The sequence below is a fragment of the Cryptomeria japonica genome, chromosome 6 (genome assembly GCF_030272615.1).
Source record: "Cryptomeria japonica chromosome 6, Sugi_1.0, whole genome shotgun sequence".
Lineage (NCBI taxonomy): Eukaryota > Viridiplantae > Streptophyta > Pinopsida > Cupressales > Cupressaceae > Cryptomeria > Cryptomeria japonica.
Genome location: NC_081410.1, coordinates 379213989 through 379358167, shown reverse-complemented (window position 1 = coordinate 379358167; position 144179 = coordinate 379213989).

Sequence of the window (144179 nt, the reverse complement as noted above, 5' to 3'; positions counted from 1 at the left end):
TCCGGAAGCCCTTGAATCTACCAAACAATTGTGTAAGTTCTTTCCACATATCCTCAAACTCAGTAAAAATGGTGGATTCTCTATCACATCATTGCTGACATTAGCGTTGACTTCATTAAGGTCTTCCATCTTAACCTTATTTCTCTGTGACTCTAATAGTTCCAACTTTTTAAGGAGATCCCTCTTTTGTACAAGGCAATATCTCAGTACTTCCATTAGGGACATAGTGGTGGAAGTTCTCTCCATCTTCTTAGTAACATCAAATGATCCTTTCAGAATATAATCTTTCCCTTGAGCTTGTCTAGGGCATGCTCCTTGAAAAGCCTAAGGAGGGTGAGGATTGTTGCTTGCATTTGCATCAGGAGGTACAAACCCACCCATCGGGGGAGGTGGCTCTGTTAATGGAGCTTTGCCTTGACTCCTAAGATTGTAGTTGTTTGTGGTCTGAAAGGCTTGAGCATCGTAGACACATGGTTCACCTTCAGCTTTAGCTTGAAATTCTTTGCATAGGAAGGTATCGACCAACATGGCAGTATTAACCTTATCGGGTTCATCATTGGAACAATATTTTGGCTAAGAGTGAGATTGATCAATTCTTATGATCTTCTTGAACTAAGCACAATTAACCTCAGAATGCGCAGCTGTGTCATGCAACCTACACCAATTTGTTAGTAAATTCATATCCACAAGGTTAACACTTTGTGTGTGGTTTGGGTTATCTTGTGCATCAGGGTGATCAATGATGATTTGAGACATTAGCATATTTTTATCCTCAAAACTCTTAGTTTTTGTCATATTTTGATTTACATAATAGTAATGATGTATTAGAAGTTTTCTAGATGTATTTCAGATATTAGCCTGAACCTATTAAAACATGTTTTGTCTTTGCCAGTTTATTCCTGCAACCATGTTATTCATTCCTGTTGCCATGCAGATTGTTTAGGCAATATCATGTGTGAAATTAATAGATGTTTTGATTAATTAAAATAGATGTGTATGTTCTTGTATGTTCTTTATTTTTGAGATTTCATGAATAAATTGATGCTAGTAGGAAGGTTCTCCTATCGCGCCAGTTGCAGTAGGAGACATTCAAGGAGGAGACTGAAAGATCAAATCAGCAGAAATGCTGATGAGCGTAAGGAATGACAGAGGAAAAGTAATTGCACAAATTTTACTAACGTCTTACTCAAAGTAGACATTAGTGTTGAAAATAGCGCCATGATGTGTTATGACTGGGGTTCAGTTTAGATCCACATTATCAGTGACTTAACTCCAGCTATTTCCTTTCTTGATTAGTTATCCACCTCTTCTAATTGGCATGATATGTGTAATAGGAAGTAATTGTTTTCTTTTAAATAAAGGTATTTATCTCTTTTCCAGAGGTTCTTCCCAATATAGACAATACTCTCTTGTCCTTCTGGACCAATATTATGTGGCTCATACTTTTCAGTATCTAAATCCATTGTTAATCTCTCCTTTACTCTAGGGTCAGAATAAAAAATCTCTCTAAGGTGACCATCCCTTTAGGAATAATGTTAGTTGGTAAATCCAAAATATCAACATTACTTTCAACATCAAGATCATCCGATTTGTCTTCCCCATCAATAATTTGCTGTTCAAAATCACCTGAATTGGCAAGAAAGGCTAGAATGTGGGAATCATCCCAAAAAACTTGAAAGTGTTTGATATTATCAGGTACAGTAGGTATGGAGATTAACTCTATGGAAAAATTCTTCAAAGGGGATTGGCTTATTGGTTCTAATGTACTGGTAGCTATGACCAATGCATCAGGTATTCCGTTTACTTTTCTGGGTACCAACTGAATGTCAAAAGCATCAAAATCCTCAATCAAATGCCACACTCTATTGCTATACGTTGCTAACCTTTTATCATGACATGCATATTGGCTTCATAGTTATTTGACCACAAGCTCAGAATCTCCTTGTACCTTTAAACACTTTGCTCCCTTCTTATGAGAAAAAAGTAATCCTCTAACTAAGGCCTCATACTCCGTCATGTTATTAGTAAAAGGGAATTGGAGTCAGTAAGAAGATAATAGGGTTTTCCCTTTTGGATTCGTTAACTCTACACCTTCTCCCTTGCCTTGCTTAGATATTGACCCATCAAACTTTAAAAACCATATTTCATCTTTTGGCCTCTTTACATTTTTCACCTTAGGGTCAATGATTAGATTAGCTTCCGAAGACGATTGTTGTTACTCAGACTCAAGGTCTTGTGACAATTGAGGTTGTTCAATTTCTAGTTGCATGAATGCTTCGGTAGTGTTAGGAACAACCTATTTTGATTGAGGTTGAAGTTGAGATTGTGTTTCTTCTTTCTCTTGCTCAAGAGGAATATCTTACTTCTCATGTTTGATAATCTCAACTACAAGAATCTCCTGTTTGTATTCTTGAGGTAGGGTAGTCTTACTTATAGGATCCATTATTTGGGGCTCTAATCCTTCACAACTTATACTTTGAACTTCTTCCATATTGAAGGTATGATCATCTTCTTCGTATGGAATCAGACTCATCAAATTCATAATCTCATTCTAACATGGGATACATGACATCTCTGAGTGCTCCTCATGATGTATCTGACACCATTTCAGAAGCAACAAATTTTGTACCTTCATAGTATCCCCCAACAAACACATTCCTTGTTGTACTACTGTAGGGAAACCTTTGAGCCACCCTCTATATGTGGTCATGTCTTCTCAAAATAACTGGAGAGGAGCCGGTGTAGAGAAAGTGAGGATTTCATTGATCCTGTAAAATCCTTGACTCACTTCAGCAAAGACCACCTCATTGGGAGCACCATAATATGTTACCAACTTCTTCAACTTAGGTTCACTGTCGATTCGGATCTGGTTACTTACCCCCTTCCATGGAAGCCATAGGTATGTAAAACAAGTTGAGAAATATCCTCCCAAAGTCTTTGACCAATCCCTACTAAGGAGCATCCCATATACTTCTAGAATATCCACTACTTGAATGTCAATATAATGGGATATTCGGGGATCGACACCAAATTGGATGTATACATCTTTCAATTCTCCGATTATGTTAACCTCAGTTTTGTCTAGTTGTACCACCTTACTATTTTCACATACCGGTTTATGTCCGAGCTTCTGACATATAGAGTAGGGCATTACATTTCCGGAAGCCCTTGAATCTACCAAACAGTTGTGTAAATTCTTTCCACATATCCTCAAACTCAGTAAAAATGGTGGATTCTCTATTGCATCATTGCTGACGTTAGCGTTGACTTAATTAAGGTCTTCTATCTTAACCTCATTGCTTTGTGACTCCAATAGTTCCAACTTTCTAAGGAGATCCCTCTTCTGTTCAGGGCAATATCTCAGTACTTCCATTAGGGACATAGTGGTGGCAGTCCTCTCCATCTCCTTAGTAACGTCAAATGATCCTTTCATAATATAATCTTTCCCTTGAGCTTGTCTAGGGCATGTTCCTTGAAAAGCCTGAGGAGGGTGAGGATTGTTGCTTGCATTTGCATCAGGAGTTACAAACCCACCCGTCGGGGGAGGTGGCTCCATTAATGGAGCTTTGCCTTGACTCCTAAGATTGTAGTTGTTTGTGGTTTGAAAGGCCTGAGCATCGTAGACACATGGTTCACCTTCAACTTCAGCTTGAAATTATTTGCACAGGAAGGTATCGACCAACATGGCAGTATTAACCTTATCGGGTTCATCATTGGAACAATATTTTGGCTAAGAGTGAGATTGATCAATTCTTATGATCTTCTTGAACTAAGCACAATTAACCTCAGAATGCATAGCTGTGTCATGCAACCTACACCAATTTGTTAGCAAATTCATATCCATAAGGTTAACACTTTGTGTGTGGTTTGGGTTATCTCGTGCATCAGGGTGATCATTGATGAGTTGAGACATTAGCATATTTTTATCCTTAGAACTCTTAGTTTTTGTCATATTTTGATTTACATAATAGTAATGATGTATCATAAGTTTACTATATGTATTTCAGATATTAGCCTAAACCTATTAAAACATATTTTGTCTTTGCCAGTTTATTCCTGCAACCATTTTATTCATTCCTGTTGCCATGCGGATTGTTTAGGCAATATCATGTGTGAAATTAATAGATGTTTTGATTAATTAAAATAGATGTGTATGTTCTTGTATGTTCTTTCTTTTTGAGATTTCAGGAATAAATTGATGCTGTTAGGAAGGGTCTCCTATCGTGCCAGTTGCAGTAGGAGACATTCAAGGAGGAGACTGAAAGATCAAATTAGCAAAAATGCTGATGAGCGTAAGGAATGACAGAGGAAAAGTAATTGCGCAAAGTTTACTAATGTCTTACTCAAAGTAGACATTAGTGTTGAAAATACCACCATGATGTGTTATGACTGTGGTTCAGTTTATATCCACATTATCAGCAACGTAACTCCGGCTGTTTCCTTTCTTGATTAGTTATCCACCTCTTCTAATTGGCATGATATGTGTAATAGGGAGTAATTGTTTTCTTTTAAATAAAGGTATTTATCTCTTTTCTGAGGTTAGATAGAAAAGAAAGAAAGTAGAGCAGAGGATTTTAGAAATAAAGTTATAAGTGTTTTGAGTTTCCTTTGATGTTAAATCATGTAATGACTTCCGAAGAACAATGAATAAAAATATGTTATTCTGAGCACTTAGAGTTATTTTTGGGAAGTCTAGAATCACTCATCCAAGGGGGCCCACTTGGTGAGTGTTCCTATTCCTTTGTTAAGATAATTTTTCTTCTTTAGATACAGTAGACGTTCTTGCATTGACTATTCCTGCAACCATTGGATATAGATCCATTGACTATTCCTGTAGCCAAACCAAAATAGAGTAATTTCTATTGAGCGACATTGAACTTAGCCGGTATTGCTTGAATGAATTTATGTTAATGCAGAAGTTTTCCTATAGCCTTTCAATAGTTTCAATTCTTGCTTATCTTTTCCACATAAATGTTAGTCGCTGGAGTAATGCAGAGTAGCTATTGTAGGAACTTAGTGCATATATAGTGTAGACCCATTTCAAGTATTACGTCCTTGTGTTGACAATCAAATGAACACTAGCTATGGAAATAGTGACTTTACCAAGTGAATGTCCAAACTTCAGGTTGAGACTTCAACTAGAGTTATTATTCTAATTGTTGGGTTGAACATTTTTGGCACTGTTGCCAGGGATGGTGTCAAACTAATAACCTGTTATGGTTATTGTCTTTTTCAGTTTTCAGTTAATTGTTTTTCTAGCATTCCTGATTGTTCAAATTTTTTTTATGAAACTGCATGCATAGGCGAAGAAGAGATGTTCTAGGTAGATTTCTACCCAGTCATCCTAACCATGCATAAATTAATTCCCCAGATATAAATCTTTTTGCTGAACTTTATCAAACCCTAGAGAATTTGAACCACCCTAAATCTGAATTTCTAGAAGGCAACCTTCAGTTTGTTTTTGGACTATGAGAAGAAGAATTTCATTTGGTAACTCCTGCCACTAGTCCAATGCAAGGAAATCCACCTCATGGTGGGAATAATCTACCTTTGGACCCAACATTTGAGTTCCCCATATCTGATTAGCATGATAATGCTAATCTCAAGAACATTCCAACTTCTTCCCTCCCTAAATTCTATGGATTAGTGACAGAGGATCCAAACACATTTCTGTTTGAGTTTGATGTTCTCTGTAGGAGTTTTGATTATACTAGAAATGCCTATAGACTCAAAATATTTCCTTCCACTTTGAAAGGATCATCTTTAAGATGGTTTATGAGTTTGGGTAGTAACACAATCAATACATGGGACGAGATGAAACAATTGCTTCTTGCAAAGTATAAAGAGTATTGTAGAGGCACTGATCGTCATGGGGATGATTATTTTATAATGACACATAAGGAAGATGAGAGTCTTGAAGATTACCCGGAAAGGTTTCTGTTTAGTGTCAAAAAGTCCAAGCATAGTACTCTAAATGAAGATTCCCTCAATTTGATATTTTTAAGAGGAATCAATGATGAATGCACTAATGATTTGGATCTTATGTGAGGAGGTGACATTACACAATCTACATGGAATAAAATAGGACAAATTTGTAAGAAGTATTCTAGATCAGCCTCTAAAAGAAATAGACGTTTCAAGCCAAGAGTTCCTTCATCAACATCTAGTATTGGAGTTTCTAGAATGGAACTTAGCCATTTTTTCAAGGACTTTAAGGAGGATATCATAAACAATATGGCTACTTAGTTGGATACACTCTTAGCTAAGAAGAAGAATGAATAAGTTGATGCATTTCTTGTAGAATTTTGCCCTCATTGTAGACAAAGAAAAAAGGACTGTAGATGTAAAATGGTTGCAAATCTCGAGGTTCCTAACTTCAAGCCAATACAAGGTGAGGATGAACAAGTTTTCTATGTTTCTCAAAGAAGGCCAAATTTTCAAAGACAAGGTATGCCTCCGGATCCACTTTCTTTTTCTGGTTATAGTGGAAATTCTTATGTACCAAATAATCAATGGCAATCACTATATGCTCAAAATTTTGGTAATTATCCAAACTTGTATGGTCCTCAAGGCCAAGGGAAATATTTTGCTAATCAAATGCCATAGTGGCAGCAACCATAGGGAAATTGGTATCCACCTCAAGCACAAGGGAACCAATTTCAAGGGAATTGGCAACCTACTCCTCAATGGAGGGGGAGTCAACTGTGGACTACCCAATCTTCTAGATATCAATAGCTTATTCAACATCCACAACTGCCTACAATAATGCCTCCCCCTGCAGCCACTGTTGTTCCACCTAAACCAACACAATTTCCCACTCAGCCAATGCCAAATCCTAATATTAAATCTCAGCAACAACAAGCTTATTTAGCTGACCCTAATCAATACCCCACCTATTCTCTATTTATAAGTGATATTCACCTTAGATCTGGGACAACTCTACCTAATCCATCTCTTCCAGTTATAACTGAGGTCCAAGAAGAACAAGAAATCTCTAATCCAACAACCACAATACCTCAGAAACAAAGATTACCCCCATTTCCCCAGAGATTGCAAGAAAAGGAAGTTCTTATAGAACATGAGAAAGGTTTTGATATCATAGATCAACTAAAACATGTATGTATTAAAATCCCATTGTTGCAAGCAATAAAATATGTTCCTATATACAGTAAGGCACTTAGGGAGGCATGTCTAAAAAAACCTGGAAGGAAGAAGAGGGATTCCCAAACAGTGCATGTGATGGGTCAACTAACATATATTATGCTAGGAAAGGTTTCAATTCCTAAATATTCTGATCCTGGTAGTCCTGTTGTGAATATAGTCATTAATGGTACTCAAATAAGGAATGTTTTAGTTGATTTAGGGGCAGCCATTAATGTGATGACAAGAGAAGTAATGCATCAACTTGAAATCAATAGTCTCAAACCTACACCTATAGTCCTATAGCTTGCTGACAACTCTAGAGTTTGACCTGATGGTATGATTGAAGATGTGGTTGTTACTTTGGATTCCTAGGAATACCCTGCAGAATTATGATTTTGTCTCCAATGGCGACATTGGGAGGATATCCGGTGACTTTAGGAAGGCCTTGTCTTGCCACGACTAATACATATATTGGATGTAGATTAGGGGATATGACTATTTCAGATGGGAACTCTACAAAAACATTAGCTTTGTATTCTCCTGCTCAACCCCCATTTGATCAACAACAAGCCATTTGACCTACTTTGGGAGAAGAATATGAGGGAGTTGACTCTATTAATCACCTTATGATGATTAATCGAGGGCCGTTCATGCAATTACATGATGAAGCCTCAATTCTTTATAAAATTATGACAAATGAGTTAAAACAAGAAAAATAATTGCAGGAGTTGGTACCAAATATTGCAGATTTAGACTTTCTTGCAGCCACTGATATATTGCATACTTTGTTGTCACAGGAAGTTTGTACTTCTCATTTTTCTGATATATCCCAGATTGATCTTACTATCAAAATAGAAGTTGATTTGAATAAATATTTGAATATCAATAGTGATCTTGCAGATATTCAAAAAGTAGCACTCATGGACTTGCTTAAATGTCATAAACATGCCTTTGCATGGGATTACAAGGACATGCGTGGAATAGATCCAATAGTTTGTAACCACTGTATCTATATAAAAAAATATTTTTTCCCACTCAGATAGCCACAATGAAGAATCAATCCTGCATTCAAAGAAATAGTTAAAGAGGAATTGAAGAAGTTGTTAAAGGCCGGGTTTATCTATCCTATGTCTGATAGCCAATGGGTATCACCTTTGGTAATAGTTCCTAAGAAAGGAGGAAAAGGGAGGGTATGTGTTGATTATAGAGCTTTGAACTTAGCAACAAGAAAATATCATTTTCCATTTCCATTTGTGGATCAGGTATTAGACTCTTTGGCTGAGAAGAGATACTTTTCATTTCTTGATGGATTCAGTGGTTACAACCAGATTCAGATAGCCCCAGAGGACCAAGAGAAGACTAGATTTACTTGTCCTTAGGGAATGTATGCATATTATGTTCTTCCTTTTGGATTATGTAATGCTCCAACCACTTTTCAAAGAGCAGTGATCAACATATTTTTAGATATTTCCCAAGACATCATGGAAATTTATATGGATGACTTTACAACTTATGGTTCTGAATTTGAAGAAGTATTAGGGAACCTGAAGAAAGTTTTGCAATAGTGTGAAGACTATATTTTGTCATTAAACAATGAGAACTACTTCATAACGATGCAGGAAAGAATAGTCCTTGGTCATCATATCTTTATAAAAGGAATACAGGTCGACCCAACAAAAATTGAAGTTATTCAGAATATCAATGCATCGGTAAAGCAAAAAGATGTTAGAAGTCTCCTTGGTCATGCTGGATATTATAGAAGATTTATCAAAGATTTAAGGAAAATTGCAAATCCCTTATATTCTCTACTTACCAAGGATATGGAATTTAAATGGACTTCTTCATGCAATGAAACTTTCTTGAAGCTTAAGCACGCTTTGACCCAAGCACCAGTTCTTAAAGGTCCGAATTGGTCTTTACCATTTCAAATTCATACAAATGCATCTAATTATACAATAGGAGTAGTCTTAGGGTAGAAGGTTGATAACTTGGAAAGTGAAATATATTATATTAGCAAGAACTTGCAGGGGCCTGAGTTAAATTACACAGTCACTGAAAAAAAAATGTTAGCAGTTATATATGCACTCAACAAATTCAGGCACTATATAACAAGATATCCCATATTTGTGTATACTGATCATACTACAATCAGATCTCATGAATAAGCCTTCAATTACTAGTAGATTAGCTCTCTAGTTATTATCGATGTAGGAATTTGATATCACATTTATTGATAAACCAAGAAAGTCCAATGTGGTTGTAGATTATCTTTCAAGACTTCGGTTATAGGAAGATCCTACAACCATAGATGATGCTTTTCTGGATGAACATCTATTCCTTATACAAGCCTACACTCTTTGGTATGCTGATATTGCCAATTATTTAGCTACTGCTAAAATGCCACTTCATTTCTCTCCTAAAGAAAGAAGGTTGTTAGTGGAGAAAAGCTTTAACTTCTCATGGATTGCTGATTGTTTGTTTTATACCGGACCTGACCAGGTCATGATAAGATGTGTAAGAGAGGATGAAACATATGATATCCTGCATGCATATCATGATGAGCTGTGTGGAGAACATTTTGCTGCTAAAAGAACAACTCTCAAAATACTGAATACAGGATATTATTGGCCCACATTATATAAGGATGTAGCACAATATACAAGAAAATATGATAGATGCCAGCGCATGGGGAGACCTACTAAATTTGATGAGATGCCATTGTATCCACAAATATTGGTTGCACCATTTGATAAATGGGGATTAGATTTTGTTGGCCCAATTGATCCCTCTTCTAATGGAAAACCGTACATTTTAGTATGTACTAATTATGTAACCAAATGGGCGGAATCTGGCGCCATGACACGCACAAGAGATAATAAGGTTGCTGAGTTCCTTTATGAGGAGATATTTAAAAGTTATGGAGTACCAAGGGAAATTGTATCAGACCAAGGACCACAATTTACTTCAACATTGATTGTAGCCTTGGTCAATGAATACAATATAAGGCACATAAAATCTACCCCATATCATACACAAGCTAATGGACAAGTAGACGTTACAAATAGGGAGCTTGAGGCTATTCTTACCAAGATAATAGCTATTCATAAAAAAGTGGTCTCATTGACTTTCAAAAGCAATTTGGGCATACAGAACAACTTGGAAGACACCAATTGTTTTTACACCTTTTGAGATGGTGTATGGAAAAGAAGCAATGATGCCTATTGAGTTTGAGCATAAAACTCTAAGGACAACTTTGCAATTAAATATGACACTTTCTGAAGCACAAAAGGAACATATTCAACAATTGAATGCTTTGGATGAATGGAGAAAAATGGCTGTCGAACAGACAGAATTAATACAAAATCAAAGAGCAAAATGGCATGATAAATACATCAAAGAGAAAAAGTTCAAAGTAGGTGAGTGGGCACTATTGTATGACTCGAGATATAAATATACTATGGGAAAGCTACAAACTAGATGGTTAGGTCCATATGAGATAGAGGAAGTTTTCAACAATGGAGCTATTCCTTTGACCACAATTGACCCGGTTCAGTTCAAGCTTTTGGTAAATGGTCACAGATTGAGTCTTTATCATAAGCCTTCTAGCAAATAGGAGCTTTTGCAGCAATTTGCTAAAAAGGATCAAGCACAAGTTCTTGCAGCAACTGATCAAGTTCCTTCTGCAATTGAGCAAAGTATTGGAGGTAAGGTTCCTGCAGCCACTAGAGTGAACATGCTTGCCACTTCATAATTATCCATGCGTCATTTCACAACAATATTTCCATGTCTTATGGAAATATTATTCTCCATAAATAAATTTTTTCCATCCATGTCATCCCATCTCATTTCCTTATCTGTCATTTCATTTCATTTCACCATTCTTTTTGCATGACTGCAAGTATGTACATATTTTATTTTTTTTAATTTTAATTAGGCATTTATGATTTCATTATGATTATTGCCTTTGCCAAATCCACGTACACTTCCCTAAATCCTTTCAGCCTATGTGGACACGTGCCAAAGTAAGTTGGGGGGGGTGTTTTATGGTTTGGCTTCCAAAATTAGTAATTACTCATCCTTTTTGGTACCTTGATTTGATTGCTTTCCATCATTTCTTTAATACGATATTCTTTGGCATAAGAAAGTAATGAACTCTGCCGCCAAATTTGGAAATAGGTAAGGAAGTTTCAATTTTCAGTCTGTAGAGTATTTTGGTTCTTCGTTTCTCAGCTACAGAGTTTGCTACATTAACATATTAAGAAATGGGTGGAGATCCAATCCGCCATGAAACAACAGTCCATGATGCATTGCTATAGGATGCTCTTTGTGAGCATTATTTCAAGCAGTATGGTTGGATTGTCTACTTTCTGAAAATAAGGGATTATAATGAAGAAATTACCTCTGAGTTTATGCATTCATTCAACAAAGGAGAGGCTAGTGTTAAAGGATTAAGGGTCATTGCTACAGTGTAGCGGATAGCTGAAGTTACAGGGTTGCCGTAGGAAGGAGAATTGTTTCTAGAATGAAAAGACGCTAGAAGCGCTAGAGCAGAATTTACACTCCCCACATATGGACCTCTAACAATGGACAAGCAAGGAACTAGGAGGGTTTCCCTTCCAGCAAAGTGGCCTCAGGTGGCTTTATATGTAATGAAGTACATTACTTGCGAAGGGAGGTATTCAAATTTACATTCACCCCATTTCAAATTTCTTAGTCATTTACGACATGGCTGGAGAGTGAATGTTCCTAATTTTTTATATCACCTCATTTCCACAAGTGCCAAAGAAACATAGAAGAATGGAAATCGTTCTATCATCCATTATGGTTTGATAAAATTGCTGGTAGAACATTCTCTTAGGGATGTTTCATAGATGAAATGGGGGGTATTTGATGACATATTGCAGTTTAGAGTTGAGGATGTTCCTGTTGTAGATGAGTTAGTAGTTGAAAAGGAGGAAATGGGAGAACCCTCTTCTCCCATAATTTCTGTAGAGAATGAATTGCTCATCGCTGAAGGAGCTGTGACTATTACCAAGGAAGAGATGGTTGAGACAAGCATGGAGCAACCCTCCACTTCTTTTCAAAGGGAATCAACATCTTCTAAAAGAAAAGGGAAGGAATTAGAAGGAATTAATGCAAAAGATGAACCTATGGTTCAGCCGTAGGAAACTCAAGTTTCCCCTGCAGCCAAGAGGTGTAGACCAAAGAGAAAAATTCATGTAGCAAAGCCGCAGGTAGAAACCATTCCTACAGCCACTCCAAAGGTTTATGCAAGAAGAACTAGGAGTACTACCCAAAAAGTTCATCCAGTAAGTGATGCAACAAAGATTATTTCAATAGAAGTATCAGAAGAAGGGAACCCAATAGAGGTTGAAATTCAGAAGGAGGAGGATGTTGACAAACTTTCAAGTCTGGCATATTTGGCAGGATAGCTTGAGGAACCCGTGGAAGAAATTCCACGTCCAAAGGTAACAACTATTAGACCTCCATCATCTCTCAATAGTTTATCTATTGCATTAACATTTTATAGGCAGTGGGAGATAGAAAGGGCTAGGTTACAGGGGATTATTGACAAACAACAGAGAGAAATTGGAAAAAGTGATAACAAAATTGAAGAATTAGAAGCCAAAGTTGATACAATCACTAATATGGTCTCGGAGTTAATGTAATGTAGGGAACCGCCAAGATTTTATGGTCTACATTTGAAAGAGCAGTATTTAAATTTTAAATTAAACCACATTGTCAATGACCTTAGCCCTTCTTTAGAAACCCCTAAGGAATTTTGTGATGCCTATCGGACTTCCCCAATAACTGTGAAAAATCTATTATGTGAGATTTATTTTCATAACTATGCTGTAACTTCTGTTAGTGAGAGGAATCCCTTGTTATACATTGGCGATATCCACATAAAAGCCTTAATGTCATGAATTTAGAATGAGATCAGCATGGGAGTACAGGCCAAAACACATAGAGATGTTGAATTTGATTGTACATTACCATTGAGGAAAGAAACAAAAGAGCCAAGAGTTCTCTATTATGAATGATAGAAGCTATTTGTAAGGCAAGATGTGAGGAATAAAGTGTTGCCAATGAGGGAAGAAATATTCCAAGCATATGAACATTTAGTTCAAAATGAAAGTGCAGCTATAATTGAAGGCCTAACTCAGTGCTGGAATAATTTGCCAGAAGAATTGAAACAAGGGGAACCTCATTCACTGCCAATTCTTCATGTAACTATGCAAAGAGCCCCTAAATATATCCAACTGGGTAGGATGAAAACCAATAACTGGTTACCTTTAATATTTTAGCCTCGTATACTTATGTAGCCATTGTTGGGATGTAAAGTTACAGATCACCCCTATGAGGCAGCTATAGAGGAGGCTAGATGGTCTAGATTAGAAAAAATGAAGGGGTGTTATTGGAATCTACCTTCAGGAGGAACAGGTCAAGGAACCATTGGTGACTTAAGAGTTAGTGCCAGAATCAAGAATTTTCCTCTTGCTGGAGGATTAGCAAGACCTTAAAGTTGGGGGGCATAATGAGTTGAGACATTAACATACTTTTTTCCTCATAACTCTTAAGTTTTTGTCATATTTTGATTTACATAATAGTAATGATGTATCAAAAGTTTACTATATGTATTTCAGATGTTAGCCTAAACCTATTAAAACATGTTTTGTCTTTACCAGTTTATTCCTGCATCCATGTTATTCATCCTGTTGCCATGTGGATTGTTTAGGCAAATATCATATGTGAAATTAATAGATGTTTTGATTAATTAAAATAGATGTGTATGTCCTTTATTTTTGAGATTGCAGGAATAAATTGATGCTGTTAGGAGGGTTCTCCTATCGTGCCAGTTGCAGTAGGAGATATTCAAGGAGGAGACTGAAAGATCGAATCAGCAGAAATGTCGATGAGCGTAAGGAACAACAGAGGAAAAGTAATTGCGCAAAGTTTACTAATGTCTTACTCAAAGTAGACATTAGTGTTGAAAATACCACCACGATGTGTTATGACTGTGGTTTGGTTTAGATCTACATTATTAGCAACTTAACTCCGGTTGTTTCCTTTCTTGATTAGTTATCCACCTCTTCTAATTGGCATGATCTGTGTAATAGGAAGTAATTGTTTTATTTTAAATAAAGTTCTTTATCTCTTTTCTAAGGTTAGATTGAAAAGAGAGAAAGCAGAGCAGAGGATTTTAGAAATAAAGTTTTAAGTGTTTTGAGTTTCCTTTGATGCTGAATCATGTAATGACTTCCGAAGAATAATGAATAAATATATGTTATTCTGAGCACTAATAGTTATTTTTGGGAAGGCTGGAATCACTCATCCAAGGGGGCCCACTTGGTGAGTGTTCCTGTGCCTTTGTTAAGATTAGTTTTCTTCTTTAGCTATAGTAAACGTTCTTGCATTGACTGTTCCTACAACCATTGGAAACATATCCATTAACTTTTCCTATAGCCAAACCAAAACAAAGTAATTTTTGTTGAGCGACATTGAACTTAGCCAGTATTGCTTGAATGAATTTATGTTAATGCAGAAGTTTTCCTGTAGCCTTTCAATAGTTTCAATTCTTGCTTGTCTTTTCCACATAAATGTTAGTTGCTGAAGTAATGTAGAGTAGCTATTGCAGGAACTTAGTGCATATATAGTGCAGACCCATTTCAAGTATTACGTCCCTGGGTTGACAATCAAATGAACACTAGCTATGGAAATAGTGACTTTACCAAGTGAATGTCCAAACTTTAGGTTGAGACTTCAACTAGAGTTATTATTCTTATTGTTGGGTTGAACAATCATGGTTTACCCCACCATTATTCGAACCTGTGTTCCACTGCCTATTATAAGGTTTGTTGTTATACCATTGATTTTGGTTTTGGTTATTGTAGTTCCACTGATTATTATATGGTTGGCATTGATTATACCCTCCTGGAGGATTCATTTTTAGTTGGCTCAAGTATGAAGTAACCCATGAGATCATTTTCTTTAAGGCTTATACTTCAATAGATATATGAGATCCTTGATTCTCATGCGCTGTAGTTGGAGGTTGGTTTGTTGTGTTAGTATTACCAAATTGTTGACTTCTCCCTTGCGTTGGACCAATATATTGCATTTCGGTGGGGGTGGTATTGGTATTATTTTGCCAAGTCAAAGCTTGAGCAGCAAACTATTGATTCACCTCAGGTTGGGGTGCATAGATTAGCACCGGGCTCATCATTGGGGCGCCTACAGGTAGAGGCAAGGGTACGCCTAGGAGTTGGCTATAGTTCCCTTGATTCACTCCTATAGATAGATTATATCCGATCCCTCCAGGGGTTTGATTCAACTCATGGTTCAACTAATTGCTCACATGAAGACTTTTGCCAAAGTGTCCCTTTGATCTTGGGGAACACTCTTCTTAATAAATATAGCAGTTCAAGGGTTGACAACTCTTAAATATGAGTCGATGGCTACATTAGGCACTACCTGGTAAGGAGCTTGTAGCCTCTTGAATTCCCTTAGGAATCTAGTATTAAAATTTGTGAGATTTTGCCAAGATCAAGAGCTTAATGAAATGTACAAAATAGAGACACAATATAGGACAAGAATAAACTGTATTCTCATCAATAGAAAATGATCAATAATAATGATTCAATAGTTACATACAATGTAGATGAGCCTGCTTATATAGGCAAGGCTAGGGATATGTGAGCACACAAACATGACATGTGGCTCAATAAGAAACAAGGGTAGGTAGGAAATAGGTGTGGTTAGGTAGGAGAAATAATATAATAGTCCACATGAGGTGGATCACCCACTGAATGTGGAGTGTAACAACAAGAGTGGAGTGTAACAATAAGATCAACATCGTAAAAGGTGGAATTTCTCCTACACACACTATCCCAATGTGGCACAAACACCCAAGTGTCTCATACCCAAACTACTATGAAAATGCATTATCCTAAGTAAACTTAAGTAAGTGTAATAATATCCAAGATCAATAATTATTTACACCAACAAAATTTGTTAATGGCTCATTTGGCAACTTCTTAAGAGAAGCAAACTGATGGTATAGTATTCTAGGGTCTACGTACACTCGAAATTGATCGATGCAAGCCTTCTCCAAGACGTCCCAACCTGTGATAGAATTTGCAGGTAAGGTTAAGTACCAATTGTATTCATTCTCCCCAAGTGAATATGGGAAGAGTCTACATGCTACATCTTGGTGTTCAATATGGTTACAAATGACCGTATCTTTGAATGCTTCAATATGTTCATCAGTCGTTCGTCCCCCCAAATAGTAAAATTTGTTGCAAAATTTATCCGGGTTTCTAGGTAGGTCAGGTATACCCCCTGGTATGGTTCCTAGTGGTGTGGTGTCTTGGTTAAAGTAGGCCATTGAAGGTGGTGATGGTGGACGTTGAGTCACAAAAGGTGCAGCGATAGGTTGAGGACTAGGAATCAGTTGATCTTCTACATTGAGTATGGATGACTGTACTGGTGAGGCTATTGAGGGTTGTTTCTTAGCTTTTTTCCTCTTTCTCCTAGTGGTAGGTCCTAACTCTACTAATTCGGAAGGTGAAGAACTACTCTTAAGGACTCGGTGAAATCTATCAGGAGAGAAAGATGATATACGATCCAACTTAGTACCTCAATCCTTTGGTTAAGGAGGTGGTTGTGGATTTTCTTGTGGATTCTCATAAGGATTAAGTTATCTTTGTGCCTCTGCTTCTATATGTATAGCCTTTTGTCTCTCGTTGTCCAAGACTTGCCATGCTCATAACCAATCATTATAATCTCTTGTACTATCCCAAGCAAGATTGTATAGTTGGGTAAAAATGTCGTCTTGCTTGTTGTTGAGGTTAGGTTGGGTAAAGAGCATCAATCCATCTCCTGGAAGTACCATATGTTGTTAACTAGTGAGGGGACTAGTCTAGGCCCTCCTTCTAGTACTAGTTTCTATTGATGATTGTTTTTGACACACCTGCCGATAGTCAGGTAGCCAATGTGAACACTCACCATGTCTCCTGAAAAGTAATGAATTTGGGAAAACTCACTACCCCAAGGGTCTCTATAGTCAGGTCATGACAGTGATGGGCAACCCAATGGTTGATGTGGTTGTACCTATTAAGGGGCTTGCTGGTTGAAACTAAATCCTGCTGGTTGTGAATGGTTGGACTTCCTTTTTCTTGTATTTTATGATTTAAAATTCTTTGGAAAGTAAACTACGAAGAGTAAAGGGGAACAAGAAAATAACAATAAAACCAATACAATAACAACTTAATGAACCACTCAATTAGTTGCCTGCAATCCAAAAAATATCAAATATTATCCAAGTTAGCATTCAACAACGGACCTCCAGAAAACATGCAAGATCATCAATTTCACAGACTTATGTAAATAAAATCATCAATAATATGGCCTATCACAATAATTCTCATACACCACTAAGTGCGCAATATGATTCATAAAGTGATAAACAAAAAAATCAAACCACATTGCTAACTCCAAATAATAGACATTACCAGATTACACAAAACAATTTAGTAGAATATAGACGAAGATCAGGCAATCGACAAGCTACTTCTCATATTAATCTTAATGAATGTGTAACAAAATAAAATAAAATAAATTAACTTCTTAACAATCTTCAAAATACTCTAAAAATCTCTGAGTGGGCCACAAATCATCAATTTGGGGACCCTTACAAATGAATCCAACTTCTCAATTTATAGAAGTTTTCTGCCCTATTATCTAAGAAATAAATCTAACCTAAATTAAGAACTGAAACTAGGAGTCTCAATTAACTTGCAAGTCTCTGCCTTGATACTCCAATTAACTACTATGAAATGGGGGCTACATGAGCACTACGAAGACCATGCTGGATGAGCTACATTTTTGTAGTCATGCAAAATTTTGCTCAAAATTGGAACTTGAGTTGGAGCGGCAACTTGAAAATACAAAATTGGGGTCATGCAAAAACCTTGCTATTTTTAGTAACTATACGTTCATCCTTCACTTTTTAAAGAAATATCTATAATTGTTCACTATGCATGCTACTGTTTGGACACGAGGATCAACTACGCATTTAATTCTAAATTTATACTTCTTCAAAACTTCATCTGCATGCTTCTTTCCTTTCTCTAGCTCCCTTATTGTCTCTACCACCTCTTGACATTGAGTGATCAAGTATGTGTACCTGTCCATGAAGGCGACATCAAACTAGGCCGAAGGTCCTCAGTGTTGAGCCTTGTATGCATCCCACTGATTCAAAACTTGCTTTTGCTCCATTATTTCGGTACTAGTTAATACTAGACCGAAGGCTCCAAGCATATGTTTTACAAATTTCTCATATGACAAAATTTCTTTGAGGAGAGGGACCCAAATCTCTGCCATATCCTTCATATACTACTGAAACATTTCAATCTTCAGCTCCAAAATGTACACATAGGACTGCAAGTTCTCACAACTATCCCCTCCTAAAAGGTCTTCCTCCATTATCATCTCTGCCCCTAACCACAATACTTTATTCAAAATTTGGAACTACTTATTAAAAATGCTTAGCTTCCATTCCCATTGCATAGCACAAGAAGGTAAAGCTCCGCCTTCCTGTACTGCCCTCTGGTATATCTTCATAGTATCCTACAAAAATAATCTAATCTTAGCTGCATTTACTTGGGTCCATGACTTGGCTGCAACGACCACTCATCTCACCTCCATTAGTGCCTTCACTTCTCCCTCTGGCAGTGAGGAGGTCAAAGGTAGGTCATTGGCCCTACAAGAGTCCAGAGGTTTGTTCATTTCAATCAGGAGCTACTTGTATTTCCCTAGTTGCGCTTTGAGCTCCATGTTTGAATTATACTCTTTTTCAACACACCCCCTGATAACACTTGTGGCTAGCTCCAAAGTATCTAGCTCTCCCCACTTGGTTTGTTTACCCAAATTCACTTGGGATATTTGATACTTGGGGGAAGCTTGTCTCTCAGCTTGGAGTGGAACTACCACATCTGCAATCACTTCATGGGAGCCCATTTTTGATAAATGATGAACGATTTTTAGCTTCTTAGCCTTTGGTGGCTCCTCGGTGATTACTTGTTGTAAAGTGACCTTGGGAAGCTCCACTTTTCTCTTTTTCTTCTTAAAAGTTAACTCAATCCATTGTGGTATATGTTCATCCTTGTCACCTTTATGTGACACTATGTCTGCAGTTATAACATGGACCTCTGCCTGCTCCTCTGCTTGATCTCTTTCCTCTACCTCTGTTTGCCCTGGATCTTGAGGTGAGGTAGCTTGGTGGGCTAGATTGTTTTGGAGAGCCTGTTGCTTATGTAACTCTCCCAATTTGCCACTGACCTCTTCATTAAATGTCATCTCTTCCTCACCTACCTCTATTTCACTTTGCTCGACTACTATATCCTTGAGGAGGTCCTCTTGATCTTGAGGGGTTAGAACCAGTCTTTCATTCAATAGGTCCTTTGCCTCATCCCCTTCTTTCTCACCTTCTAGAGGCCAAAGTTGTTGAAGATCCTCTTCTTCTTGATGTGAATTAGATTCCATGTTCCTAACTTTTATTCCTTTAGTAGTAGACCTGAAGCCTTGCACTCCAGGCTGCCTTGCGGGTATATTAACTGGTGGCGGTGTAGGGGAGTTGGTACCTAGATCCTGTGTGGCATATGTTGAAGGTGGTTGAGTAGGTATATCCTTAGTAAATTCTATTTCTTCCTGCTTTTGGGTACCCTCTCCTACAGTCAGCCCTATAGCTGTCCTTGGTGGGAGGACTTTAGTGAGTGGTACTACTCCTAATCCATCGGTCACTCCAAGGTCTGCAACCTTTTTCAACAACTCAAACTCCTTCATCTTTTCTTGGAGTTTCTTCATTAAGTCCTCAGTTCTTTCATGAGGTTTCTCCCCCTCATGAGGATCGGTGGACGTATTTTGTGTCAAGCTTGACCTCGTCTTCTAAGAATACTCCTTGTAACCCCTTGATTGGGGTACCCCTGAAGTGGAGTCCTTCTGTTTCTCTTTTGAGGCACTGGGCCTTACCCTCTGGTTTAACCATTGCTTGGTCCTATTGATGACCACTTGAGAAACCTTTTCAATATTCACATCCTCTTTTATGGACCACCTTATTGGGGAGAGGGGCTTCTTATAAATTTCTAATCCCTTATAAGCCGCATCGAGCAGGTCTCCATCATCCCTGAGGTCTTTAGGGAGATTGGTCTCAATTTCAAAATCTCTTATCTATGGCACAGATAACCTATTATAGTTCTTCTCTCTAACCTTAAAAATGTCATGGAGGTTGGCCCAAATATCCTCCAATCTCGGCCTGTGTCCCTTATATGCCTTAGGCATAGCTTGTTTGAGCTTCCCATAGGGATTATAAAATTCCCTAGCATAATCATACTCTTTCAAATTCAAATCTTGAAGCTCTGGCTCTACTTGCTTTGCAACTTGTATCTTTGAACATGAAAAGTATCCAATAGATATTAAAAAATCAATGCCTATTTTATGTTTTGAAGATAAGAGAGATTGGAGGCCCAATAGTTGCCTTACATATTCCAATAAGATTACTCTAACATTATAGTATCTGGGAAGCAACATTGGGCTCCCCGTGAATCCGCTGACCCTAATGTAAGTAGAGCATGGGTTCTGGATAAGCCAACATGCCCACTCTTGGATAATAGCCATGGCCTCTGGGCTAATCTGGTATCCTTCATCTCCTGTCAATTTAATTATTATTGGAAAAATGAACGCATCATTAATTCTTTTGAAATGAGCCTTTGCATTTTCTAGGGTAAGTTGGGAATAATATTCAGATACCTTATTTTGTCCTTCATCATCCCCTAACTGGTCCTCTACTTGTAGTCCCAAAATTTTTCTAGCTCTGGCAACCACCCAAATGACATAATATGTGAAAAAGAACTTTTGAGTCTGGTGGACTTCCTTCATTTCTTTGCAAATGTTGTCAGAAAGGATCTGCGACCAATCAATTTTTTTTTTTCCAATTAGGATAGTGGTCATAAACTAGATCATCCATGGATGGAAATGCCTACAATCAGGCTTGCCAAAGGCCCTACTCAACATAATAATCAAGTCTCTTTGGGGCTCCTTGAAATCCACCCTCAGGGTCTCTGTTGCCTTGAGACCTATTTTCCTCTCTTCTTCTAGCCAATTTTCATTCATATGCCTCTTATTTGCTGCAACTTTGTCATTCCATGGCTTCAAGGCCTCCTCTTCACTTGAGAGGAATATCTCTTCTCTGGTTGGGATACCAAACATGAATCCCAGCATGTCAGGAGACAAGTCTATAACTGTCCTCCCCTATGCATCAGTACAATTTCTAGTGTCCGGGTTGTAGAACTGAGCAATTGTCATTATAAATTTTGGTGCTTGCACTGATTGTGTAAAAATAGTTGTCTCCACTAAGCCTGATCTTTTGATTCTCCTGTGTAGGGCCTCTAGTTTGGGCTTATTTAATTAGGTTTTGGTATCTTCAATTTCAATATGGCCAATTTTTCATGTCGATAACCCATTTGATTTGATCACCCAACTTTGAAGTGTAGACTAGTCCTTGATAGTGGTACTTCATGGTAGCAGGAAGTCTATCAATATCTTTGCTTCTTTTTCTAGAAGATGAGTCCATCTAAGTACCTGAACCTGTGGGAAGAAAAGGAGGATCAGTTCTTCACAAAAAAAACATAAAAAGTTCCTTTACTTTTGGACTTCGGGCTTCTGGAATAGGGAGTTTTTTTCATTTTAAAATAAAGTCTGGAACTCTGGGGTTCCGGGGTTCTGTGGTACGTACTCATGGATGCAGTCTTGAAAGCTGGGGTTTCGAGTTGGGTAGATAGCACTTGATTCTAGAACTCTGGGGTTTTGAGGTTTCGAGGTAAGGAGTATAAGCTTATCTCAGAATCCTGTGGTGCCTAGTTGGATAACTAATAGGAGCTTAGGAAAATGATTCATAAAAGATAGACCTCAAAACTCCAGGGTTTTGGGATCAGTGGTAGGGTCTCCTAGCAAAGAAATAACCTGGAACTCTAGGATTCTGGGGTTCCAGGGTACATAACCAATTTTCAATAAGATCGTTGAATTCTGGGGTTCTGATCTTCTGGGGTGAGAAAACCACCCGTAACTCCACGGTTCCAGGGTAAGGAAACTAGGGCACGCAGGATACGCGAAAAACACAAAAAAGCCAAAAAAGAAGAGAAAAAAACAAAACAAAAAACAATAACAAAAAATGACAAGGAAAGAAAATCTAACCTATAAATGAACAAAAGGGAAAGAAAATCATCGACCTGGTGGATCAAAATGTTGGCATTATAACAGACAAAGGGAGATTGTTGGCATTTCAATAAGGATATTGAGAAGGTTGTTGATGACTATGGATATAACTGATCAAGGATGTTTATTGTCTTAATATTATTATTTTGTCATTGATGTCAAGAAATTGATTTTCTAATTCAGTATGATGTTGCCATATCTTAAGAAGTATGATTTGATGAGTATAAAGATGTCGGTAAAAGACACAGAAAGAATGTGATGAATAAGAGGAGGAATAAGTTATTCAATGGGCAACTATTATTGAGTTAGATAATGATGAGATCATGATGTTTAGATTGTTTTGATATCCTACATATGGTGATTGATTGTAAGGTTAATACTATACTATGTTACCAAGCAAAGAACCTAGTCGGTAAACCCTAAGGAACCTAGTCGATAAACCCTAAGGTTATTGCTATCGGTTAATGAAGGTAGAATGTCTACTGAGTTGCAATCGAGTAGTAACAGAATGCATTGAATGAATAAGAGCATTATTTACTGAGTTGCAACTGAGTAGTAACAGAATGCATTGAATGAATAAAAGCATTATTTAATGAAGGAAGCTAATGAGCTGGAATTGATTAAATGATTGGTATGCCATGCATGAAGTTTGTTAAAGAATATATGGTAAAGGAAAATTGGCAGGAAGATCTATAGCTCAGATTGAACCGCAATACCCTAGCACAAGTTCCAAGAAATATATGCAAGTTCCAAGGCGGGGTAAAATGTTTTCAGATCAAAGGATACATTGAACCTGGTCAAGTTTGAAGATCTGATGGCTATGATTGATCATGGGAAATGTGATCAAGGAGATTAAGGAGTTGGTGAATTGTTTATAAATAAGGAACTATTAATAAACAATGTATGTGGGCAAGTGTATGCACAGGGATGCTACATAGTGATTACTGAGCATTGAAGCTTGAAGACCTGTTTGAATAATAGAGTATAGAACCTAGTAGATGGACAAGATAAGTCCTAGATTGTATTGAGAAAATAAGAATCTTCTTTAGCATTTTTGATGTGAAGTTGCAGATAGATTTTTATTAGTGTTATTTTGTGAAGTGATAGAAAATCTCTTAACCGAGTGGACTTAATAGTCTTATTTGTAAAACCCTCTAGCAAGGTGACATTCTGATTGAGTGTTTTAAATCCTTTAACAAGGTCACTTCTAACAAGGTGAAGATCCTAATAGATCTGAGAGAAATCCCTTAGCTAGGTCACATCTAGTAATGTGTTTGTAATCTTTAATAGGATTTTCTTTTAACCAAGCATACTCTAGAAGAGTATATTTCTTAGTGGGTCCAAAATCCCATAGTGGTTTTTCCTTATTTGGGTTTCCACGTTAAATCTGGTGTTATGAGTGTTATGATGTTTATATGCTTTTGAGTTTGCATGTTTAGCAGTTTTGGTTATATTACTGAAGTATATGTTACCGAGGTTGAATCTGTTGTTTTTATGGAAAATTAAGGTTGTATGATTCACCCCCCCCTCTCATCTTATTAGCTTGGCATCTGTACTTAACATTAAGTATCAGAACTATCACAAAATGCCCAAGAACGTGAAAGGAAGGTCGACAGTTCGGAAGCTTGTGGTTAAGAGGCAAGGAAGAAGGAGCTCTAAATGCATAAATGAATTTTAAAAGTTCATCATTCCTATTTATACCCCCTCCGAAAACCTGTTCGTACGAGCGACTTAAACAGAACCTCGGGACTCTGGGGTTACGAGGTTCCAAGATCGACAAACAAAACATCCTACCCCAGGATTTTGGGGGTCCGGGTTGGTAGGAAAGCAAACCAGGATCCACTTTGGGACTCTAGAGCTCCAAGGTGGCTCAGACATACTTACCTTGGGACTCTGAGGGTTTGGAGTTCTAAGGTAAAGGAACTATAGCATACACAAGACATACACCTCAGGACTCCAAAACTCCAGAGTTTCGAGGTAAAGAACAAGCAAACAAAAGACACACCTCGGGACTCTGAAACTCTGATGTTCTAAGGCAAAGAACTCACACACAAAAAAACACAAAGAAGGAGACCAACCTCGGGACTCTGGGGGTCTGGAGTTTTGAGGTAAAGTAGTAAAACAAAAGAACAAAAAGAGACCTTGGGACTCTGGGACTCTAGAGTTCCGAGGTAGGAACAAAAAGGAAAAGAACAAAGCAAAAGTGAGAAACAACAGGGGACCCATATTGTAATGCAAGGAATGTAATGGGGAATGGATATGCAAGGCATAACAAGTAAGAGCATATGCCAATACTATCTGTAAAGTACAAGGAAACAAGATTTAAAGACTTTTACCATGTCAAGGAGGCAAGATATGCCAAGCCCCTAGTGGACTTAGGATCTTATGACTTCGAATGACAAAGTAAAAGGGAAGATCGAGAAGGAAATAACCATAACTACAAGTAGCAAAGTTCCCCTCACTATGAGTCATGAAAGCGAGGATACTAAAGATTACAAAGAAAAACAAAGTTCACTAAGTAATTCTTAAGTATCAAGAAGGAAAATATTTGCGGAGTGTATACCCCCATGTTAAAGTGATCAAGTGTGCCTTATCAAGAGTGATTGATTTATGGTAGGATACACCCAAGATAGAGATAAGAGAGGAAGCACATTATTGCAAGGATTTAGCCCCCAATCAAGGAATAAACCCAAGGATAATGAACACAAAACACGAGGTAGTTTCGATTTCCTCAGGGTCAGTATGTTGTATGATAACTCATGTATATCATGTATGTATATGTGCATATAATAATCATCATTCCCCAAATAAGCACACTAAACTTGGATTGACTCATAGAAGCAATTTTTTGTTGTAAGGAAGGCACAGTTTGAGCAAGATTGTTAATTATCATTTCGGTAGAAGAATTGATGTTTGACATAGTTGATTGAGAAGGTGGTGTGATGTTATTGAAAGAAGACATGGACTAAGAATGAGGGGGTGTGACATTATGATAAGTAGGCATAGGTGATGATTGGGTAGGAAAAGGGATACTTAAAGGAGGAACAAAGTTGTTGAAGGAATTGTCCCCTTGTGTCACATTGAGTGGTTGAGAAATAATAGGAATACTTATGGAAGACATAAGTAAAGATGGAGGATTAAATGAAGAAGAGGGACTTCCCCCATGACCAATGTTTGTAGGAATGACACTTTGGGTTGATGTAGCCATGATGTTGGAGGTAAAAGTAGGAATACTAGTCATAAGGGTAGTCAAAGGAATAGAAGGATTGAATTGTGTTGAAGGTTGTGAATAACCTAGGGTTTTGGCACAACTCTTGATAGGCATGACATTAGAATCAATAATATATGTAATGCAATGCAAAATATCAATTCCATTCTTATCACTTTGAATCATGCGCTTAAGGCCTTCAATTAATGGAAGAGCTTTACTATTAGGGTATTCTTGGGACATCCATTGTTGAAAGTTATCAAATTGATTGTCCAATGTGGAAAGTTGATCTATAGCAACCCTAGTTAAAGCTTCTTCTTCATCATGGGATTCATCAATGGGGTGAATAGGGACATGATTAGGATTCGAAGAATTAGCATGATCCTCATTAAAGAAGTCACCCAAATTAGGCTCCATCTCCTTGATAATTAAACCTTGGGAAGCCTTAATTCTAGTGCTTCATATAATGGGGATAGGATAGGTAGGACTAATAGTGGTAAAACTCATGCACTAGAGGGAAAATTTAAATTTTGAATTTTGGAACAAAGCTTACAAGTAAAATTTAAGAAAACGCTGATTAAATAATTTGAACTTTGTTGGAAGAAGAGGATGACAGAATGTCCAAAAATGAGAGGAAATTGGAATTTTAAAATTAGTGTCAAGGGAATACCACTTAATTTTAAAATCAGAATTTTGAAAATCAGGGCAAACTATAAGTAACCTCTTAATTTAAAAAAATTTCTTGAAATTTGAAATGTTAAATTTTGGAGGTATTTCTGATTCTAGAGGGATAAAAAATCGACAAAATTAGCCAATCTTCTGGATTTAGGCTATTAAATACAGTTATAACAGTCTCTCAAAATTTTGGGAAAAAAGCCGAGGACCGTGGCGGGAACGCACATGGTCCGACCAACTTTTTTTGAAATTTTTCAAGGATGAATATTACAATGATTTCAAAGCTAACCCCCCAAAATTGATGAATTTTACAGCCTCTAGATGGGTGAAATGAAGGCTCAAATGCAAAAATAGGACCCTATTAGGGTTTTGAAGAAAAAGAGGAATTGAATTGCAAATTTGAAAAAGGTCAAACCTAATGGATAAGGATACCTTGTAAAATGTTTAGAAATATGAATTTGAATGAAATTGATTTGAAATTTGCACAAAATCCAATAAAGTTTGAAAATTAGGGTTTTATGACCTAAATGCTTAATTTTGAAATTTGAATTTTGGGAAAAAAGGAGGGAAATTGACAATTTGAATTGTAGGAATGAAAAAAAGTCCGAGAACAATCAGAAATGTAAAAATGAAAGGGAAATCCAATTTTTGCTCCAATTTTTGCACAAGTTCAAGATGATTTTAAAAAATAGGGTTTTAACAAGTAACCTCTTAATTTTGTAAATTTGATTTGCAAATTGAACAAGACAATGAGGAAATTGAATTTGACAAACAAATTTTTTTTCAGATCTAAGATAACCACAAGCAATTTTTACAAATCACAAGTTCAATTTTAATTTTAAAAACAAGGGTTTTGAATGATTTAACTACTAAGTTTGCAAAAAAATTTAAACTTGCAAATGAAAAATATGCAATTTGTTCAAAGGAAAGCATGCAAGACGTCGGGTTCACCAAAATGTAATGTGGTCAATGTGTGAATGAGAGATCAAGAGGAAAACTACCCTTTCCCTCCAAGGAGAGATGAGAGTTTCACTACGGATTTCCCTTCAAACACTTTTCACCCAATTACATTGGAAGAGGAGAGGAGAATTCAATAGATTCAACTTTTAGAGAAGAAGATATAATTTTGAGTGAAATAGGAATGATAAGCTAATCCCCCTCTTCCTGAAATGGAAAGGAATTGATTGAATTATGTAGTGCAAAAGTGACAAAGAACTGATTATAACTTGAGATCGATGTTGGCATTCTACACTCTAATGAGAATAGTTGATGTTGTCATTGATGGCAACTAACTGGAAACCAACCGGCAACAAGTTTTTACACATGCACCAACATCATATATATCATACACCAGCAGGCACCAACACCGACATCCAGATTACACCAGAAATGAAGTATACTGACATTCAGGTTGACATGGGATAAAGTTTTGTTTATGCAAATTATTTTGTAAATGTAATTAACTATTTGTAAGCCGACTTGGTATATTGTATAGACTCATATATGTATGGGATCTCATAGGTCATTTTAAAGTAGGTAGTAATGAATAGGAAATTATTGTATGAGGTGATATAGTGGACAATGAAGGTTTTGGTTAAGGTATCCAACTGAGCTTAAACCAGTACTAAACCAAACATTTGAGATGCTATTTTGAGTAGTACATTGTATTGGATTTAATTATCCATATTGTAGTCAGTGAGACTCTTTTGAGAAGTGCGCTCTAGGCAGTTGGCCTTCCTGCATGTGCAGGCCCTTATTGTAAGTAGTATTTATTCATTGGCCAATGAGTAAATATTATGGATCACAAATCCCAGTGAGGTTTTTCCCACATCGGGTTTCCTTGTTAAAATATCTTGTGTTATGGTGTGTTTCTATGCTGTCTCTATTATTTGTATTTACTGCATTAATTCTTGTTTACTGGTACACTGCTTTGGGTTGCAAAGTTATAAATAAATTTAAATATATAATAAATAGGTTAGAAACTGATGCACCCCCCCCCTCTCAGTGTCTTTGGGACTGTCATTGAATATAACAATTGGTATCAGAGCCTGGTCCTCTATTTGCAAAAGCCTAACAACTTGAGGAAGATTCTAAAACCAGTACAGATGGAGAGCTTAAGAAAACAGTTGGAAGGAGCTCTTGAAGATTTTGATGCAAAAAAATTGAAGAATATCAAACTTGAAGATGATCTGAGGACTTCTAAGGAATTCATTAAAGGACTTTAGGAGAACCTGGTTATAGCACAAAATAAGAAAAAAAAAACTTCATGAACAAACGCAGAAACATGATGATGAAAAGGAAACTCTTAGTGATATTGCAGACAAGTTGAGGCAAGAGAACACTAACATGAGAAATGAAATGCAAGACTTAACCATGAGACTATGTAAGGATCTTGAAGAAAAAAAGAAGAATGAAGAAGACTTGACTAGGAGACTTAATGATGGAGGTAATGAAAATCTAAGACTCTGTCATGAAATTGATATTCTAAAGACAAATCTGATTCACATGCAACATGATAAAGATGAGCTCATGAGACAAGTTGGAATTCTTGAAAATGAGTTGATCATTGCAAATGAACACAAAGAAAAATTCAAGAAAAGTTCAGAAAGACTTGATTACATGCTGAAAAGACAAAACCCTAATGGAGATACTAATGGACTTGGATTTGAACATGGAGAAAGTTCTGGGACTGCAAACAATCAAGATCACAGTAAACTGGTAAGACAATCCAATGCTTATAAATTCAGTGGGAAATGTTTCAATTGCAATAAATTTGGTCATAGAGAAAATCAGTGCAGATTTAGAAATAATCAGAATACAAACTTACCCACCGGTCAATGTTCCAAATGCAATAAAGTTGATCACAATTCAGAAAATTGTAGAATGAATGTGAAATGCTATGTTTGTGGTAGATTTGGTCATTTATCTAATCAAAGCAGAACACAAACTAGTCAAAGATATGGAAAAGCTATTCAAAGGAATGATGTAACTTGTTATGCATGTAACAAGATTGGGCATATTGCAAAAAATTGTAGAAGCAAGACTATACCAGCGAACAATAAAGGATCTAGTGTGAAGGGGAAAGAAAAGGTAAATGAAATAAAGAAAGGATTTTTGAAATAATGGATTAAGAAGGGAGATAAAAAAGTTGATGAATCTATCTCTACACTAGTAGAATAGACTAACCCTCCACCGGTAGGAGATTCTTCATCTAACTAAGGAATACTCCTTAGGGGGTATTGCAGCAAATTGAAAATCATGCATTTTACCCTCGGTTGATGGGAAGAAGACACATTTCTTCTTTACTGACATATATGTTAAGTTTTCACTTAACCGGCAAGCATTTAATGTGGTTTTAAAGAACCTTTTTGGCTATAAAGCACCAGAAAACCCTCATTTTGACTCACCAATCATTCAAGCATTCAGAGAGCATGAAATTGAGCAAGGGCATTCTAAGGCGAAGCAGCGAAGTGATTTCCAGACATTAAGAGAATTTCAAGTTAAGAGGTATTTATCAAAATGGCAACTTCATCTTCTGTTCCTGAGTTTATTGCAAATCCTACCATTGTTGAAAACATCAAATGCCCTAGACCCATGTTTATGATTATTCATGAGATTGCAAAGCAGGATGATTCTATCGAAGCTTTTTCAAAATTTTTGAAGGGTGTCGCATTTGTTGAAGACCCTAGAATCAACATCCATTGCAACATAGAAAACCTAGGGATTGAGGATTTGAAGAAAATGTACAATAAGGTTATTACCAATGAACAAGGTGTGATTAAACCTAAACATAAGATTGTGGAAGACTTAGGTTTTGTAGAAATACTGAACATTCCTGAATTTCCAAAGGAAGTTGTATGACTTGTATTGAGCAGAGTCCATGGAGAGTTCATGTGGTTAGAATATGCTTGTAAGATAACCAAGGAAGCAATTAAGGTAGTTACTGGTTTACCCTCAATCGGTAGTAGACCTGATAAAACCAAGAAAATACCTAACAAGAGTGTGACAAGCTTAACCGGAGCCACATCTAATAGCAGGCCACTTAGAGTCAATGATGTTAAGGATATAAATGTGAGATATGTAAGTATGATACTTGGATATAAAGAAACACATGCTAATAGACTGAATTCAGTTTCTAGCCTTTGTATTCACAGTGCATATGAGATGGTGAACAATAATGCTAAGATTGATGTTTGTGAATGGCTTAAAGATGAACTAATTGATAATTTGAATAAGATTAAGGAAGATAAGAAAGGTACTTTCCATTTTGGGAACCTACTAGTATGCTTAATGCTATACTTCACAAAATAGATACCCGGCATAGGTCACAAAGATTTTGGTTATGACATCCTGGTAGGCAAACAAATGCAGGAAGCTTTCACCAGTATGGGCACTTACTATGATAAGAACATTGCAAATTACTTTAAATCATTTCAAACCAAAATGAAGGAAAGAGAGAGGTTACCATAAAGCATAGTTGATAAACATGACAAGCAAATCTTCTTTGTAATTAAACGAGATGAGACTTGGATGGAAGTAGTAAGCCTTAGAACTATTTGGGTTACTAAAATGGGTTATGAAATTGACTTACACATTCTTGAAACATATGCTAAAGCACTACTTAAAGCACCAAGGGAGCCAGCTGAAATAATATTTGGTAATGCTGAAACTATTGTAAGTAATGTATCTATGCAGAAAGAAAGGAAGAAAAGAGACAAGTTTATCAGAGATGCCTCTAAGAAGGCTAGTAAAATTAAGGAAAATGTCTTGAATATCAGTGGTATATCAGCTAGTGAGCTTAAAGGACTGCAACCGGAAGCACATGTTTCACCGGTTGTGACTTCTTTTGATACTGACAGTGGCAAGGCTGCTGAGTTTAAGAGAGTAGAAAGGAAAAGGAAAACCCCACTGGTACCTTCTCCTTCTCCTAAGAAAACCAGAACACAGAGAAAGAAACTATAGGTAGTTAGGGAACTATAGAAGAAGCTTACACCAAAGAAGAAACAAACATCGGTTACCCCTACACTAGATGATCTAATGAATGAAATAACACAAGAAGGTAATTTGGTAAATGTAAATAAATGGTATCATTCTTTTAAAGATTCTGACAAAGAAACTATTGAAGAAAGAATTATTCTACATTTGGATATTTACAAGAAAGTTTTGATTGAGGTTGTGGATGTTTTACCTAATGATCTCTATCTGAGACTTGAGGCTAAATGACTATTAGTAATGAAACTTGACAATAAATTGAAAGTTGAAGCACTTTTGGGTGTACATCTAGTAAACTCTAAGAAAGAGATAGATGAGCTTATATCTGAAGCTAATCGGTCAGTATTTTTCAATGGACACCGGCAAGTAAGCCTAATGGATGGGAGAGTTAAGGAGATTGCAGATGAGACTGCTGACAGTTGGGATATATTTTTTGTTGAGAAGGAAAATCAAGAGGAAAGAAATAGACCAAAAATGGACAAGACATTCAAGGTATATCAAAAAGATAAGGGAAAAGATAAAGTTGGTGGTGTTCCTACTATAAAGATTACAGGTAATCTTCCACTGCCACCTCAAGATACCCCTCTTATACACACTACTAATCCACTATATATGGCTACTGAAGGTATAACTCATGATAATACTAACCCAGAGTCTGAAATACTTTTCACAATGAATGTAGATACACCAGATATAAAGATTGTTGTAGATAAGGAACAGGGAGCTGATAGTGAAAATAAAAAAGATCTCTGAGAAACTAGCACACACTGTAGACTCTTAGAAGACTGAGATACCGGCTCAAGCAGAGCAACCAGAGACTAAAAAACCAACAGAGCATAAGGGAACCAACACAGAGCAACTAGAATCAGAGAAACCGATAGTTGAAGAAGTACTTGTACAGATTGAGAAACCATCAAAGGTAGAGGTACATACACAGACAGATCCACCAAAAGAAAATGTAATTAAAGAGCAACAAATTTTTGGCAATAAGGAACAAATAATAAAGGTAGCTGGAGAATCTAGCACATCAACAGGAGAATTCAGACCGACTAACATCACATATGTTCTTTTGGATTCTATCAAGAGGATAACAGATTGCAATGCCTTAGCATTTAAGGCTATTGATAACACATTACCTATCATGAAAATGATTGCACCTACTTGTAAGATAGATCACATTAATGATTCTTTAGGTAAATTGGACACATTGTCCAAATTTATTGCTGAAAATGTTCTAACTATGGAAAAGGTGAATGAGGATACCATTAAGGAGAGAGTTGACAAAGAGAAAAATACATTCTTTGAGAACACTATAAAGAATTGTACCGATCACTTGGACACACTTTTACCGGTACTTAATTCTACAATTTTGGAGTATAAGGAGCTATATAGAGAAGCATGTAAACCTCACTGTTTGATAGAGGATATAGATGAGGAAATCAAGAAGACACATAAAGAAATTGATGATATTGCAGATAATTTGATAGGCTCTTCAGGACTTATCTTAGTTTCTGAGCAAGAAATGGTAGTTTTCAAAGAGAAGTTAGAGAAACTTGAGAAAGAGAAGGCAATAATAAGGTTTGAAGCCCGAGAACTCAAAAGTAAACTTGGTCCAAAATTGGACAGTCTCATTACTCAATGGGTTGAATTATCTATGGCAACAATTTAAGGAGAGCAATTACTAGACCAACAAATGCACTATCTAACCGACATGATCCAATAGATTGAGACCATTCTCTCTGGCAACAACAAATTCATGCAGAGCCTAAATCTAGTTTTGGTAGACATCTTTCAGATGTAACCAACCGGTTACAGGCGATGATGTAGTATTTTTGTATTCTTTGATTCTTTTTGACATCCTTTGTCATTGATGTCAAAGGGGGAGTAGTAGTATAGAGAAAAATAAGTAGTATGGAGAAAATAAATGCATAGAGGAGATCACTTGCTCAAGGGAACACACTTCTTTTTAGATTTCATTTTTGGATAGCAGTTTTGGATTTTTCTCATGAGTGTTTCCATCAATGCCAAAGGGGAAGATTGTTGGAATTATACACTCTAATGAGAATAGTAGACGTTCTCATTGATGGCAACCAATTGGAAACCAACTAGCAACAAGTTTCTACACATGCACTGACATCACAGATATCATACACCGACAAGCACCGACACCGACAGGCACTTCCACCGACATCCATATTACATTGGAAATCAAGTATACCAACACTTAGGCTAACATGGGATAAAGTTTTGTTTATGTGAATTGTTTTGTAAATATAATTAACTATTTGTAAGGTGACTTGGTATATTGTATAGACTCATATATGTATGTATGAGATCTCATAGGTCATTTTGAAGCATGTAGTAATGAAAGAATGTAATGAATAGAAAATTATTGTATGAGGTGATATAGTGGACAACAAAGGTTTTGGTTATAGTATCCAACTCAGCTTAAAATGGTACTAAACCAGATATTTGAGATGCTATTTTGAGTAGTACATTGTATTGGATTTAATTATCCATATTGTAGTTAGTGAGACTCTTTTGAGTAGTGCACTCCAGGAAGTTGGCCTTCCTGCATGTGCAAGCCCTTATTGTAAGTAGTATTTATTCATTAGCTAGTGAGTAAATATTGTGGGTCATAGATCCCACCGAGGTTTTTCCCACACCAGGTTTACTCATTAAATATCTTGTGTTATGGTGTGTTTCTATGCTGTCTCTGTTATTTGTATTTACTGCATTAATTCTTGTTTACCGATTCACTGTTTTGGGTTGCAAAGTTATAAATAAGTTTAAATATATAATAAACTGGTTAGACACTGATTCACCCCCCCTCTCAGTGTCTTTGGGACTATCATTGAATCTAACAATTGAAATATGGGATGAAGTTGTGCACCTAGATCTGGTAGTAATATGTCGAGACCAAGTTGCCCTACAAATTTGAGGAAAAGTTGTTTGAACCATGGCGGGAATGTACACGGTCCTCCAAAAAATCTACAAATCAAAAAGGGTTTTTCTGCCTCTGCAAATGGAGCCTGAATCTGAAAGTACAGATGGGCACCTACAACCTACACAAAAAAAGATAGGAAAATGGGTTGGGATTGGGGGTTTGCCTTTAGGTCAAACCCCGGTTTTGGAATTAACCATGTAATGAAAGAAAATACTTGCAAGTAGATGTAAATGAAAGGCTGAATTGTAAATCACCTCAAGGGAGGTTGCGATAGTAATGTTGATATAAATGCTTGTGTGGAATTGAATGTTGGAATCAATCTCCTCTTCAATGGTTGAATGCTTGACTTGAATGCAACATCTAGCCTTGAAGGGAGACTTAAGAATGCTCAATGCTAGAAAAGAATGCTTGAATGCTTGAATTCTCTTGAAGGCTTGATCACAAATTTTCACCTTATTGAACTTATATAAATGAGAGGGAAAATCCCTCTTCAATACATGTCAATTAGGGTTAATGAAACTAATTTTTGTCACAGGTTGACATCGGGGAAGTTTTCCTGCTCACTGCACAACCTACAATTCATGCTTAGGAAAGTTCTTGCCCCAAAATAGGGTAGGGACAGGGGCACCACATCACTTTCCTACCCCTTTCTCCATGGAAGATTGTAGATAGGGTGGTGCAGAGGCCAAGGGAGAAGTAGATTTTGAGGGCTAAGCAGTCTTTGACTCCAATCAGGCTAGGGGATTGATCTTGCGTGCATGAGGACCATAATGCAGTTGAAAATTTCTAGGGTCATTATTTTATGACACTACAACAATATTATTAGAAGCCAAATAAGAAAGTGTGACTCTTAGTTCATTTCACATGTGAACCCTTGTCTCCAAACATAGACTCCAAATAAAAAATACCAATCAACCTAACCAAGAACAAGAAATGATTCAATTGAAAGATCAATTATGAGTTCAAATCAACTAGAAACATTTACACAAGCAATCCATAGAGTATCCTTATTCACATATCTTTTCTCTTGGTTACACCTAGCACTTCACATTCAAGTGTCTATGTATAAAGGAGGATTGGATTCTAAGACCACTCTATATAAGTTAAAAGAAAAATTCCCCCTTCTTGAACTCATTGAAGAGGAACATGCATGAGCCATAAAATGACATTTGAAATAAATAATTGCTTACTTGCTATCAAAGTAGCATAACTTGAGGCATTGTCTAACGCAAAGAATTCACCCTTATAACCTCCTACTGAATGTTGGTTAAGAATTGCCACCATATTAAATACTATTTCAAATTCACAAAAGAATCATCATTGTCATGCCTATGTTTAGAATTCACAAGAGAAAATCCTATTATTTCCATCTCATGTGATGACCTAACACCCTCATCCTATAGTGGACACTCCTTCCTCATGATGAGAGTAACCTGTCACTCATCACAATAACCCCAACAAATATCATTGCTACATTTAGGATGCTTCTCCTTTAGAAAGGTATCCCTATAAACACTTTCCCATTTCACTTATTTTTGCTATATGAACAAGAGTGATATAGGTATATGTGAAGTCACACATGCGCAACAACATTCCACCTTTGACTTCTACATAATAATAGTGAGTCATATTTAGAGTTTACACGCTCAGCCTAACAATAAATAACTTGAATCTTCTTCCTCTCATTCTCAAAACCATAATTTTGTTCTTTAGCATCTGCATCCTTCTACTTTTTGATCGTAGTTTCAAAATGCATTATTGTCATTTTCTTTTCTTCTAAGTGTCCTAGATAAAAAAATATTTTAGGTTGCATAAAAACCATATTCATAGGATAAACTATTTTCAAGGTTAGATGATTCTAAAGATTTCAACCCTTGACATTCTCACCATATCCAACAAATATAAATTTCTTAGCTTTGAAATCCAAGTCAAATTACTTTCTTTAGGAACACAAATAGAAACCTGTTAGAAATTAGGATCTTAGGATACTAATCATTATAAATGAGATATAAAATAAATGCATTTAGAATCATATAACCATAAATTAAAACATTACAAAATATATACATGGGGAAAACCCTTTCTGTTAAAAAATGGGCCATAAAGCATTATTTTATTAAAACACTTACAAAAGTAGTCTATCATTAAATAGACTTGAACTTCGGGACACTCCTCTAATAATTCCACATGGTCAATAATACCTCTTCTGCATAGTGATACAACTCACTACAAATCTCCAAATTCAAATACCTCTAATATGAGAGAGAACCTCCTTCAATATAGAAGGAAGGGTGGCTTCACTAGTCACACCTTTCCAATAACCCCTATTCACAAACAATTAACAATATACTAGTTTTTAGATTATAATTATTTAAAATGGAATATGTTTAATAAAGCATATAATATATAAGTCTTTATAACCTTATATTAGATCATTATAAAAATGTTATAAAGGTATGACCCCTAATAACATTATGTTCTAATAGGGGGCATGACATGTCAATTTCCATAAAAGAAAAAATGAAACTGTACCCCAATTTGATAGTGATAAAAAGGACACAAATATATGCCAACATGAAGATCATTCATTTCAGACTACATGAAATTCATCTTGTAATAATTTATAATCCCAATATTTTAAAAATGATGTCATGAGGTCTTATAAAAAAATATATTGGAGTTGCGATCTCTTCAAATCAGCCTCTCCCCAGGTTTTTTACATAGTTCTCATAGGACTTAATACAATGATTTAACAAGTGAAGGATTAACAAGGAGAACAATTTACAATATGCTTGTAGAAATCACGCACAAATGTGCCTGTAGGACTTACTAATGCCTACCTACAATATTTAAAACAATAAAGGGCTTACTTATGCCTACTTGTAGGTTTAAAAGACTTACTAATGCCTATATAGGTCTTGTTTTAGGCCTATTAGGACTTACTTATGCCCACCCATAGGATTTAAAACTAGGATTTAGCCATTAGGTGGTGTCATTGACATGTACACTCTCCCTCACTGACATCACCTAAGTCCAAGATTTATTTGAATTTGGAGTATATAATGCCTAAAGGTCTTATGCTTATTAGGTTTTACATCTAGGATTTAGCCACCAGGTGGTGTCATGTACACTCCCTCTGAATGGTATCACCTAAAAACCAATCATTGTACAAAGGTTTTAATAAGTGATGGATAAGATTCCAATTGATAACATGTTCCTATGTTCATCAATGCGATTTTATGATGGAATTGGAGAGAAATTTTATGATGAAATACTTTCACTTTAGTGGTGTGGCCATGATCTTCAACATGCTTTTCTATCTTAAGAAATTATATTATTTGGAAATAGTAAAATAACTTTAAGTGAGATGGTACTTTTACATGTATCCAACTATAACTCTTCTATAAGTCTTCAAGGCCATATGGATTCTTCAAGACCTAATTTCATATTTCACTCATTTGATTCAAGGACACATAGAAGATAGCCTTTTTATTAACGTATTACACCATCCATGTAATAACACCTACACCATTGTTTTTAAAGGAATAATCTCACCAAAATAGCACCAAATAGTTAGTAACATAGTAATCAATTAAATTTGAATCTTGGTGGAAAGAAAAAACATAAATTATGAATTTGTCATTTCCCAAAGATCATATTTTATTCCTCATAAAGGTAACAAGGAGATCAACACATATATTCATAAGCATAAGTATGAATAATTGTTAAAGAAGACATGCTACTATACATAGTAATAATTCATAAAAAAGTTTTAGCAATAGAGTAATGGTGGAAAATTAGGGCTAGGGTTAAATTAAAATAATAAAACCACAAAATGACCTAATTAACCAATTACATTAAGGAGGAGAGGAATCTAATAGATCTAGCCTTGAAAGGCCAAGATTCTGATCAGATTCCTAGTTCCTTGGATAGGGATTTTTCCTCCTTGAATTGACTTGAATTTAATTGTTGAAGATTAGGGGAAAATAGGTGATAATTGAAGTATTTTGATAGAAACAATAGCTATAGATGTCGCACGAAGCCACTGACCTGGATTTGGGAAAAATAAGTTATTTGGAATATGCTCTCAGAAGTTCAGTCTGATAAACATAATTAAGATATTGAATCTAATTAAGATCTTGAATGAAGTTCCTTAGGTTTAAAATGAGAGGGGTAGACCTCATTTTATACTTGTTGAAAATCCGATTGAATTTCCCCAACAGGTCAACACAGGGCTAGATTTCCCACTCATCAAAGGTGACCATTAGAGGGGGCCAATTTAAAAGGCCTAGGGAGTATATGCCTTGGTCTTGGTTTAGGACTAGGGTGTGGTATGTCTTGGTCCTGATTTAGGACCAGGGCATTGTATGTCTTGGTCTTGCAAATTAAGACTCCAAACTAGGGGATAAGCCAAAAAATTGATGAAAATGTGAAGTAGATGGGTGGTGTGAGTAGAATTAGTATTGCAATCAGGCCAGGGAGGGTGAAACACAAAAGTGAGACCTAAGTGAGGACAATGTTGTAGGTGAGTACAATTTAGGATGCTACATTTATCTCCCACTTTAGTGGGAGTATGAGACTAAGCATACTCATGGTAAAGTACAAAGGCCTGCATTGAAAAATTTCATCAAGATATCAACGAGACAAGACACACCAAGCCTCGAGGGACTTTAGGATCTTAATACTCCAATATCAAGATAAAAGAGCCATCATAAGAAAGAGGAAAGAGAGAGAGAGAACATGACTGCCATCCTAGTAGAATTTCCATACTATGAATCATGAAAAAGAAAAATACCAAATTACAAAGCAAAAGTATTAGTTGCAAAGTAACTTAAGTATAAAAACATGTCATGGTGTGTGCATAAAGTGTAATGTTGGGCAGAGTGTATGCCCCCACATTAAAGTGATTGCACATGCCTTATCAGGAGAAATTGCTTTAAGGTAGCATGCATCCAAAAGATGAGCACATTACCATAATGAGATGGCCACAAGAAAGGACAAAACAAAGGATAATGATCACACAACATAAAAGCACATAAAGGATCCACTAGCTTTGGGGTCAGTATGCTCTTATGGTAGATAATGTATATCATGAATATTTGTATTGAATTAACCTAATCCCCCAAAGGTAGTGGAGCTACAAAAACAATGGAAGAAGGGAACATGTCTGTTGAGTCAAAATGGAAGAGACCAAAAGAGATCTCAATACTTTTCATCGTTCCCAAGTAGACAACACAAGGGGGAACACATAGAAGAATTGAGATACAAATTAAAGAATACCACAATAGATTTGGTCTCTTTATTAATTTGTACCAACAGAGTAACAAGGATCATCTAAACAAAACCTAACAAAAACACATCATGGGGGAAACACATTATGAACAAACAAGAGAGGATCTATGACACAAATGATGCTAATCAAGGAAATCATCTACCTCCCAATCTTGCTGAATATTGTTTTGGGAAGGTGGACAAGATGCAAGAGGAGCCACTTCAAGTAGGATAGATGGAGCTACTACAAGTTCCAAACAAGGACCATGCTCTAATGATGAGTCACTTTGTTTGTCACTAGGAGCTAGGGTTACTGCTTCTGAAAAATGTATAGATAAATCATGATTAACATCAACAAGCTCATACATATCATCAGAATCATTAGAATCAATATTGTTAACATGAACAACATCATCATCCATTTCATCATCTAGATTAATTAAAATAGGACATCTAACATGAAAAGAGCATGAACCATCATTTTTCTTAAGCATTTTTAATCCTGGTAATTTAGGTTGTAATTCCTCCTTAGGGTTAGATGAAGGTTGGACAAATGAGATCAAGTCAATGTTTGGTGTATTTGAGGAGGAAATGGTTTGGGAAGCAAGTTCACGAGCCTTGGAATGATGTCTTCATTGGCGTTCTCTTGCAGAATGGTTCCTTTTCATTTTAGTTGAAGGTTTTGAAAGTTGAGGATCAATGGACATGAGCTTATTTTTTCCTTTAAAGGAGGAGTGGATGAAACCACATTAGGTTGGGACATAGAAGATGTCAAGTGCTTTCCTTTGTAAGATGCAGGAGGTGGAACAAGGGCATATATGGTAGGAAAAGAAGGTGTGGGAAGGATACCGAATCCATCATGAGGAGGAGGAATATGTCTAGGATCTCGATGCTTACTCAAAGACATGATCATCTCATTCTTCCAATTTTTATAAGATAGGAAAAGGACATCATTTCAAGGATTGAGAGGCTAAAATTGTTTAGGCCAAAAGTAATCAAGGGTGAAATTACCACGCTTCGTCGTGGGTTGGTAAAAGCTATTTTTAATTGTTATTATAGTGCCATTATGAGGGAATTTTAAACATTTATGAATAGTAGAAGGGATAGATTTCATGGAAGAGAGCAATGGATGTCCCAATTGCACACATAATTGATCCAATGTAGGAATGATAGCAAAAGTCACATCTAAACACTTAGTACCAAACTCAATGGGGAGAGAAATAGAGCCAATAGTTGGAAAAGAGAAAAAATCATACACCTTGAATATACCATTATATTTATCATATGTTACTTGATGCAACTATAAAATGTAAAGATATTTTTTAGTGATCACATTCACCATACACACTGGATCAATGAGAAATCCATGTGAGAGTTTGTCTTTGATCTTCACAGTGATATACAATGGGCCATCAGGTGAAACAATAGTTTCAATAAGATCAAAAGTAATGCATAGGTGTTTAAGAGGTGTAGGTTTATAAAAAATATTCACAACATTATTAGAAAATACCAATGTCATTGAGAGAAAAGGCAAGAGACTCAGACTCAACAACATTGGTAGAGTGGGAAGGCAAAGGATTGGTGAAGATTTGGAGATTTTGATTAGGAGGAGCTACGGATTTGTTTCCTTTGCCATTAACACCAGCTACATATATGGTATTATTATTGATGAAGTCTTGAATCTTACTCCTTATAGTATAGTTCACTTCTCAGTATCATGAACAAACTGACAATGATATTTGAAAAAGGCTTAGGGATCATGATAAGATGACAAAGGTTTGGAGGTATCAATTGGCCTGATCAGAGTAAGTTTCAATGTGTAGATCAGGAAATTGAAAATCATCAAAACAATAGCAATTAGGACAACCACAAAACCTAAAGCTGCTATGAAAGCAATCCCAATCCAATCAATGAAGACATAAATACAAGATATTCAAATCGAATGAAATCGAAACAAACCAACGCAGATATCTCCTTCATGTGGCTCCATTGTTCTTCTTTCACCTTCAAATTTGATGTGGATCTCACCTACAAGTGCAAAATGAAAGTGGAAAGCAAGTTGTTGATGAAATTCACAGTATAAGGTTACTCAAAAATGTGATTGATTTTGAAAATGTGATTGATCTTGAAAATGTGATTGATCTTGAAAATGTGATTGATCTCGAAAATGTGATTGATCCCTTTTCATTGAAGAAAATCATCCAATTTATAGACAAATTGGAGAGAGGACAAGATTAGCATGAAGAGATTTGAAAGGAAATTCAAATCAAGAATGGCAAAATTATGACAAATGTATGACAATTTGCTATGCAAGGTGTATAACAAATTATGACAAATTATGACAAGATTGAAATGCCATTCCCATGAAAAAAGGGAAGAGAGAAAATAGCCTCCATGATTGCAACAAATGGAAGCATAAACATAGGAGAAAATGAGGGAATGAAATTAGGGGAAATATTAGAAAAATTAAAGAAAATAGGAGAAATAGAAATTAAGTGAATTAATTAATAGGTTTTCATCCATTAATTAAATCATGAAAGAGACCTAGGACTAAATAAATAGATTTATTTAACCCACAAAGAAGAAGAAAAGGATTAAATGAACAAATCATAAAACCCTAGAAATAAGAGGACAAGGAATTAGGTCAAGACAACAAGAAATTAATGTAGGTTCGATCATGATTTTGATTGACAAAGGACCAATGTTGATAAATGATTGAGATTGGTTGACAAAAATCAATGACAAATTGACCAAGATTGATAAGGAGATCAAATTGATAGGTGCTAATTGACGAGGAACAATGACTAATCGATCCAAATTGACATGATTGAAAAGGACAAGGATCGATGATGAATCGATCGCAAAATGACAATATTGACAAGGACAAGGATCGATGATGAATCGATCGCAAAATGACGAGATTGACAAGGACAAGGATCAATGACGAATCGATCACAAAATGACGGGATTGATAAGAGGACAAAACCCTAATTCTATCATCGATTAGGATTGATGATGTCCAAAATGATGATAAATGAGCATGCACCATGATGTGATAGGATAATATCGACCAAAATCATGACTGAAGATTGCTATCGACAAGACCTAATTCAAAAGCTAGAAAAATGAGGAATGCAGAAGAAGGAATCAATGCTCGCAAATGATAAAGACCAAGTGCACAACATAGAAGAAATGTTAATGCGATGCAAGAACCCTAAAATAAGGCAATGTGCAAATGTTAAAGTATGACTCCACAAGCGTTGACCATTTTTAGACGTCTACATTTTGCCCCTCTTTGAGACAATGTGATTCTAAGCATTGTTTCAACGAACAATAATGAAAATGCCCCAGACAATAACAATAACATATGCATGCCCCCTTGAGGAATTGGCTGGAAAAATCCAAAAAAGAGGCCAAGTGATTGATAAGAATGACAGAAGATGATAGGTTCGAACGGATCAAAAATCAAAGGTCGGATGCACAAAGGAAAACTAGACTGAATGGATTGCCAAGACTGATAGAAGAAATGTTAGTAAGAAGAAATTAGACAGAGGATAGTTAGAGATGAAGGAAAACTTGCTTTCACAAATGCAAATAAGTAGGTGAGAACCTTTATTTATTGTAGCAAAGCGGATGTAGAGCATCATGGCATTGAAGGCCAAAGTTGGAATGCAACCCCTTTTGCAAAAGACAGACACATCACACACAAGGAATGAGTGAAGCATCCTAGGGTGCATACATCAAGGGTCGAGGTATGTGTGGTATTCACAAAGAGAATGTACTTATCACAGAAACCCAATGATATAGTTGCCCCAGTTTGTGACATACATTCCACAAACAACAAACACAAAAAAAAGAAAGGGACCATGAACCATCCTGGTCACTCTAAATCACTCAGTGACATCATCGAGCAACATAGGAACATGATCGAAGCCAAAGATAAATTAGTAAAAAGATAAGATGCACAAATTCAACCAAGTCAAACAAACAGTCTGATCGTCATTGTCAAAAGTAGAAAATAAGAATGATCATGCTCTCTGGTTTCAGGGAATGTGGTACCCCGTCGAAGACAGGACACAATCTAGTTTCGAGTATACCACACCTTGTATAAGACCCATGATAATGTTGACAAGGACCAATGGTAATGTTGATGCTATTTGGATTGATGTGACAACTTTGATCAGTGTGAATGCTTGCTTGGTTGAATAGTTCATCTATTAATGCGTGATTTCATTAAAGCACGATGTTTGATTGAGTGTCGTTGGATGTATGCTCAGCGATCTGTCTATGCACAAAGGGGACCATTTATTGACAAAATGCAAAATGCCAAAGAAATTGTTTTTGGATTTTGATGTTTTTCACTTTGTAGGAATTTCGAGTTTTTTACAATTTTTTTGTTCATTTTTCAGGACTTTATTTGACTTTTTAGGGATTTTTTTAGGACATTATTTGATTTTTAGGGATTTTTTCAGGACATTATTTGATTTTTAGGGATTGTTTCAGGACATTATATGATTTTTAGGGATTTTTTTAGGACATTATATGAATGTTTAGGGATTTTTTCAGGACATTTTATGAATATTTAGGGATTTTTTATGATTTTGCCCCTAGTGTCTAGCAAGGCAAGGAATATGACAGGTGAATAAATAGGCTTTCTGAAATGTTGGTGGATAGAGGGAAGGTAAATGCCTTTAAACATGGAGACAATATAGATGCAATTTTCAAGGGCTATTGCGTGATGGGACAAGAGATTAGATATGACAATGTAAAGCAGTGACATGGCATGAGGGACATGTCAAGAGGTTTTTGAAACCATGTTTAAATTTTGCATCCTTATGTCAGATCAAGATCAAGGAATGAAAAAGAGTTTATGGATAGTGATAAGATATGGATAGGATAAGCAAGACCAAGAATGGATAAGGGACATGGACTGAAGGTCGGGATTGGCTAAGGGATAGTGGCAGAAAGTTGTAAGAAGATAGGGAATATGGATGAAAGGTTGTAATAAGAAAATGGATAAAGACCAAAACTTATGATGGACTAAAGGCTACAAACAAGATGCATGATGCTCATGAAGATCCTCAGCCTTGTCAAGATCAAAGGTGGAAAGGGAAACTGGACATGAGGGACAATAGGATATGAAGGGTAATGACAGGGGTTCGATAGGATAATGAAACAAGGAAGGACAAAAGGATATGATAGGATAAAACCTGTCCCTAAGTATGATATGCAAGAAGTTCATAGATTACGCATGATGCCTGTTTGCTAGGTTTTCATCATGGTACTTTCCCAAGGTTCCTGTTTGCTAGGTTTTCACCAGTGGACGAATTATTTTTGCTTTACTTTTTTCTTGTGTCTTTTTTTTTTTTTTACTTTTTTGATTTTTTTGTATTTTGACATTTTAGTCAAAAATGGACACATGATAGGGGATGAAAGAAGGACTCAAGCATCTTATTTTTTTTTGGATAGTAGCCTTGAAAAAAATGGACCATGACCTTTAAAAGTATGCTCAAAGACATTGGTAGGATAAGGACATGGAAAAAGAGATGAAACTAAGGCAAGGATTTATGCAAAGGATTGGACCAGAGGGATGGAAGGATGGAAAATATGCATTGGATAATAGATAGGGTATTGGAAGAATTGGGCTTCACTGGATGGAAATGAAGGCAAGATCAACATTGGAACACACCTTGACGGGTGGTGGATTGATGGAGGAAAAATGGATCTCAGATTGTGAGATTGGGATGGAGGAATAGCTTGGGATTTTGGGACATAAGGGCCCAAAATGGATGAAGAAGGTGATGGAGGAACAAATTTGAGAGGGTTGGATGGAGGAATAGCAAATTTGGATGCCAAGTTGGATGTTTCTTTAGGCTTTTGTGCTTCAAGGAGCCACTTAGGGATCCACATGGTTTTTGAGTTTTCATGCTTTTGTGGTTCCTTGGAGTGCATTGCCAACACAAGGGATTTAGGAAGCCATATAGATTTTAACTTTTGTTTTTGAGAAATGGGCCTTTGTGACCTTTTGGATTTTTCCTTTTCTTTATAGATCAAATTTTTCTTTGTTTTGACATGTTGATTATATTGGACATGTTGATCCTTGAATACATGTGGATTTCTAGACTTATGACTTTTATACTTGTCATCCAAATTGCTTGGAGGGGGAAAGGAATGCATGGATGGATAGGAATGAAGTGGAGGTCTTTTGGATTGATGAAATTTACTCAAGGATGTGTTCCTTTGCTGACCTCTCATAGAGGATGAAGGGATATAAGGACCGAAGATGGATGGAAGGGATAAAGGGGAAGGGATATGTTTGGACTTTGAAGGGATGTTGGATTTAGTAGGGGTACCCATGTCTTGAGGAATTTCACTGAGGCCATGAACCTTAATATTTTCTTTAATATGGAGGGGTTCTTTCTCATGAAGGTCTACCCCTTTGCTTTTATGAATATTTTGACTTGTAGGATACTCTTTGCTTTGGGAAGAAGACGCGAGTCCATTATGAGGTGGATATGATATGAGAGAAATAATGAGATCTTGAAGTAGATTAGATTGCACCAAAGTGGAAGAACCCATTATGCATGTCGAGGGTTCATGAACATCTTGCATTGACACGTTATAATTATGAGGGGGATTAGGATCATGAGGGGGACTAGGATTATGTAATGGACATGGTTCAATGATAGGCTCTTCAAGAGATCAAATGGGAGAAATAATGGGATCATCAAAAGAAATGCGATTTTGGAGTGTATATGGAGCATTAAGACAAGGAGATGGAGGAACAAAAGGATCTTGTGGAGGATTTAAAAGAATAATTTGATCTTGACAAGGAGGAAGATCATTGGAGTCCTCTTTAAAGGTGCTTTGCTCTTGACTTTTAATGGGATCATTGGAAAGGATGGAAGGGATATCTTGATCTTTCTTAGGAAGTGGAATGCCAATGGGATTTGAAAGGACATTTTTTTCATGAAATGGAAGGGGATCATTTGAGATTGGATGGACCAGGATATCTTGATCTTTCTCAGGGAATGGAGTGTCAATAGGACTTTGGATAGGATGGACAAGAATATGGGAATCATTGGGAGTGTCTAGGAACATGGGGTCCTAGTCAACAATTGGATGGGATGATAAGGTTTTGGGATATTGATCTTGATCTTTTTTAAGACACGTTTCTTCATGCTCTAAATTATCCTCTTGACATGGGGTTGGACTTTGGATATGCATGGGGGATTTTGACAAGGGAACAATGTTTTGGCATGAAGGAAATGCACTTTGAACATTTGTGATGGATTCTGGAAAGGAATCAATGCTTGAACATGAGGAAGAGGGACTTCAAATGGGGTCCTCTAAAATAGGTAATGGCAATAAAGTGCATGGTGGCATTGGGTCTTGTGTTTCTGAAACATGACAAGGATGTGCATCATGAATTGGATTATCTTGGCAATCAATTATGGATAGCCCTTGGATAATTTCATCCTTGGGTGTATTGTTTGATGAGGACAATATGGAAGGTTCTTGTGAAACTTCTAAAGGTGTAGGGATAGATGCCACTGGAGAGTCAATTTGTTTGTGGGGGGATGAGGCATTGCTAGACATAAGTGTATTATCTTGATCTTCCTCAAAGAACTCACTTGGTAATTTCCTTAAGATCCTTGCAATAAGGCCACCTTTCTTTCGAGGTTTTGACATAGTTGTATCTGGAATTTGAACTTGTTTGGAAAGGAGTTGGTTCTAGTCTGATGTCATGTTTTGATTTCAAACTAGATGTTGATCAAATTGGTTTGACATGTTCAAAATTTGGCTTGGTGTGTGCTACAAGTTTTGTTTTTGAATTTGTGATTGTAGTTGTTGATATTGAGTTTGTTGTGGATAATTAACAGTTGGTTGGACATATTGTTGAAATTGGACCATTGGCTGTGTTGGTTGTATATGTTGGACCATTGGTTGTGTCTATTGGAAATTTTGGAACTGTTGAACAATTGGTTGTGATGGTTGAAAATCTGATTGATAGTAAACACCTTCTTGTTCTTGTTGTGAAGGCACATAATGTTGTCTCTTTTCTTGAAATTGTTTCATCATCTCTATTTGTGAGAGGAGAGTTGGTATGTTTGATTGTTCAATAAGAGATCTTACATCAATTGGCTCAATATTTGGATTTCAACCTGGAAATTTTTGAAACATTTTGGACATTAGTGATCTATTCTTCTCAATGTTTTTCACTTTTTGTACCAAAATCTCCTTTTCTTGAGCTAGTTTCTCCTCTAGTTTTTGTATTTGGACATTTACATCATCATGATAAGTTTGATCCAAGTTTTGAGACATTTAGAGATTGGATTGACATGATTGAAAAGGACAAGGATCGATGACGAATCGATCACAAAATGACAAGATTGACAAGGACAAGGATCGATGATGAATCGATCGTAAAATGATGAGATTGACAAGGACAAGGATTGATGACAAATCAATCACAAAATGATGGGATTGACAAGAGGACAAAACCCTAATTCTATCATCGATTAGGACTGACGATGTCCAAAATGATGATAAATGAGCATGCACCATGATGCGACAGGATAAGATTGACCAAAATCATGACTAAAGATTGCTATCGACAAGACCTAATTTAAAAGCGAGAAAAATGAGGAATGCAGAAGAAGGACTCAATGCTCACAAATGATAAAGACCAAGTGCGCAACATAGAAGAAATGTTAATGCGACACAAGAACCCTAAAATAAGGCAATGCACAAATGTTAAATTATGACTCCACAAGCGTTGACCATTTTTAGACGTCTACACAATGTATTAGTATTTATGAACTTCAACATTATACTATGCAAAGAATCTAAAAGAGGAGTAAATTATTTTCTAGAGTATTAGGATAAAGGAGCCACAATTGATGTCATGGCTGCCACTTGAGTATTAATGTTTTCATTTATATTGATGTATCTATTGTTAGGTTTAAACTTCATAAAATATTGTTGAGCACTCTCATTTTTATCAACCAGAGCCATTAAAGGAGATGATTCAAATTGACTCACTTGAAGCTGATAATTATGAAGCACTAAACACAATTGTATAAAGGAAGTAAACTTATAAAATAGAAGCTTATCTCTAATGTCTTTTAGTAAATTAGCAATAAAAAATCTTTGAACATCATGATCAGACATAGGATAATAAATTTAAGAATACAAATGTTATATCTACCAATAAAATTAGTCACTTTTTCTTTAACTCTTTGCTTACAATGAATCAAATCAGTCAAAGTAATTTTAGGATCAATCTTATTGTGAAATTGTTGAATAAAAGCATTAAACAATTGTGGAAATGATGTAATAGAATATGGAGACAAAGAACAATACCATTTCAAATCTTTATTTCTAAAGGTTTGAGTAAACAATTTAGCCATAAGTCTTTGGTCATGAAAAAATTACTACACAAAGTTTGAAATGTTTTCACATGAGTCAAGGGGTCACCTTTTCCATTGTACAACTCCAATTGAGGGACTTCCATATGTTTAGGAGGGACAACATAAAAAATGCCATCAGATAATGGGCTTGCTACATCAAATGTGGGCACATTAAAATTGGATTGGGTAATGGAAGCCAATTGTTGTTGTAAAGATGTAATAGTTTGGGCTAGATTGTTAATGGTTTCTTCGGTGGATGGATTTAAATTGGACATATTGGATTGTGATGGAGGAGTAACATTATTGTATGTAGGTGGAGGCTGAGAGTAGGAAGGTGGAATTGTTACAAGTGCGGTTGCCATTGCACCAAAAGATCGACTTCTTAATTCCCGATACAACCACTAGACTTATAGAATCCATAGGAGGTAGTTAAGTGATGTCACTAACTTGAGTGTCGTGCTACACAACACAAGGAGAATAAGGGCGTACACCTTACAACAACCACCCAGTGCAAGCAAGGGGTTTTAACCTATGGCCAAGATCTGATACCACTTGTTACAAGTGTGGTTGCTATTGCACTAAAAGATCGACCTGTTAATGTCCGATATGACCACTATAATTATAGAATCCATAGGAGGCTGTTAAGACATGTCACAAACCTAAATGCTGCATTGCACAATACAAGGAGACCAAGGGTGCACACCTTGCAATAGGAACACTAAGATATGTGGGTATGTGAGATGATTGGGATACAAATGGAAGACTCACAAAAGGAGGGATATAAGATTATTTATTAACGGGATTTCCCCCATGAATAACATGTGTATGGTTAACATTTTGTGTGGAAGTAGTCATGATCGATGATGTAAATGTACGCACACTAGGCAAGGATGTAGGCATAGGAATGGAATGATTGAGCTAACTAGTGGGTTGAGAGTAACCAAGGAATTCGACACAACTTTTGATTGGCATGATATTAGTGTCAACAATATGAGAAAAGCCACACAACAAATCAACACCAATTTTATCACTTTGCACCATTCTTTTTAACCCTTCAATAATTGGGATTGCCTCACTTTTCGGGCATTTTGACTCATCCATTGTTGAAGATTTTCAAATTTATTGTCAATCTTCTCTAATTGGTCAATGGTAACCATAGTTAGTGATTCATCCTCATCACGAGAATTATGAAGAGAATGGGGATAAATGACATAATTTGTTGGGTTGAAGGAAGCACCAACATTCTCATGAAATAAGTTATCCAAATTAGGCTCCATATCCTGAGTAAATTAACTTGGGGAACCCTTAATTCTAAAACTTCTCACAAGAATATTGTAGGTAGGACTAATGGTAAAAAAATGCATGCATAAAGGAGGGAAATTTGAATGCACAAGTTGAAAATTGTAAGTAAGCAATGCATTTTTTTTGTAAAAGTGATTGATTAACCAATTAATTAAGCAATTTGAATTGTGAATTTGAAAGATAAATGCCTCTAAATCATAACATAACATGTCATAAAAATTAAATCCAAAAATAGACTTGAAAAATTATGCAACCCACAAGCTTAAATTTAGAAATATATATTAGGGTTTTTGTGAATTTAACCTCTAAATTTATGAAATTCAATTGAAAATAAAACTTATGAATGCAAATTTTAATTTGAAAATGCATAAAAAATTAGATCTATGATTAAAAATAAAAACTTAGGGTGCAAGAAGTCGGGTTCACCAAAATGTAATGGTGGAAAATTAGGGTTAGGGTTAAATTAAGATAATACAACCACTAAATGAACTAATTAACCAATTTCATTGAGAGGAATCTAATAAATCTAGCCTTGAAAGACCAATATTTTGATTAGATTCCTGGTTCTTTGGATAGGGCTTTCTCTTTCTTGAATTGAACTGAATTGTTGAAGATTAGGGCAAAACATGTGATAATTGAAGTATTCTAACTGAAACAATAAACTACAGATGTCGCATGAAGCCACTGACATGGATCTGGGCAAAATAAGTTATTTGGAATCTTCTCTTAGAAGTTTGGGTTGATTTTTCAGGACCAAGTAGTATCATTTCACCATGGTCCTTTGAATTTTTGTCATTGAAAGTTGAACCTATTCATCTTTGTGAATTTTGTTGATCCTCCTGATTACAGCTCTGTACCTGTTCTTGCACATAGTGAAAAGGCAAAATATGTTGGGAATAGGGGTTTTCCTGAGGTCAAACCTTGATTTATGAATTAACAATGAAATTGAATTGAAAATGTGAATGAAAGACTACAACAAAATTCTTTCCTTTTGAGGGAATGGATGTAAATGTTTAAAACACTAATGATATACCTCAATGAAGTTTTGTTTGTCTCCACAAATGAATTAGGGTTTCATGTAGGTTGTCTTCATAAAACATAGAACATGAATGCCATCTCCAATGCTTGAATCTTGAATTCACTTCCGCTCCAATGCTTGATGAAAGACTGATTGGTTGCTCACTTGAATTTTCTTAAGTGTAATTGAGATTTTGAATGAAGTTCCGTAGGTTTAAAATGAGAGGAGTAGACCTCCTTTTATACTTGCTTGTCAAAAATCTTATTAAATTTTTTCAATAGGTCGACATAGGGCTAGATTTCCTACTCTTCAAAGGTGATTGTTAGAGGGGGCCAATTTAAGAGGCCTAGGGAGTATATGCCTTTGTCCTGATTTGAGACTAGGGCATGGTATGTCTGGGTGTTGCAAATCAGGACTCCAAATTGGGGGTTAAGCTAAGAATTTGATGAAAATGCGAAGTAGATGGGTGGTGTGAGAAGAATCAGTATTGCAATCATGCCTTGGAGGATGAAACACCAAAGTGAGGACAAAATTGTAGGCGAGTGCAATTTAGGACGCTACAAATGGGTGAGAAATTCTTTCCATGTTTTCTCCCCCGACAGTTATAAGGGTGATAGGCACCATTATAATCGTTAATATAGGGTGTTTTATTTATAATAGTATGATTAAAAAATGGATCTAATAAAAATAGAACACCTCTATTTGATCTCCAAAAAAAATGCTAATGAGTAATTTATGAATTTTGAAAATACATGCATATTTATTAGCATGTACATTTCATAAATAAATATTTTATCTACTATTTATGGATAGATAGATGACTTCCTATTTATCACTATGATCATTTGACATTAAAGAATTTTCTTATCATGTATACTATAACTAAGAATATTCTCAATGCAATATAAGGCATATCCTTAATCAAATACCTATAAAAAATTATTTGGAGATAAATCTTGATGTTCCTTCCCTTTGTTTTTATTATTAAAAGCAACGAAGCAAGGGTTCTAACCTGTATACAAACATCCCATAGTCAACATAAATCATGATGTTCCTTCTCTTTGTTGTAATTAGTGCACTTATGAGTCTTTTGTAATGCAACTTATAACACTATTATACCAATCAATTTGGAAGAACAACTTAAAAGTAAGAATTGAGACTAGATGCATCAAATGTATTAAAACATTTTATGGAAGGATCAACATAATTTGTTATGAAGTGGTTGCTTATTTTTTCACATCTCATCAATATCATAAAAATTAAAGAAGGGATATTACTATTGTAGACATCTAAAAATGGTCAACGCTTGTGGTGTCATACTTTAACATTAGCGCATTGCCTTATTTTAGGTATTTTTGCGTCGCATTAACATTTCTTCTATGTCACGCACTTGGTCTTTATCATTTGCGAGCATCGAGTCCTTCTTCTGCATTCCTCATTTTTTCTTGCTTTCGAATTAGGTCTTGTCGATAGCAATCTTTAATCATGATTTTGGTTGATCTTGTCAATCTCTTATCAACTTGTCAATCTCGTCATTTTACGATCGATTCTTGTCCTCTTCAATCATGTCAATTGGCACCTATCAATTTGGTCTCTTTATCAATGTTGGTCAATTTTTCAACCAATCTCAATTGTTTATCAATCAAATCATTTATCAAGTCAGAATCACATTCAAATCGAATCTACATCAATTATCTTTTGTCAAGACCTAATCTTCTAAGGTTTTATGATTTATTCATTTAATCTTGTTTGTCATTTTCCCTCTAGGTTAAATAGTTTATTTATCCTAAGTCTTCTCGTCATAATTAAATATTTATTTAATTGGCTAATTAATTCTCCCTCTTTTTGTGAATTAATTAATGAATGAAAAATTATTAATTAATTCACCTAATTTTCTAATTTCATCAATTTCTAATTTTCTAATTTCATCAATTTCTAATTTTCCTAATTCCTAATTTCCACCTATTTTCTAATTTGTCAAATTCAATTTCCACCTAATTAATTTCTCTCTAGTCTCTCCCTATTTTTGTGCTTCGGTGGAAGCATGAATTTCTCATGCGTCATACTATTGGCATAGCAAGATGTCATAGGCTTTTAGTCCTCTAACCTTTGCATTGGTAATATGTCATAATTCATGACATAGAAGGTGTCATAACCTTCTTCTTTCCACTCAATCATGCCATTTTTGAAATCAATTGCCTCTAATATCAATTTCATGCTAATCTTGTCTTTTCTCTGATTTATCTATAAATTGGATGAATTTCTTTAATCAAAAGGTCGAATCAATCACGCTTCTAGTACCCTTATGCTATCGTCTTGTCTTGTCAATCTTGCTTTCATATTATACTTATGCACTTGTAGGTGAGATCCACAAAACAAAGTAATTTGAAGGAGAAAGAAGGACAATGGAGATTTCTGGAGGAGATATTCACATTTGTGATGGTTTGCATTTAAATTGAATGTCTTGTTTTTCATGCATCTCTATTGAATGTAATTAGGATTTGTCACTGCATTTTAGTTTTCATGATTGAGCTAGGCTAATTTGCTATTTGCTTTGATGATTTCCAGATTCCTATCTACAACTATATCCACCCATACTAAATGACTATCAAAAAATATTATAAATTATCCTTATAATTTATCAACACTTATAATGGATGATCTACAACATCTTTTATAACATGTGAAAGAAACCCCTCTTAAGAATATTCTTCATATATACATGTATCTTCAATAATGTGTTTGATAAAAAATGATCTTAAATTAATGATAGACAATGTTATTTTCTTACATTGGCTAATTTTAATGATAAGATTATTTACATGTATGTGAAGTGTGCAAGTTTGGTGGAGACTTCTAAAGTATTTGACAATATGAAGGAATGAGACATCTCATAGAGTGCATGGGGTTACTCATGAGACAATCAGGTTACTTCATAAATAATAGGTCACCATTTGCATCCTCATTGTGAGGAACATCTCTAAGAAACTATTCACTAAGGTAAAATTATAGGGACTCTAATGGAAATATTATTAGTTATGGGGTGTTTCACTTATATATCTCAGATCTCACCAACAAGCTATTTATGGAAAGATTAGAGATAAATAAAAAATGAGACACTACCATATGCACATGGATACTAAATGACAATTAACATAATTCATAAATAATCTTAATAAAAAAGTTTATTTTATTCATGTGAATAGAATTATCTAGGCTCTCACTTTAGATTTAGGTGATATAGGCCTTGCTAGATGCTTGTGACAAGGAAAAAAATTTCCACAATCATCTAGCAAGGCAATTTGGATGGAGGAGCATTGGACAAATTTTTTTTTATTATTTTCTTAGTTTGGTCTAATTTTGTCTTGTTCAATTGTGGTGGTTATGGATAGTTGGGTGGAACCGATTCTTGATGAGATTAAAAAGAGAAATAATTTGAGGGGAGAAAGAAAGAAAACCCAAGAAGTGGGAGGAGAGAAGAGGGGGTGATAAATCCCAAAAGGGATTGGGTAGAATGGAAAAATAAGCATTGATTCATGAAGGAATCAGATAGGTTGGAATTGACATTAGTTTATTTGAGTAATCGAGAAAGAGGAACAAGAGTGAAAGGGGATATGAGATAAGGGAGATAGATCATGGCTTGTAGAAGGGGGTTTGATTTGGAAGAGTGACGATGTGGTTTGGAGAGAGTTAGAATCTTTCATCATAGTTATAGACATCTCAATAATAGTTCTATTCTTCCTTTCTACCACACCATTCTATTGAGGAGTTCTTGGAGTAAAAAAGATATCTCGCGATACCATATTTCTCGCAAAAAATTATCAAATTAATTTGAAGTAAATTCTCCACCTGTATCAGACCTTAAACACTTGATTCTAGAATCAAAATTATTTTCTACCATCTTGAAAAATTTAAATCTTTAAAAAGCTTCAAATTATTCACTAAAAAATGTAACCCATGTCTTTCTAGAATAATCATCAATGAGTAACATGAAATAAATTTCAACATTAAGTCCACTTTTTATTGTAGGGTCACATAGATTTGTATGAATTATCTCAAATAAATATGATATAGAATACTTCTTATTCTTGAAACTTCTCTTTGTTTTCTCCCAACTGACATTCCCTGCACATAGTGTCAATAGGCTTGATAATCTTTGGTAAATCTATTACTTCTTTAAATTTATTGGTCTTTTTCATGTTATCAAAGTTAACATGTCCCATCCTCTTATTATATAACCAACATTCATTTCTCAGACTGATATTACATCTGTTTCCACTTCTATCCTTTATATAATAAACATTTCCACTTGTCCCAATTCCTTCTGCTACCAACTTTCTGATTTTACCTTTTCTAATCATACATTCAGTATTAATGAACATAACTTCATAATCTATATTGCACATCTGACTAACTCTCAACAAAGTATGTATCAAACCTTGTACATAATAAACACCATTAGTTTTATTCTTACCATCAATCGAGATACTTTCCATTCCACAAATCGGTGCAACTTCCTCTCCTCCAAATTTCACTAATCCACCATCATACTTGTTTAGAGTGATAAACTTGTCCTTATCTTTGGTCATATGATTTGAGCATCTAGAATCAGTGATCCATGATCTTGGTTCAGCTCTAGAATGGAGTGCATTCTTCTCTTCTAGTTTTTTGGACCTATCCTAATTTTTCTCTTCTATAGCTAGAAATAACGATTCTTCATTCGAGTCTTCAACATCTTCTTCTTCAGATGAATGTGCCTCCATAGAAAAAGAACCATTTTTCCCTTTTTCTCAATCATCTATTATTTTCTTAAGATCATGTCTTCTATATTTAATTTTCTTTTCATCATCATTAGATTTTTTGTAGTCTTCTTTATATATACATTTAGAAGCTTAATGGCCAATTCTTCCACAATTAAAGCATTTCAAGGGAAACTTACCTTTGTACTTTCTAGTTTCTCTCTTTAGTCTTCTTACAAAGTTGGCTTCAATATCATCCAGTTTCTCACGTATTTCCAGTTCATCTCCTGATATCCTTGAAATGTAGCTTCTCTTTGATAAGATTTTATATATTCCATCTCTCCAATTTCATAGGTAGAAAATGTTCCAATAAGATGATAAATTATGTAGTTATTTAGGTCATGACACTATTTAATAGAACACTACTTCAGTTTGTAGGGTTTGGTAAATGTAAATGAGATCTTTCTGATGACATCAATTTCTTCTAGCATTCCACCAAAATCTCAGATAGCCTCCACTCTATCATTTACTCTATGTATGTATCTCTCAACACTTTCATCATCAACTATTCTGAAATATTCAAATTTTTGCTTCAGGTTCAAAACTCTTGCTTGCCAGGTCTTTAGATCACCTTCATATAAATAACACAACTTGTTCCAAATTCCCTTAGATTATTTCATTTATTTAACCTTGCCAAATACTTGATCACTAAGATAGCTAATAAGTATTCTTCTAGATTTCACATTTGTCTCTTGAGCCTTAATTTCATTCGAAGTTGATGGTCCATTTAGAAGGCATTGATAACTTGTCTAAATAATCCCCTAGATTCCATTATGCAATGCTTCCATGTAAGAATTCATTCTTTCTTTCCAATAATTGAAGTTTGTTCCATCAAACATTGGTGCTTTAACATTAAGTTTTTGTGTCATCTCTAGATCTACCTCAAGTAGTTAAGATTTCCAAAGTGGAACCTTGCTTTGATACCAATTGCTGAACACTCGACAAGACTAAGAGGGGGGTTGAGTTAGCTCAAAAATTCAAAATAAATTATTAATAAATAATATTAATTTACTTAACATTAACACATTAATTATCAACACATAAGCATCAACCATCAACACATGAACACCATATTTACGTGGAAAACCCAAACAAGGAAAAACCATGACAAAAATCTAACTCATAATATGAATAAAAATGTTTACAATGTTTTAGGCTTAATCCCAAGGAGCACCAACATCTGAAGGACTTGTAGAACTAAGGCGCATAACCTTAGGCAATATACAAAGAGGACCTACACAACTGAAGAACACTTCTTTAGAACAAGATATAAACTGCCGCCAAAGGACTCAATGCCAATCAACAATGAATGAAATATCCTTGAACAACTAGCTCAAGAGACCAAGATCATGGAAAACATATATGATAATCTTCACTACCCCAACACACTATTTTACAAAATATATCATCTTCAAAGCTCTTCTGAAACTGACTTTCACATCATCAAAAACTCAAATCAACTTTTCATAGAATTCACTTCTCAATCCACACACAATTCATCCATCTGTACATCTTAAATATTAGATACAACATTGAAATCCTAATTAAGGGTCGACCAAGATAGAATAAGCAATATTACACAAAATAAGCAACCCAAACCAAAAATACTTAAATCAATCCACTCCATGAGAAAAAGGGAACCAAAAAATAGTACAATACATCCTTCCACAATTGAATCAACAATCTACACACACTAACATATACTCCAAAGACGTTGCAAAATGTAAGGTGTAGACATAATCAACTAGTCATCCACACAATCTCTTGTGATGCAAAATAATCCATGTGGATCTCCACATGCCATGGTGAGACCCAAATTAACATCTCAACACATCTCCAACACATATCTAGACCAAAATAATATGACACACTAAACTGCAATACAATTAGCAAAATATCCGGAGGGCACCAAAAGCATTTCAGACCACCCTAAATATAGTATGACATAACCAACACCAGTAACATTAATTGAAACATAAAATATAATTTCATAACAACCAAAAACATATCTGAAACAACATTCATCTAGATAACCAGGTTTGAAATCGATGACAACCATACAAGCTCATGCTATCAACAAAATCTAAGAACCTCCAATCATCTGCAACAGTGCTCTTGCACATGAGGCCATTAATCAAAACCTACCAACCTCTATTCTTTTCTTATGCTTTTTCCAACATTGCTCTGGAACAACTATCATGCTTCTCCAATGTCGTTGTTTATCTACACTCCCCGCTTACTATTCTTTTACAAAATCTTCTTGTACCCTTATCAATGCAAACGATTATATGGTAATTAAATATTTTCAAGTCTTTAAAATTACGCACCTTGTCCATTTTTCTTTCAACTGTCTAAAAAAAATCTTTACTACTTTATATGAATTTTCACTTATAGTTTCATTTCCATATTTTACATCTTCATTAGTTCTTTGTTCTAACCATACTTCTCCACTAGCCATCTTCCACAATAGCAAAGTGTTTGCATCTTGACCATTCAAAACATAATCCACAATCTCTTTACTAAAATTTTCCCTTATTAACTCATATTTAGTTTCATATTTTCCAACCTCCAATGTGTCAAATGATTGTAGAACAATATCCTTATGAAAGATCGACAAATTTAAATCTTCCTATTTCTCTACAAGAACTTCCTTGTCATCATCTACAATCTTTGTCTCTATGCCATTCGCTATCCCATTTGTCTATATATCATCACCAACAAGTTTCTCCATCCACTCTTGTTATATTGCATAAAATCATTTCCACAAATCTTCCTTTCTATTTTTGTTTATTTCCCCTCTTTCTAATTCCAACTCTGTAATGTGTTTGTCATTCCTTTGTTTTCCATCATCCTTTTAAATCACTACTACTACTACTACATCTTCTTCTCCATAATCTATTGTACCTTTTGTTTTCTCTTTATTTTGGATGCCTTTGATAATCTATGCTTTTGTTGAACACCTGACAGGACTGAGAGAGGGGGGGGTGTGTGTTGGCAATTGACACTCATCCAGTTTAGTTGTGTTGTCATTGATGGGAACACATATCATTTTGTGTTGGACACTTAACCGATACTCACCTGTATTCACGATTCTACAACTGACATTCAGGGAAAGAAAAAAACTAGGAACCAGTACATGAGACTGGCATAGGAGATTGATTTGGCAGGTCTATATGGTAGCAATCAACAACATCGGTCATGAAGTTTAATGTATTAATTTTTGTCTAGGCCGACATGTAAATAAATTATAATATCATTGTAATCTGACATAAGGCATTTATGGTTATGTTTGGGAAGGGTATTTAAGTCAATCCGGTTAGGATATTTTATATAGGATGATGATGATGAGATTGGGAGATATATATATGATGCGAGATATTGTGTGAAAAATATTGATCGGCTGTATGTGAATATCATATTTTGTAGTTAGTCTTGGGTATTGGTCTTAAGGTTTGGGATGTAGAGAAATTTATCGATAAAGGAGGAAATAGTGGAAACTGGTACAGTCAGTGCTTGAATCGAAACTCATCCACTATCTAGCATAGCAGATGCATTCTCTGAGTTCAAAATTTTGTTTGTAAACCAATATTTGGTGCGTGTAGTTAGTGAGGCTCCTTTTGTGATAAGTTGTGTGCTCTAGGCTATTGGCCTTCCTGCATGTGCATGCCCCTATTGTAATATTTATTCATTTGGCCAGTGGATAGATATTGTGGGTCACCAGTCCCACCGTGGTTTTTCCTCTTTGAGGTTTTCCACATATAAATCTCTATGTTACGGTGTATATTCTTGTGGTGGCGTTATTTGTAGTTGTTGTTATATTCTTTTATGGTTACCGATTACTGAAACACTTTGTTAATAAGGTTAAAATCTGATTCAGCCCTCCCTCTCAGTGTTCTTGGATTCCAACAATTGGTATCAAAGCCTGGTGCCTTGGAGTAAGTCTAACAATTTATGGAAATCCAAAATCCATGGAGATGAGTCTTGAGAAACAAATTGAAGTATCTCTTGAAGACTTTGATGCTGAAAGGATGAAAAATTTGAAATTACAAGATGAGTTGAACTCTGCAAAGGAATTCATTCTTATCCTATAGGAGATATTGTCATCTACTCAAGCTAGAAGAAAGGAACTTTTACAAAATCAGGATTATGAAGAGAAGAATTCCCTTAAAGAACAATATCAAAAGCTAAGTTGGGAGAATACTGTCATGAAGAATGAAATGTAAGCCCTAACTATGAGGATGTCCAAGGATATTGAAGAATGGAAAAAAAATGAAGAAAATCTTGGTAGAGCTCTGAAAGATAGATTTGAGGAATGCATTAGGCTGGCACATGAGAATGACATGTTGAATACTGAATTGGTGCAATCCCAGAATAATGAGCTGGAGTTGGAAAGATTGATAACAATCCTAAGAGGAGATTTGGATATTGCAAATGAATATAGAGACAAGTTCAAGGATAGTTCTGCAAAGATTGATGAACTACTAAAGGATCAAAGGCGCAAGGGAGAGTCTAGAGGTCTTGAATTTGAGCATGGAGAAAGCTTCGGTACTACAAATGAAGTTGAAACAACTGGTCAGAAGGATAATCCACCTATCAACTAGAAATCACTGATAAGGCAACCCAATGAACATAAATTCAATGGTAGATGTTTTGTTTGCGATAAAATTGGTCATATGGAAAGACATTGTAGAAATAGAGAAAATCAAGATAATAATGCAGTTCCCAGTCAGTGTTCAAATTGTAAGAAGTATGGTCATAGGACAAAATATTGTAGAGAAAATATGAGATGTCATGCATGTGGAAAGTTTGGACATATGGATAATCAATGCAGGTCAAGGAATGATCAAGGATACAATAAGGCAATTCAGAAAAATAATGTCACTTGCTATGCATGCAATAAAATAGGACTTATTACTAAATTTTGCAGAAGCAATAACAATCCGGTAGGAAATGATGAAAAAGGAAAATAGAAAGTTGATGATATCCAGAAGGAGCATAAGAGGAAATGATTTAGGAAATCTGAAGATCAACTGACAGAAACAATCAACCTGATTACTCAACCAGTAGAGAAGAACTTTCCTACATTGACAAAAAACTCATTCGGTAACTAAGGTATTAGCCTTAGGGGGAGGCAAATTAATGATAGATCTTGCATTACCCCTAGTAGTGGTTTGAAAACTTGTTTAAGATCTTGGAGAAGTCAATCTGAAGGTTTTGTGGCACTAAGGTCATGGATTTTGAATCTGGTATGTCAGACTAACACACATTTATAGCAATGAGAAATTAGAGTTTTCACAGAAGAAAAGAGAAATGTTGGTTCATTTTGGGTCACACAACATTTTGAGCAAAGAAGGGTGAGTTTAAGGCTATTCAAGATGATCAAAAGAATTTTCAAGCGAATTCTAGTGCATTTGGTGTGGATTTTCAAGAACTTTCATCGACAAAGGTTGTGAGGTATTTTATCAGTTTCCAGACTATCTTTTGTTTATAATGGCTTCTAGATCTACTCCCGCTCCGGTAGGTGTGGCTACCCCTGTTGTTATTGACATCAAGGATCATCCATGCTCATTTTTCATGCAATGCCCTCAGATTGTGAAGGTTGATGATTCAGTCGATGCATTTTCTAGGGTTCTAGACTAAGTTATGTATGTTGAAGATGTTTGTGCATATATCCACTGCACTTTGGAGGATTTAGGTTTAGCTGAGATCAAAACAATGTACATGAATAATCTGCTAGATAGAAGGGGATTGATGCAACCAAAATTTTAAATTCTGATGGGTCAAGGTTTCACAGACATTTTGGAGATGCCAGAATTTGAAGATGAAATGATCTGGTATGTACTGAGCCGTGTCCATGGGGAATTCATATGGTTTGACCAACCCTACAAAATCACCAAGGAGGTTATTCATGTAGTCACCGATTTGCCCCAAACTGGTCAGACTCCCAAAAGGAAGAAAATACCTAACAATGAGGTTGAGAAGTTAATTGATGCAACTTTTGACAATTGGTCAATGAGGATAAGCACTATCAGAGACACATATGTTCAATTTGCAAGCATGATCATCGATTACAAGGTAACCCACTCAAACTAATTGAACTCTATTTCCAGTTCATACATTTACTGTACTCATTAGATGGTCAAAATAAATGAGAGGTATGATCTCTATCAATGGATGTGTGAAGAGCTTATTTTAAACCTAGGGAAGATTAAGGGTAAAAAGAAAGGTGTTTTATGGTATGGCAAACTTATTGTTTACTTGATGCTTTTCTTTTTGAATGAGTTACCAAGATCCAGAAAAATTAATGGGCATTTGATATGCCGGTAGGAAAGAAAATAAAGAATTCTATAAGAGGTTTAGGACAGGACAAGGAGAGAGACTTCAATCTATGGGGTTATTTCAAATCATTTCAGAAGGCTATGAAGAAAAGAGAGAGAGTGTTGAAACATATTGTTGATACGTACTCTACTAAAATATTCTTTATGGTTAAGAAGGATGAAACATTAATGGAAGCATTGCAACACAAAAGATCTAGATCACTGAGATGGGTTATGAGGTTGATGCTGAGATGTTGGACCTATATGCCAAGACTCTGATTGATTCCCTAGTTGATGAAATCGACAAAACATTTGAGACAAAAAAGAAAAAGGAATCCAAAGTTCAGATAGGTTTTAGTCAGAAGAAAAGGGAAGGAAAAATCAAGAAGGTTGGGGAAGTTGTGGAGAAGATGTCCTTTGAAATCAAGTAGATCATTGGATTGGCAGAAGGGTCATCTCCGATAGCAGTTCAAACTCCACCGGTAGAAACAACCGGCAAGGGTATACTGAAGACGAAGAAATTGGAAACTTATATTGCCCCTATTGAATCTGGTTCTGATACTAATATTGTGCCCCCAAAGATTCCCCAGACATACATCAGGGTACAAAGGAAGAAGCCTATGGAAGGAAAGGTACATAAAGTGAAGGTCACTCCTCTGACATTCCCTAAGAAAATTTTGAAGGAGAGGAAACCAACAAAGAAGAGGAAACCAGTTAAAGAATCTACTTTTACTCCTGACAAGAAGAAGAAATCAAAATTAGATATAGGTCTCGAATCTAGTAAGAGTATTGAGGTCACTCCTCCTCTCTTAGTTGCTGAATTAATAGATCAAATAACTAAAGATGGAATTTTGAGTAATATCCAACATTATTATGAACATATGGATGATAAGGACAAAATAGAGATTGAGGAAGCAATTTTGTTGTATTTAGATATATATAAGAAGGTATTACTTGAGATTGAAAATAAAATACTAGGAGATTTGTACAATAAGCTAGATGCTCGGAGATTATTTGTAGTTGAAGAGGATAAAAATATAAAGTTGCAGGAGTTATTAACTATTTGTGGTGCAATAACTGATGAGGAGTTGCACCAGTGTCTTGAATATGCTGATAGAACAATTTTTCAGAGTAGACACTGAAATGTGAGTCTCATGGTAGGTAAAGTAAATGAAATAGTTAAGGAGACCCACAAGGCATGTGTAAAAGTCTTTGTAGACAAACCAGATTTCTTTACTACACTGGTTTTCACCTAAGTTTGGTATTGGAGACATATCTATTGATGGTAAGGGAAAATGTATATTGGGTATGGATTCACCAGTTTTGGGACATAAACTAACATAGGATATTCCTCTAGTAGTATCACCTATACATAATGTAGAGAAATCAGTAGATAACTTTGAAGATGTGTATGATAAGAAGGATACACCAAAACAGAACATTCCTGATGTAGAGGTTATTGATGCGGATACGGATAATAAGCAGGTTGAGGATGTTAAACCTCCAACAAAAAATGTATATACTGAAGAGGCTAAGGTTGAGATGGTTACTGCACTAAGTGGCGAAGCCACCGGTGCTAGTCAGCAAGTTGGAGATTCTAGTAATTCATTGTTGGAAGTTGGCTCATCCGGTCAAGTTGATTTTGGGTAGAAGAAAATTGAGCAATTTTGAATTAATGTTTGTTGCAGCTCAGAAGTTGAGGAAGGAAGGATAAGAAGACAAGCAGATCATTGAGCAGGCCATTCCGATTTTGTAGTAGCTACTTCTAGGATAATCTAGTTTGGTAGCTAGCCCCTCTAGTAAGCTTAAGAGTTTGACTGAACATATTACAAAAGAGTTTCAAACTCTTCAATAGATATCAAACCGGCAATTGATAGAGAGATACAATGCAATTAGGAAGGTCACCTATGACAATATGCTCATATTAGATAAGTTCAAGATGACAGAGAAATTTACAAAGATTGATGAGGCTCTTAATCAGGGTAGTTGTATATATAAGTCTTGTACTAACACCGACAAACTTACAACTAACTTGGAGGTGAAAACAAAAGTAGCAAAGGCCTGGTTGGAACATTTGACTAACATTTTTGATGGTACTCAGTCATTAACCAATGCCATTGATGGTTAAATTTTGGTTATAGAATCTGAGATATCAGCTTTGGAGAAAGATATGGATAGATTAATCCGTTGAGCTAGAGAATTGAGAGGATTGGTAAGTCCCCGATTGAGCACTTTATTACTCCACAAGAGGAAATTCTAGAATTGATGAATAAACCCACATCAGTGGATCTAATAGAAGAAGAACTACATGCATACATTCTTAATGGGTTTGTATCTATTTTGGGAACTTTGAAAACTAGTTGGGATACTTAGGATTTTTGAAGGGTGTTTACCTAGATATATTCAAGTACATCTAGATCTGGTAAACATATTTTGATTTAATTATTTCATTCTTTTGCCCCAGCTTTGTCATTTATTCCAAAGGGGGAGTGGTTGTTGTGAAAAATGTCATGGGACATAAGAAGTAATGTATAGCTTAGGGGGAGAAGGGTTAGTTTTGGTCATCACTTTTTGGGAGGAACTGAGACAACACTTCAATGATTCATTTTTCACATGAGTGTTGCCATCAATGCCAAAGGGGGAGATTGTTGGCAATTGATGCTCATCCGGTTTAGTTGTGTTGTCATTGATGGCAACACATATCATTTTGGGTTGGACACTTAACTCATACTCACCGGTATTCATGATTCGGCAACCTATATTTAGGGAAACCGACAAACTAGGAACCGGTACATGAGGCTGACATAGGAGATTGATTTGAAAGGTCTACATGGTAGCAATTAGCAACATCGATCATGAAGTTTAATGTATTTATTTTTGTCTAGGATGACATGTAAATAAATTATAATATCATTGTAAGATGAGATAAGGCATTTATGTTTATGTTTGGGAAGGGTATTTAAGTCAATCTAGTTAGGATAATTTATATAGGATTATGATGATGAGATTGAGACATATACATATGATGTGAGATATTGTGCAAACAATATTGATTGACTTTATCTGAATATAATATTCTATAGTTGTTCTTGGGTATTGGTTTTAAGGTTTGGGATGCAGAGCAAGTTACTGGTAAAGGAGGACACAATGGAAACTAGTACAGTCAGTGCTTGAACCAGAACTCATCCAGCATAAAAGATGCATTCTCTGAGTTTAGAATTTTGTTTGTAAACTAGTATTTGGTGCTTGTAGTCAGTGAGGCTCATTTTGTGATGAGAAGTGTGCTCTAGGCTATTGGCCTTCCTACATGTTCAGGCCCCTATTGTAATATTTATTCATTTGGCCAGTGGATAGATATTGTGGGTCACCAATCCCACTGTGGTTTTTCCTCTTTGAGGTTTTCCATGTATAAATCTTTGTGCTATGGTGTATATTCTTATGGTGGCATTATTTGTAGTTTTTGTTATATTCTTTTATGGTTACTAGTTATGGAAACACTTTTTTAATAAGGTTAAAATTTATCTTACCGACAAAACAATGATTCACCCCCCCTCTCAGTGTTCTTGGATTCCAATAGGGTGAATCAGTCCAAAACTCCAAAATAGATTATTAATAAACAATATTAATTTATGTAGAACACCAAATTTACGTAGAAAATATAAACAGGGAGAAACCACAATGAGAATCTATCTCACAATACAAATAAAAATGTTTACAATATTTTAGGCTTACTACCAAGGAGCACCAACACTTTAAGGAATTGTAGGAATAAGGTGAACAACCTTAGGAAAGATACAAAGAGGACTTGGTCAACTGAAGATCGCCTCTTTAGGACAAGATACAAATGGCTGTCGAAGGACTCATTGTCAGTAAACAATGAATGAAATAGTTACATTGAAATTGAGAAGGATTCTCCTAAACATGAAATTTTCCTTGAACAACTAGATAAAGCAACCAACATCATGGAAAACATATTTGATAATCTTCACTATCACAACACACTGTCTTGCAAAATATATCACCTTTAAAGATCTTCTCAAACTACCTTTCGCATAACACAAAACTCAAATATACTTGTAAATCATTCACATACACTTCTCACACAATTTATTTTTCATCACTCTACAAATCCTCCATCCGCACATCTTAATAATGAGATACAACATTGTGTTGGTATTATGGATGTGTTGCATTGGTTTTTTCATTGATGTCAACACTTATCTTCTGGAGATCTTTGGTTATGTTGAACTGACACATTATGTTCAATGGCAAGTTCAGTGACTTATGCACAGTCACTGGTATATTGTTCATCGATAGGTTATATTGTTCACCGGCACTAAAGATGACTTGTTATCATCTAGAGATCACTTGGTTATGTCGAAGACATGTTTTGGACACTTGGTTTTGTTATTTTGGTTATTGGTCTAATCGGGTTGACATATTTGCTGTTACTGGAAAATTGGTCTAGGTTATGGACCGACATGCATCATCTATTCCAGATCAACACGACATGTTATGGAGATTATTTAATTAATTGGATATTGTTGTAAATGTATTGAGTCGACATGATGCATCACATCTTAACTTATTTGTAATTGGTTTAATTGTAATATTCTTGGTAAGATGACCTACACATTTGGTCTTAGGTTTTGGCATATATGTAACATCTCATTTGTGAGATGATGTAATAGGTAGAAGGAAGATGACGGTATATGGTATATGGTTTGGTAACATGGTATGTGTGAATATTGAAGATCATATGAGCAGACCATAGAAAAGGTTTAAGGAAGGTTTGAAAGTGATTATCAGAGCTTAACTGGTACTGAATCCAACATTGGAGATGCTACTTTGAGAAGTACATTATCATTGGATTTAACCATCCAATTGTAGTCAGTGTGACTCCTATTTTGTGATTGAGTAGTGAGCTCTAGGCGGTTGGCCTTTCTACATGTGTAGACCCCATTTGTATACACATACTATCTATAGTAGTATCATCTGATTGTGGGTAAGGTTTCCCACCATTTTTTTTCCCCTTACTGGGTTTCCACGTACAAATCTCTGTGTTATGTGTTGTGGATGTTGTTTCTCTTTCTGTTCTATGCATTGAGTTTCACTAGTATTAATATTAAGTACTAATCTGTCAACCGACATTAAGTTTAGTTTACCAGTATCAAGTATCAAGTTTGATTAAGTTATATTTGGGTTGAAATTAATTGACAACTGACTCACCCCCTCTCTCAGATGCCTCTGGGTCCTAACACATTGAAATCCTAATTAAGGTTTGACCAAAATATAATAAGAAATATTACTCAAAATAAGCCACCCAGATCTAAAATACTAAAATTGGTCCACTCCAGGAGAAAGAGGGAACCAAAAAATAATACAATACATCCTTCCATGATTGATCTAACAATCCACACATTCTAACATATTCTCCAAAGTTGTTACCAAACATAACATGTAGAAATAAGAACCAGTCAGCCACATAAACTCTTCCGATGCAAAATACTCAATTAAAATCTCCACACACCATGGAGAGACCCAACATAACATCTCAAAACATCTTCCAACATATACCCAGACATAAATAATATGATCCACTAAATTGCAATACAAGTGATAACATATTCGGAGGGCACCAAAATCTTTCGGGACCATCCTGAATACAAGATGACACAACCAACACTAAAAACATTAACTACAATACAAGATATAATTACACAAGAAATGAGAGAATATCCAGACCAACATCCATATGGACAACTAGGTTTGACATCAATGACAACCACACAAGCTCATGTTTCCAACAATCTCCCCCTTTGGCATTGATGACAACACCAATACAATTCTTGACAACATCAACACATCACTTGATCATAATAATCTCACAACACTCTACACAATCTCACAACACTCTCTACACAATCTCATAACAATTCTCTCTACATTATCATGACAACTCTCTCCCCGTTTCAAAATAATTGAGGATGCTGCAACCCATACCGACCAACTCACACTACTACTCCCCTTGAGAGCAGCAACAAAATCAATCCAAGAGACAAGGTTAAACGCTAAGTATCCCCTTGGAAATATGCACCACTGAAAATACATCTAGTTAGAAAAAGGAGGGACAATAACCCCTAACTTCTACTTGAGATACTCAAAAGTATCCTTCACCAATGCCTTAGTAAAAATATCTGCTACCTGCTCTGTTGTAGAAATGTATTCTAGTTTGACTTTTTTCTCTACAACCTTCTCTCTTAAGAAATGATAATAGATTGAGATATGATTACTTATTGAATGAATAACCAGAATCCGAGAAATATTTATAGAACTGGTATTGTAATGCATGCCAAAATACCTTAGAGAATTATAACCAACTAACACGCAAATAGAGATAACTTGTTTTTAAAAAAATCACAAATGCAACATATAAAACTCAAAGAAGAATAATTATCATTTAACATGATCTCCAAGTATTACATAAATCATCTAATCATACACATATAATCATAAGTACGCAAGCAAAATAATCATCACAACATGGAACATCTTTCCTTAGGGTATCTCAAAGCCATTAGTTAACATAACTCTAAGTACATGAACTTAACTAACATCATAGAATACCAATACATCAAATTATCTCATTGGTTCTACTTTCTTTTCCCATCATTCACTTTCTCCTAGAACTTAAGAGATCATCATTTAATTAAACTATCAAATGCACATAATAACACAATTCCAAATTACCATTAATCCTTTAGATTCTTTTAAAAACACCAATAGCAAATATTCCTAGCCCCATTCTTTTCACCATTTAACATGTCATCATTATAACGTTAATAAATAATTTTCTTAAACTTATCTTTCCCTTTTTTACTAATAAGAATAATATTTCATATCTAACATAGTACAATTGCATAAACCATATCCAAGAGATGAGAACAATGAGAGAATAACCTCCTTACTATCAATTTCCATAATTAATATTACTTAAAAAAAAAATCTCAATACATGACCAAATCTACAAGGTTATCCAATCATCCTCTTACAAGGTTACATTATAAATTACATTGATATATATAGTCCTCAATTGATAATATGTCTATCTCAAGGTATAATAATGTCTACCATTAGTACAAGGATTTATCATAGATCAATCTACTCCAAGGAATCAAGAATAAGTTGAAGAGATAAGAATCCATATCTACGCACATGAGTATCCAATGAAGAGAAGAACATCTGAATGGAAGAAGGGATCAAACCACCTGACCATGTGACACCATAAGGAACCATCCCCCCATGCTATGGACAATGACACAAGATCCCACACACACTCTAGATCTAGGCTGACACCTAGCAACCAAAGGACTTAACCAACAACCACAACTTGGTAACCACCATATGACATAATACTCCTAATAACATCACAAGGCTTAACCAAAAGAATAAGACATCCAGAGGCTTACCAATAAATCAAGGCACAAGGAACTAGGATCTAGATGTAGGGAATTTGTGTCATCACATGCTATCACCGTGGAACATGAAGGGGAACTTGGGAAATGGTTAGCCAAAGCTCCCTATCCTGACAACTATGATACTCATGTAGAACCGTCTCAACCTTTGAAGATATCAAGGGAGTTTGGTTTACCTGGGTTACCAAGGCCTCCCAAAACCTATCCTAGATCTGTATTGACATTCCTAGGCCAAGAGTTGGGGTGCCACAAATTCATTTCTTATATTATTAAGGTTAATTACCCATCCCACCTACAACAAATTCATTAGGTTATCACTTGATTACAGTAAACTCCCAATGAGCTATCCTAGCAGTGTAGACCCTGGGTAACTTGGCTATCTAATCCTCATGAACCCAATTAATCACTTGGAATCCCACTCCCCCTAATAATTCTCCTAGACCTTAGGATAACAACATATGCATAACATGACCAAGGGCTCTCAATAAAACATAACCTGGTTGTCCAAGGTCCTCGTGGTGTAGGAGCACCCTTATGCTCAAAATGCTCAAATTTGGGGGTTTGTCTTGTTTTGTGTTGTTTTATGTAAATAAGGTCATTTTGGACCATTAGAGATCATATACTATCATTTTGTGAAGTTTTAGGCAAATAGGTAAAAGATGTAAAAGTTGTTCAAATATTGTCAAAGTTGTAATGACTACTTTTCAAAGTTGTAACACAACTTTTTAATATGTTGTTAAAGGGTATTTATAGGTTGGTTTGGGGTGAGAAAATATTTTTTATGGCATAAATAAATCTTGTAACCATTACCTTAGGGGTTTATGAACTTTGGAATGAAGATGAGAGTCAATTTGGAGCAATTTTCCTTGTGTTTTCCAACAATATTGCTACTATTTCATTTGGTACAGATTGTACAGTGAATTTAATGACCTGAGACCTATTGGAATTAAAATCCATTTGAATCTACTTTCCATTTTCCTTGGACTCATTAAAGAAAGATATTGCATTTTTTGTATAGACAGGTTAAAATATTATATTTTTGTGTGTTAACAGTCTACAAAATTCAAAATTCTCTGCAAGGCGGGAATTCTGGTTCCAATGATGGGAGCGACTAGATTGTAAGTAGCAATGGGGGAATTCAAAATTCAAATTCTCAAGCTAGGAAGCAGTGGTAATGGGTGAAGGATCAGTAAGCGACAATGGGGGAATTCAAAATTCAAATTCTCTGCAAGGCGGGAATTCTGGTTCCAATGATGGGAGCGGACAGATTGTAGCTAGTCCCATAGGAGAGAAGGATAAGCCTCCAGAATTTCTGGAAGCTACTGCTATTTAGCAGACTAGTGGTACTTTGCCAGAGAAGACAAAGGGTTCCTTTGGGCCCTTGGGGGAAGGGACCAGTGGGGGGCCCATCCCACGTGACAGCTCCGGGGAGAGTGGAAAAGAATTAAAAAAATGGTCTTCCCTCTTTGGAACTAGACCAACTAGTAAATCCTCATTTCCTCCTGTCAAGAATATATTTGATCCTTCTGGAGGTAAGTTCACTATCTCTATTCTTGATCTAGTTCTGGATCATAATATAAATAGTATGTCGAACTCTTTGGTAGGCAAAATTATGGGACCGTATCCTAACATTGAAGTTGTTAGGGCCTATGTCAAATGAAAATGGGCCCTTAAGGGTAATGTTGAAATTTTGGCCTTACCCAAAGGAACTTATGATTCTTTATGGAAGTCCCTAGATGGTAAAGCTGCTAGACTTACCTCTGGAACATTGGGCAGAAAGTATCTTCTCTAGAATTGCAAACTCTTTTGGTGAACTGATTTATATAGACCCAGTAACAGCTTAAAAAAGGAGACTCACTCATGCTAGGTTTTGTGTAGGGATAGCCCATGATGCAGATATGCCGGATCAGATAGATTTAGTATCAAAGCTGGGAACATGGAAGAAACATATTGAATATGAATCTATTCTCTTTGCCTACTTCCATTGTGAAAAAGCAGGGCACTGGGCAAAGTCCTATCCCACCAAACCTAAGGCAGAATCCAGGTAGCCTTAGCCCCATTCTAAGAACCAAAGGGTGGCAGAAAAAATGGTATGGCAAGTTAAAAACTCAGAAAGTAAAGAAGAAAACTCAAATCATTTTAATCCCTTGGGGGAGAAGAAGGAAGTTCCCTTAGCCTCTATCTCTAGTCCTACAACCCAGGAAGCTCTGAGAAATGATTCAACCATAGTCAACCTTCTGATTACTTCTCAAACAGGGGAGTAGAAAGATTAGACTGATTACCCAAATAATATAGTTGAAGTGGTGGTTGATACTTGTGAAGGAAATGAACTGCAAGAGAAAATGGATCAACCAGAGGAAGGAGAAATCCCTATTTCCCAAGAAGAAAAGACTGATTCCTCTATGCTCATGCCTAGTCTTGAAATACAAGAAGCCCAAAAATGTTCAATTTTGGGCCTGAACCTCTCAGACTCAGTCTAGAGTTCAAAATCAGCTAATAGTGATTTAAATGATTCAAATGCTTCCAAAACCCCTAATTGGGGAAATGAAGAAGAAATTTCCAAAATCCTAAGCAACCCGGTAGCGGCTCTTAAGATAGACGTTGAGTGGAAAATACCAAAGCAAAGGAATAAGAAAGGAACTACTCTCTCAACTTCTCTTCTAAGGAAATCTAGCAGAATAGCTCAAGTGGATGTTGGGTATACCTCCTCCTCCCCAGGTCGTCCCTCTAATCAAACAATTAGAAACAAGGAGGCCAGCAAGAACATTGCAGATGGAACCAAAAAGACTCTTAAGGAGTTAGGAATTGGTAAGTAACTATGAAGATTATTTCTTGGAATATTAGGGGACTTAGTAACCCCCATAAGCATGAAATTATCAGGAACATGATAAGGGATAGTAAGCCTGATATCTTTCTAATTCAAGAAACCAAAATGAGTAAAGAAAAAGTTGAATCATTGAAATTTTTCAAAAATGGAAATGTTAGTGGCGACAGTTCTGAAGGTGCTTGAGGAGGCATAGCTACCATTTGGAATCTTAATTCTGTCAAACGACATGTTATCATCTAGGACAATAATTTCTCTTGTATCAAATTTGAGCACCTAAAAGATGGTACTTCATGGGTCCTCACTAACATTTATGCTCCCAACACTTTGAAGGCTAGAAATTCCTTCTATAAAAAACTTATTCAAGCTAGGGACAGCTTCAAGAATCTTAGCTGGCTGGTTATGGGAGACTTCAATACTCCTTTGAGAGAGGAGGAAAAATATGTAGGAAGCCCCCCTCAGCTGGAAAGCAGGTTGGCCCTTATGGATTTCATTAACTCTCAAGCTCTCAATGACTTGGAAATATAGGGTTGTAATTATACTTGGACTAACAGGAGAAGTGGTAATGATCTTATCCAAGTTCGTCTTAATAGGACTCTCATTTTTGATGACTGGTATAGTCATTATTTCTATTCTTTGTCAGCCCACATTCGGGTTGGTTTGGATCATTTTCCCATAACTTTCATTGTTGACTCCATCAACAGAAGGAGAAACTTCCCCTTTAGATTTGAAAAAATGTTGACCCTCCACCCAGACATCAAAAGTAATACCCTGAAATGGTGGAGCATTCAAGTTGAGGGAACTGCTATGTATAGAGTTGTTAAGAAGCTTAAGAGTGTAAAGGACAACATAAAAATCTAGAATAAATGCAGCTTTGGGAACATTTTTGAGGCCAAAAGAAAAGTCCAGGAAGACCTCAAAGAAATACAAACTCAAATGTAGAAAGATGGTTTCAGAACTGTGTCCATTGCAGATGAAAATGAGACTCTCAAAAAATATCATGATATCATTGCCAAAGAGGAATCCTTCTAGAAGCAGAGATCAAGATGCATCTGGCTTAAGGAAGGAGATAGGAACACAAGATTCTTCCACATGTCGACTATCAAGCATAAAGTAGTTAATGGGGTTACCAAACTCGTGGTGGATAACGGGGAGATTATCAAGGAGGAGGAAATTAGGAATGAAGCTAAAAGGTTTTTTTTGGAACTGCTAAAGAGGGATCATAGGTTGGATGCTAAAGCTCAATCTTCTTTTCTTCTTAATATCCCTTGTCTCATTGATGATCATAAGAACACCTCCCTTTCTTCCATTCCTTCTAATTAGGAATTAAAAAATGTTGTCTTCTCCTTCGATGGTAACAAAGCACCGGGCCTGGATGGTTTTCCAATGTTCTTTTTTCAAGATTTCTGGGACATTGTTGGGAAAGATGTTACGAATGTGTTCAAGGAATTTTTTGGGGCTAGGAAAATTTTGAAAGAAATCAATGGCACTTTTCTGGCTCTCATTCCCAAATCTCAAGGCACTGACTCTATGGACAAATTTAGACCTATCAGTCTTTGCAATTTCTTTTATAAGATTATGTCTAAGGTTCTAACTTCCAGATTGCTATTTGTCCTTCCTACTCTTATTAATCACCAGCAAAATGGTTTTGTCCCTGGTCGTCAAATTTTTGACTCTATTATTACTGTCCATGAGAACATCCACTCTCTTGTTAAAGCTAAGAAGTAGGGTCTCATCCTAAAGATTGATCTCTCCAAAGCCTATGATAGGGTTGACTGGTCTTTTCTCTTGAAGGTTCTCATGTCTTTTGGTTTCTCTCCTAGAGTTTTGGATCTCATCACCCAACTTGTCACCTCTGCTTCTTTTTTTGTCCTTATCAATGGTTCCCCTTCTCCTTTTTCCAAGCTTCTAGAGGTCTTAGGCAAGGGGATCCTATTTCCCCCATCCTCTTCATTATTATGGCAGAATGTTTTGGAAGGAGTATGGAAAATTTGGTTTTGCAAGGCTCCTTTAAGGGTCTCCACCCTTCCTCTATGGATCTTGTTTGTTCACATCAGCAATTTGTCGATGATACTATTATCATGGGGGAATCTAGTATTTCTAAATCTAAAATTTTGAAGAGTACTCTTTGTAAGTTTGCCTCTGCTTCGGGTCAGCTAATCAACTGGACCAAAAGTGAAGTTTTTTTCATCAACACCCCAAATAGAAGACAATAGAGAATCAGTAGAATCCTGGAGTGTAGGATTGCTGATCTTCCTGCTAACTACTTTGGTATCCCAATAGGCACTGCTCCTCCTAACTCCTTCTGGAGTTCTCTAGTGGACAAATTCCAGAAAAAGTTAGCTGGCTAGAAAGGAGCCCTCCTAAGTCAAGCTGGAAAGCTCGAACTTCTTAAAGAATCTCTTCTAAGTATTTCGATATATGCTCTTATCCTTTTCAGAATTCCAGTTAAGTATGTTGATGCTATCGAGAAAATACAAAGAATATTCCTTTGATCTGGGGTTGAGGAGAAGAAAAGAATGTCCTTGGTGGCCTGGGACTAGGTCTGTAAACTGAAGAGCCATGGAGGTCTAGGCCTGAGGAGGATCTGAACCCTAAATGAAGCTCTTTTGTCCAAACAAGTCTGGAGAATGTTTCATCTAGATACCGAATGGTGTAAAATTTGGCGAAGTAAGTATTCTCTTTAGTCCTCCTCCCTTTCTTCTTTTATCAATTTAGATCTTAGTATTAATGGTTCCCACATATGGAATTATGCCTCTAAATGTAAAGAAATTATAGCCAAAGGAGTGATCTAGAAAGTTGGTAATGGTAGGAAAGTTAAATTCTGGGAGGATCCATGGCTTTTTGATAAACCTTTGATAGAAATCAATTAATGGACCCCCCATGCTCCCTCTTGTATAAGATCTTTTGGCTCCTTAGTTGCTGAGTACTGGACTGGTAACAAATGGAAGAATATTGAAAGCATCCACCCAAGCCTTTCTAAGCTCAAGATCCATTTGTCTGTGGTATGGTTGAACAAAGAGGTTGACTCCCTAATCTGGAAACATGATCCCAAAGGTACCCTAACTTTTTCCTCTATGTATTGTGTTCTATCCCCCAATCCTTTAGGTAATCCCTTCTGGTCTAAAGTCTAGATTAGAGGCCTTACCCCCAAGATCAATTTCTTCTTTTGGACCATCCTCCATAATAAAATCTTGACCCTTGACAACCTGAAAAAGTAGAGGCTTTGCTTTCCCTAATAGATGTGCTCTATGCCTTTAGGAAGAAGAGTCTGTAGACCACCTAGCCATCCACTACCCCTTCTCAGCCTCAGTCTAGGAAAGATTTCTCAATAGTTTTAGCATTGCCTGGTTGTTTCCCAATACCATCAAAGATCTATTTTCCTCCTAGAACATAAAATGGACTAATTCTTTTTTGAGATCTTTGTGGTAGCTCTCACTTCCTCACATCCTATGGGGACTATGGAAAGAAAGAAATAATCAAATCTTTAGGGATGTTTCCCTCAATTAGGATATTGTGTTCTAGAAAATCCAATGGGTGATTCAGGAAAATATAGGGATCATTGAGGGTCCTTGTTTTTCGAACAACTCTCTGGAAGCAAATATATTGAGGGGTGTGGAATATGAAGAGTACCGACAGTCCAAACCTCAACCATAATAAAAGGCTTGAAGCTAAATGGCAAACCCCCCCTCATGGTTGGTTCAAAGTTAATTTTGACAGTGCTGCCAAAGGTAACTTGAGTCCTTCAGGCCATGGAGCTGTTCTAAGAGATGACAAAGGAATGTGCAAGGAAATGGTTGTTGTCCCTATTGTAATCCAAACTAATCATAAAGCTGAAGCTATGGCAACTCTCTAAGGTATCCTCCTAGCTAAAAAATGGAATTGTCCCTACCTATGGATTGAAGGGGACTCAAACAATATTATAAATTGTCTTAAGGGGGTCTCAAAACCATCATGGTCAATTAAAAACATAATCATCTCTACTAGAGACCTTATTAGCACCTTTAAAAAAAGCTACATTTCCCACATTTACCGGGAGGCCAATGGCTCTGTTGACTGGGCTGCCAATGTGGCGGTTAACAAGGAAGCAATTGCCACATGGACGAGAGAACAAGGACTCCCTGAAGATGTTAGGCAAATCATTTGCTATGATCATTATAGAAGTACTCCTAAAATACTTGATGGATAGGATAATTATGAAAAGAACTGACTTGAGTACTTTGAGTCATTATGATAATGAGAGATTCATTCATTATATTACCAATGCCATAAGTTCTCACACTTTCTGGGTTACTTTGATAGTTCTGAAAAGCTCACTGGCTAATTTGCTCTGCAAGTTTCAAAATTTGGTGTTGAACAATGACAATATGGGTGGTAACAGGAGGCGATATGAACCAAGTAGCTGTAAAGAATGGAAATAGAAGGAGGAGGTTTGGGGCATTCTGATGAAGGGTGGCTTCTCTAAATTCATGGAGAGACTCTACAGTCGAGATGGCATGGTCACCAGCTTTTTCTGTAAAAATTGGAAAAAGGGCATGCTAAAAATGGGAGACCAAACTGTAGAAATTGATGAAGATTTAATTGCTCAAGCTACGGGCCTCACAAGAGAAGGGTGGAACTTTTATAGAGATAGGAAAGTTAGTAGGAAAGCTATTGAAAGATACTCAGATACCGAGAAGGAGAAAAAATGACTAGTAAAGTTGACCAAAACCTACTACCCACCCAGGGCTTTTGCCAAACCCTGGCGGGAAGTCTTCTTTGTTTTAATGCGATACATCACTCTAGATGGTAGGTTCACAAAAGTTTATTGTTATCACTTTGTTCTGCTGAATCACTTTAGGCACAATGATAAGGTTAAATTCCCTTATTTTCTGCTCTATTCGATGAATGCGTCCCTCAAGGCCTACAAAGAGAACCCACGGGGTGATACAACCATGCATCAAGGCCTTATGGTCCTAATCTATGACCATCTTAAGGCCAACCAAATTGCTTGGATGCAGCCCTCTGTGGATTTTGAGGATGAGGGGTTTGACCCTACCTTCTCAGAGGAAGAGGAGTCTGAAAGTGACCCTTCAACTGACACTGAGGACAACATGGATGTCTCAGATTATGAAAGTGGGAAGAAGAGGAAATACATCAAAACCAAACCCTCATCCTCTAAGGGAAAAAAGCCTAAAGGTAGATCCCTGATTAGTATTTCTTTGGAAAAGGAGACTTTGGATGACTCTGATCAGGAGAACCCTCAAGAGCTACTGAAGAAGAAGACAAAATCTCAGACCCAGACCAAGAAAATGCACAAGAAGAAAGAGGAGACTGTTAAGGAACCGAAAGCCCACAAGCAGGTAAGGGCCCTGGAAGCTGATCAGAATCTAGAAAAGGAGACCATGGAAGAGGCTCTTAGGGCTATTGACACAACTACCATCCAACACACCCCTAAAGAGGAAAATGCAACCCCTAGAAAAGTTGATACCCCCTCTAACCCTCCCCCCGGGGGTTTGCAAGGTTTCATGGAAACTATGAAGTGGCTTATCAATGGTTACAAGAAAGCTGTGGACAAAAATAAAAAACTCTGTAACAAAATCTTGATCCTGGAAACCATCAATATTGGGGAAGGGAAGACCATGGCCAACTACATAGAGGACCTAAAAAGTACCATTGCCAAGGCCAAAGACATAAGAGATGCTTTCAACCCTAGGTTTGAAAAAATTGAGAAGGACTTGCTAGAAAGGAAAAATATTGCTGACACTAATGACCACACTCTCTCGGAAACTATAAGCAAAATTGGTAAAATTGAGGAGTGTCTGAAGAACATTGCTGAACAGAGCCTTAGCATCCTGAAGATTTCAGCCAACAACACCAACACTTTGATCAACAAACTAGATGATGAAAAGGAAATCCTGGATGTTGACCCAGAAATGGAAGGAATAGGGGAAGCTCAAGGCCCTAGAACCCGCACCAGAGGTAAAAAGAAGGACAAAAAACCTAACAAGGATCTGGAAGACCTTAAAGCTATCGGGGCCACTTACGACAAGCTGGTGATAAAGGCGGAGGACTTGTTGAAGAAAATTACTATGTAGTGCCTTCTTAGTTTCTTTGCTATTGTTTTTTTTGCTGTCTTTTCGGTTCACTAGATTTTTGCTAGTCTTTTTGTATGCGGTTCTTAAGCACTGATCTTTCTGGTGTCTTATCTTAATATCCTTTGTTAAAGGTTTTAGGTCCTGAAAAATTGCTTTTTTAATTAATCAGAACAGTCTACAAAAATGATATATATTTTTATAGACTGATATTGGTGTGAAACCAATGGGAAATGATGAATAGTTAAGTCTACTTTCATATTCTTTTGGTTTTATCAAATTTCATTAAGTTTTGCATGAGTTATGCCATTTTTGGTGAGAACAAGTCTAGGATGAAGCTTTCCAACAAGACAAAAAAATCCATAACTTCCTTTTCCACTGTTGGATCTTGATTAAAATTGTAGGAAAAATCTATATATATGCTATATTAAATCTCACTGAAGCGATTGGATTAGTTATTTCTTTTGTGAAAGTTATTAATACTGTTATTTAGATTACAGTATGGCAGTTTGAAAATTTATAATGTTTTGTTTTTGTTCTGATCATTAGAAGCATTGAATTACATGAAATCCACCCAAAGGTTGATGTGAGGATTTTTTAAAGTCATTTTTTGAGTGTTTGAAATAAACTTGTGCTTGTATGACCTTGGCCCATTGAAATTTGTCTTCGTAGAATGAACAAAATAAGAAGTGTCATGCCAATGAATAGTTGCATTGTAGAATGTCACCAAAAAGGAGTTGTCTATGATCATTTATGCCTCACAAAAAATGTTTCAAAATCATTTTATAGTTACAAAGCCAATATGTTCAAGGATTCCAAGTTAGGCCAATGGTAGTGGTCTAGGGAAGAGCACCTAGTTTTCACCTATGTTGGAGTTGGTGAGAACCTCTGAAAGTTTTGTGTATTTGACAGATTAGAATTTCTTCCTCTGCATCAACTCATCCAATTAAAAATCAACAAATATATGCATAACAAATTCCATAGTGCACAACCCAAAGGCAACATCAAATCATATAGTAATCCAATATTCACAATATCAAGAATGTATCCACCATGAGTGCTGATAAATAATGACAAGGTATAATTCCTCCTACTCAAATCAAAATAACATATATACTATTATGATCAAATAATTTAGTCCTGGAACATCTTAGGAACTCAGCAAACCAAAAGAAACAACCTCTGGACTAATGAAATGCAATACAAAAAGACAAAATTTGACACATAAAGTCAATATAACAATCTGGCTCATACACAGACTAAATTAGTCCATTTAAAGAAATCAACAACACATATGTAAGATTCTACAACGTATAATCCCAAGGTAGAATGCATTTACATAAAGATGCAACATATTTGCTTGGTTAAACAGTGTATCGATGTCCCAATTTAGCGTATTTGAGGGATAGCGTAGCACATTTGCCCAGACATGTAGCACATTTAACAATTGGTCTAGCACATTTACTTAAAATGCTAGTGTATATAAAATAGAGCACAAAAGTCTTAGAAAATGGAATAGAATAATTGGCCAAGTCCACAAAAATGATATAAAATCCAATTACGACAACAAGTACAAAGTCACAAGGAAATAATCGACCTAGACAAGTCACAATATAAAATATAGGCTCAATAGATGAATCGAGAATAATCATCGAATAATAAGAGACTCCCATCTCTACTTAAAACAATACAAATTCATTCAACACTTAAGTTTCCAATACTCATCCTTGACAATACAAGAGGAAGAAAAGTACAAATTACAATAACAAATGGCTCCACACAACAAAAGAAATCAAAGTCTATAGATCACCATAAATACATCTAAATCAAACTCTTGACAAATATCTCTGGGAAGAATCAAACTCCTAAAAATTTAAAAATACAAAAAACATGATCACAACCAAAGCTTATATGCCATTTATACATGTATTTTCAACACTCAATAATTGCAAATCGTTCGCAGACATAGAGAAGACAATCCTTTCGAGATAAAATGCAAAGAAGGCTCAAGATCCTCCAACCTGATAATTAAAAGTTGTGGACAAGAATTCAGGGAAGCGCAATCTACAATCCAACAAAATCCAAATTCAAAACAAGCTCCAAGCCAAATCCAAAAATTGAAACCATCATCAGAAAGTGCGAAATATTTTTCTAGCCAAAGAACCCTCGATAAATCTTAAGAAGCTCTATTAATACAAATTAATCAAAAACTATAAAATCTCTCAGCCAATCAAAATAATCAGAAATAATATATTTCATACCAACCATTGCAAATATCGAGGCAAAATATAATAAGAATAATATTATTTAACCTCCCAAATCTCACAGCCAATCATAAAATAGGGTAGGTAAGATAAATAATTAAATAATAAGTAAATGAATAAACCAAATGGGGAAATGGAAAATAAATAATAATAACCGACAAATAAAGTATAAAGGCTTACTAAATTAAACCCAATAAATCAAAAGCCAACTAAATAATAAATCACAAGACAATATAATTAAATGATAATTCTAAGTAATTAAATCCATAATAAATAAATAGAAGGGCTTACCAATAAAATAATTAAATCAAATTATATAAATGCTCAAATGAGTATTTAATCGTAAAATAATAATAATATAAAACCATCAATCAAATATAAATCCTCAATAAAATAATCAAACATCAATATTTAAATATAAATACCATCCGTTAAAGTAATTCAACATTATTAAACTATATAAAACAATTAATTAATTGATAACTTAATTAACCAATAATCTCAACTCCTCAAGACAACCCAACATAGGGTAATATAAGATACCACGTGACACCGCAAGACAACTCTAACCATGAAACTAAGATTGATAGGATATTAGCTATACTAGAGTGTAGAATGGGATTTCATGTCACCTTTGATCAACTTGCCATTGGGATAAAGACACATTGAGACCTATGAAGCCAAGTGGAGTCAATGTCTGGTACTTGCAAACCTATCACCACCAAGGTACACCCAACAACATATAACATGAAGTAATTAGACAAGTGAAAGGGAATCACAACTTCATGTCATGCTCATAAATGAGTGGTATGACATTGTCCCTAACACAACCACATGAGTAGACAATCATGACAATCAAGCACTATCATTATCATCATATCCAATATAATCATGAACTGAGGTTAGGACATAGCAAGATACCATCATATCACCATAAGCAAATATAAACCTCGCATGAATAATGAGTGCATATAAATCTGCAAATATGAGTCCATCATCATAATAGTCCCAAACACATAATCATCCATTTAAAACCATAATGTCAACTATCAATATACTATGTCTAGCATTAATTATGTATCCAAATCATAGGTAGGTCTATAAAAACTATCAAAAGTATCATAAATGAGTCTAAGCAAGTCTATCGATGCACAAAAGGAAAGATGAATCAGGGAGGGGCATTACAGGTATTATCACACATAATAGGAACTACTTTGATATCCTTAAGAGTCCACTTCATCCACAAAACTTAAGTACAACTAGATGTTGGACCAATATATTCAACTTCTGTAGTGGATACTGCCATTGATTCTTGTTTATTAATTATCCATGAAACCAATCTTTCTCCCAAAAAGAATGCACCACCACTAGTACTCTTTACGTCATCAGTACTTCTACCCCAATTAGCATCTGTATATTCTTTCAACATGGAATCTCCATGCTTCTTGTACCATAAACCGAAGTCTTCATTTCCTTTCAAATATCTAAGAAATCCTCTTGTCTATTTGATCATGAGTTTGCTTCAGACTAGCTTGAAATCATGCAACCAAACATACAACTTGCATACTATCTAGTCTAGAATTAGTAAGATATAACAATAATCCAATCATAGATATATACTTCTTTTGATCAACATCTAGAGATGTATCATCTTTACCTAATTTCCATCCAATAGCTAAAGGGGCAGTAACGAGTTCTCAAATCTCCATATTAAACTTATTTAACATCTCTTTGACATACTTAGCTTGAGAAATAAAGATTCCATCATTCAACTGAGTAACTTGAAGACCAAGAAAAAATGACATCTCTCCAAACATAGACATCTCAAATTCTTTTTTCATCTCTTCTACAAATTCTTTACACAAACCATCACTTCCTCCAAAGATAATATCATCAACATAAGCAACAATAATAAAAAACTTAATGCCTTCAACCTTAAAATAAAGATTGCTATCTAAGTTTCCTTTCCTAATGTTTTTCTATAATAAATATCTATCCAATCTCACATAGCACGCTCTAGGTTCTTTTTTGAGTCTATACAATGCCTTCTTGAATCTGCGAACCATGTTTGGATCTTTTAACAATCTAAATCCATCTAGTTGTTCAATATAAACTTTTTCTTCTAGTTTTCCATTTAGAAATGTTGACTTAATATCCATTTGATATACTCTGAAGTTATTGTAGGCAAAAAAAGCAAGAAACATTATAATGGCTTCCATCCTAGCAACTTGAGAAAAATTCTCTTCAAAATCAATACCTTCTACCTGAGAATAGACTTTACACACCAATCTTGCCTTTCTCCTTGTGACTTGTCCTTGTTCATTTAGTTTGTTGTAAAGCACCCACTTAGTTCCTATCACATTTTTTCCCACCAGTATAGGTATTAGCTCCCAATTCTGATTCTTCTGTATTTGATTCAATTCTTCTTCCATTTATTTTAACCAAATTTATTCTTGCATCACTTCTTCAAATGATTTAAGTTAAATGAGTGAATGAAAACAATAGTTAGTTTACTCATTTACCTTTGTAACACTTCTTCTTGTTTGAAATTATTTGTTCTTGCCTCCAATTATCTAATCTTTTGAATGATTCCTCTGCACATATTTCGGGGTCGCCAAAATACCCTAGAGAAACTAACCACCAAATATGCAAATAGAGATAATTTTTTTTTTAAACATCTACTAATACAACATGTACCACTATCTACTCATATGCATTTAACATCCATTAACATGATATACACATATACCCATCAAGAATGTAAACATAAAAGTATAATCATATGAACTCATTACGCAAGAAGAAATAAACACAACTCTACAATTAATCTTTTTTTAATTCCCGACAAAATACCCTAGAGAAATAAACCAAAATCTACTTATAAAAAGGAGACAATTTGTTTTTCTTTTATGTTAACTATCATTACTCATAAATTCTAGTTACTAATAATGTAACATTGCAACTAAACCACATCAATACTTCTTAAAAACTTACTTGAATGCATAAATCAACATGAACATAACCATAGAACCATATTACGTGAGCAAAATAACCATTTAATCCATTAACATTACTCCATCATTTAATCATACAATGCATGCCATTCCCTAGGGCATCTCAATGTCACTACTTGACACAACTCAATCACATCACATATCCATCTAGAAAATCATAAATTATCAAACAACCTATACAATTACTTCTATTACAATTATAATGAATCATTAACACAGGCATAAATTTGATCACATAACATACACTTTAAAATTCTTTTAGAAACTACCAAGTCAAATACTCCTAATATCCATTCTTTGATTCATCATAAAGGCATCAAGATTATAGAACCATTCTCTTCAATAATTCTAGAATACCCTTTAAGCTTCACTCCAAATCTTTAATATAAGAAATTCAATCTCCTAAGCAACAGATTCCATCATACCTAGACGATTTTAATTACTTAAGAAAAGTCTACAACAACAAATACTGATATTTTAACTTAATTTACCATTAGCTCATACATACAATATCAACACAATGCAGATGTACAAAATACTATTTCTTTCTTTTACCTAAATCTATAATCTAAAATTACATAATGAGTGTCCAATACTTTAATGAATGTACAATGATGAATTCTTCTAACTACTATATCTTATCCTCTTTCAATTACATCAACCATTACATGAAGGTACATAACACAAGGGTACATATTTCCTTTTACAAATACAATCATCATGATAAAATGTCTTCTATTCCAAATACATAGAATTAGCTCCAAAGAATATCCACATGATGAAGAATCCAAGAATCCAATCCACACATGCTAGCATCCAAGAAGAGGAATATCCCAATAGAAGAATGCATCAAACCACATGAACATGTGGAAATAAATAGGAACCACCCCCTATGCTAAGCTATGACATAAGGTTTCTGAAAGGAAATTTGCGGCCAACTTTATGACAATTTCCATATAACCCAATTTAGATCTTAATCAAATCAACACATAGAATCTGTTGGTTCCCAAAAGCATAGATTGGAAATAAAAAAGAACTTGCCAAATTCCTCACTGATCCAATCAATTCTAGCCAATGAACATGGTCAAAGAACAAATTCCTCTGTACTTCAAGCTCCACTAGACCTAGGTGGGTATAACTTAAACTCCAAAGCACAAAGAGGCTTCTTTATAGTGAATTTAAACTTAATGCAAGCTATTTATAGGCTTGGCAAACTAACCCATAATTGTGCTATATTGTGTGCTTTTAATTGCTTAAATATGAAAAATAGTGTATTTGATTATAACTGAATATTTGTAAGAGAATGCCATTGGAACTTTAAGTAATTATGAAAGAACAATACTGATAAGAATAAGAAGTATGTTTCCTTGATGAGGACCTTATGCACACCAAAATTACTTACAAATACTAACAACAAACCAGTGCCTTAGCTGACAATTAATGTGTTACTTAGTGGACAAATATTTTAATCAACTTTGGAGACAGTTTGAAAAATTCACAATATGTAAGACTATCACTACAATGGTTTCATTATGGGTTGCAAGAAAAATAAAAACAATTATGTTTCCTAGACAATAGCATGTGATGGCACACTACAACAAATCTAAATTAGATTTATCCAAAGGACTTGATTCATCAACACAATGTACAAAGAATGATCTGAAGATAAAACAACAGATCTTATATATTAGTTTTGGAATAAAAATATGTACAAATCTGCAAACTCACAAGTACTTCATGATGTTCTTTCTTGCACAAAAAATAACTTTTCATTCCTATAGATTTGCCTTAACACAATACTAGTAGTCCCAACAGACAATCCCCTGACACTACTCATATTCAATTTTTAATTCAGTTGTAAATTTCTCATGAGCATCAATCAATTTCTGGACCTTGCTGACCACTTTATCACTCTGTGTTTTATCTTGCAATAACACATTTAATCTATCATAAATTCTCTAGTGTGATACAATATTATCCATATTTTTTTGATAAATAGTCCAGAATTCCTATAATACTTTTTGCAAATTCTCATATCTTTTAGTGATCAACACACATGCTACATCCGCTTTGATAGTTCACACCCATTTCTTTAACTTATTGTACTTCTATAATAATTCATCATACCTCTTTTTTTTATCTTTGAACCATCTGTAATCTGTGGCACTGGATGACCACCTCTATTCAATAATTCTTCATACAAAGCTTTGTATTTTTCCTTCTTTGCTATTTCCTTCTTAATATGAGCTTTGTTCAACTTTGAAAGATCTATCCCCATCTTTGCTGTGACCATGAGATCTATTTCTCCAGCTTTAATTTCATCATATGGACAAAGGCCTTGTCAACATCTATAATCTTTGGCCTCTTATTCAGGGGATAGAGGGCCCATAAAACATAGCCTCATCATCTGGATCATATCTTGATCCAATAAAAATATCATTAACACCTTGAATGTCTAACTTAAAATCTTTCTTATCTTAATGCAACAAGCTATCAAAAATAAAAGATGCACTAAGGTCCCAGCCTAGATCCCGCCTCTATGAGAAGTTGTCTTCCCCTTTGAGGGGTCATGTTCTCTAACTCAGAATTAATCTCCACCTTCAGCTTCCTGAGCATTTCTTCCTCATTCTCTTGTGTCACATTTGGCATTGCCTCTCTCAATTTCTTTACTTTAAATGATACAAAAAGGACTTAAACTTCTTTGACTTAACAAATTCATGATCTGATACAAAAGATGTATGCTCTTCTAGCCTAGCATCCGAATCTACATTCAATGCTGCTACAATTTTGTCTTGAGCATCTAGTTCATCTTATTTTTCTGGTACTTGAAGCTTAGAAACTATTTCAGTCTCTCTAGAATCACTTTCCACATCTTGTTGTTCTTCTCTTTCCAAGTCCCCAAGTCTTTGCTTCCTTTCTTCCAATCTTCTTTCCAAGTCAAGAAAAATATTTGCAAGTTCTTCTAACTCTTTTTTCTTGCACAGGTCCTCATAGTCATCATACTCATGGAGATAATCTCCCAAGTTTTGTCTTTTTCTTCTCATGTGGATGTAACCTTCTGGGTCATAGTTCATCCTTGGCGTGTGCATATACAGATTGAATTCATCCACTAGATTCTTATTTATGGCTTCATAAGCTCTGGTAGAGATGATTCTGAAATCTCCAAAATTAAGAGTCCTAGGTAAGAAGGCTTTCTTGTTGGCACCCCCAAAGTGTTGTGCATTAGATACACTCAATTGTCTCACAATCTCCAAGTAAGAAATTCAGTTTGGCACAGGCTTTGGTAGCATAAAAGGAGCACCTTCAAATCCAAAAACCCTAACAAATGTGAAATCTCTGCAAATATACCAATCTTCCCAATTATGGTTGACTTTGGTATCCTTGTATTCACGTGGCCTAAGAAATATTTTATTCACTTTTGAGAATGACCCTTCACATGACACATTATAAACCCTGAATAGTGGTTTAACAAAAAAATCCTCAAATCTCACATAGTGAGATTTATCATACCTCAAATCCCACATCGACACCCACAATTGTACAGGCTGATCCTATCCATCCTTTCCCTGAGGATTTACCTTTAATCCATCTAGCCATAGTCCTTTTAATCTTGCATAGAACAACACAATATGCATCAATAGCGAATAATGATTGAAGGACTTGTCTGGGTTTTTCTGAAGATTCAAAAAACCCTCATGCAGTTTGTCAACCAGATAGGTTGCATAATCAAATTGTCTTGGTTCATGCCTTTGAATTTCTACTACAAGAACCAATGGCCCCATCCGTGTTACATTTGGAGCTTTCATTCCTCCTACTTGTCCATAAGCCATATATGTGTTATTGTAAATACTACCTAAAAATATTTACATTGTAGGGTGGACCATCTTCATTAGTTAGATTCCCTTTCTCCACCCTGTGGATGGCTAAGTTCCATCCTTGATAGGTCATGCCCATGGTTCTATATTCTTCTTCCAACTCCTCAAATTATAGAGGCACCTCTTCTTAATAACTCAGATCAAACACTTCATAGATTGTGGCCCTATTGAAGTGAATAAATGCATCACCATTGGGAAATTGGATGCATCTCTTTGTAGCATTGTAGTTCTTAACCAAGGTTTTCAACAATTCAATATTTATGAATACATTTAAAACTACATGCTTACCCAGACCGGTAATCCATGGATTAGATATCAACATCGGCTTTTGTCTTCATGAGTAATGGTAGAGGAACAATTCATGCTCCCTAACCCTAGTCGAGAAATCACCAATTTCCTTATATTAGTACTCTAGTTGATCAGGGATAGGCAAATTAACCTTAGATCTTCAGGACTTGGCTCCTAGTGAGTTCATCTGGTTGATCATGTCTCGATTCAACTTTCACTTCTGCATGCTTTCTCCACCTTTAGATTCCTTCGAGGCACTATCAGAGACTTCAATGACCTTCCTCTTGCCTTTACAACTCTCCATATTTGAAACTTTCAAGCCTTCTAAAATTCAATTCTGTACGGTTCAATTGCACTTCAATATGTTATGCAAATTATTTATACAAACTCCCATATATAGATTTTACATATTAGAAGCATTTACTCAATTGAAATCCTACTATGATTTGCCTCATGTGAACATAGACCTACAAATTGTCTGCATTTAATAATGGCGGGCTGATCCATTTAGAATCAGATTTTACAATGGCTAATTGACATAGCTCCTACCAATGATTCAATCATTTGGCACCACCTTTATTGTACGGTTTTCCAATTTGTACATGCAATGATGATGCAACTTTCTATCTTTCTGATCGGCATAGGTTTCCTCGATCAATCCATCGGGCTTTGACGTAGCCATTTTTCTTTCATTCCACTAAATGTGACCTATCCCAATGAATCCTCCTTCTTGTTCATCATTTTGAAAAGATTATTGAGTGTCGGGACAACCTATCTTATGTTTCCTTGATGAGCCGATGAGATCAGGCTCCAACTTGTCTATCTCTATGTTATTTTGGCCTATCAGCCTATGTTCCCACGATGAGGTCTCCTTTTTAGCAACTACCTCAGTGATGCAAAGTACCTTGGAAAACCATTCACAACTATAGGATCATGTTGATCCATCCATATTTTAATCATGAGAATAATTCATTAGAGGCATATTTCTCATTCTTCAATAATCAATCAATTAAGAAAACATAAACTTAATCTAGGTATCAAACTTGCCAACTTGCTGTCCCTTTGGATAAACCTGTACACAGAGGTCTATAACTTTCTAACTAGATGTAAAAACCTCAATCCCTTCAATAAGACCATGAATAAATGGATTAAAAACAACATATCCAAAACTTATCCACATCCAATAGTTAGATTAAAAGTTATGGCTACTGCATTGAGACCCATTTCTGTTGTCCCCAAACAAATCATGTGCATGCTCAGTCCGCCTAGGGCATCAAATATATCTCAAAAAAAAAGCCAAAATGATCCCAAACAAATTTCACATAAACCATTTATGGATTTAATTTCATAATATGTAATCCATTAAATTTTCCAGTGGTTTAATCATTATATAAAGACAAACCATTGCCTGCAACTCCATTGAAGATGGTTTAAAACCAATTTTCACCAAAATCTTCATAACTTCCACAAATTTAAACAGAAATGACTCAGACCAAAAGGAAAAGAAAGAGGATTAAAATATATTTACAATAAATCTATTTATAGGTCATAATTATTCCATATGAGTCTATACTATACGTTGCAACATGACTGTTCTCAGGAAACCTCAAATCTGCAATCAACAATTTTCACCAAAAATTCCATAACTTATTCATTTCTAAACATAATCACTCCAAAAAAAAAGGAAAAGAAAGTTAATTAATGTATCTAACTATCCATTATACATATACAAAGGTTTATAGGCCATACATGGTCATACAAGGCCTGGAACCAACATAAAAACTGGAAAGCCAATCAAAATAGCAATAGTAGAATGCACCAAAATGTATCAAAATGTTCTTTCTTCCCTTTCTTCCCCCTTTTTTTTTGGAACGACCATAAAATGCCTTTTTATAGACTCTTGGTCATTTTTTACCTTACAATTACCTCTCATAACCAACTTTTAACCCATTTTACAACTTTTGTTGCATTTTTGCAACTTTGTTTGACAATATTTTGTTGTCAAGTTGACAACTTTTACACTTTTACACAAATGATTTCGTGGCTTTATAAAAACATTAAATACATGTCCAAATGACTTATTTAATTTATTTTACATACTTTCTATCCTTCTCATGGCATTTTATATGATTTTGACCTTTTGACCAATCTAGGCCTCTAGTGGACAACTTTTGCAAATTGGCTTCATAGCCTTACATATGTTGGTTCAATGACCTTAGTAACATTATAACAATATAAAAAATGACTTGATTGTTTTCCAATCTTCCTTTATTGAAAATTTACCTCTCAGTAGTTCTCTTGTGCCTAGGTGCTCCTTCACCATACTACTGGCCTTCAAAAGTTTCCAAGTCTCTTGGAAATGAGGAATAGGACCTGCAAGAAAATTAGACCAAAAATATTCATCAATTTTTTTTTATTTCAACATTGCCTCTTTGCTTCTTTTTGTCTCTTTGGATTCTCTTGATGCCTTTGCTGCTTTTTTTTTGTCTTCTATTTCAATCAAAACTCCCATCAATGGAGATCATAAGAGTTGCTCGTCAAGATGCTGCTCCAAACATAAGTCCACCGTCAATGCTGAACCAAACTCACCAACTACTTTGCCTCACCCAGGAGTTCTTTCCTTGCCTCTCTCCCTAGGTATTTTGGCAAACCATTGGACCTTCTTCTCAAGCCCCTTGGACCATCTCCTATGGCTCCATGAAAGACCTTCATGCTTGCCTACTTGTAGCTAGTGGATATACATTTGCAACCACAACCATTAGCAAACCAAAATACCAATCACTTGCTCAGCCCAGACCTTTTGCTGAGCTCTGATACCAATTTGATGCAGAGCATCTTGGAAAACCATTCAAAACTATAGGATCATGTTTATCCATCCATATTTTAATCATGAGAACAATTCATTAGAGGCATATTTCATCATTCTTCAACAATCAATCAATCAAGAAAACATAAACTTAATCTAGGTATCAAACTTGCCAACTTGCTGTCCCTTTGGATAGACCTGTACACAGAGGTCTATAACCTTCTAACCAGATTTAAAAACCCCAATCCCTTTAGTACTACCTTGAATAACTAAATTAGAAACAACATATCCAAAACTTATCCACATCCAATGGTTCGATTAATAGTTATGGCTACTGCATTGAGACCCATTTCTGTTGTCCCCAAATAAATCATGTGCATGCCCAGTGCACCTAGGGCATCAAATATATTTCAAAAAAAAAGCCAAAATGATCCCAAACCAATTTCATATAAACCATTTATGAATTTAATTTCATAATATGTAATCCATTAAATTTTCCAATGGTTTAATCATTATATAAAGACAAACCATTGCCTGCAACTCCATTGAAGATGGTTTAAAACCAGTTTTCACCAAAATCTTCATAACTTCCACAAATTTAAACAAAAATGACTTATAAAAAAAGGAAAAGAAAGAGGATCCACATATAATTCCAATAAATCTATTTAGATATCATATTTATTCCATATGAGTCCATACCATACGCTGCAACATGACTATTCTCAGGAAACCTCAAATCTGCAAACAACAACTTTCACCAAAAATTCCTTAACTTCTTCATTTATAAACATAATCACTCCAAACAAAAAGAAAAGGAAAGTTAAATAATTTATTTAACTATCCATTATACATATACAAAGGTTTCCAGGCCATACATGGTCATACAATGCCTGGAACCAACATAAAAACTGGAAAGCCAATCAAAATAGCAATAGTAGAATGCACCAAAATGTATCAAAATGTTCTTTCTTCACTTTCTTCCCCTTTTTTTTGGAATGACCATAAAATGCATTTTTATAGACTCTTGGTCAATTTTTACCTTACAAATACCTCTCATAACCAACTTTTAACCCATTTTTCAACTTTTGTTGCATTTTTGCAACTTTGTTTGACAACATTTTGTTGTCAAGTTGACAACTTCTACACTTTTGTACAAATGACTTCGTGGATTTATAAAAACATTCAATACATGTCCAAATGACCCATTTAATGTCTTTTACATACTTTCTAGCCTTCTCATGGCCTTTTATATGATTTTGACATTTTGACCAATCTAGGCCTCTAGTGGACAACTTTTGCAAATTGGCTTCATAGCCTTACATATCTTGGTTCAATGACCTTAGTAACATTATAACTATAAAAAATGACTTGATTGTCTTCCAATATTCCTTTATTGCAAATGTACCTCCCCATAGTGCTCTTGTGCCTTGGTGCTCCTGCACCACTCAATTTCCTCATCGGGTATCGGCGTAGAAGAAAATGTTTTTTTTCGATTAACCAATGCTATTATGATGATTTCACCTTGTTACTTTCCTAATCCCTTCTTTCAGTGTAGGTTATCCTGATGGAACCTCATTTCCATCCTCCATGATATCCATTCTATCAGGTATTGGGGTAGCTATTTTTTACACTTTCTGATATTCCAATGACTTCAAAGTATCCACTCCGCATTCTCCTTCATTGGTATAAGTTATTTTGATAGCCTCATCAACTATCAGCATAACACTTCTCTCATGCCTTCGATAGTGAATGTAATGTTGATAAACCCTCCATTATGAACTTCTTTTTAGTTCTCCTTCGGAGTGGTCAGTCTGGGTTACATCAATAGATCCTTCCATTATTTTGACTAAGCGGTCTTGTCAGGGTGACTTGTGCTGATAACTCAAATTTGAAAATCATGCAAATTAAGCTCCTCTTCATGAATGCTGATGCTTCCAATCTTCCATGGAGACTTCATATGTGCTAATAAAATATTAGATTCCATTACATAGGCCCAATCTTTGTCATGTGCAAAAACGCTCTTATAAGGATTCCAATACTGTCGTAATGAAACCTTTGCATGTAGTCCCCACTCAGTGCCAACCTTTAACATGCCCAAGTGATACTTGTCCATTCAAGAAATAGATCACAGTTGATTTTTTGGATGTTGCAACATAGCTCCTACACATACAACCCAACATTAAATGCTCTTATGATAGAAATATAAGTAGAATGCATCATTTAAATAGCATAAAAATATTTTGCAAAAATATGTGCTAACAGTGGCTCTTTCTGGGGATGTATGTTCCTTTTAGGGACATAGAAAGATCTTAGCCATCTCTGGAAAGTAGACCAATAAAAACAAATGAACAAAAACATAAAATAAAGGCTGCACTACTAAAGTACAAAGATACTCCATTCTCCTTAAGAGAAGAAATCCTTGAGATATTGTGCATGGCCTGGAAATTCTTGAATTGCACCATTAGTGTTTTGCAAAAAGTAAGAATTTTCTCCTCCTTTATCCATAATGATGTATGGTCCTAGCTAGAGTGCTTCAAACTTTCCATGATTGCCCTTGTTATGGTCCTTTGCATTCCACTTGATCACACACTCTCCTTTTTTAAAAGTTCTGTCACAAGGTTTCTTATCATGCAATGCCTTTACCATTTTCTACCTTTGTATATTTTGTTCTTGAGCTTCTCTTTTTTACTCATTCAATTCAGCCAACTGGACCAACCTATTTTTCATGAAATTAACTTCTTTAACAAATTTATACATTGGGGGTAGGTTGTTCAGAAGAAACCTTGCTTCTTTTCCATAAACAAGCTGATAAGGAGCAAACCCTATGGACTTCTTGATTGTTACCCTATCTACCCACACTACCAGATTCAACTTTGAGTCCCATGCCCTTTTGTTGTCACCTAACATCCTTGTAATGATATTCAATAGATTTTTGTTACTATATTCTTCATGTCCATTCCTTTGGGGATGATAAGGTGATGGATATGACAGAGTGATTCCATAAATTTCACAAAAGTTAGCAAATTCTTTAGATCTAAAACATATCCCATTATCTACAAAAATCTTGTGGGGTACCCCAAATCTTGTCAAAATATTCTCCAAAAGAAACTTTGTCACTACCTTACTTGTAGTCGTCCTTGTAGGAAGTACCTCTACCTATTTGGTAAAGTCGTTAATGGCTACCAAAATCCATTTTAACCCTCCATTGGATTTATTTGCAGTTTCACCTATGAAATCAATACCCCACATTTGAAAAGGTTATTCAGTCTGCATGGGTCTAAGTTGAAGACCTCCATTATATTTAAGATTTATTGAAATTTTTTGGCAAGCCTCACATTTTCTAATATAAGTTTGACAATCCTTAAAGATTTGTGGCTAATAGTAATCCACATTAAGTATTTTATGGGTAGTAGTCTTTTCTAAAAACTGACCCCCACATACACCTTCATGCAATTCCTTTAAAACCGATTGTGCTTGATGAACATCCAAACAAAATAAAAGGATACCATCCCCATTTTTCCAACATAAATCACCCTTAAAAAATACATACCTAGATGCTTGAAGCCTAAGTGTTCTTTTCTGACTATCATTTAAATCCTCTGGACACTTCATGTGTTTTAAATAATAGTGTAGCATCCTAAAATTGCGACACTTGCAATTTCGACTGCATTTGGGTCTTCACGATGGCGGCACAACATTGAACCTAAATGGAGACCCCGAAACCTGCTTGCAACATCAATCTTTCTACACCTTGGCCTGATCCTCCTTGCACCCTGCTATCTTGGGAGGTGGGACCATGGCACCCAGTGCCGTGGTCCCCTAGGACCATGGCGCCCAGCGCCCTGGTCCCTGGCCCTATTTTGGGCCCGGTCTCTTGTTGGGCATTGGGTCTTTAAGTTTGCAAATTGGAAAATAATGTTCCTAAGTTGGCCTAAGGTCAGAAAAATCAGTCTCCTAACCCTAATTGACAAGTATATAAACTACTTTTCCTCTCCTAGAAAGGGGGGGAGAAAATAAGCAAGAGCAAGACGTGGAAGCGATATTCAAACATTCAAACATCCAAACATTCAAGCATTCAAGTATTCCTTCAAGCAATTGAGTATTCTAAGTCTCCATTCAAGGCTAGGTGTTGCATTCAAGACAAGGATTCAACCATTGAAGAGGAGATCACTTACAACATACAACATACAACATACAAACATACAACATCATTACACCTTCGCATGTAAGAATACAAACATTCTTACAACAAGGTATCAGTACTTGTTTACATTACAAACATTTACATTTACAACATTCTCATTTCTTGGTTAATTCCAAAACTGGGGTTTGACCTAAAGGCAAACCCCTAATCCCTAACCCCCCAATCATCCTCTCTTTTCTGTGTGTAGGTTGTAGGTACGCGGCTGTAATTGAAGATCTAGAATCCTTGTGCAGAGACGAACAGATCCCCCTTCGTTTCGCGGATTTTTCGGAGGACCGTGTGCACTCCGGGCGCCATCGTCCCGTCAAATTTCGCTCAAATTTGCAGGACAGCATCGTCTCGACATTTTACTCCTAATTTCAGGTCCCCAGTTTCATCCCGTATCCCTATCTCTGGTTATAAGTGAATCTTTCCTACTTTACATGCATTCCTAGTTCAATCATTCTATCTACATTCTTTACAAAAGAGGGTATCCTTGATGTCTTAACCCTTGAACCTCATTTAGAATCCAGTCTTGCATTGTGTGGGATTGGATCTTGTGGGTTTCAACCCCTGTTTTGAATGTAAAGTCCCTCCTAAGTGAAAACCGTCAACCCTAGTGACCTCCCTTCTCTCTCCTTGGAGTGGGGGGGGGGGGGGAAACACCTAGGGTTCGATTTTTTCCGCTTTACATTTTGGTGAACCCGACGTGAACATCCTAATTCTGATTATTCATGGTTAGATCTGAAATTTTTTTGCTTCCTTAATTACATTTCCATGTTTGATCTTTTGCAAATTTTAGAGGTTAATTACATAAAAACCCTAAATTTTCCTTTTGAGCTTGTGAAATGTTTAATTGTTAATGCTTGTTTTAGATCTACCCTTCTATTGCAAATTGTCAATTCATATTTGTGCTTTAATTTTGAAAATTAAGTGGTTAAGTGTCAAAACCCTAATTTTTAAAACCTTCTTGATTCAACCTTTGACTGATAATTTCACTGATCAAAACACCTCCAAATCGGCTGTAACTTTGGATTCCGTAACAAAATCACAATATCTCTCATCCCTGAAAATTTTGTAAAAAGTTGCAAGGACCGTGTGCACCCTGAGCGCCATCGTCCCCGACATTTTTTTTGAAATTTCGGGAGCTAGATCTTACTGTATTTTTCTGCTAAAATCCAGAATCTTGGCTGATTTCATCAATTCTAATACTTTCAAAATTAAAGTCAAAGTTGGTCTAGTGATTGCTTGGATGAAGGCTTATAATCATTCAAAAATTGTTGAAATTGAAATTTGTGTTAAAATTGTGTTTCTTACTGTCCTAAATCTGAAAAGTGTGTTAGCATTCATTCGAAATTTCAGTGTTTTATTCAAATTCTTGTAGTTTGTGACTTTTGAAATTAAGTGTTTAATTGCAACAACTTTGATTTCTGCTTTCAAATTTGAATTTTGCATGAAATTGAGTCAACTTTTTAATTTTCAAAGCTTGCATTGCTTTCAGTATTCCCTCTAAAATCATAAAATTCAAAATTTTAGTTTCCCTCTCTTTTTCAAAATTCAAATTTTGCATTTTTCAACAATCTTGGTAGGGTTCAATTTTGAGATTGCAACTTTAATTTGGCCTACCTACAGATCGTAAAATCACTCAATTTTTTTAGATTAGCTTTAAAATCATCATAGCTTTCATCCCTGAAAATTTCAAAAAAAGTTGCGAGGACCATGTGCACTCCGTTTGCCATGGTCCTTGACATTTTTTTTCAAAATTTCGGGAGATTGTCCTGATTGTATTTAATAGCTTAAATCTAGGAGATTAGCTGATTTTATTGAAATTTGCTACCTCTAAAATTCAAAATCTTCTCTCTCTCTTTAGTGTATGAGTTTTACAACAATAAGCCCTACTTACACTATTCCCATTAGACGGAGCCTTAGAATTAAGTCTTTCCAAGGTTTAATTACTGAGGAGATGGAACCTAATTTGAATGGCCTTTTTAACATGGACATGGGTAATTCCTCTAATCCTCTTAATGATGAAGAAGCTCTCCATGAGGTTTCTGTAGAACAACTTTCAAAATTGGATAACCAATTTGATGATTTTCGACAATGGATGTCTCAAGAATACCCTGATAGTCAAGCTCTTTCATTAATTGAGGGTCTAAAATGTATGGTTCAAAGTGATAAGAATGGAATTGATATTTTGCGTAGTATTGTACACATTGTGGATTCGAATGTGATGCCTATGAAGAGTTGTGCTGAAACTTTAGGTTATACACAACCTCCTACTCAAGTCAATCATTCTATTCCTTTGACAACTTCTATTGCTAGTATACCTACTTTTACATCAAACATAATACAAGACATTCCGCCTATGATCACCAGTCATGGGGGCAATCCTTCTTCTTCAATCAACCCTCTTCCTTCATTCAATCCAACTTCTTCATTCATTCCTTCAATGAGTGTTCCTATTTCATCTCACAAATAAACACGATGCAAGGGGGCAATTCATTTAACCATTCCATTCCTCCTTGTAGTGTTCCTCCTTTCCAATCATCTCCTATGACTAACTATCATAGTGTCCCACCACCTTACTCTCAATCAATACCTTCTTTCAATAACATAATACCTCCATCACATCTAACACGTCTAATATGAACTCTTCGACCGAAGCGACCATTAACAATCTTGCACAAACCGTCTCTTCTTTACAACAACAAATTGCCTCCCTGAATCAATCTAAGTCTAGTGTGCCCACATTTGATGTTGCGAGCCCACTTTCTCTTAACATTGTTCGAGCTATTCCCCCTAAACATGTTGAAATCCCACAGTTGGAGCTTTATATTGGTAAGGGTGATCCTCTAGCACATGTTAAGACCTTTCAAACAATATGTACCGATTTTTCTTATGACCAAAGGTTGCTTGCAAAACTGTTTACTAGAACATTAAGAGATAAAGCCCTACAATGGTATTGCTCGTTGCCTTCCTATTCTATTACTTCTTTCCAACAACTTGCTAATGCTTTTATTCAACAATTTCAAAACAATATAAGTCCTAAAGTTACTTTGATTGATTTAATGCATTGTAAACAAGGTGTTAAAGAAAAAGTGACTGATGTCATTGGTAGATATAAGCATTTGTATGCTCAAATTTCCTTTCTAGTACCTGACAATGATATTCAAAGAATATTTATTTCTAACTTACAAAAAGATATTAGAGAAAAACTTCTATTTTCTAAGTTTACTTCTTTCCAATAGTTGTGCGCAACTCTTCACAATTATCAACTTACTGTGAGTCAAATGGAACAAGCAAATCCTATGGCTCCGAGTGATAAGGGTGATAGTAGTCAACAACCATTTGGGAAGTTTAAACCGAATATAGAGTCCATTAAGTTCAATGAAAACATCATCAACAACAATGTGAATGTAGCATCAGGTGTGCCTCCTATTTCTAAATTTTTCAAGAAAGAAAGAAAGTATACTCCTTTGAATGAATCATTGCATAGTATTATGAATAAGTTATTGGAACAAAATGTGCTTACTCTTCCTCCTATAAGGCAAATAGATCCTACAAAGATTAGTTCACCCTATTTTGATAACAAATCTTTTTGTCAATTTCATCGTCAACCTGGGCATGATATTGAAAAATGTTTTGCTTTAAAGGGTAAAATTCAAGATTTGATTGATAATAATACTATCTCTATTTCTGGTGTGAATGATAAAGGCAACACATCTGTAGCTCCTCCTAACCAAAATCTTAAGATTTTTACTGATCCATTACCTTCTCATACCTCTAATGTGATTGAGACTAATGATTCCTCTTTCTCACCTAATAGTCTTGTGTCTATGACTCTGAATGTGATTAACTTTGTGGAACAGTAGAAAATCCCTAAAGAACCTTCCATCACATTTGATTCCAGTGAAACTATCAGGGCACTTGATGGTCCTTTATATATAGTTGTAAAAGTCAAGAATACACCTTGCCCTGGAGTGCTTATTGATCCTTCTTGTATGGTTAATGTCATTACTGAAGAATTTCTTTTTACTTTGCAATTGAATCAAGTGATCTATGACGAAACAAATGTGGTTGTGAAATTGTTTGATGCATTTTCTTCTCCTGCAATTGGTTCTATTACATTACCTATTGAGGTTCATAACAAATCCCTTGATGTGGACTTTTCTATTATTCCATCATCCGAACAATTTCGTGTGAAGCTAGGCTATCCTTGGCTATCTTCCATGAAAGCTATTGCTTCTCCTATTCATAAGTGTTTGAAATTTCCCCATAATGGTGAAGTTGTTACTATCAATCATAGTCTCTTTAAACCAGCTAAAAGAACTTCTAGCGTTCCTATTGATTATTTTTGGCCTAAACAATTTCAATCTCTTCCACCGCGAAGTGATCATCTTTTCAAATCTTATCAAAAGTGGAAAAAAGATATGATCCTATCTCTAAGTGAACCTAGAGCACCCAAACTTGATATTCCTATCGTTCTTGAGAAGGAAGTTCTTCCTTTGAAAGATAAAACTAATGTCTTTCCTCAAGAAGATCCCCAACCCATCCCTATGAATGTGACTATGCCTATATCTAATAAACTTTCTAAAAGTAGACCTATACCTCCTCGTCATGATGGACTTGGTCTCCTTCCTAAACCAAATATTCCTCCTTTATATGGAGCAGTTCCTCCTCCTTCCTCTTATAGAGAGAAGAGACCTTTGTCTTCTCCTATTGTTCAACCTAAGAGACCACAACCTAAACACCCAAGTGATAAGGATGAGAACATTCCTCCTCCTCAATCTTCTCAACTTCCTGCTAAGACTAGACGAAAATCATTCTGCACGTGAACGCCAATGAAAGCATCATCTTAAAGCTCAGGCAGCTGCTTCTCAAACTTTGCAATCCCCAAAAACACCTTCAGCTAGTATTATTCCATTTTCTCCTCAGTCGAAAATTGAGCCAAAATCTCCTAAACATAAGATGCATGATGGTCTTGAACCTGTGCGAGTTAAAGATCCTATTTTTATAAATCTTGATGATGATATAGATGAAAATGTTACTCCTCTTTCTTCTGATAGTGAATATGAATATGTTGATGTTAATAACCATTTATCTAACGAATTTTCTAAAGCACTTAACCTAGCTCCTAGACAAGAACAACGTGGTGTGAAACATGAACATAGCCCTTGTTTGGATCTTGTGATAGCTCCATCTGCTGTGTTGGATGTTCCTCCTCTAGCGTGTTTCCTGCCTTCCCGAAATACTGATCAGCAAGATCGGGGGGTGGATGATGTACTAGACTAGTTTCATTAGCATAGCAGACTCTCTCCTCCTCTCTTGATCTCCTTTGTTACTTCTTCTATGTGTTATTCTCATTCTTCTATTTGTTGTCCTTAGTGTTGTCTACTTGAGGATGATGCAAAGCATTGAGATCTCTCTTGGTCTCTCTCATGTTGACTCAAAAGACACATGTGTTCCTTTCTTCTAGGTGACCTTCCTTGATTGGGGAATGAAGAACAATTATGCATACATACATATGATATACATGAATTATCATACAGCATACTGACCCCAAGGAAAGCGAAGTCATCTCGTGCTTTGTGTTTTGTGTCTATTATCCTTGAGCTTATCTCACACTTGGGGGCTAAATCCTTGTGATAACGTGCTCCTTTCCCTTCTCATTTCTTATATGTATCACTACCTTAAAGCAATCACCCCCGATGAGGCATGTGCGATCACTTTAACGTAGGGCGGCATACACCCCGTTCATATCTCTTCAAGATACTTGAAAATTTCTTGGCGAACTTAGCTTTGCCTTGAAAATTTTTAATATTTTTCTTGCATGACTCATTGTGAGGGAACCTTACTACTGACAGTCATGGTTCTCCCTCGTGATCTTCCCTTTTACTTTTTCAATCGAAGTCGTAAGATCCTTAGTCCACTGGGGGCTTGGTGTATCTTGCCTCCTTGACGTGGTGAAAGTTTTTCAATGTTGTTTCCTTGTACTTTATCGGAAGTATGGGCATGCGCTTATACTCCCGCTAAAGTGGGGGCTAAATGTAGCGTCCTAAAATTGTGACACTTGTAATTTTGACTCCATTTGGGTCTTCACGATGGTGGCGCAATGTTGAACCTGAAAGGAGACCCCGAAACTTGCTTGCGACATCAATCTTTCTGCACCTTGGCCTGATCCTCCTTGCACCTTGCTGTCCCGGGAGGTGGGACCATGGTGCCTAGTGCCCTGGTCCTTCAGGACCATGGTGCCTAGTGCCGTGGTCCCCCAGGACCATGGCACCCAGTGCCCTGGTCGTTGGCCCTATTTTGGGCTCGGTCTCTTGTTGGGCATCGGGTCTTTAAGTTTGCAAATTGGAAAATAATGTTCCTAGGTCGGCCTAAGGTTGGAAAAATCAGTCTCCTAACCCTAATTGACAAGTATATAAACTACTTTTCCTCTCCTAGAAAGGGGGGGAGAAAATAAGCAAGAGCAAGATGCAGAAGCGATATTCAAACATTCAAACATTCAAACATTCAAGCATTCAAGTATTCCTTCAAGAAATTGAGTATTCTAAGTCTCCATTCAAGGCTAGGTGTTGCATTCAAGACAAGGATTCAACCATTGAAGAGGAGATCACTTACAACATACAACATACAAACATACAACATCATTACACCTTCGCATGTAAGAATACAAACATTCTTACAACAAGGTATCAGTACTTGTTTACATTACAAACATTTACATTTACAGCATTCTCATTTCTTGGTTAATTCCAAAACCGGTGTTTGACCTAAAGGAAAACCTCTAATCCCTAACCCCCCAATCATCCTCTCTTTTCTGTGTGTAGGTTGCAGGTACGTGGCTGTAATTGAAGATCTGGAATCCTTGTGCAGAGACGAACAGATCCCCCTTCGTTTCGCGGATTTTTCGGAGGACCGTGTGCACTCCGGGCGCCATCGTCTCGTCAGCTTTCACTCAAATTTGCAGGACAGCATCGTCTTGACATTTTACTACTAATTTTAGGTCCACAACTTCATCCCGTATCCCTATCTCTATTTATAAGTGAATCTTTCCTACTTTACATGCATTCCTAGTTCAATCATTCTATCTACATTCTTTACAAAAGAGGGTATCCTTGATGTCTTAACCCTTGAAACTCATTTAGAATCCAGTCTTGCATTGTGTGGGATTGGATCTTATGGGTTTCAACCCCTCTTTTGAATGTAAAGTCCCTCCTAAGTGAAAACCGTCAACCCTAGTGACCCTCCTTTCTCTCTCCTTGGAGTGGAGGGGGGAACCCTTAGGGTTCGATTTTTCCGCTTTACAAATAGATAATATTCTTATACCAAGGACACATTTCAATGCTTATTTGAGTCTCCTCCAACTCTACCTGATTTATCTATGTTGCCTCCAAATTTGATTTTGCCATCAGTTTAGCCAAACCTTGACCTCTTACTGATTTAGAAATCTGGATGCCAATGTTGAACTCCTGGATTTGATTGATCCATCTGCATCTTCTCCCAGTAGTTTCAGTCTTCCTGAAAAATATCCTTGACTATTGCATTAGGAACATAAGAAATGACATTAGCTCCCACTAAATATGGTCTAAAATATTTTACAGCCTTTATTAGGGCATATGCTTGCTTCTCATTTATGTCATAATTTTACTCAAAAGCTTGTAGTGTTTTTCTAAAAAACACCACTAGTTGTTCATGACCTTCATTATTATTTTGTAACATAACCACAACAATAGTATGAAATGAAGCAAAAGAAAATACTTGAAAAGGTTTAGAAAAATTAGGAGATTTAAGTACAGGTGCTTCCTTGATGTCCCTCTTAATGTTCACAAAAGACTCAATTGCTTCATTAGTCCATTTTATCTTTGCACCCCTTTTCAACATCTTTGCAATAGGTTTTACAATTTTAGAAAAAATTGACACAAACCTTCTCAAAAAATTAATATTTTCAAAGAATGACTGAATGGCTTTGACTGTTTTAGGAATCTGAATTTTATCAATGACTGCAATTCTCTCAGGGTCAATCCTTACTTCATCTTTAGATACAATATGATCCAGCAATTTACCTTCAATGACTCCAAAGTGACACTTTTTTGGATTTAGAGAAATACCATATTCTAGTGCTCTGATGAAAATCTTTTCTAGATCATTACAGTGGTCTTTTTCTTTCTTGGAGTATGATGTCATATTATCCTAGTATACAACTAGAATGTAATCAATGAGGCCTTCAAAGGATACATCCATGGCCCTTTAAAAAGTAGCTACAACATTGGTAAGTCCAAATGACATCCTGGCATACACATGTGCCCCATGGTGTAGTGAAAGTTGTTTTGTATTTTTCTGATTCCTTGACCTTCACTTGATTGTAACCAGAGAACCCATCCATCATAGAGAGTAGCTCATTCCCTATTACTTTTTGTAGCAAAGCTTCCATGTTGGGCAGAGCATAATTATCTTTTAAAGATGATATAGTTAGGTTTCTAAAGTCCACACACAATCTGATTTCACCATTCTTCTTCCTAACAGGCATCAAGTTTAATACCAATGTGGAGTGCCTTATAGGCTCTATAATCCTTGCATTCCTCATCTTCATCAACTCTTCTTTCATTTTGGGAGCCAATGTGGGATTTATAGGCCTTTGCTTTTACCTAAATGGTTTTGCATCTAGCTTCAATGGGATTTCAGGCTAGAACAAATCCTCTATGTATGCCTTAAGTTCATCATATGACCAAGCGAAAATATGTTTGTATTTTCTTAACAAATTGATCAATGCAGTTTTGAGTTTTGGTGTAAGCTTTTTCCCAATGTAGACCTCCCTAGGATTGTTTTCACTTCCCAAGTTTATTTTCTCCACTTCTTCACAACTTCCAGTGTTGGGCTTAAAATTTGGCATATCCTTATTGTCAATCATCCTCTCTAGTTCCACCAACCCTTTTGGAATCTTATTCGTTTTAAGTTGTAGAATGTCTTTTCCAAACAAAGACTCCTTACCATTCTCCTCTTCCACATATGAATTCCAATCCATGTGTTGGCCCTCATATTGATCTTCACAAAATAAGAACTTCAGAAGATCCCTATCATCATCAAATATCTGCCAGTTCTTTATGTTATCTGGCACTGCAGGTCTAGTTTTTATTTCAACTTGGGTAATGTCATCAAAAGGAATATCGTTATGTTTAATTGCTAGGTTATCCATAAAATCTACTAAAATATTGTTAGATCTTTTAGTCCATGTTATAGAAAATGCATCAAAAAGTTCAATAGAGTCCCATACCTCATTTCTGTAACTTCAAAGCCTTACAATTTTAGTAGCAAACTTTTCCCTTACTTGAGATACAACTAACTGTGAATCACCATAAACTGTTAGTAGTTTGATACCATGTTTATTTTTTATTCTAAGACCTAATAAGAGTGTCTCATACTCAAAAATGTTGTTTGTACATTCAAAGGTTAACAAGAAAGAATATTTGTGTGTAGGGGAAAAAGCGAGACTAGGCTAACATGTCCTAATCCTACCTTTTGACACACATTGTGGAATACGAAAGAGCCTAGAGGTATCACACAATTGGCTACTTATTTTTGTGGAAGAGAGAGCCACGGGATACCTATTAGGATTTCTATTCCTTTGTTGTAATTGAAAGATAAAATGATACAAGTTCAATTCCTAGCCCAATTCCTAGCCCTAGAGTGCAAGTATGAACTAGTAACAAGATTGCAAGATTGAGATCAAGTTATGAAAAGCTGTAAACACAAGGATAAAAGGAGAATGCAGATGTGTACCTGGGGTTAAAATCTAAGTGAAAATGTTTGGGATGGGGGCGCAGGTGCCACTGTCCTAATTCTGCTCTTGAAACTGCTCCTGAAACTGCTGTTCTGCAACCTGAAAAGCTGTCTGAAACTTGATGTCTGACAGAAGGACCAGGGCGCCCAACGCCCCTATCCTAGGGACTAGGGTGCGCAGCGCCCTTGTCCTGGTAGGACCAGGGCACCCCATGCCCCTATCCTGGTCTTTTGCTCTAAAATCTGGTGTATGGTTCGGTCTCCGTCTGCTTCCGTCAGATCTGCAACTTGCAGCATCTTCTGAATCCCGAAACCTACACTTATATCTGAAAAGGTATGGTGGGCAGCTATATAGGGTTTTGCCTTAGTCAAACCCCCACTTTGGTGGTTTCCACCTCCACTAATAGCCAAGTTGTATTGTAAAAGTAGTGTGTGCAGACCTTGTGTGTGTGCAAGATCCCAACCCCAAGGGAGGGGTACAAGCCAATCTTCAGTCGGTGATCCCTTATTGTTCTTCAATGCTTTCAAATCCCTAAATGGATGAATGAAATTGATGAATGCTTGATGGATGGATGTTGAATGTTGTTGAAGTCTTCAAAGATCTGCTCTTTTGCTACATAGAAGGTCCCTGAAAACCAAAATTCAGATCCTTTCAAATGAAGAAAGAGAGCTCTTATATATGAAACCCTAGGTCTTAATTTCAACTTTTGGCTGACCTAGAGATTGAATCTCCCACCAATTTCTTAGGGTTAAGCTTTATTTTATGATTGGATTGCGCTCCTAAAATTTCGAGAAAAATGTCTGGGACTGTGTGCATGCTGGGTGCCATGGTCCTGACAACTTTTCACCAAATTTTTAGGGCCGTCGGATATGATGATTTTAGAGAGAATCCCAAAGTTACAGCTGATTTCGAGATGTTTTGACCCCCGAAATCAAGCCCCCAAGTTCAAAATAAGACCTAATTAGGGTTTTTGGTTAAATGATGTATTGGAAGAATAAAATGAAAGGGGCACACTTTAATGAAAAGGGCCCAACTTAATGATGATGAAATGATAAAATAGAACCTTAGGCCTAATTAATTTGATTAATTAAGTGCTAAAGGGGAAATGCAATGCAAAATGAAAAATGCGCCAAGGCGGGTGCTAAACTAGGTGTGAAATTGTACTGCATTAGCAAGTGCGTACAATTTATGACACTACATTTAGCCCCCACTTTAGCGATCATATAAACACTATGTGCATATGCATGCTAAAGTACAGAAAAGTAAACATTATTTGAAAAAGGATATATCCGTAAGTTGTCGGACGAAGCCCCCAACGGTATCTGCAGTACTCAGTTAAGAACCACAACCTACAAAACCACATGTTAGATCACAAAATCACCTAATTCTTACTAAGGAAGGTGATGAAAATTCGAGGGTAGCTATATGCCCCCCCTTGTTTCGGCTTGCTAATTTTAGTGAGTTGAAACAGGGTATCATGTTTACCACTTCGAATTGTTAAAGAATATTGATGACAAATGCTCACAAGAAGATTTGATATGAGATCAAAAACTAATGAAGAATCATTTGGTAAGAAAGAGGACTAAATCTCAATTCCAACACAACAAAGAGTTTGAAGATTTAAGAGTTCTCTAACACAAGATGAAGGATGTAAATGGAAACAAAATTCAAAGAGAAGAAAAGAAAGGAAGAAAGCATGAATACACACATTGGTGATCCATGAGAAGAATAGTGAGAGAGAAAACATGGACTTCTCACCCCTAGATCTTGTCTAGGTGATCCATGGAAAAAGGGACATGGAAAACTAGCCCCTAGAGTCTGTCTAGGTGATCCATGTAAGGGAGGAGAGTGAGAAAGTCTAGCCTTATGCCGCTAGTTCCACTCAACCTCGTGCATGTGTGTGTAGGGGAGGTTAGAAGCACCTCATAGGAGTCTATGCCCGAGTATGCTACAACCTGTATATGTATAGTACAAAAGCGTGACATCTTGCTCTCAGAGTCTGTGCTCTGATTCTGAGAATAATCACCTTGCATAAAACAAAAATGGAGACATCTCACTCTAAGAGTCTGTGCTCTAGTTCCGAGAATGACCCATTGCTCAAAAAGTGTAATGTTTATGTCATAAGCAAAGTATAACAAGGATACCTACCTTCATCACAAAAGAAGATACCCCAAAAATGCAACAATGTCATAGATCCAAGCAAGAGAGTTTTGCACTCTTTAAGCAAGGATAAGATAGTTGAAAAGGGATATCTTGTAGTATGTGTAAAGGAGATCCTTAGAGGAGAAGAGATCTTTGTACAAAAGACACCTATCCCCGAGAGGAATTGTCTTAGACAAATATAACATCTTCTAGAATAAGATAAAGAAGAGAATAAGAATGCAATACTTCCCTCTTTTGCGAGGTGAAAGTGATTCTTAATGAAGGATGACGCTCTTTTTAACCCAATTTTGAGAGTGAATTCATTATGGATGTATTTTACCAAGTGCAAAAGAGGTTGTAGTCAAGGACTTACACCTTTTGTAAGAGAGAATCCTTGAACAAACAACAACAAATGCATACAAGGAATAACATCAAGTAATAAAGTTCACACCATCCACAAAATAGGAAAAAGTGGATCCTTAGAAAAAAATAAGAAAAGATCATTGCCTCCCAAGGATAAGGTCAATGAGAAGGACTTACACAATCTTCTAGGGAGAGATTTAGACATAAGCAAAATGTACTACATACTCACATGAGTTCATGCAAGCAAGACATTAGTGTATGTAAAATGCTCCTCATAAGAAGTGGGTAGGATAAGAAAGAGAATACACATCTTCTCCCATATCTAGCAAAGATGATCAATATTTCCACACTATTACCTCATAGGAACAAGAGATAACATAGAAAAATTAGGCTATTATGTTGCTTCAAAAATATGATTGCACTTGAAATTGTACCATCATGAATGACAATGAGCCCCCAGTAAATGAGCTACCAATGTCACATAATGATGAGCAACATAATAGCCATTAATGTTATTTAAAGACATGATAGAATAAATGAGGTATTTGAATATGACATGCTAAATGCTCAACTATAAGTGAGATCAAAAACATTTATAAAGTGGTAAAAATTGAAGAAGAAAAGTCACAAGAAATCTTAGAAGAGGGATGGGTGTAATTTATTAGAGCCTTATCCCTAGAGGAAAGGACTTTATGATGAATAGGAGATAAAGATTCATAAGTGGATTTAGAAATTTGAGGGGAGTCATAAAGAGATTTGTTCATCACCAAGATTTCCTTATGAGGGGAATGAGAGTTGATAGAAGTAGAAGATGATTTAGTTGAAGTGAGATCATCATCACTACTAAATATAGCATTCACATTGAGAGATGGTCTTTTAGATGCTTTGGTGGGCTTAGAAAGATTATATCCAAGTCCAAATGAATATTCATGCATGTTATGTTCTAAAGGAACTTTAATTCCTTGTTTATTTGCGCCACAACCATTTCCACTATAGCCACTCTTAGCCAAAATATGAAAACCACGACCATAACGATTAGCCATTTCAGAAAGAAAAGGTGGTTTTTCATAAGACAAAGAATCAAATTCTTCAGAATTAGAGGTGTGAGGAGAAGAAGTTTGAGAAGCAGCCACAAAATTATTGCTCATAGGTTCAGGTAAGACTGATTGATCTCTAGTTTCTTCCTTCTTTTTAACTTTAAGCTCTCTAGGAGGAACCCTATACTCACCTAAAAAGGTGGGATTGAAATCAAGAGATCCCCAATCGTCTTCTGCGAGAACCTCCTTAGGATCAAAAGCCTTTTCATGTGTAGATTCAAGTTGAGAAGAATCTTCTTCAGGAACTTCAGACTCATCCAAAGAATTTTGATTATCAGAGGGTAATGATTCATCCATAGGTATCTTGTTTGACAAGTCATCACTAGAAGAGGAAGGCTTAGAAGAACTCCCTTTGGAAGTAGATGTTTGCAAACAAGCTTGAAAATTAGTATCACCTATCAAGGTATATGTCTTAATATTATAAATAAATTTAACTTGTCTATGCAATGTAGAGGGGACAGCTTGCATACTGTGAATCCAAGGTCTCCCTAATAACAAGTTGTATGTTAGATTTCCCGACATAACATGGATAGGAGTAGGCAAAGTAACAGGTCCCACTGTGATGGGTAAGGTGATAATACCTGTAAAGCGGAAAATCGCGATCGAACCCTAGTTGTTCTCCCCTCTTCCAACTCCGAGGAGAGAGAAGGGAGGTTCACTAGGATTCGATGGTTTTCACTTAGGGGAGAGACTTTACATTCGAAAGAGGGGTTGAAACTCATAAGATCCAATCCCACATAATGCAAGATTGGATGCTAAATGAATTTCAAGGGTCAAGACAGCAAGGCTACCCTCTTTTGTAAAGAATATTGATAAAGGAATTAAGCTAAGCATGCATAGAAAGTGATAAAGATTCGCTTATAAACTGAGATAGGAATACAGTATGAAGCTGCGGACCTGGAATTAGCAATAAAATGTCGATACGGCGCTGTCCTGCAAATTTGAGCAAAAGTTGTCGGGACGATGGCGCCCGGCGCCACGGTCCTCCGAAAAATCCGCGAAACGAAGGGGGATCTGTTCGTCTCTGCACAAGGATTCCAGATCTTCAATTTCAGCCGCATACCTGCAACCTACACATAGAAAAGTGAAGACGATTGGGGGGTTAGGGATTAGGGGTTTGCCTTTAGGTCAAACCCCGGTTTTGGAATTAACCAAGAAATGAGCAAGAGCTGTAAATGTAAATGACTGTAAAACAAGTACTAATACCTTGTTCTAAGGATGTTTGTATCCTTATGTGCGAAGGTTTAGATGTTGTATGTAACATGTAGTATATGATCTCCTCTTCAATGGTTGAATCCTTGTCTTGAATGCAACACTTAGCCTTGAATGGAGACTTGAAATGATCAATTGCTTGAAGGAATGCTTGAATGCTTGAATGCTTGAGTATAATTTCCACCCTTTTCCATCATCATCACGAATGAAAGAGGAAAATGTAGTTTATATACTTGTCATTTAGGGCTGATAGATTGATTTTCCTGACCTTAGGCCGACCAGGAAAGTTAATTTCCAAATTGCAAACAAAAAGACCCGAGACCCCTTAGGAGACCGGGCCCAAAATAGGACCCAGGGACCAGGGCGTTGGGCGCCATGGTCCTGGGGACCAAGGTGCTAGGTGCCCTGGTCCTGAAGGACCAGGGCGCTGGGCACTCTGGTCCCACCTCCCGGGAGAGCAGGGTGCAAGGAGGTTCAGGCCAAGGTGCTTGAAAAATGCAGTTTTCAGTGTCGTGAGCAAGTTTCAGGGTCTCCATTCAGGTTGCGTGTTGCGTCGCCATCGTGAAGACCGAAATGCAGTCAAAATTGCAAGTGTCGCAATTTTAGGACACTACATTTAGCCCCCACTTTAGCGGGAGTATGTATGCTCATACTTCCGGTAAAGTACAAGGAAACAATATTGAAAGACTTTCACCACGTCAAGGAGGCAAGACACACCAAGCCCCCAGTGGACTAAGGATCTTACGACTTCGATTGACAAAGTAAAAGGGAAGATCACGAGGGAGAACCATGACTGTCAGTAGTAAGGTTCCCTTACTATGAGTCATGCAAGAAAGATATCAAAAATTTTCAAGGCAAAGCTAAATTTGTCAAGAAATTTTCAAGTATCTTGAAAAGATATGAACGGGATGTATGCTCCCCTACGTTAAAGCGATCGCACATGCCTCATCGGGGGTGATTGTTTTAACGTAGTGATACATAAGAAATGAGAAAGGAAAGGAGCACGTTATCGCAAGGATTTAGCCCCCAAGTGTGAGATAAACCCAAGGATAATAGACACAAAACACAAAGCACAAGGTGACTTCGCTTTCCTCGGGGTCAGTATGCTGTATGATAAGTCATGTATATATATCATATGTATGTATGCATAATTGTTCTTCATTCCCCAATCAAGGAAGGTCACCTAGAAGAAGGGAACACATGTGTCTTTTGAGTCAACATGAGAGAGACCGAGAGATCTCAATGCTTTGCATCATCCTCAAGTAGACAACACCAAGGACAACAAATAGAAGAATGAGAATAACACATAGAAGAAGTAACAAAAGAGAGGGGGAGAGAATCTGCTATGCTAATGTAACTAGTCTAGCACGTCATCTACCCCCCCGATCTTGCTGATCAATGTTTTAGGAAGGCAGGGAACACGCTAGAGGAGGAACATCCAACACAGCAGATGGAGCTATCACAAGATCCAAACAAGGGCTATGTTCATGTTCCGAGCCACATTGTTCCTGTCTAGGAGCTAGGATAAGTGCTTTAGAAAATTCATTAGATAAATGGTTATCAACATCAACAAGTTCATATTCACTATCAGAAGCAAGAGGAGTAATATTTTCATCATGAATAACATTTTCATCCATATCATCATCAAGATTTATAAAAATAGGATCTTTAACTCGCACAGGATCAAGACCATCATGCATCTTATGTTTAGGAGATTTAGGCTCAATGTCCGGTTGAGGAGAAAATGGAATAATGCTTGTTGAAGGTGTTTTTGGAGATTGCAAAGTTTGAGCTCTAAGACGACGCTTTCGTCGGCGTTCACGTGCAGAACGATTTCGTCTAGTCTTAGTAGGAAGTGGAGAAGATTGAGGAGGAGGAATGTTCTCATCCTTAGCACTTGGGTGTTTAGGTTGTGGTCTCTTAGGCTGGATAATAGGAGAAGAAGAAGGTCTCTTCTCTCTATAAAAAGAAGGAGGAGGAACTGCTCCATATAAAGGAGGAATTTTTGGTTTAGGGAGAAGCCCAAGTCCATCATGATGAGGAGGTATAGGTCTACTCTTAGGAAGTTTATTAGGCATAGACATAGTCACATCCATAGGGATGGGTTGGGAATCTTCTTGAGGAAAGACATTAGTTTTATCTTTCAAAGGAAGAACTTCCTTCTCAAGAATGATAGGAATATCAAGTTTAGGTGTTCTAGGTTCACTTAGAGATAGGATCACATCTGCTTTCCACTTTTGTTAAGATTTGAAAAGATGATCACTTCACGGAGGAAGAGATTGGAATTGTTTAGGCCAAAAGTAATCAATAGGAAAGCTAGAAGTTCTTTCAGCTAGTTTAAAGAGACTATGATTGACAGTAACAACTTCACCATTATGGGGAAATTTCAAACACTTATGAATAGGAGAAGCAATAGCTTTCATGGAAGATAGCCAAGGATAGCCAAGCTTCACACGAAATTGTTCGGCAGATGGAATAATAGCAAAGTTCACATCAAGAGATTTGTTATGGACCTTAATAGGCAATGTAATAGAACCAATTGCAGGAGAAGAAAATGCATCAAATAGTTTCACAATCACATCTATTTTGTCATAGATCACTTGATTCAATTGCAAAGTAAAAAGAAATTCTTCAGTAATAACATTAATCATGCACGAAGGATCAATAAGCACTCCACGGCAAGGTGTATTCTTGACTTTTGCAACTATGTATAAAGGACCATCAGGTGCCCTAATGGTTTCACTGGAATCAAATGTGATGGAAGGTTCTTTAGGGATTTCTTGCTGCTCTACAAAGTTAATCACATTCGGAGTCATAGACACAAGACCATCAGATGAGAGAGAGGAATCATTAGCCTCGATTGCATTAGAGGTATGAGAAGGCAATGGATCAGTGAAAATCTGAAGATTTTGGTTAGGAGGAGCTACAGATGTGTTGCCTTTATCATTCACTCCAGAAACAGAGATAGTATTGTTATCAATCAAATCTTGAATTTTACCTTTTAAAGAAAAACATTTTTCAGTATCATGCCCAGGCTGACGGTGAAATTGACAAAAAGATTTTTTATCAAAATAAGGTGAAGTAATCTTTGTAGGATCAATTTGTCTTATAGGAGGAAGAGTAAGGACATTTTTTTCCAATAACTTATTCATAATACTATGCAATGATTCATTCAAAGGAGTATACTTTCTTTCTTTCTTGAAAAATTTAGAAATAGGAGGCACACCTGATGCTGCATTCACATTGTTGTTGATGATGTTTTCATTGAATTTGATGGAATCTCTGTTCGGTTTAAACTTCCCAAATGGTTGTTGACTGCTATCACCCTTATCACTCGGAGCCATAGGATGTGATTGTTCCATTTGACTCACAGTCAGTTGATAATTGTGAAGAGTGGCACACAACTGTTGGAAAGAAGTAAACTCAGAAAACAGAAGTTTGTCTCGAATATCTTTTTGTAAATTAGAAATAAAGATTCTTTGAATATCATTGTCAGGCACTGGAAAAGAAATTTGAGCATACAAATGCTTATATCTACCAATGAAATTAGTCACTTTTTCTTTAACACCTTGTTTACAATGCATTAAATCAATCAAAGTAACTTTAGGACTTATATTGTTTTGAAATTGTTGAATGAAAGCATTTGCAAGTTGTTCAAAAGAAGTAATAGAATAGGAAGGCAACGAGAAATACCATTGTAGGGCTTTGTCTCTTAATGTTCTAGTAAACAGTTTTGCAAGCAACCTTTGGTCATAAGCAAAATCAGTACAAATTGTTTGAAAAGTCTTAACATGTGTTAGAGGATCTCCTTTACCATTATAAAGTTCCAAATGCGGGATTTCAACATGTTTAGGAGGGATAGCTCGAACAATGTCAAGAGAAAGTGGGCTCGCAACATCAAATGTGGGCACACTAAACTTAGATTGATTCATAGAGGCAATTTGTTGCTGTAAAGAAGAGACAGTTTGTGCAAGATTGTTAATGGTCGCTTCGGTCGAAGAGTTCATATTAGATGTGTTAGATTGAGATGGAGGTGTTATGTTATTGAAAGAAGGTAAAGAGTAAGGTGGTGGGACTCTATGATAATTAGTCATAGGAGATGATTGGACAGGAGGAACACTACAAGGAGGAATAGAATGGTTAAATGAATTGCCCCCTTGCGTCATGTTCATTTGTGGTGATATAATAGGGACACTCATTGAAGGAATGAATGAAGAAGTTGGATTAAATGAAGGAAGAGGGTTAATTGAAGAAGAAGGGTTGCCCCCGTGACTGGTAATCATGGGAGGAATGTCTTGTGTAGAAGTAGCCGTTATGTTTGATGTAAAGGTAGGTATGCTAGCAATAGGAGTCATCAAAGGAATAGAACGATTGACTTGAGTAGGAGGTTGTGTATAACCCAAATTTTCAGCACAACTCTTCATAGGCATCACATTCGAATCCACAATGTGTGCAATACCACGCAAAATATCAACTCCATTCTTATCACTTTGAAGCATACGTTTTAGACCCTCAATTAAAGGAAGAGCTTGACTATCAGGGTATTCTTGAGACATCCATTGTCGAAAATCGTCAAATTGGTTATCCAATTTCGAAAGTTGTTCTTCAGAAACCTCATGGAGAGCTTCTTCATCATTAGGAGGATTAGAGGAATTACCCATGTCCTCGCTAAAAAGGCTGTTCAAATTAGGAGGATTAGAGGATTAGAAGAATATTGATAAAGGAATTAAGCTAAGCATGCATAGAAAGTGATAAAGATTTGCTTATAAACTGAGATAGGAATACAGTATGAAGCTGCGGACCTGGAATTAGCAATAAAATGTCAATACGGCGCTGTCCTGCAAATTTGAGCAAAAGTTGTCGGGACGATGGCGCCCGGCACCACGGTCCTCTGAAAAATCCGCGAAACGAAGGGGGATCTGTTCGTCTCTGCACAAGGATTCCAGATCTTCAATTTCAGCCGCGTACCTGCAACCTACACATAGAAAAGTGAAGACGATTGGGGGGTTAGGGATTAGGGGTTTGCCTTTAGGTCAAACCCCGGTTTTGGAATTAACCAAGAAATGAGCAAGAGCTGTAAATGTAAATGACTGTAAAACAAGTACTAATACCTTGTTCTAAGGATGTTTGTATCCTTATGTGTGAAGGTTTAGATGTTGTATGTTGTATGTTGTATGTAACATGTAGTATATGATCTCCTCTTCAATGGTTGAATCCTTGTCTTGAATGCAACACTTAGCCTTGAATGGAGACTTGAAATGATCAATTGCTTGAAGGAATGCTTGAATGCTTGAATGCTTGAGTATAATTTCCACCCTTTTCCATCATCATCCCGAATGAAAGAGGAAAATGTAGTTTATATACTTGTCATTTAGGGCTGATAGACTGATTTTCCCGACCTTAGGCCAACCAGGAAAGTTAATTTCCAAATTGCAAACAAAAAGACCCGAGACCCCTTAGGAGACCGGGCCCAAAATAGGACCCAGGGACCAGGGCGCTGGGCACCATGGTCCTGGGGACCAGGGCGCTGGGTGCCCTGGTCCTGAAGGACCAGGGCGCTAGGCACTCTGGTCCCACCTCCCGGGAGAGCAGGGTGGAAGGAGGTTCAGACCAAGGTGCTTGAAAAATGCAGTTTTCAGTGTCGTGAGCAAGTTTCAAGGTCTCCATTCAGGTTGCGTGTTGCGTCGCCATCGTGAAGACCGAAATGCAGTCGAAATTGCAAGTGTCACAATTTTAGGACGCTACAATACCTAATGAAGACTTAGTCACATTATCAAAGACTCGAATGGGATGAGTGTCAGGCTCAATAAGGGATGTATCCACATTCATCTTATGCAATAGATTAATGCTACACACATTAAGGCCAAAACCATTATCTACTATTGTTCGTCTTATAGCAGTGTCATTTATGATAACCACAATCATCAAGGGATCATATTGATGTTGAATTTCACTAGTAGGCAACTCATCTTGAGTAAACACAATTTGAGCTTTAGGATTCATCACAGAGTTAACCAAAGACACTATATTACTAGATGTATTAGGTGGAGGAACATTCAAATCTTTCAAGTCATCTTGTAACATTCCATGATGAGTGGAAGAAGTTTGGATCAAATCCCAAAGGGATATCTTAGCAGGGGTAGCTTTAAGTTGTTCTATGAGATCATAGTCCTTACTAAGCATTTGTGAAATACGAGGAGCTTGAGGAAGAATAGGTTGAGGATTAGGAAGAGAAACTGGAGTAACAGGAGGAGGATTAGGCTGCCTATTATTTCTAGTATTATAGGTATGAGCAACCGCATTATAAATCTCTCTAGTCAGTTGCTTAGCATACTCATAAGGGCTCTTAGTAGAATAACCTCCTTGCACAGTAATAATAGGTTTCTTAGGAGTGCAAAAAGAATCATTAGCACAACCACCTTGGACCACTAAGATAGGCTTTTGTAAAGGTTGAGAATTTTGAGAAGGATAGGCACCTTGGACAGTGAAGAGAGGTTTGTTAGGTGTTTCATTCACACGTATCAAATTAATTGAGGATGGTTTAGAGGAATGAACAAAAGTGTTGGAAGAATTATTGATAGTCTTCTCTTGCACTAAAATCTTATCACGGATTAAATCAATTTTAGGAGAGAGACAAGGGGTAGGCATTGATGTTCCAGTAGGAAGAGTAATAATAGGAAAGTTTATATCATCCTCTATCATCAAAGGATCTACATGGGGAATAAACTCTCTAGGAGAAGGATCAACATTACTCTCTAAAGTCTCACTTTTGAGATTGAGATCTTTTAAAGAGATGTTAACCATCTTGTTTAGAACTAGGGTTTCCTTATGAGTAGAACCAAGTTGAGGAGAGGGAGATGCTTTATTTTTAGAGGGAGAATGATTGAGATTCAAGGAAGGTGAGAAACTATCAAGGAAGTTTTCAATATTGATTTCATCCTCTTTGGCTAGGGGTAGAGAATAATCTATACCTTCTTCTAATGGTTCATCCCAAATAGTTAGGTTGTTGAAAGGAATGTTTGAAGTATTGTCAATTTCGGGAGAGGAGATAACATTGTTTATTAATTCCTCATCCTTAGGAGGGAGAGCATCAACAGATGTGTTAAACTCATGCTCTTTCCTCAAAATATGTTCAATATGATCTTTAGGGGAGAGAGAATTAAGGAAATTGCTTTTTATTTCATCTTCTTTCTCTAAGGGATGCTTATGGGTAAGACAAACTTTAGGAGAAGGGTAAGCATTTATCATTAATTCATCATCTCTAGTGGGAATTTTGTTGGAAAAGGAAATTCCATCACTAGGAAATGTAGGGATAATGTCATCTTCTTGCACAAAAGGATCCTCATGAAGGGAGCGTTTTTTAGGAGCCACAAAGTTATCAAGGGAATCATCCAACAAAGCATGATCATATCTATTAAAAGGTTTATCTTTTGATTCAAAAGGAGATATATCTTCATAGAGGGGATAACTGAAAACAACCATGTCACTAGATTTAGTGGAAGAGTTGATAGGAATGTACCCTTGAGAGGAATCATTTGACTTATCTTTCTCATCACAACGAAATGGCATAGTAACAATGTTTATGAGTTTTTGGTAAAATGAAGGTTTGGTATCTTTAGGTTTCAAAAACTCATCTAAAGCTTCATCTAACTCATAATCATCACAAATATGAACATCTTGCAAATAAAAATCTGAAATTTTGAAATAAAGATTGCATAAAACTTAAACACACAATGCAAAGAAACCAAAACACACTCTTTCTTTTCCTTCCCTTTTTTTTTTTCTTCTTTTTTTTTTTTTATGAAAATGAAACTTAAATGAAACATGCTAAATCTAGATTTAGATCTAACAAATGTAATGCAAGAGAAAGCAATAATAAGATTCACGTCGGGTTCACCAAAATGTGTAGGGGAAAAAGTGAGACTAGGCTAACATGTCCTAATCCTACCTTTTGACACACATTGTGGAATACAAAAGAGCCTAGAGGTATCACACAATTGGCTACTTCTTTTTGTGGAAGAGAGAGCCACGGGCTACCTATTAGGATTTCTATTCCTTTGTTGTAATTGAAAGATAAAATGATACAAGTTCAATTCCTAGCCCTAGAGTGCAAGTATGAACTAGTAACAAGATTGCAAGATTGAGATCAAGTGATGAAAAGCTATAAACACAAGGATAAAAGGAGAATGCAGATGTGTACCTGGGGTTAAAATCTGAGTGAAAATGTTCAGGACGGGGGTGCAGGCACCACTATCCTAATTCTGCTCCTGAAACTGCTGTTCTTCAACCTGAAAAGCTGTCTGATAGAAGGACTAGGGCGCCCAGCGCCCCTATCCTAGGGACCAGGATGCCCAGCGCCCCTATCCTGGCAGGACCAGGGTGCCCCACGCCCCTGTCCTAGTCTTTTTCTCTGAAATCTGGTGTATGGTTTGGTCTCCGTCTGCTTCCGTCGGATCTGCAACTTGCAGCGTCGTCTGAATCCCGAAACCTGCACTTATATCTGAAAAGGTATGGTGCGCGGCTATATAGGGTTTTGCCTTAGTCAAACCCCCGCTTTGGTGGTTTCCACCTCCACAAATAGCCAAGTTGTATTGTAAAAGTAGTGTGTGCAGACCTTGTGTGTGTGCAAGATCCCAACCCCAAGGGAGGGGTACAAGCCAATCTTCAGTTGGTGATCCCTTATTATTCTTCAATGCCTTCAAATCCCTAAATGGATGAATAAAATTGATGAATGCTTGATGGATGGATGTTGAATGTTGTTGAAGTCTTCAAAGATCTGCTCTTTCGCTGCATAGAAGGTCCCTGAAAACCAAAATTTGGATCCTTTCAAATGAAGAAAGAGAGCTCTTATATATGAAACCCTAGGTCTTAATTTCAACTTTTGGCTGACCTAGAGATTGAATCTCCTGCCAATTTGTTAGGGTTAAGCTTTATTTTATGGTTGGATTGCGCTCTTAAAATTTTGGGAAAAATGTCCGAGACCGTGTGCACGCCGGGCGCCATGGTCCCGACAAATTTTCACCAAATTTTTAGGGCCGATGGATATGATGATTTTAGAGAGAATCCCGAAGTTACAGCTGATTTCGAGACGTTTTGACCCCCGAAATCAAGCCCCCAAGTTCAAAATAAGACCTAATTAGGGTTTTTGGTTAAATGATGTATTGGAAGAATAAAATGAAAGGGGCACACTTTAATGAAAAGGGCCCAACTTAATGACGATGAAATGATAAAATAGAACCTTAGGCCTAATTAAATTGATTATTTAAGTGCTAAAGGGGAAATGTAATGCAAAATGCAAAATGCGCCAAGGCAGGTGCTAAACTAGGTGTGAAATTGTACTACTTTAGCAAGTGCGTACAATTTACGATGCTACAATTTGAATGATTTCCCATTAGGAGAAATAAAAACCACACCAGCTCCATTTCCTTCTTTACTGCACACACCATCAAAGTACATTTTCCAAATTTTATCCTCATTTTCTTTAATAGTGTCTTCAAGCTTATTAGTTTTGCAACAAATGGGTTTAGAAATACTTACCTGAAAGTTATCCATATCTGTTTGGAGATAACATGTTGTTTCATTTCGATCAACTTCTTCTATTAGGTAGGATGATCTCATCTCTCTATCAATCCTTACATTTGTTCCTTTTATTGAGATGGTTGCATATGATAGATCTAACTAAACGTACCCCCCTACAAAATTTGACCATTTCCTTGATAGTAACATCCCATAGTTGGTAGGCACTTGAACAATTGTGATGTATGTTTTATATGATGCATCTGGGTATGCTGGATTTCAAAACTCCACATCCTTCATGATTCCAACAACTAGGATTGATCTATTATCCATAGCATAACATTTCCCATAGGGAGTGTCTACATGCATCCCAAGTTCCTTCATGACATCTTCTGGCATTATGTTCATGGCTGCACCTAAATCTATCATACAATTCTTAACCATTTTATTGTTAATCAATAAAGTTAGATAAAAGGGATCAACTTGGGTAAGATTCTTGTTGATAGAAGTTCCCAAATAGATAATAGGTGGATCTTCAGCTTTTGGCTTATGATCCTCTTTATTAACTTCACCAACATTAGACAAAATCTTGATTGTTTCATTTTTAGAATCAAGGAATTTCTTCACTTCAAGAAAGGGCAGAGATACTTTCACCTACGATAAAGCCTGAGACATAAGTAATCCACAATTTGAAACTGGCTTACTAATCTGCTTCCTTTCAATTGGCTTTGTCAATTTAGGAGGTTCTATTTGTTTGACCTTTTCTGTTGTACCTTCCTTTTCCTTCTTGGAGATGGTGTCTTTGTTTCCACTAGCTTTAGGAACCTTTACAAATATCCCGGATGGCTTACTTTGCTCTGGGTTCACTGTTTTGTTCCTTAGTTGATAATTTCTTTTTACCTTTGCTACTGCTGCAATAGTATAAGCTTTCTTTTCTTGATCTGTTAGGTTTCTCAAGGAATGCACTAGCTCTTCATCATGGAACAATCTCCTCAAGGCTGGGGTATCTTCATCATCATCATCATCAATGAAAACTTGTTGTACACTCTACTATTGGATCTCTCTCCTGCATTATACATCTGATGACTACTCCTCCTCAAATGAATCCTCATCCCAACCCAAAAATGGAACTGATGAAAGTACATTCATCATGGGTTCATACTCATCCTCATGATTCTTTTCTTCTACTAAATCTTGAGCGATCATACATTGTTCTACAACATGGGGTGTATTGTAGACTTCACACCATGGATATTCCTCAACAATTTTTTTTTGCTTTTGTCAATAGATCTGGAGTTTCCTTGTTTATATTAGGCTTCATTGGCTTACCGTCTCTCTAGTTTGTGTTATATGGAATGTCATGCAATCTTGGCCTATTGTAATTAATTGGCTTGTTTCTTCTATATGGAGGCAGCTTCTCATTGTGGTTTTGCTTACCCTTCATATCTTTCAACATGTCCATGATTTGGCTAAGATCATCCTTCTTTGTAGCTCTGGGATTATATAGTTTTGCATCATCTCTCTTGCCAACTCTCCTAACAACTTTTCTATTATTTTCAATGGTAGTGGTTGTCTTAAATTCTTGCTACAAGGTGGTATGCCCATGAGATAAAATCTCATAGGGAGTCTTGCTATCAAAAGCACTCAAATAAAATTCAATCAAAAATGAATCGACATGTCTAATATCCCTTGGTATTCTACTAAGCACTCTACTAAACCTTTTATTAAATTCAGAGAGTGATTGATTTTGGTTTTTCTTTATGCTTGTCAACTCATGAGATGCAAATGAAGTATCATTATGGTCTCCAAGTTCTTCCAAGAATTGTGTCACAAAATCCTGCTAGCTTCCAGTGCACCTGTCAGGAAGATTTTCGCACCATTCACCTACATCCTTTGTTAGAGACCGAACAAACAATTTCATAAAAACATCTTCATAAGGGACTTCAAATTCTTCAATGGTATTTTTTACATTTATTACATGTTGTTCTACAGAATTAGTTCCATTACCTGTGAACTTAGGGATGGCTAACCTTAAATCAGTTGAATTCTGATTCGAATATCCAACTATCCCACTGAAATCCAACTGTTTAAACCTTTCAATGGTCATAGGTGTTCTGCAACCATAGTTGTTATTTTTATAGTTTCCATTTTCTCTATTGTTATCGTTGTTTCCATTGTTGCCTCCACCACCATTTTGATTATTGTTATTTCCATTCCATTGTTTCCATTACTATTGTTGCCATTATTCCCATTATTACCATTGTTACCTCTATTATTGTCATTATTTCCATTATTACCATTGTTACCTCTATTATTAGTTACATTGTGGCTCCTATTACTATTATTCCAGTTACCAGTATTTCCCCCATTGCTATTTCTTCTTTCACTATTGTGATTATTGCATTGTCTATCATTATACTATCTTTTATTCTCATTGTAGGGTATATTTTTCCATTTATTCCTTTTTTCACAATTACTATCCAAAACATCAGATAATGGATTATTAGAGATCCTAAATGGCTATTCCATGTTTCTCATGTGAGGGGGACTATACTTAGTGATTGTTGGTCTACTTCCCTCACCTCTTCCTTTTTATTCTTCAACCCCATTTGACTTAGGGCTTTGAATGATCTTTTTTTAATCCGAGCTTCTGCAATACCCATTCTGGTTGTCTCTTAATAGAGTTTGCCATTTTGGATTCATCTCCATTTAAGTCAGCCATTTTAAGTATGACTGTATCCCACTACCTTTCCTCATGTTCCTTAGCAGTTAGGGTTTCATCATGGCTGTCCTTATTATCTTCTGCATTTATGGTATAGAAATGATTTTCCTCCATATTTTCATAAGATTTATAACCAGATGAAGAGCAATCCTCTCTACTAGGGAACTTCTTATAAGCCCCAAATGCCATACTTGGTGTTGATTTCTTTTCTTTGTATCTCTTCTTTGGACTCAACTAAACAAGATTATCTTGTCCCTTGTGTAGAGACCTTCTCCCCTACATTAATCTTATTGATAAATTCCTAGGGGTTTATCTTACTTTCTTAAAATACCAGTTATTATTCATGTACTAGATGTAGAGTTTCCACCTCCTAAGAGGAACAATATTTTTTACTAATCTTCTGGGCTCCTTCCTCCAGTAGAATCTTAAACAAACCACCAAAGATTTTGAACACTTCCTATGACAACTCCCCAACAGATTCACCAATCTGTTGGTTCCCAAAACCACAAATTGGAAATCAAAAGGAACTTACCAAATTCCTCACTGATCCAATCAATTCTGGACAACGAACATGAATGGTCAAAGACCAAATTCCTCTGCACTTCAGGCTCTACTAGACCTAGGTGGGTATACCTTAAACTCCAAAGCACAAAGAGACTTCTTTATAGTGAATTTAATCTTAATGCATAAGCTATTTACAAGCTTGGAAAACTAACCTGCAACTATGCTATATTGTGTGCTTTTAATTGCTTAAATATGAAAAGCAGAGTGTATTTGATTATAACTGAATATTTGTAAGAGAATGTTGCTGAAAATTTAAGTAATTATGAAAAAAAAATATTGATAAGAATAAGAAGTATGTTTCCTTGATGATGACCTTATGCACACCATAATTACTCACAAATACTACCAACAGACCAGTGCCTTATCTGACAATATGTAAGACTATCACTGTAATGGTTTCATTATGTGTTGCAAGAAAAACAAAAAAAATTATGTTTCCTATACAACAACATGTGATGGAACACTACAACAAATCTAAATTAGATTTATCCAAAGGACTTGATTCATCAACACAATGTACAGAGAATGATCTGAAGATAAAAAAATAGATCTTATATATTAGTTTTGGAATAAAAATATGTACAAAGCTGCAAACTCACAGGTACTTCATGATGTTCTTGCTTGCACAAAAAATAACTTTTCATTCGTATAGATTTTCCTTAACACAATACTAGTAGTCTGAACAAACAATGTGAAAATCCTCCCACCTCTACATACAAAATAAATCCTTATACATAAGTGAGTCAAAAGACACAAATGAAAGGACACACCCTTTCATCAGTATAAACTAAAAACTAACAAAAACCTACCTAATAACTCCCTAAATGCTATGATAACTAGAGACATTACAAAACATATTACAATGATACAAATTAACTTTTGCCATCAGGCCTCTGACCACACTTCTGAATATGCTAAAGATATCCTTCATCTTTTTAGGGGCAAGTGTTGAAGATGATATCTCCGACTGCCACTTCCAATGTAACAAAATTCTCTTGCTGTTCCCCTGTTTTAGTCATGTCCAAGGTATTTGCATGGGTGATGTTAAGGGTTGCATTGAGAAGTGATCTGAAATCAAAAATCCATTGGACTTTATCCTTTATCATCCTTGTATGATCGACAACATTTGGGAATCCATGTTGGATAATCCCCCGACACTCATATTCAATTTTTAATTCAGCTGTAAATTTCTCACACGCATCAATACATTTCTTGACCTTGCTGACCACATTGTCACTCTATGTTTTATCTTGCAATAACACATTTAATCTATCATAAATTCTCTGGTGTGATACAGTATTATCCATATTTTTTTGATAAATTGTCTGTTAGTCTGAAATTTTGATTTCCCTTCTATCCTTCCTATAAGAAATAAATTAACTCTATCTGCATATGAAAAAGATCAAGGAAATGGAACTCAAGAGTAACATATAACAAGGTTTTGAGATCTTCTACACTTTGAACTTTTCCAAAGTTCAGGTGGGTATACCTTCTATGAATATCTTCACACTTTAAAACTGAGATCCACAATAAAACAGTATTAAAAAATCTATGGACTTCATCACCTCAATGAAGCTGAAACACTAAAGGAAAAACTTGCATTCATTTTCAGTATTGCTCTTCAAGAAAAGATAGAAAGAGATCCTACAATCTAATACCAATGCCTTGTCTAGGCTACAGAGTCACCTAAATCAAAAAATAATTCTCAAAATGGAACACTCATATACATCTCATCATTTTGGCTTTTATGAATCCCATACATGCCTAACATATATATAGATCCTCTCCCATTCAACTAAAACAATTCATTAGATTCATAGCAACAAACAATAGACTTGCTGACATAAGTATTTCATGCACATTTAATCCCTCTCCTAAAGAGAAAAGCCAGAAATAACATCTACAAGATTACCTTACAATCCATGTTCATTTGAACAACCGTAGATTATCCAAATGAAACTAGAAAACTAAAGAATGCACACCAGAAGACAAATGAATTTTAGGGCTAAAACGTGGATTTGTATATTCATATTCATTCCTGAAAATATTACATAACTCAGAGCAATCCCCTTAAAAATAGAAAAAGGTCCTAAATATATTTTGCCAGAGTTTCTTTAAAAAATTCTTGTGATGATCTTTTGTACTAGTCCTGGTATCCATTTATAACATTATGGATGCATACAAGCTTAAAACATTCCTAAAAAAGTTTGTTCCAAACCGCAATACTCTCCAAGAAATAGTTACAAGTCTTTTTCAATATCAACAACCTCTTTCATTTGTTGTTTCGCTGCAACCTTTTCTATCTGCTCTGGAGTATCTTCTTATTATCTGATATATTTATCCTTTCACTCCTGGAACACATCATCACTTGGCCAAGCAAAACTGATAACCTTTTGTTTCATTCCTTCTAGCCTTTTCCAAGTGACCCTTAATTGCCCAATTTCTGTTTCTGTGAAACCATAATGTGATTTCACCTTTTCAATCTCTTCAGTTGTTTGGACAAATAAGGACATGTCATCAGTGTTAATGATTTCATTAACCCTTTGGGACAATTTCTAGTCCAACTCTTCTAGCCATACCTTCTCCTCTTTTAACTGAATTGGACCAACAAAACCACCTAGAAACAATTCATATTTGTGATCTGAATACTCTTTTCTATATAGTTGGGCTTTTCTTTTTACACCTGCCCTTTCCTTTGCGAGTATATTCATTTCTTTTATAAACTCACTAGTGGACCTAAGATTGTCACTTTCCTCTGCATCTGCATGGGATAAACACATGAGCTCTATCTCCTTACCTCTAGGCATCCACTTATTAAGGATTGGTTCCAAGGTGGTTTCATCCTCTCTTAATTTAATCAGGATATTCATGAACCTTTTCATAGAAATGTGTACAATAGAGGCCTTGACAGAATCAACAAAATTCAAAATTATGGCTTTTACCTTTTCTTCATACTTGCTTGCAAACAAGACTTGAGCTTGTTTCAACTTTTCCAACTCATGTTGGACAGTTTCAGCCGATTGTAAACCAAAAGGCATAGGAGAAGGGGGATATTCTATAATGGGACTGGTAGGTGGAGGTCTTGTTGGAGAGGAGGCTATCATGAGAGTAGAGGATTCGCCTGGATGGTGCTGACCTGCGAAGTGACTCTGAAGTCTAGCAATAATCCTATCTCTATTGGCTACTCCTTCTTTGGCCTCATTGTAAGCTTTTAAGATGGTTTCCAATTTTAATTGGAGATTAGCCTTTTCTTTTGCCTCCTTTTCTGCTACTGCCACACTCAACTTTGTAGTTTCCAAGACTATGCTTGTAGCTTCCACCTTCCATGTATCTTGGACTCTTTTTATAATCATGCCTCCTAGGAGGCTAGAATCTGATACACCTTTACTGCTTTTATCTTCATCTTTCTTCAGTGACCACATGACTAGAGCAACATTATCCTTGCTGAAGGTCACTCCTTCCATGGGTTTTGTTTCCTTCCTTATTGCTTCAAGGACTAGAGCAACAACTATATCCCATTCACGGAGGATTAAAACACTAGCCTTAGATACCATCTCTCTTCCCTCCTCAGGAGTAATAGTTTTAAATTCTTCAATCATTTCTTGCTTTACCTCTTCTTCCACCTGAGTTACATCCCTATGAGGTTGTTCACTCTTCCTTTGCTCACATCTGGCTTTGAATTGTTCCATATTTTTCTTCCACACAAATTGCATGAAAGCCCTCGTTGTAACAAAATTACTATCAGCGACAAATTCCTCACTGGATTGCTTAACAGTAAGGTCTAACTCTTGGCCCTTTCGCTCACCATTAGTCAAGTTCATTTTAGCACTAGGTGGCTCTTTTGGCATCCCCTCTTGGGTCTCCTCATATGTGTAGACAATCTCCCCGAGATTCCCTAACAGTAACAACTGCTCAGCCACCGCCTTCTCATCTCTTATATAGATAGGGGATTGAGATGGATAATACAAAGGCTCATTGGTTTTCTCTTCCTTTCCTTCCCTTTGCCTTTTAGGGGAGTCTTGGATGTCAATGAAATCCTCAATTTCTCTTTCCCCTCTTGAAGTGGAAGGCTCATTTGTCACTGGTATCATCACACTGTACTTTGATTTCCTATGCATCACATAATCACTAGGTGGGATAGCCTTAGCAAAGACAGGATTAGCAAAGACCAATTTAACCCTGTCAGGATGATTTTGCATTATACCCTCCCTTTTTTCTTTCAAGGTTTGCATGAGGTCTTCAAAATAAAGAACCAAGAATTTGATTTTCTCCTCAAAGGGATTGAAACTAGAGAGAGGGTCATAACTGCTATCAAATTGATGAATGAAATCAAGAGCCCTCTTATATGCAACCCACTTCTCTTTCCTCAGTTCTTGCTCATCTAAATTGAATTCATTTCTAATTAAATCTTCAGGGAATTGAAATTGGTGAGGACTACCTTTACACACTGCCCTCTTTCTAAACATGCCATTGAAAAAGTCCTCAGGGTCTGCACATCTTGAATCTGTAGTTGACAACCTGTATGGCTTAAAGAATTCTTCAAAATATTTCCAGCCACCTTTAGTGATCACAAAATGATGGGCCATGGTAATGGTTGGGAAAATGGTCCCTTTACTTCTATTGGTTAGCTTTGCCTCTTGTACACCTCCAATTTTCCTCAAGACTTCTGCAATCCCTATCTTCAATGGGACCTGATAGGGCAATAGATAGGGAGTACCTCTGAAACCATACACTCTAAAAATGGTAGAAATAGGGTACAAATACATATCTCCCCAATTGTGAACAATCTTAATACCCTCAACAAACTCTTTAGGCCTGAGGAATTCCAAGAGAGCCTTAGGAATCCTATGGTTTTCTATGCACAAAATAAATCTAATACTAGATGCAAAGCATCTATCAAACTTTAAATAGATAGCATCCTCTCTATCCCAAGATAAAACAGTGCTCCAAAGTTGAACAGGAATCTCTTCCTTATCTTTCACCTTAACCAAATCCATTTCCTTTGCAAAATAATCAGTACCTTTGAACAAAAACATTCACATCAGAAGGGAATACCATCCAAATGGTTTGTCCACCTTAGGAATTTTTATCCTTACTAGCTCTACATGAATTGCATCAGTAAGGTATGACACATAATCAAATGTTATTGCCAGGGAGGGGTTTAGAATTTGTGCAATCATCAACATCTAATGGGTTGACATGTTTTTCTTAGCATCTTCTCCAAAAATCTAACACAGTGCCCAATACATACCCTTAGCTCTTAGAGTAAACAGATTTAGGGAGAAAGGTTCCATTGTACTAGGGCTTACAACTGTTAACCCTCCTATCTTGACAAAGAACTCTTTCAATGGGCCACTTCTAAGATGATCCCTTTGAGTATTATAGACTTGGGCTAATGACTCAAAATCAACAGGTTCTAACAGATTTGAAGCTTTACTGAGCTTAAATACATTTCTGAGTTCGTCATCATTTATTTCAATCAAGGCTGATCCCTTCACATTCCTGATACAACTAGCTATAGGGTCATAATTTTGTGCAATCAAAGTCAACAAATCTACATCCATGAATACACCAGGGACCACAAGCTTCCCTACATCCAATTCCCATATGCTATTTAAAGGGGCGAGGGAATTTCTCTGACCAAAACCAACTTTGAACAATCTTAAATCTGACAGCCCTATTTGAGGATCCCTTAACCAATTACCTTTATCAAATAAGCCATCCCCAATTCTAAGATGAGGGTTCTTTGGTACTAATTCTTTAGCTTTAGCCCTAGCATTGGTTGACATAGTTAACTATTCCAAAAAGTCGTCACAAATGTTTCTATCCTGGTAATTCACTTTTCCTGTCAACTCCCTTCTTGGTGCCATCTTGATAATGCAACTATATCAATTGAGACTCGCACAGACCTCTAATGAAACAATTCACACAACAATCACTAAATTCAAACTAGAATTAGCAAGAAAAAGCACAAAAACCTATTATTCGCGTGAAGAAAAACCGCTCTACAACAGATTCATTGAAATGATGGTAACATTCAAGTTGATGTGGATTCTAATACAAGAAGTTGGAATTGAACTTTAGAAATTAATCCCGCATGCTTCAGCAATCACCTCAAAATAGAACTCACAAATCGAATTTAGAAATGGGCTCCGACGGATCATAAATTCTCTGAGTATTTCCTCTGTTTTGTTGTTTCGCTATTTTGCAAAGCTTAAAACCTCCACACCTTTCTTTTGCAAAACAACGACAACCGTTGGATCATGGGAACTTGCACTACTTTTATTCCATCCAGTCTTTCTGTGTTAGTGATGGGCCCTACCTTTTGTTTGCTATTTTGCGGGCCTTAAAACTTGTGCAATTTTCCTTCATGAAGCAACACCAACCATTAGATCATGATCTAGTTGCCCGATCTTTATCTCCAACAACAACCGTCAGTCTTATTAACCAATTGCGCATCACCTTGATGACTAATAGTTTTCATCATTTCATAGAGACTAAGCTACAGGCATCTTCGGGCCACCAAACAACAACAACCATTGGATCGACCACGAGATGAACAACTTTTAACATACATTAGACCCTTGAAATGGGCCCTTTATCTCAGAGATCACTTGCTTTATCTCATCACCAGTTAACAAACACCATGTGACAGTTGGCCATTTGCTTAGGAAGTTCCATCGGGTTCCATTCTGAAACTGCCACGTGTTTTACTTCACTATTCTCCACATAACTACTAGTTGAAACAAGGCGGGCGCTCATTGCACCCTTTAGAGCCACGCGCACTTGACAGGTCACCCTTACATTCCATGCAACATACCATCTATCCTGCCATGTCATACCTTCGTGCCCGTCACCTCAGCAACTTGGTCTCAGTGTTTCGATGGAATTTCTTCTTCGACAAGCAGTCTATAGGTCTCATCGAATAGGCACTTTCATCAAAACCATCGAGCCCACCACGGATTTCCACTTGAGCACCATCAGACCCACCACCTATCTTTCACCATTTCGCGATCACTAATCTCTATTTGACTTGCGGTTGCAAAACCATGACAACTGTCCGATCAAATCATACTTAATTGTCCTTCAACTTTATGACCTGCCTGTCCTTTTGGCCCACCGGCCCCTTTCGCCATTTTGCCAAGCTTAAAACTCAGGTTACTTATCTTCACAAAGCAGTAGCATCTATTGGATCTAAGGAACTTGCTCGTCGATTACCCTTGCTATGACCACCTTGCCCAAGCCCACCACCTTTTTGCTACTTCGTGAAAGGTAGAACACGTGCATCTTTTGGCCGCGAATCAACATGAGCCGTTGATCTTTTCTAAACCAATCATCCTTTAACCAAAGAAGTCACTCTCCTCTGGGACCCGCCAAGTCTTTGGCTATTTCGCACAACTTATATCACATGCATCTCGGGCTAGCGAATCAACGCGAGCCGTTGGATTTAAAACAAGATGTAGTTCTTTACTCTGACGGTCGAACCTCTGGTCGGGCCTGCCTAGCCTTTTCACTACTTCATGAACATTAACTCGCTGACATCTCTACCTAATGAAACAATAACAACCATAGGATCAACAATGAGTTGCATACTAATTAAGGAGCCCGACAAAACATTAGAACAAGACATAGGCGAAGGCATAAAATTTGAAAATATTAAGGGACCGCCTAGGGAAAGAAGTAAAGGGGGGGACACTTTTCATGATAGACCGACCCTTCTTTAAGTGGCAAAAGTAACTCAGAAATAGAACATAAGGGTTTTTTGCAAAGTAATGTTTCAAGAATTGTTCATGCATTGGAAATTCCTGTACCTCATCATTCATATTTTGCAAAAAATATGAATCCTTTCCATTAAGATCACAAACCATAGAGGGGCCTATCCATAGTGACTCAAATTTTTTGTGTTTTCCCTTATCTTGTCCTTTCGCATTCCATTGAAGAACCACATCACCAATTTGAAACTTTCTCAATGAGGTCCTTTTGTCAAATAGATATTTTGACTGCAATTGGATCTTCAAATTCATCTTCTAAGCCAAAGTTCTAATTTCTTCTATCTCCACCATCCGAATCATCCGGTCTTCCATAGGTTCAGATAACTCCATGTCTTAGCTTGCAGGAACTTATACACTTGGAGAATATTATTGACTAGCACCCTAGATTACATACCATAGACCAGCTCAAAAGTTGAGACACCAATTGCTCTCTTAACAGTAACCCTATCTGCCCAAAGGGTTAATTTCAAATTCTGGTCCCAAGACCTTTTATTTTCCTCGAGGATTTTCTTAATAATGTTCAAGAGGCTCTTATTACTTGATTCAACTTTCCCATTACCCTAAGGATGATAAGGTGAAGAGTAGGACATAACTATTCCATGGCTGGTACAAAATTCAACAAACTCTTTTTGGAGGCCTCACCTCGACTCAGTCTGACATTCAGTGGATTTTATATTTTAGACTATTATGGATACTTTATTTTGATGCATTTGAGACTTAGAACTTATATGATTTTAGGATTTGGATAACATTGCTATGATTTGATGATTCACTTACATGCTTTATGAGATAGAACACTACATGATTGTTAGATAGGATGATATTGCAATGATAGATGTCGTTATTGAATTTGCAGGACTTTACTCTGAATATAGAACTATGATGTATGTTTAATTTATGTGAATTGGGATGAAATTGCTTATGTGAAATTGTTTGATAAAAGATGTATTCAATCTGTGCAGATGAAAATTGTATGCAAGTAATGATGTGTATTGTTATATTATTTAATTATATTATATATGGATATTTGGAAGTACTAATGTGTAAATTGAGATGCGCAGGAAATTTACCATGTGACCATGGAAAATTACGGAGAATCAAACCTAGACTTATGTATGTTCGTAAGCCAGGGTTTGTCTATTTGGAGAGACAACACCTCGTTTGTGTTGTATTTTATTCGTAACAGTATATGTTGCATGAGTGTTAAGTGTTATTTAATTTTATTGTGTAAAAGCCTCAAGAGACAATTTCATGTTTTATTTTTGTAAAAGTGTTTTATTTGTGTCACTTGACACGTGTGTATTTAAATTTAAATGTTTTATTTTGTCTCTTGGTGGGAAAGTGTTTAATTATAGTTTTCTTAATAAATTAATGTGTTGTCATAAATACTTTGGGAATATAATATTTGGAGTGGTCAACTTATGTTTGACCCGAAAATAAACTTCAGAGGGGTTTAAAATGGGTTAAATGAACACCTAGGGGTAGTTTAATAGGGTTTCCTAAAGCCCATAAGGTATACCTAGGGGTTAGGGGTAATTTTAGGCAAGTTTCTACTTTATAATGATCTTTTTAACGCTTTAAAAATTGGCTTTTCTGAGTTGAGCCAAAATTGAAAATTGAAGTTAAATCAAATCAAGATTTTTCTTTTTGGAAGGAGAGTCTTTTTGCATTTTGCTTTCTTTCTTCTTTTTGTTTTTTTTAGAATCCTGTGAGAACTCAGAGAGTGAGCTTCTTAAGGAAGATTTTTGGGAATAGCAGGGTAATCACCCACTCTCATTTTTGGAGATAGAAGAAAATTTGGAGAGAAAATAATGTTATGGAATAGAGAAATTGAATAAGGGTAGAAGGAAAAAGATTTGTAGATTGGGCAACTCTTCATCAGATATCATAATAGCCTTTGTGCAGATTAAGGTTGGTTTCAATTATTATTTGTAATGTCTTCTTCTTGTTTATGTCTGGAAGTTGTTTGTATAAGAAATCTGTGTTCTTGAAAGTTTATGTTTGAAAATCTCTTGGTATTTTTGCTTTATGAAAATATTGTGTTTTGGGAGTTTTCTCAAGATCTCTTACCCTTGGGAGAGATGAGGATCTTGAGGGTAGTAGCAGTGACAGCCCTCGAGTGAGAGACTCTCTTTTGAGAGCGATCACAAGGGATCTTTGGGTGACCCTTGCTGCATGGCCTATTTGTGCAATGGGGGTCATAAGGAGGGATATAAGGCTAGAATGCCTTTGGGGGGCATAAGGAATAAGGGGTTGAGATTCTTGATATTTTTATTGTGCCATGAGGTGGCTTCTTGTTTATTTCATACTTGCAGTTCTCCTCAGTGTATTTGGTCCACTACCACCCATTGAAAATGTTCATCACCAAAGTGTGGTGCTGTGAAAGCCAAGTTGGGAATGTGTCTGCAAAGAATCTGTATGCAATGCTTTCTATGTGTTTGCTTGTTTGTTACCCGTCTAGGAATTGGTTCTCCGAGCTCGGGGGTGGCTACCAGTTAGCCTAGGCTGGGAGGTGAGCACTCCGTGGTCATATTTGTGTTTTCTATTATGCAGGAAATTCAGAGGAAAGAGAATAGGAACGATGAAAAAGACACTGAAGATTATTATTGAAGATTCTTAAATTTAGTTGCAGATGTTTGTTTAAAATTGTTATAGAAATATGCCTCATTCATAGAATAGAGAAGCAAGTTGTAATTTGTGAAAGTAGACTTGAAGTTTTATTGTAGTGACTATTCAGAGAAACATCCTGAAAATTTGGTAGAATATCTTAGAGATGTAATAAAAAAAAAAGAAAAGCTTGTTATTTCTACTTCTGGTTTTTAGAAAAAGAAAAGTTAATTTGTGTTGCTTGCAAAAGCTTCTTGAATTATAAAAAAAAAGAAAGAGAATTATTTTCATTTAGATTTTATCTATATTTCACTTGTGGCAAATAGAATTTTATTGATGTTGAAAGATTTTAAGTATTTTAAATGAAAAAAAAAAAAGTAGTTTTATGTAAATATTTGATTAGAGGAGAAAAATCAATGAAAAAATTCCTTTTATTCTAGAAAAGTATATTGTATCTTTTTTAAAAGTATTTTAAATTGTATTTCAGTTAGCATTGATTTAAAAAAAGCTATTTTATATATATATATATATATATATATATATATATATATATATATATATATATATATATATTTCTGATTAAACTTAATGTTTTTTTTCCTTTATTATAATAGTTTAAAAAAAAAAATTCGCATGTAAGCCTCTTTTAAAAAAAAATATATATAATTCATATTGAAATATTCTCACCATTTGTAACTGTGGATATAAATTTATTTTAATATAAATATATATATATATATATAAATTTATATATATATATATATATATATATATATATATTTATATATTATATATTTAAAAAAAAAAAAAAAATTAAAAAAAAAATGTATTTGGGTTCTCGCGGACTCCACTGTGTGTACGCACAGTGGAGGGCCGTGCGGCGCCCACTGTGTGCACACATAGTGGAGCCGCTTTCGGCTCCCACTGTGTGGGCACACAGTGGACGGCCACGGCCGCCACTGTGTGGCCACACAGTGGGGAGCCGCTAGCGGCGCCCACTGTGTGGGCACATAGTGGTGCCGCGGCGCCCACTGTGAGCTCACACAGTGGCATGCGGCCAAGCCCGCCTCCCTTCCTCCGTAACCTGCAATAAAGAAATTCATGGCCGCCTTTGGGGTCTTTGGCCCAGCAAGAATTTGGACTGTAAAAAAAAATATGGGGTAAACCCTAGCCCGGGTGGGGCTAGGGCAGATTGGATTTAAAAATAATAAGTTAATTAGATTAGATATTATATATGTGAGTAAATAGAACCCTAATTAGGGTTGAAAAAAAAAAAAAAGGGAATAGTATTTAGAAAGTTAAAATGGCTTTTGAATTTAGAATTAAAATATTTAACATTTATGTAAAATATATATATGAACATATATGAATTTTGATCATAATTTTGGATAAGTATTTAATTATAAATATATATATATGTATATGCAAACATATATATATATATATATATATATATATATATATATATATATATATATATATATATATATATATATATATATATATATAATTCTAGTTATAATTTGGAATAATTAATAGAGAGAAATTTATAAATGGTGGATTAGACTGTATAGTCATATTGGAGAATAAATTAATTTTTCTCTCCTATATCCTTTAGCTTGATTAATTTAATAAACCTAAAGACTAGGTAACTCTTGGAGATAGATTTAAACCAGTAGGTTTTCCGCAATTAAAATTAAACAATTTATCGATGCTTAGTTCGCATCAGAATTAGCTCGAATTTAATAATGGAAATTTCATTAGCGCTTGTCGCAAGAGTGAACTTGTAAATTAATTTAGTATGTTTTAAAAAAAAAATTTGTTCCGTTTTTGCCCTAAATTTTGGGCATGACATCTTTTGACTTGAAGCTCATGGCATTGTCCATCACTAGTTTTACAAGGACTCTGAATCTGGTTATGACATTATCCATCAAGAAATCTATAACAACCTTACTTGTGGCTCTCCTAGTGGGTATAGCTTCAATCCATTTGGTAAAATAATCAGTAGCTACTATAATCCACCTATGACCTCTTCCTAATTTCTCAATGATTTCTCCAATAAAATCAATGCCCCATTGGACAAAAGGGGCTTCCACTGTGACTGGGTTGAGGGGTAAAGCTCCCTCATTATTCAATTTTGATGAAAACTTTTGGCATGGGTCACATCTCCTAACATGTTCATGGGCATCTTTAAACAAAGTAGGCCAATAATTCCAGCCCGAACTATCGGTCCAACAATTGTCTTTGCAGAGTAATGACCTCCACATACTCCATCATGCATTTTAGTTAACACTCTCTTAGCCTGAGATTTATGCAAGCACATTAGCAATGCCCTATCTCTATTCCGCTAAAATAGATCACCCTGAATGAGGACATTTTTATGTGACTTCAACTTCAGAGTTCTTCTCTGGTTATGGGTCATTCCTTCTGAAAATGTTGCATCACTTAAAAAATGTACAATTTATGAGTATCAGGGCTGTGTCTCAATACTGGTGACCGGGATGCTCTTAACTTCAACATCAAGAAGGTTTGATTCAGCCATAAGCTTAGCAAGGCCTAAACCTCTCACCAATTTAGTGATCTTAATTTCTAAATTAAATTCCTGGATTCTGGTTATCCATCGGTGTCTTTTACCTATGACCTCGGACTGGGATAGAATATCTTTGACAGCTACATGTGGGACATAAGAAATTACTCGTGCATTTACAAGATGTGGCCTAAAAGCTTTAATGGCCTTGACCAAAGCATATGCTTGCTTCTCCATAATTTCATACTTTAACTCTACAGCCTATAAAGATTTGCTATAAAAAGCTATAGGATGTTCATATCCTTCATTATCCTTTTGTAAAAGAACTACAACCACTGTGTGATATGAAGCAAAAGAAAACAAAGAGAAAGGCTTACTGTAGTCAGGGGACTTCAACACCGGTGCCTCCTGAATAGCCCTTTTGATTTCATCAAAAGCCTTTGAAGCTTCTTGATCCCAGTAGAACTTTGTATCCTTTTTAAGGAGTTTAAGAATGGACTTTACTATCTCTGCAAAATTTGAAATAAATCTTTTAACAAAATTTACTTTGCCCAAGAAAGATTGGATACCTTTAACATTCTTTGGCTCAGGCACATTGTTTATAGCCTCAATTCTTTCAGGCTCTATTCTTACCCCTTCTTTGGAGACAATATGCCCTAGCAGCTTCCCTTCAGTAACAACAAAATGGCACTTTTTAGGATTTAAGGATACTCCAAATTCCAGAGCTTTATTGAAAACCTGTTCTAAGTGTCCACAGTGGTCATCCACCCTTTTGGAGAAGCATGTCAAATCATCTTGATATACTACCATGATAATATTGATGAATTCCTTGAAAGCTACATCCATTGCCCTCTGAAAAGTAGCTCCAACATTCTTCAAACCAAAAGGCATTACGACATACACATATGTTCCCCAAGGGGTGGTGAAAGCAGTTTTGAATTGTTTAGATTCTTTTACTAACACCTGGTTATACCCTGAGAACCCATCCATCATAGACAATAGGTCACAACCAGTTACTCTTTGCAACATTGCCTCCATATTAGGAGAAGAGTAATTATCTTTCAAGGAAGCAACATTTAGGTTCCTAAAGTCCACACAGAGTCTAATGTCCCCATTCTTCTTTCTAACTAGGACCAAATTTGAGACCCATGATGAATGCCTTATAGGCTTAATAATTCCCCCTTCCCTTAACTTGGTCAATTCTTGTTGCATTTTAGATTCCAACAGGGGGTTGATAGGTCTTTATTTTTGTCTAAAAGGCTTAGCATCTAGACGGAGAGGGACTTCATGCTGAAATAGATCCTATCTATATGCCTTGAGATCTTCATAAGACTGAGCAAAGACATGCTTATATTTCTTTAATAAATTAATAAGATTTATTTTGACATGAGGAGGCAAATTTTTTCCAATATACACCAACTTAGGGGATGATTTTGTCCCCAAGTTTACTTCCTCTAGTTCCTCTAACTTAGTGGTTGATTGTTGGTGTAGATGACTGTCACTGTAACTAAACATACCTTCCAATTCTACCAACCCTTTAGGTATTTCATTAGTTTCTAACTGAACTAAGTCGTTCCAAACACAGTTTCTCTATTTTCAACCTCTTCCACCAAGGCATTGCAATCAATTTTTTGTCCATCATAGTCATCAATGTATTGTATAAACCTGAGAATATCTTCATCATCAACAAAAACTTGCCAATTATATGCATTGTCAAGAATGGCAGGCCTAGCTTTTACCTCAACTGTGGATATACCGGTTAGTGTTGCATCATCATTCTTTAATGCAACATTTTCTAAGAAATCCACCATGATATTCTTAGATCTTTCTATCCAATTTATAGAGAATGCACTAAAATGCTCAATCACATCCCATAATGCATGCTTGTATCTTTTCAATCTATCATTCTTAGATGCATACTTAGCTCTAACTTGAGAAATAACCAATTTTGAGTCTCCTAACACTTTTAACAACTGAATGCCATGCCTTTTTGCAACTTCAAGTCCCAATAACAAGGCTTCATATTCAACAGTGTTATTTGTACACTGAAATGGTAATAGAAAGGAATATTTGAAGGTTATACCTGAAGGGGACACAAAAAGAATTCCTTCTTCAGATCCTTCTTTAGAGCAAGCTCCATCAAAATACATGTGCCACAAACTATGCTATTGAGATTCCAATTTAGTCACAATAGAGTCAATATTCTTCAATTGAGGTAAAACTGGCTGTAATCTAAAATTGTCAAGATCCACATCAATCATACAGTTGAGCATACTAGGACCTACTTTCTCAATTACCCTAGGAGCACATGGTTCTCTATACAATTTGACTTGGTTTCCATTAATTGGGATAGTAGCATATGATAGATCTAACTGAACATTTCCACCTACTGTTGCAGCCCACTGTTTAGACAACAACATACCATAGTGAGGTTTGGTGTCAGTTACAATGACATTCATTTTGTATGTTGCTTCAAGGAATGCTGCTATTTTTACTTCAACATCTTTCATTTTACCTATCACTAGCACTTCTTTGTTATCCATAGAATTACATTTTCCATACACTGTACTCACTGACAATCCTAATTATTTCATGACACCATAAGGCATTACATTTGTAGCTGCACTAGAATCTATCATACAATTTTTAATTAGCCAGTTATTTACTAACAAAGTAACATAGAGAGGATCAACCTGTGAGGGTTCTTATGTAATAGTTGTTCCAACATATACCTCTGGGGTTTGCAGCTCGTGATCCTTTTCATCCTTAGTTGAACTGGAAGGTAAATCTGTGTTACTATTAGATATTTTATAAAATAAAGATAAAGAAGCTTCTCTATGTTCCTTTATTTTCAATAATTCTATCAATGGGACAGTGACCTTCATCTGGGTAAGAGCTTGAGTCATATCAAATGTGGAATTATTAATCAACTCAGTACTAGTCTTAACTTTCTCTGTCTTAGGCCGACTTGCCTTCTTCATTGTGGCGGTTCCTTGTATATCACTAGTAGCTTTATCATCCATAGTTTTAGCTGCATCCTTTAATTTGTCATTCCCCTTTTGACTATCTTGGGGCAAGGTAGCTTTACTTGCTGCTTTCGTCTGAGATATCTCTTTTATAAATATTGAACCACGTTCACCTTGGTCCCCATCCTTCTTAGTACTTCTCAAATTGTAGTTGTGCTTGGCTTTGGCTATGGCAGCATTAGTGAGATTTCTTACTTCTTCATCACTGGGACTTCTGAGATGAATTTCTTCATCTTCAATTGTTACCACATTCAAAGTGGGATGCCAATCAAGTGACAACTATCCTTGGTAAGACCTCTTACTATTCAGCACATCACATTCACTAAGTTCACTTTGTAATGACTCATCATCACATTCTATGATAGTTTCAAACATATTTATATCAGGCTCAGCCTCTTGTCTCATGGATTCTTCAAGGGCTTGAGCTACAACACACTGATGAGGAGAATGTGGTCCATCACAAGCCATGCACCAAGGAGTATTCTCCATGTTATGAACATTTCCTCCTTTTAAAGGATCTGGGGTATCCTAGTTCTGAGTATTCTTTGGCTTCTCATTTTGAGGCTTGCCATCCTTCCAAGTAGTGTTATAAGGCATGTCATGCAACCTAGGAGGCCTGTCTTGCCAATTGTAATGAGGCTTATCATTTTTACTCACCTTGGCAGTAAGATCTTTCATAGCAATCACTAATATCTCTATTCTATCTTCTTCTTTAGCAACTTTATTAGGTTGTTGTTTTGATTCTTGCCACAACCTACCATCGGTTCTTCTCCCTATTTTCCTAGATGCTTTTCTATTTCTCTCTACATTGATGGCAATTCTAAAAGCATCTCTCAGACTATGTGGATTTGTATCCCTCATAATATAAGCCATTTTGGAATCAAAGGCAATGTAATAAGTATTCAGGCACATATTGTCATCTAACCTCGTTACCTGGTATAGCCTATGCATTGCTTTCTAAAATCTGGCATTAAAATCTATGACAATTTCATTGTCAGACTTTCTGATATTGTTGAACTTATTGAGCATGAAGTTCACATTAGTCTTGTCACCATATTGTTCCTGAAAGTAATTTTTAAAATCTTCCCAAGACCCAATGCTATTCATAGGGAGACCTCTGTACCAGTCCCTTGCATCATCTACTAAAGACTATACAAACAATTTCATGATGACATCTTCATCTATAATTTCATAGTCATTGATCAAGTCACCAAAAGATTTTAAGTGCTCTTCTACACTGATTGCATTATTCCCAACAAATTTGTGAAGTCTATCCCTCAATTCCGTAGGAACATGGTTAGGGTACCCTGGGATTCCATCAAAAAAGAGTGGCCTATAAAGTTCTAGATTAATAGGTCTTCTTTGGAATTGGTTAGCAAGAAGGTTATTTCCCATGTTCATTCTTACATTCGGGCTTTGAGTCAGAGAGATCTGGTTACCTTGGTTAGTAATAGGGGCTTGATTTGTTGTGGCAGTGCTAATAGGGAAGGTTGGCTGAATTTTAACTGGGGGGAGTGAAGCTTGCTGAGGAATAGGTTTATTTAGGTCTACTAAGGGAAACATGATAGGAGGAGCCTTCAGATAGCTAATCTTTTTCTTAACTTCTTGGTTGGCTGCTTCTAATTCAGCTTTCTCTAACTCCATTTGCAAATCTTCTTTCTCTTTCCTCATCCTTTCCATCTCTCTTTCATGTGCTAATAGCATGTGAGAGATCTCCACTGTAGTCTTAGATCCAGACCCACCTTCCATGCATTTCTGCTTTCCTTTGTCAACATTATCTCTAAGAGGTTGTGGGTCACTAAGGACTTCCCTATTTGGTTGCACTACTGACTTGTATGCAGGTTTGGTCTTGGGAACTAGGATTAATCTAATCACTGGACCTTCATCCTCACTCTTGGCTTTTTCTTGGGTAAATAGCTCAAGGTCAACAATTTGTCTTAGAAGCCTATCTCTCTCCATCAATTTCGCTTTCACCTTTCTCTCTTTATCTGCCTCCTTTTGTGTTCTTAAGGAAATTAAATGATGGACTCTTCTATTCAGGATTTCAATTTCTTGTGATACCTTATCATCCTCAGGGAAGATTTCTTCAGAGTCTGACATATTGACTTGGTCAATATCAATTAAACTGATGTTTCCATAAATTGTCCTAGGTACAAAATCTTTCTTAATGTTTTAACTACTTCTGTCTTTCCCAGAAAAACTAGCATGGGAGATCCTCTGATTTGAAACTTGGACATCTTCAATATTCCCAAACAAACTAGAATGGAAACCTAAAATATCATGCTCAGATTCACGGGAAGAAGAGTTTGAATTTGCATAGATAGGTCTCTCAGATGACTTACCCATATTGATGCTCTTCTGTACCCAAGCAGCATTATATGGCTCATGTACAATTGATCTTTTCTAGCCTCTCCATGACTATTCAGGTAGTCCCTCTTGCAATGTCTCATGAGGATGCTTCTTCATGAAAGACTAGGTGTTCCTTCCTCTCTACATTATTCTTGTTTTCTTAAAATAATTTCACTTCTTTAAAAGGACTGGTTATACTTGTCAGAGTCACCACCCACAAAGACTGTGGGAAATAAAAAAACAAGCTTTAGACAAAAAACTTGCCAATTTTTTAAAACAAAAATCATGAAGATTTTCAAAGAGACAGATAACACAAATCAGAGATCAAGCAATTTTCCACAACATAGATATCCAAACAACTTCTGAACTAATTTAGGCACCAATCTACAACATAGATACACACTATGACTCTCCCCAGTAGAGTCGCCACTTTTGTTAGTCTCAAATTTTGATTTCCCTTCTATCCTTCCTGTAAGAAATAAATCAACTCTGTCTACATATGAAAAAGATCAAGGAAATGGAACTTAAGAGTAACAAATAACAAGGTTTTGAGACCTTCTACACTTTGAACTTATCCAAAGTTTAGGTGGGTATACCTTCTGTGAGTATCTTCACACTTTAAAACTGAGATCCACAGTAAACTAGTGCCAAAAAACCTGTGGACTTCATCACCTCAATGAAACTAAAATACTAAAGGAAAAACTTACGTTCATTTTTAGTATTGATCTTCAAGAAAAGATAGAAAGAGATCCTACAATCTGATACTAGTGCCTTATCTGGGCTACAAAGTCACCTAAATCAAACAATAATTCTCAAAATGGAACACTTATATACATCTCATCATTTTGGCTTTTATGAGTCCCATACATGCCTAACATATATATAGATCCTCTCCCGTTCAACTAAAACAATTCATCAGATTCAAAACAACAAACAATAGACTTGCTGACAAAAGTATTTCATGCACATTTAATCCCTCTCCTAAAGAGAAAAGCCAGAAATAACATCTACAAGATTGCCTTACGATCCATGTTCATTCAAACAACCCTAGATTATCCAAATGAAACTAGCAAACTAAAGAATGCACACAAGAAGACAAAGGAATTTTAGGCCTAAAACTTTGATCTGTACATTCATATTCATTCCTGAAAATATTACATAACTCAGAGCAATCCCCTTAAAACTAGAAAAAGGTCCTAAATATATTTTGCCATAGTTTCTTTAAAAAATTTGTGTGATGATCTTTTGCACTAGTCCTGGTATCCATTTATAATATTATGGATGCATACAAGCTTCGACATTCCTAAAAAAGTTTGATCCAAACCGCAATACCCTCCAAGAAACAGTTACAAGTCTTTTTCAATATCAATGACCTCTTCCGTTTGTTGTTCTACTACAACCTTTTCTATTTGCTCTGGAGTATCTTCTTATTGTCCGATATATTTATCCTTCCACTCCTGGAACACGTTATCACTTGGCCAAGCAAAGCTGATAATCTTTTGTTTCATTCCTTCTAGCCTTTTCCAAGTGACCCTTAACTGCCCAATTTCTATTTCTATTAAACCATAATGTGATTTCACCTTTTCAATCTCTTCAATTGTTTGGATAAATAAGGATGTATCATTAGTGTTAATGATTTCATTAACCCTTTGGGACAATTTGTGGTCCAACTCTTCTAGCCATACCTTCTCCTCTTTTAACTGAATTGGAATGACAAAACCACCTGGAAACAATTCATATTTATGATCTGAATATTATTTTCTATATAGTTAGGATTTTCTTTTTACACCTACCATTTCCTCTGAGAGTATATTCATTTCTTTTATAAACTCACTAGTGGACCTAAGATTGTCATTTTCCTCTGCATCTACATGGGATGAACACATGAGCTCTAACTCCTTACCTCTAGGCATCCACTTATTAAGGATTGGTTCCAAGGTGGTTTCATCCTCTCTTAATTTAATTAGGATATTCAGTATCCTTTTCATAGAAATGTGTACAATAGAGGCCTTGATAGAATCAACAAACTTCAAAATTGTGGTTTTTACCTTTTCTTCATACTTGCTTGCAAACAAGACTTGAGCTTGTTTCAACTTTTCCAACTCCTGTTGGATAGTTTCAGCCAACTAGAAACCAAAAGGCATAGGAGAAGGGGGATATTCTATAATGGGACTGGTAGGTGGAGGTCTTGCTGGAGAGGAGGCTATCATGAGAGTATAGGATTCGTCTGGATGGTGCTGACCTGCCAACTGACTCTGAAGTCTAGAAATAATACTGTCTCTATTTGCTACTCCTTGTTTGCCCTCATTGTTAGCCTTTAAGATGGTTTCCAATTTTAATTGGAGATTAGCCTTTTCTTTTGCCTCCTTTTCTACTACTGCCACACAAAACTTTGTAGTTTCCAAGACTATGCTTGCAACTTCCACCACCCCTATATCTTGGACTCTTTTTACAATCATGACTCCTAGGAGGCTAGAATCTAATACACCTTTACTCCTTTTATCCTCATCTCTCTTCAATGACCACATGACTAGAGCAACATTATCCTTGTTGAAGGTCACTCCTTCCATGGGTTTTGTTTCCTTCCTTGCTGCTTCAAGGACCAAAGAATCAACTATATCCCATTCAGGGAGGATTAAAACACCAGCCTTAGATACCATCTCTCTTCCCTTCTCAGGAGCAATAGTTTTAAATTCTTCAATCATTTCTTGCTTTACCTCTTCTTCCACTTGAGTTACATCCCTGTGAGGCTATTCACTCTTCCTTTGCTCACATCTGGCTTTGAATTATTCCATATTTTGCTTCGACACAAATTGAATGAAAGCCCCTGTTGTAACAAAATTACTATTAGCCATGAATTCCTCACTGGCTTTCTTAATAGTAAGGTCTAACTCTTGGCCCTTTAGCTCACCATGAGTCAAGTTCATTTCAGCACTAGGTGGCTCTTCTAGCATCCCCTCTTGGGTATCCTCATATGTATAGGCAATCTCCCCAAGACTCCCTAATTGTAACAACTACTCGGCCACCACCTTCTCATCTCCTATATGGATAGGGGACTAAGATGGAGAATACAAAGGCTCATTGGTTTGCTCTTCCTTTCCTACCCTTTGCCTTTTAGGGGAGTCTTGGATGTCAATGACATCCTCAATTTCTCTTTTCCCTCTTGAAGTGGAAGGCTCATTTGTCACTGGCATCATCACACTGTACTTTGATTTCGTATGCATCACATAATCACTAGGTGGGATAGCCTTAGCAAAGGTAGGATTAGCTAAGACTTATTTAACCTTGTCAGGATCATTTTGCATTATAGCCTCCCTTTTTTCTTTCAAGGTTTGCATGA